Raw genomic sequence first — 123,146 nt, 5'->3', positions numbered from 1 at the left:
CGCTCTCGAATAGGAACAGCATCTCCAGTAGGAATAGGATGGTCCACCATTTCAGGAAGTACATTCATCGTTTTCTGCCCCCCCCCCCCACCCCCACCCCTCCGGGGAACACCAGAACATGTTCCTCCAATAACTGTTCAAACAAAAACTCATGCATAGGCAAGGCCACTTGTTCCAGCACCTGTCGGTACTGAAAGTCCTTTTGTGCAGTCAAAATAGTAAAATAAAGTCAGCACTCTTTCAATGAAATTTACACAGCTGTGTGAAATTAGTGTATATATATATATATATATATATATATATATATATATATATATATAGTACATTAATAACCAATTATAACAAAAATGTAGCGCTAAAAAATTATAAAGTGTCCACGAAAGTGTGACCATAAACTGAAGTTTGTCAAAGCGACAAAAAAAAAAAAAAACATATCGTATTGTTATGGGTGTAAAACATAAAAAAGTGCTCCCCTTCAGCTTTCACCCAATGCTTGAAAATACCCATAGTGCCAATCCTTCATCAATGGTAAAAATACAAACTCACCAGAGGGATATACTGTATAATACATTAACAGCAAAAAGCTCTTTGTGTAAATGGCATCCAGCATCACCACTCTCGCTCCACAGATGGCAGGACCAGACTGCTCTATTCCACCCCACCAGGGGATGGTACCAGAGTTATCAGCATGGAGTCACCAACCAAAAACAATTATTTTGCTCATAGTGTAGTTGTTTATTATTTACAAATACTCTTTTATATACATACATCTTGTGCAGTCATTTCAACATTTAGGAAGGCGCAAGCACCCTTAACCCCAGGCAAGACATCTCAACGCATTTTTCCTTTTTGCTATAATCATCTATAATACCTAACTGAGCCTGTAGCATTACAGGTGTACTTAAGTTCTGAGATTGACCATTCAGACCAGCACCTTACTGCAACGCACTTTGAAAAGAGTCCTAGCTACCAGCCATTCAGCCTTCACCTTTATGCCTCTTCTGGCTTCAGCCATGACAGTAAACCCTTGCAGCTTATTTGTAGTTTCAACAGCAAAGGAACACACCACCTCTTGTCGTGGTAACTGCTGTATCCTATGTTGTGGGAATAACTGCACTCTCACCACCTTTTCTGGCTAAAGGTTTTCTTTTTGTATTGAACCTGATAAGCACTAACCTGACTTTGAAGCCGGATTTGTTCTTTTGGAGAATTGGCTGGTCACATTGTGATGTTCCTTAGCATTCTGGTTAAGTCCAACTCTCACAGGGCATTCATGCCCAGCACCACAAAAACATCAGTTAAGGTGGAACACTCCAATGGAAATCCAGTTGACTGCTTCTACAGTTATGCAGAGATTTTTTTGCAGCCTTCAGGGTCAACCATGAAAGGTCCAGGACTGAAGCTTGTCCAAATTGCTGCTGGTAAAAGGCATAATCCATAGTCGTCATCGCAAACTCCATATCTAACAAACACTGGGCCTGATGGCAGTTCAACATGTGTTTACCACAGGTGATGAAGATATCATCTTGGAGTCAAGCCTGGGGCTTGTTGAGGTTTTTCCCAGTGGGCATTCACCTGCTTCAGGGACAACTAGTTTAACATAAGAAGACAGAAGGGAAGCGCACAACTAGCGAAGAAAAACACTTAAAGTGTTTTACCGCAATAGTTGTGCACTTTCCTTCTGTCTCCTTACGTTTTGAAGCCAGTGCATTCCCTTGTGCACAAACCCAAGGAGAGCTGCAAATCAACTACTGTGGAGAGCTGACCTTATGAAAGTCAGTGTTTTGTGTAGCTGATTATAAGGACACTTTAAGTGCAATAAGTAAAAAACATTGTTTTTCATTTGGTGTACATCTAGTTTAACAGCCAGGGTCAGCCCTACCATGGGTCCCGGTGGGTCCATTGGACCCAGGCGGAAATCTGATAGGGGTGGCAAATTAGTGGCGGACTGGGCCGGAGGGTAGGTGTACGTCATGCGGAAGAAAGGCACTGGCGCAATTTCGAGGGGGGAGGGAGCGTGTACTGGGAGCTTCAGGGTTCAGGGAACTTCAGGCTTCTCTGCTGCTGCCAAAGCTGCAGGCTTCTTCTCTCTGCTGGCCCGCCCACCACCTGTAGCACAGAGACAACAGGGTTTTGGAGCATTTCCTTTGGCTCTGGAATAGGTGTCTGTCAGGTGGTGGGCAGGGACAGAAGTCCTCCGATGGCCGCTGCCGCTCCATTCTCCTGATCATGCCTGGTGTTGCTGTGCAGGCAGCGGGTCCTAGAAGCTGGAGCTGTCTTAGAAGGAGGGGATCCGCACACTGCTCCATCCAGCATGCATGAGCTTATCACATACACATCTCTTCTCCCTGCCAATGTGCTGCATCTGTGTAGGGGGTGTGAAGGCAGAAGATTACACAAGCAGCCAACAGCCCCCCTCTCTCTCTGCCTCTTCTCTCTCTCCATGCCCCCTCCTCTCTCTGTCCCCCCACCCCTCTGTTTCTTTCCCTTCCCTCTCTCTGTTGGAAAGTGACAGTGGCAAGTGACATGCTGCATCTGGTGGCAGACGGCGTGGCAAGTGACAAGCTGCATCTTGTGGCAGGCGACGTGGCAAGTGATAAGCTACATCTGGTGGCAGGTGACGTTGCAAGTGACAAGCTGCATCTGTTGGCAGGCGACATGGCAAGTAACAAGCTGCATCTGGAGGCAGGTGACGTGGCAAGTGACAAGCTGCATCTGGTGGCAAGTGACACGCTGCATCTGGTGGCAGGCGACGGTGGCAAGTGACACGCTGGATCTGGCAGCAGGTGACGTGGCAAGTGACACGCTGGATCTGGCGGCAGGCGACAGTGGAAAATGTCAGGCTGCATCTGGTGGCAGGCAATTATGGCAAGTGACACGCTGCATCTGGTGGCAGTCAACGGTGGCATGCTGCATTCGGTGGCAAATGACAAGCTCAGGGTTCCTACTGATTCTGCATTATGGTGAGTTCCTGTCCCCTCCCCGGCTCAGCCAATGGCAGGAGGGCACCAGTAGCTGAGCAGGCTCCTCAGCCTGCTCCTCATGGAAAAGATAGTTTAGGGTTCACAAATTTGTAGGCTGTCGAGCAGCCACTGGTGGTGATGGAGGTTGGGGCCAGCAGGCTGTTTGTTAAGCTCACCAGCTTGTGTATGTCCTGGGGCCGGACCTGCACACTCGCACAGAGGAGGAGGACACAGGCACGCGCATAGGGGGTAGAAGAACCAAAGCCACGGGAGAACTAATGTGAAGGGGAGACTTCTAATGTAAACAGGGATTCTGACATAAAGGGAGACACCTGATGTTCAGTAGGAGTCTATTGATGCAAAGAGGGACTCTGATGTTAAAGGGGGACTCCTGATGTAAGTAGGGACTACTGACACAAAGGGGTCTCCTAATGTAAAGGGGGGACTTCTGATGTAAAAGGAGACACTTGATGTTTCAAGCCTGATTCCAAAAAAGTTGGGACACTGTACAAATTGTGAATAAAAACAGAATGCAATGATGTGGTAGTTTCAAATTTCAATATTTTATTCAGAATACAACATAGATGACACATCAAATGTTTAAACTGAGAAAATGTATTATTTTAAGGGAAAAATAAGTAGATTTTAAATTTCATGGCATCAACACATCTCACAAAAGGTGGGACAAGGCCACGTTTACCACTGTGTGGCATCCCCTCTTTTTATAAGAGTCTGCAAATGTCTGGGGACTGAGGAGACAAGTTGCTCCAGTTTAGGAATAGGAATGTTGTCCTGCATTCTTGTCTAATACAGGCTTAGTTGCTCAACTATCTTAGGTCTTCTTTGTCGCATCTTTCTCTTTATGATGCACCAAATGTTTTCTATGGGTGAAAGATCTGGACTGTAGGCTGGCCATTTCAGTACCCGGATCCTTCTTCTACGCAGCCATGATGTTGTAATTGATGCAGTATGTGGTCTGGCATTGTCATGTTGGAAAATGCAAGGTCTTCCCTGAAAGATACGACGTCTGGATGAGAGCATATGTTGTTCTAGAACTTGGATATACCTTTCAGCATTGATGGTGCCTTTCCAGATGTGTAAGCTGCCCATGCCACACGCATTCATGCAACCCCATACCATCAGAGATGCAGGTTTCTGAACTGAGCGCTGATAACAACTTGGGTTGTCCTTGTCCTCTTTAGTCCGGATGACATGGCTTCCCAGTTTTCCAAAAAGAACTTCAAATTTTGATTCGTCTGACCACAGAACAGTTTTCCACTTTGCCACAGTCCATTTTAAATGAGCCTTGGCCCAGCGAAAACGCCTGCGCTTCTGGATCATGTTTAGACATGGCTTCTTTTTTGGCCTATAGAGTTTTAGCCGGCAACGGTAAATGGCACGGTGGATTGTGTTTACTGACCATATTTTCTGGAAGTATTCCTGAGCCTATGTTGTGATTTCCATTACAGTAGCATTCCTGTATGTGATGCAGTGCCATCTAAGGGCCGAAGATCACAGGCATCCAGTATGGTTTTCCGACCTTGACCCTTACGCACAGAGATTGTTCCAGATTCTCTGAATCTTTAGATGATATTATGCACTGTAGATGATGATAACTTCAAAGTCTTTGCAATTTTTATCTGAGAAACTCCTTTCTGATATTGCTCCACTATTTTTCGCAGCATTGGGGGAATTGGTGATCCTCTGCCAATCTTGACTTCTGAGAGACACTGCCACACTGAGAGGCTCTTTTTATACCCAATCATATTGCCAATTGACCTAATAAGTTGCAAATTAGTCCTCCAGCTGTTCCTTATATGTACATTTAACTTTTCCGGTCTTTTATTGCTACCTGTCCCAACTTTTTTGAAATGTGTAGCTCTCATGAAATCCAAAATGAGCCAATATTTGGCATGACATTTCAAAATGTCTCACTTTCAACATTTAAAATGTTATCTATATTATATTGTGAATAAAATACATGTTTATGAGATTTGTAAATTAGTCCATTCCTTTTTTACTCACAATTTGTACAGTGTCCCAACTTTTTTGGAATTGGGTTGTAGATAGGTGCTCCTGGTGCTAAATATGGAGCTCCTGATGTTAAGGGGGGACTCCTGATGTGAAGTGAAGATTTATCTTGGTCCGCTTGTATATGTCAATATGTTTACATTGCTTTTGTATTTATCTATTTGTACTTTTACATATTACCACCCTATATTTTATATTTCTTGTATTAGATTTTCATTTATCTATCCATTCATTTACCTGTGACACATTCTTTATATATCACAATTCAATTATTTATTCAGGCAGCGCCATACCCCTTCTTTCGTCTATTTTTTCATTGATTCTTTATTACCTTGGGTATATTTAAGGGGGGCTGCAGCCTACTGTATTCCTATCCACTTCCTTAGCGCGGAGTACACCTTTTTTCTAATTCAATATACCAAAGCCCACTCAACACCCACAACAGAGCAGTTAAAAATGTAAATAAATAAATACAACTAAATTATAAAAAAAATCTAAAGAATCATTTTAACCACTTGCCGAGCAGCCATCGTAGTTATACTGCGGCAGGTCGGCTCTGTTACGCCAAATGACGTACATGTACGTTGCTTCGTGTAGCAGTTAGTGTGGGCGCATGCACCACGGGAGGCACATGCATGCGCCGATTGGCTAGAGGGAGAGCCAATCAGCAGGTCCAGGGGGCACAATTTACAACGGGCACCCGCGATCACTCCCCATGGAGACAGAACAACGGTATGCCGATGTAAACACGGCAGACCGCTGTTCTATCAGTGAATAACACAGGGATCCTGTGTTTCTCCTATTTAGAAACACAGGTCACTGTGTTCATCCAGTGAGCCCCTCCCCCACACAGTTAGAAAGCAACCCCTAGGCACACATATAACCCTTTGACCGCCCCTGGTGTTAATTCCTTCCCTGCCAGTGTCATTAGTACAGTAACAGTGCATATTTTTAGCACTGATTACTGTAATAATGTCACTGGTCCCCCCAAAGTGTCAGTTAGGTTTCCGATCTGTCCGCCGCAATATCGCAGTCCCACTAAAAATTGCTGATCGCTGCCATTACTAGTAAAAAAAAAATTATCAAAAATTATATAAATCTTTCCCCTAGTTTGTAGATGCGATAACTTTTGCGCAAACCAATCAATATACACTTAAAATATATATATATATATATTTTTTCAGAATTGTCGCTCTTTTTTAATTAATAGTGCAAAAACTAAAGATCGCAAATACCACCAAAGAAAGCTCTATTTGTGGGAAAAAAAATATTGCACAATTGTCAGTTAAAGTAACGCAGTGCCGTATACCAAAAAATGGCCCGTCCAGTCCTTAAGTGGTTAAAAAATGAGGGGCTCGTTCACATGTGCTTTGCTGTCTGAAGAGCAGTTAGCATTTGGAGTGCTTTTCAGAGAGCATTTGATAGGCAGTGAGGAGGTATTGCCTCCTCACCGCCTGCTTTAACCCTACACTAGCAGTTGCAGGACGCTTGCAGAGCAGCGTGATTCATTTGAATGGGTCTTGTTCAACAAGGGAATGAGTTACTGTACTTAGTATTATTTAATGAAAAATCCCATATATCTTGCATGTAATGCATTATAGGAAAGCTATTTAAAAAGCATCTCAAAATATTATAATCTTTGGGGAGTTAAGTATTCATTTGAGCAAATATGCACTTTAAAATGCTTGAACTTTTGACAAGTATTTGCACAGGATTGAGAAATTCAAAGTCTGTACCACTTGTTCCTTACAAACTCAGTTCACATGACAAATTTGCAAGCAAACGGATCAGCAATGTTATATGCTAAAAGGCAGCATACTGAAATTACATTCAGGACCTTGAATTAAAGCTTGTGGTTGGTCCCTGTCTTTAGGTCCCACGATCACCACATATTCTCCTGTGGGCAGAGTCCAGATCATCCTAAAACAGGCCATAGATTAGGCAATTTTCTTTCCTTCCACCACAGGTTGGTGGAAAATTGCCCACAACACAATAATTAGTGTTGCAGGCTATAGCTGGCAGCACTAATCATTTGGGAAAAACCCGACAGGGTGGTTTTAGATCGACTTGCATACAACCAGGGTGCCCATACATACATGGATTGAAATTTGGCCGGTCCCTGCTGAACTAACTATGCATATGGCCAGCTTTAGTTCTTCTGATTATTGCAGATATGTTATTTATATTTGTGTGTTAACTGCAAAGCTGCCCATAGCTACCAATAACAATTCACTTTGCAGCAGTTAAATCATTACTTGTATTTGTTTTATTGGTTTGATTTGACCTTTCAGTTCATCACATGGGCGTGTCCAAAGGGTGGTAATAAACAGCGCATACTCAGACTGGTCTGAGGTAGTAAGCGGGGTCCCCCAAGGCTCAGTCCTAGGACCAACCTTGTTCAATTTATTCATTACAGCATTGAGGACGGGATCAGTAGTTCTATATCAGTTTTTGCAGATGACACAAAATTGGCCAGAGCAATAACTGCACAGCATGAAGCAGATATCCTACAGAATGACCTGGACAAAATAACGGAGTGGGCAACGACTTGGCAAATGAGGTTTAACGTGGAGAAGTGTAAGGTTTTGCACTTGGGGACTAGAAACATAAAAGAACAATACACATTAGGAGGGGAACCCTTGGGGGAATCAAAAATGGAGAAAGATCTGGGAGTCTTGGTAAATGATAGACTAGGCAACAGCATGCAATGTCAAGCGGCAGCTGCCAAGGCTAGCAGAATATTAGCATGCATAAAGAAAAGGATGTATTCCAGAGATAAGACTATAATCCTTCCACTTTATAAAACTCTGGTCCGACCGCATCTGGAGTATTCTGTCCAGTTCTGGTCGCCAGTCCTCAGGAGGGATGTGTTGGAGCTGGAGAGAGTCCAGAGAAGGGCAACTAAACTAATTAGGGGATTGGAGGACCTTGATTATGAGGAGCGTCTGCAATCGCTTGATTTATTCTCCCTGGAGAAGAGACGTCTGAGGGGGGACATGATAGCAATTTATAAATATCTTAATGGGGATCTCAGCTTAGAAAAAAAGCTGTTCAGTCGAAGGGATTGCATGAGGACTCGGGGGCATACAATGCGATTAGAGGAGAAGTGTTTTAACCTCAGGCAACGTGGGGGGTTCTTTACTGTTAGGGCTACAAGATTGTGGAATTCTCTACCACAAGAGGTGGTTTCTGCGGGTAGTATGGTGGCTTTCAAAAGACTATTAGACGTACATCTCAAGGATCAGAACATTCAGGGGTATGTGAGATGATTACAGCCGCACACACCTACACAGGTTGAACTGGATGGACTGTTGTCTTTATTCAACCTCACCTACTATGTAACATTCAAATATTAAGGCCCTGTAAAAAACAAACAAACCTCTGAGCATCCAAGCACTGGAAGGCATTTTGGGGATATCAAGCAAATTGGCAAAGCATTTAGATACAAACCTGGCAGTTTTTTGTTACCAAAATCTATGATACAATTTTATTGTGTATTTGACAGCCCTGTATCTGAAATCCTGGGCAGGCAACTGCAACGGATTTGAAAGTTCAGGGGCAGATTTTCACAGCTACACAATTAGGAAGTGGTCAGGGTCAGGTTTTGCTCTTTTGCAGTGCTGCTGAGAAAATCTGGAAATTCTGACATGCATCACTTCTCCTGTTTAGAATTGTCTTGCTGTATAAGGTTGCCTTCACATAGGAACGGACATCTGTATTCACAGAACGGACAGCTGCTGGATCGCTTTACCATCTGTGGACAAACGTACATTTCATTCATGTCACTGTATAGAAGCTCGGTGTGCTGCACTGCTGTACAATGCGTTGTGATAAAATACAGCATGCCTTGTTTGCAGTGTGAATGGGACACACAGAAAACAATTGTTTTTGTCTTTCCTCGGGGTGACTGGTGTTTGGTGCAGTAAAATAGCGGTCACTGCAGATGGAGGGGGGGTTACTAAAACTAGTGCACACAGAATCTGGTGCAGCTGTACATAGTTAGGCTCCATGTACATAAGCATGTTTTTTTAAGCTCCTAGACCAGGGGTGTCAAACTCAATTTAATCGCAGGCCGCATCCGCATTATGATTGCCCTCAAATGGGCCGGTTGTACCTGTAAAACTAGATATGCAGAGCATCTCCTACCCCTACATAAGGCATCAAGAGCCTCTCCACCATCAGAAGTTGAGTCCTTCACCCTCCCTTACATCACAGTGCACCTCCCTTACCTTGTGCTGATGCTGGGAAGAAGAGGAAGAGGAGGAATGGAGCTCTCCTGCCGCTGCAGGAGGAATGCGATGGCCGCATAAAATGGCCTGGAGGGCCAGATTCAGCCCACGGGCCTTGTGTTTGACACATGTGTCCTAGAAGATGTTATTAGCATTTTTTCTGCTCCTAGAAGCTCAGTAGTTTTATCCTATGTGTCCATATACACTACTTTAGGCTATTAGCGTTTTTTGAGCTTAAACATCTAGGAGCAGAAAAGAGTTTCTTACGACGTTTTTTCCAGCAGAAAAGCTCCTAAATGCTACTAATAGCATTTTGTTGAGCTTCTTTTTCCCTTTTTTTTAAAGGAACTGAAAGAAAAAACTAATAAAATGCTTACGCTCCTAAATGCTCCTAAAACACTACTAAAACGCTACTACAAAGAGCTATTACCAGCATTTTTTATCCAGCATTTTTTTAGTTAAAAAAAACGCTAGTGTGCATAGAGCCTAGCCAATCAGCTTTTGACTTCAAGCTTGTTCAGTTAATCTTTGACAATAAAACCTGGAAGCGGATTGGTCACTATGTACACCTGCATCATATTCTGTGTGTACCAGTTTTAGTAAATCTCCCCCTAGTGTGAATACAGCCTAAAAAAAATAATAAATGTCCCCCATTGAGCACTGAAGTTTAACTGTCAGTGATATCAGAGAATTTAAACTAACAGCTAAAGTAAAGTCACCTCAACCACCATTTTTAAACGTTTAAAGTAAAACTATGGTCAATGGTCAAAGGAAAACATAACATATTGTATACGATGCAGTCTGTCAATAGTATTAACAAAGCACTTGATGTTTATCTGAGTCCTTCCTGTGACATAGTTTAACTCAGTTTTGATCTACTATTAGATCTGATAGGTTTCAACTTCCTTTGGCAGGGTAACAGCTATGTTCATTCTAGAGTGCAATTATTGCAGCGTTGTCACCTTATGGACATATTGTTTTAGATTAACTTTGAAGGAAAGTTACAATGCAGGTATCTGTAATCTCTGTATTGTTGACAGCATTGTCACCATTGTATTCCTTAGAAGGTCAATCAATGCATTGGCTTTCAGCCCTCTGAACCCAGCACTGGTAGTTCCTTGCTTGGGCTTTTCAGTTTTAAAAAGATAATTAAAAACAGGCCTCCCTACTTGCCCTAAGGCTGGCCATACACTATACAATTTTCCTATTCAATTTTCTTTAGATTTACCTTCAACTATGTAGTGCAAAGGCCTGTCTGACTGCATACACATTGAAAGTGTTTAGGTTTGACCTCATATTATATGCTTTTGGTAAATCTAAAGTAAAATTGGATAAGGACATTGTATAATGTATGTCCAGTCTAAGCCCTAAACTTAATTTGCTATTAGACTGACTCTAAAATACAGTATACCCTTCCCCTCACCCAAACCCCAAATTCAAGCCTAACACCGCAGATGAACATTTAGGCATTAGACTAACCTTGAAATACAACCCTTTTAGCTTAACTTTATCCTGACCTTAACCTGAACCTTATATTTAACCCCATATATCATGATCATGATCCCAACTTTAACCCCTTACCCTATTATTAATCTTAGTTTAAAACTTAACACTGTTTTAACCCCGACAGATCCATACTTAAAGCGTAACTCCACTTTTGTTGAGAAAACAACATTCCCCTCTGGGTGATCTCTGTACATTACAATGATTTTAACAAACTTTGTTGCAGATTCCTACCTTTTGTTATTCTGAAGAAATCATTGTTTGTTTATCTGTGCCTCTATGCTAAGTGAGTGAAGTGGGAGTGGTTTCATAATTATCTATGAGTTGTGGCAGCTGCAGGGCTCTAATGAGGAAATTTGCTGGGTCTGCATCCCTTTAGAGGTGTTCCTATTGGGAGTATCTCACCAAAAATGACATTTTTGTTGCAGAGAATGCCAGAAATCTGACTTGTATCTTAGTGCAGACTTCTGGGAAAATTGGTGAGCCAATCACACAAGCAGGAAATGATGTTTCTGGGGTGTGGTCAGTACATATTCTGTGTACAGAACAGCTCCAGGTAGCCATGTTGGATTGCAATTCTTCGAAAATTACAACAGCTGCAGATGGAAAAGGAAAGGTAGTTTTTTGTCGCAATGGTATATGCTATTTTGTTTTTTCTTTATTTACTATTTTTTTTCCCCACAAAAGGGAAGTTACTCTTTAAAGAATCAACCCAACATTTCATATTCCTGACATGTGCCTGCTGTACCCTGTACTTTTCTGAAAAAGTATCCTATTCTCTTTGTATTGTGTGAAATCCCTGGTGTTCCTGCCAGACCCTCGGCTTTCCTATTAAAATTGGACTACACTAGGCACAAGAGTACAATGTGGCCAGTCTTCTAGCTGTGCTGAGAATTTAGCCTGCTCTCCTCCAGTAATCAAACTTGTCCTAACATGCCCTCCCCGCACAGCCATTCACTGGAAAATTCAGTGTGCTGTTGTTTCTCCACCCCTAGCTCTATGAGCTCCTTATGCAGCTGAAAACAGAAGGCATGTGATCACTTATAAAAAAGGGAAAAAAAGGTATTTACAATTTTTCCTTTTATCTATACACAGATGTTTTGCCTTTCAATTCTATTTTACACTGAATGGGTTGTTTTACAAGGTGAAGGTACATATCATTTAAACTATTAGGTGCCAAAAAGTAATGTGTCATCCTGCAACCAGCTTGTTTTTTAAAACCCTCTGAGTTGAGCTCAGATTTTGCTGCAGAATACAACCACAGATTGTCTAAAGGCCTGTGGTACTCAATGTGGCTCCTCTGCTTACTATAGGAAGGTCTGCCCTGTCTATAAAACCTTGATAAACTTCAAATAATTAATTAATTCTTGCAGCTCCTAAAGGTAGTGCCTACTTTTATATATATATTTAAAAAAAGTGTGTTCAGTTATTCTGTTAATGAGTCATTCATTTTCTGTCTGACCTGTTGATTAAGTCCCCGTTCACACTAAGGCGACCTGTGAGGCGACCTGGTCGCCTCACAGGTCGCCTTCCATAGGGAAGCTGCGGACCCATTCTAATAGGAGCGACACAAGTCGCTCTGACTTAGAAAAAGGGTCCGGAGCTTCTTTGGGGCGATCCGGAGGCGACCGCCATAGACTTCAATGTTATGAAGTCCGTGGCGGCCGCTCCGAGGTCGCGGCGCGCTGCTCGCACCGCGGCCTCGGAGGTCGCCCCCCCCCAAGTCGGATCGCGGCAATGTGAACGGGGCCTTAGACAAGACGTTTTTTTGTATTTTTGAACTTACAGCTCATTGCTCTGAGTTCAGCCTGCACTGGCATGTGGGCATGGGTAGGTGCAGGTTTGCATTTTCTTATAACATAACATCCACAAAAATCTAAAAAAAATCTTCATAGATGGGTGTTTTTAAATTCTAACACACTGGAGTAGAGTGGAGAAGAGTTAAAAAGATTTATTTCTATCTGTGTTCTCTATGGCAGGATTTCCCTTTACTTTCTGGCCTTGTGACAGGGGTCAAGTTGACAGGAAGTGATGGGAACAGAAATGGCAAAGAAAACACTATTTTTAGCAGACTGGAATAAGTAGGTATTATCTTTTAGTTTTTAATTGCTGTTTGTGACTTCTTCTACCTGTGATCGATGCCCCCTAAATTCTTCATCGGGTTTGACAGGGATAAAAAGAGAAAGGATGCGTTAAAAAAACAAGAGTTCTAAACAACAATAACAACCTAACAGAAGTGCTACACATTTTATGGTCTTGTAGAAAACCTGGACCCTTTTAGGACACAGAGATATCCCATAAGCAGTGACTTCAGTAGGCTCAGGAGCACGGATCTCATACTTTGAAACAATCGCCCCATTAATTAATACAAACCCTCCCTCTCTGTACACCTACTTAGTGATAGGAGATTCTACATCCCTGCCAAATGGAATCTAATATCACTTCCCAGATCTACCCTATGGCTCAACAAGGTAAAATAAACCATACATATGGAAGAACTCATTGCTACTCTTTATAATAAGGAAGATAACTTTGGACTACGTTGGCAGCTTGGATACAGTGTCGTAGATAATTTTTTGTTCTGGGGGGGGGTTCAGCATCAGGTACCAAGTAAAAGTCTTTTTAAGTAACATAACTTGCGCCAAAATACATAAAGTTTGGAAAAAGGAAAAACTATGTAATGCCCATAGTAAGTAAGCACATCTTTAATTCTATTTTCTCACATCCTCTTGAAAATTACATTTTTCATTTTTTATTCTTCCAGTTTTTATGACGTGGCCCAGCAACAGAAAATACAATGCATGAGGACATTAAAAAAAAATATATATAACCAGCAAAGCTACAATGACTTCCCCAGTTTCTCCTTTCTTCTTAGCGAGCTCATCCTAAAAACTTCCAAGGTTGTCATTGGTTCCAAGCAGTGAACTTGATAGGAATGCCAATCCATTTAGCCTGGCCTGATAAGATTCTATAAGATGAGATTCGATAAGATGGGGCCCATAGCACCTGCTCAGTAAGGATGGCTATTACCCAATTAAAATGTGCAAACTGAACAGATACAAAGTGAGTGTGCTTCGGCCTACCTTCCTCAAGATGGTGCCCTTTGCATCTGGCTCAGTAGGGTTGGTTATTGTGGTGACAGAGCACCATTTTGTGTTAGGCAGTGTAATTACTGACTTTTTTTTCTTTTAACCTTTATAGAAAAAAAAGGGAATGCCCTGCCAGTGCCATCCACAGGATGGTGCACTGTAATAGCCAACTTTACTGGGCAGATGCAAAGGGCACCATGTGGTGGAAGGAAGCAGTATAGCACACACTGATTTTTTGTTAACCACTTGCTGACCACTCACGGAGCTGGTACTGCGGCAAAGTGGCTCGTTATCGTCCAGAGACGTAGACCTACGTTGTGTAATGTTCTGGTACCTCTGGTACCCTTGTTCCATATTCTCTCTTGCTTAATTGCATCCCATCTTGTTATACAAGAAGACGCATACACCTTTAAGACCGGATGACATCATTGCTGAGCGCCGCTATGAGCGGCTATTTCAATCGCCGGCTTTCTCTCACTCATCGCTCGTTCAAACCACATGTTCACCGCACCTTCTCCTGTGAAGTCGGAGCTGCTGACACTTCCCTTTGCTGAACTGAAGCCGGAACCTCGCTGCTGATCCGTATCTCGCTACGGGATCACCTCTCACTCATGGACACTGTTACTACTAACCTATCTAAGTGATAAGTACCCCACAGGGGATTCCTTACTAACCAATCTCCTACTGTCATCTACTGCGATTACCAGGACTATCTGTATCTATCTATTCCTTATCATCTGCATAGACTGTTAGCTCTTGGGACTGCCTTCAACTATCCTTGCACTAGGTTACTCTGTCTAAGTATACTCCATCTGTGTCCTCTTACCATCTGCACTATACTCGACATCAGAACCTATCTGCTTTACCATCACCTGCAACTCTCCTAATACTACTCCTAAAGCTTACCATACAATAGCCTGTCCCTCATCTATACATTCTCATATATTCTATCCCTCCATTAAACATCTGATTGAGTATATGTATATTGCATAACAGGCTGTGCACTATGATGAAGTCCTGAGAGTTGGATATGTTTGTTCAACAGAATCTCTTCAAGGCTACTGAGTGTAATAATTCTGCAGCTGAAAATCCATCCACTAACAAAAACGCATGAACGTTACACGTTGCTGGATTCCGCCCCCTCTTGGCGGTGCGCGTGCGCCGCCGGAGGTTCGTTCCCACTGATTTTTAGACACAGCGGGAGTCGGGCCAGGGGAGGAGAGGCGGTGATCACCGCCGCTCTTCCCCCGATCATCAGGGATCGAGTGAGGAAATCTGCCCACTTGTGTAAACAAAGCGGGCGGATCTCCCCTGTGACAGACAGTCACAGATTATAGGATTCAGCATAGTTGAACCTGCGATCTGTGTCTGTGTCACACAATCCCCTCCCCCCCACACACGTCATGAGGCATACATTTAACCCCTTGATCACCAATAAAGTTAACCCCTTCCCAGCCAGTGTCATTATTACAGTAACAGTGCATATTTATAGCACTGATTACTGTAGTAATGTCACTGATACCCCCAAAAGTGTCAAAAATGTCAGTCAGGGGTCCGATCTGTCCGCCGCAATGTCGCAGTCCCGCAAAAAAAATTGCAGATCGCCGCCATTACTAGTAAAAAAATATAAACAATAAAAATGACAAATCTTTTCCCGTAGTTAGTAAACGCGATAACTTTTGCGCAAACCAATCAAAATACTCCCATTGCGATTTTTTTTTTTACCAAAAATATGTAGCAGAAAACAAATTGTCCTCTACATGTTAAAAAATTTTGATTTTTACATATTTTTTTGGGAATGTTATATATCGGAATGTGAAAAATATTTTTTTTTTTTTTCAAAATTGTCGCTCTTTTTTTCAAAAATTAAAAATCGCACAGGTGATCAAATACCACCAAAAGAAATTTGGGTACAGTGTCGCACAAACGCGCAATTGTCCGTTAAAGTAACGCAGTGCCGAATCGCAAAATATAGCCTGGTCAGGAATGGGGTAAAATCTTCCGGTCTTAAAGCGGTTAAAAATACGCTCATTGAGGATTTTTTTGTCAAAGATATGTAGCTAAATACATTTTGGCCTAAATATATGACAAAAATTGAATATATTGGATATTTTCTAACTGTCAAAGTAGAAAATGTCAATTTTTTTGCAAAATTTTCACTCTTTTTTTATTAATATTGCAAAAAATGAAAAGCGCAGAGGTGATCAAATACCACCAAAAGGAAGCTCTGTTTGTGGGGAAAAAAGGACGTAAATTTTGTTTGGGTACAGCGTTGCATAACCGCGCAATTGTCCGTTAAATTCGTGCAGTGCCAAGTTGCAAAAAGTGCCCTGGACGTAAAGCAGGAAAATCCTCCGGTGGTAAAGTGGTTAAACAGGCATACAGGATAAGAGAAGTGGTACTTTGCAGACACCGCAGAGTCCATACATACAGAAAAAGAGAAGATACTTAGAATGTGGTGCACCCAGGGAACACAACAGTATCACAACAGCAATGGAAGACTCAGCCCAGCCTTAGTCAATTAAAGAGGTTGTAAACTCGCATTTTTTTTTTTTTCACCATGCATCGCATACTAGCTCATTATGCAATACTTACCTTAGAACGAGCCCCCGCCGTGCCGCTCACTCACCTCTATGACGGGCGACATGTCCAGTCGCCCGTCTTCCGGGATCGTGGCATCCGGCCATCTGATTGGCCGGAGCCGCGGTGACGTCACTCCCGCGCACGCGCGCGAGAGCCAACAGTCACGGCACGGGACTCTGAAGGAACAGCACGAGCGGCCGTTCCTTCAGAGCGCATGCGCCAGTGACGTCACTGGCTGCATGTAAGGTAAATATCTCCTAAACGGTGCATGTTTAGGAGATATTTACAGTACCTATAGGTAAGCCTTATCATAGGCTTACCTATAGGTACAAGTTGTAGAGGAGGGTTTACTTCCTCTTTAAGGCCCTGTACACATGTAGTGATTTGGGATCACGGGCTGGCAGTATCCCAGTGATTCTGCCTGCAATTCCAAATCACACTGCAATGCTGCCAAAACGCAGCACGTGTGTTTGTGTTCCATTCATTTTAGTGGCACCAAAACATGGTGTGGTTTTGGATCCTTGTGTGATAAATCGCTCAACAATCACAGCAAAACCACACTTCATTTTGGTGTCACTAAAAATGAATAGAACACAAACACACATGCTGCGTTTTGCCAGCATTGCCGTGTGATTTGGATTGGAATCTGGGTGTGGCGGTGGGTGGAATGACAGGGATATTCTGCCCACAATCATAAATTGCTACATGTGAACAGTCAGGGCCTAACAGGCTAACACATCAGCAATTATAAAAGACTCAGCACCCAGCACCTCAATCAACAAACTTTGCCAGCAGTTCCCACAATCTCAGATATCTAGTTATAGTATGAATCAATGACAGGAAGAAATTCTGCACTGCAGTTTTAGCCTGAGGAGCACACAAGGGAAAGAGAAACACACACACACGCACACACACATACACACATAAAATCCAAAATTTGAAACTGCGCTTGGAAAAACATCATTATTAAAACCACAACTAATTGGTGATTTAAGCAGCGACTTTGCTCTGCTGTGAGATAATTAACACAGAATACATTCAAATATATAACAAAAGAGCCGCGCAAAAATAACGTGATAATAAAAATAATGTGAAATTAATAATAAAGTATGCGATGCATACTAGCACATTATGCCATTAACTTTCAGGGAGAAGATTTTTTGTGGTTTACTACCACTTTAAGCTAAGACCAGTAGGCCTAGCATCGCATTGAAAGGGTCAGCAACTTCCTCAGCAGGACTACAATATAGCAGTCTAGCAGCATACATTTAAATAGGGATTAATAACCTTGAGGGTAGCATTCAAATGTAGTAGCACAGCACTCCATACAGCTAAGGGTAAATCTCAGAATGTTCCGACTGTTATGTGAATGTGCAGATAGCACACACATGGGAAGAGAGAGCCTGTTCATTTGTAGGTCTTCTTCCTTTTTTTCAGAACCAGTCTTTGTCATAAAATAGATAACACAAGAGCAAAAAAAATCCATCCTGCCCACTGTGCTTATATTCAGAATGGCAGTAAGAGATCATCAACCTTACACCTATTTTACACTCTAATGTTGAGACTGAGGTATGCATTGCAAGCATGAAATAAGAGGAGGATAAGAAGAGATATTATGAAAGAGTTTATAAAAGAACAGAAGAAAAAAACTGAACTCCAACTGTTCTAGCAGCCCTGAACTTGATCCATGGTTGAAGTTCAGATCTAGAACACAGAACACAGAGAGACACACCTGGTGGTTGTTGGTGACCTGTCCTCCTGAAGTTAAGGTTAAGGTCCAGACTCCAGCACAGCACAGCAGCACTTCAGAGAAAATTACCTGATCCTTCCACGTGGTCTTGGCAAGCAGGCAGGCAGGCTCAGCTGAGCTAACAGCACTCAGACTCAGGCTTAAGCAGCTCCTTCCCCAAGCAACAGCCAAAGGAAGAAAGTGGCAGCTCGAAGAGAGGAGCCGATCATATGTGTCAGTGGGCAGGATAGGTGCTGCCCGCTCCCTCCCGCTCTGCTCTTAGTGCTGCTGTCCTCCTGGAAGCTTCTGTAACTGGCTGGACAAGTCAAGACATGACTCTGGAGTCTCAGTCTGGACTAAAGAGGAGGTGTGGAGGCAGAGCAGACAGATGAGAGCACTGTCAGCCGGAGTCTTCATCATGCCAAGCCAAGCCTACAGCCTGGCACACTCCAGGTGGTCAAGTGGAGTAACAGCAGGCAGCAGTATTAAAATAAAAATGCATTAGTGCTGAGTGTGGTGCAAAAAAAAATAAGAATTTATTTTTTTATTTTTTTTATTTTTAATGTATATTGAACACTGATGCTCAGGGGGGGGGGGGTTCAACCCCCCCATATCTACAGCCCTGCATGGATACAATTTATGCATTCCCCAAAATAAAATGAAAAAAATATCCTCTACTCCCTCTAAATTCAGAGGTATTTCTTTGTTTTATACTTTACTTGACCAGAAAGCTGTGTTTAAAAAAATCCACATCTATTAAAGAATGGGAACACGACTTTGGAGTTGTATATAACTCCAAAACTTGGCAAGAAGCATTATCCACCACGTATGCAGCAACCAAAAGTGAACTAACTCAAAAACTACTTTTACGCTGGTACCTTGCTCCACAACATCTATCAAGATTTTCACCACACACATCTTCCACATGCTGGTGAAATTATGGACAGGATGGTTTCTTACTCCATATACTGTGGCCATGTACCTCTCTAGCCTAGCCTCCTAGCATTGTGTTCCCTGGGTAATAAAATAATCCCACTTCAGTTGAGAAATGTACTCCTCCATATTTTGTTAGCAGCCCACCTAACGCTAGTTAGACATTGGAAAGACTCCAACCCTCCTACAGTAGGAAAGGTCATCTAAACTACCCAAACTCACGCCACTTATGAACTAATGTTTGCCCATGTTTAACGACCACTACCAAGGAGTCTCTAAAATGTGGGAACCATGGAAGTCCTGGTACGATAAGTCCTGACAAATCCTTATGAACATATGGTTGTAAATACATAAACTATATGACACTATGTTGTTGTTATGTTCAATGAACTTTTACTCCCCTCCTTAGCTGTAAATGTTCCACTTTGTTTCATTTAATTTACCTTTATTTACGGTATTTAATTTTATGTCTATTTCAGCTTCTGTATTTTATTTGTAAATTCTATTGCACTACTTCTGCAGTACCTTAAAGTGACCCATTTCTTTATTCGCCTTTGGTCGTTTTTGTTTTTATGTTGTACTTTTTAAAATACAATAAAAACGCATTGAAATAAAAAAAAAAAAATCTTGACAGGCGATGAAAGATCCTCTTCTGGACATGGCACCCTATCCCTGGAGCTAAACCAGGACTGACCCTACTAGACCCATAAATATACCTCTGACATTCAGAGACTGCTGGAGTTGAGCCATATTATTTTCCTACTGTGACAATACAACTGATTTACCACTAAAGTCACCCCATCAATTCCACTTCTCCCCCTCTTTGCATCTTTCCACGCTCCTTCCAGCACAATCTCTTTTATTTTTCATCGCCCCTTCATTGATAAACCACCAAATGCATTACTCTACCTTTATCAAGACTACATTAGGTCCCCTGCTCTTGTACCATCCAATAGAGACCCGTAGATGGATCTCACCAGCCTGTAATATACAGTACTACTACAAAAGAGGTACAAATGCTTGAATCTCAGATAATTATACCTAGACACATCCCCTGAACAACATGGACCATTCTGATTATGATTTCTTTGTACCTGTCTCTGCATTTAAGATGGATTTTATATCAAATTGAAACTCTCTGTGGAATGCTGTGTGAGAAAATAATGAAAAAAAAAAAAAAAAAAGACAGAAGTTCTTTCCCTTTCACACACTATACAAAGTAACAACAAGTTTTAACTGGAGTTGGGCTTTTAAAAAAAGAGTGTTTTATTCTTATTATTAAAGCGTTTTTTTTTTTTTTTTACTTTTTTTGACTTTTAACTACAGGTAAGCCTATAATAAGGCTTACCTGTAGGTACAATTAATATCTCCTAAACCTGCACGGTTTAGGAGACATTACCACTGCATGCAGCCGCTGACGAGTGCGGCGCATGCGCTCTGAAGGTCCGGCGGACCTTCAGAGTTCCTTGCCGGGAACTGCCGGAAAATTACTCATCGCGAGTGACGTCATCGCGGCTCCGGCCACTCACAGCGCCGGAGCCGCGGAACCCAGAAGAGACGCTGTGGGATCATGTCCGCTCCCACAGCGGTGTCCGGGGGTCCGTGTCGGGGCTTCGTTCTAAGGTAAGTAATTCGTAATGAGCTAGTATGCGATGCATACTAGCTCATTATGCCTTTGTCTGACAGGGTTTTTTTTTTTTTTTTGTCATTAGAGTTTACTACAGCTTTAAGTAGGTTTTTAGCATCACTGACTATTAGGATTACCTGTGTACTTATAGGCAGCAAAAGCTAACATGAAATCTAATCTCAATGCTACTCTGTCCATCTAGTAAAAAAATGATTGTGCAAGAGTTAATTCGGAGGCTGTTTCCTTTACCATCTGTGTCACAAGAACCACAGTTTCCTTCTTGCAGCAAGTGACATTCCTCCCCCTTATATGCAAGATTTTACATGACAAGTCTATGCATTGCTTCAAATAAAATGTCCCTTATCTGCTAAAGGATACACTTATGATTTACTTCACTGGTAACTATTCCCGAGGCATCTTTTGATTTACCGAAGAGATTCACATTGAACAGGTTAGTATGATCAAAAATTCATTCTCTGATTTTTCTGTCTCTGGATCCTCACATTTACACTTAAGCTGTCTTTATCTCAAAGTGTACAGGTTTTGAACTACAGTTTGCAGTGGTGCTTTTTCCATCACCACTACATGGAGCTTTCACATCTTATTCAGTGTTCCCAAGTGGAAAATGTACGAATGTACTGCCCTCCACAACCTCCTGTCACTGGGACTTTGTGTGTGACCAGCCATCACCTGCTACTCTCTGCCCATCCTCTGAAGGGCGCAAGACTGAACAAATGTGAACTCTGGCTTCTGCACTGTGCTGTGGATTCTGTAGAGAAAAGGTACATACAGTACAAGAGATTGTACATTACATAAGTAAGGAAAATGAGAAATATACATTTGTGCATTTAATTTAAAATTGCCACTGTGTATTATATATATATATATATATATATATATATATATATATATATATATATATTGTAGATACTTGTGTATATAACTATCAGCGCAATAAATATGTGTGCAAAAATAATATGTGTAAATTCGTGACACAACGTGTATATGATGTCAGAACAAGCTGACAATATCCAGCTGCAAACACAAATTGTGTTCCCACTTCACAATACAATAATACTCTTTTTGGTTATTTATACTGTAGATACGTCTATTTTTTTTACTATTCTCGAACCATTATGTTCAACATAATATGTAAAGCTCAGTCTCTGTAGTGGTTTCTACAAACTACATTTGTGCATTTTTTCTAAAAATGTCAGTGTGTGTAATATATATATATATATATATATATATATATATATATGTGTGTGTATTTGTATAGTTACTGTTCATATACAGGTGCATCTCAAAAAATTAGAATATCATCAAAAAGTTCATTTATTTCAATAATTAAATTCAAAAAGTGAAATTCATATATTTTATATAGATGCGTTATATACGGAGTGATATATTTTAAGCATTTTTTTCTTTTAATTTGGATGATTATGGTTTACAGCCAGTGAAAACTCAAAATTCAGTATCTCAGAAAATTAGAATATTACATAAGACCAATAAAAAAAGGCTATTTAATACAGAAATGTTGGCTTACTAAAAAGTATTTTCAAGTATAGTATGCACTCAATACTTGATTGGGACTCTTTTCATGAATTATTGCATCAATGCGGCATGGCATGGAGACGATCAGCCTGTGGCACTGCTAAGGTAATATGGAAGCCCAGGTTTCTTTGATAGAGGCTTTCAGCTTGTTTGCATTGTGGGGTCTGGTGTCTTTCATCCTTCTCTTGGCAATACCTCACAGATTCTCTATGGGGCACAGTGATACTATGATCATTAAACCAGGTATTGGTACTTTTGGCAGTGTGGGCAGGTGCCAAGTCCTGCTGGAAAATTAAATGAGCATCTCCATAAAGCTGGTCAGCAGAGGGAAGCATGAAGTGCTCTAAAATTTCCTGGTAGAGGGCTGCGCTGACTTTGGACTTGATGAAACACAGTGGACCAACACCAGCAGATGACATGGCTCCCCAAATAATCACTGATTGTGGAAACCTCACACTGGACCTCATGCAACTTGGATTCTGTGCCTCTCCACTCTTCCTCCAGACTCTGGGACCTTGATTTACAAATGATATGCAAAATTTTCCACAGTCCGTGATGATTTGATGAGCCATGTCATCTGCTGGTGTTGGTTCACTTTGTTTTATCAAGTCCAAAGTCAGCGCAGCCCTCTACCAGGAAATTTCAGAGCACTTCATGCTTCCCTCTGCTGACCAGCTTTATGGAGATGCTGATTTAATTCTCCAGCAGGACTTAGCACCTGCCTACACTGCCAAAAGCACCAATACTTGGTTTAATGATCATAGTATCACTGTATTTGATTGGCCAGCAAACTCGACTGACCTAAACACCATAGAGAATCTGTGGGGTATTATCAAGAGGAAAATGAGAGACCCAACAATGCTGATAAGCTGAAAGCCACTATCAAAGCAACCTGGGCTTCCATAACACCTCCGCAGTGCCACAGGCTGATCGCCTCCATGCCACGCCACATAGATGTAGTAATTCATACAAAAGGAGCCCCCGTCCAAGTATTAAGTGCATACTATACTGCACATGGACATATTTTTCAGTGGGCCAACCTTTTTGTATTAAAAATCCTTTTTTTTATTGTTCTTATGTAATATATACATTTTCTGAGATACAAAATTTTTGGTTTTCATTAGCTTTAAGCCATAAACATCAAAATTAAAAGAAAGAAATGCTTGAACTATATCACTCCGTGTGTAACGCATCTATATAAAATTTATGAGTTCCACTTTTTGAATTGAATTACTGAAATAAATTAACTCTTTGATGAGATGCATCTGTGTGTGTGTGTATAATATATATATATATATATATATATATATATAATATTACCAAAAGTATTGGGACATCCGCCTTTACACGCACATGAACTTTTATGACATCCCAGTCTTGGTCCGTAGGGTTCAATATTGAGTTGGCCCACCCTTTGCAGCTTTTACAGCTTCAACTCTTCTGGGAAGGCTGTCCTCAAGTTTTAGGAGTGTGTCCAGGGGAATGTTTAACCATTCTTCCAGAAGTGCATTTGTGAGGCCAGGCACTGATGTGGACGATAAAGCCTGGCTTACAGTCTCCACTCCACATCCCAAAGGTTGAGGTCAGGACTCTGTGCAGGCCGGTCAAGCTCCTCCACCCCAAACTCGCTCATCCATGTCTTTATGGACCTTGCTTTGTGCACTGGTCCAAATCATTTGGTAGAGGGGAGGGGGGGGGGGGACATTTTGGACAATTTCATGCTCCCAACTTTGTGGGAACAGTTTGGGGATGGCCCCTTCCTGTTCCAACTTGACTGCGCACCAGTGCACAAAGCAAGGTGCATAAAGACACGGATAAGCGTGTTTGGGGTGGAGAAACTTGACTGGCCTACACAGAGTCCTTACCTCAACCTGACTGAACACCTTTGGGATGAATTAGAGCGGAGACTACGAGCCTAAAAAAAACCTGACAGGCTTTTTTCTCTTTCCCTATGAAAAAAGTTTATGCTGTAGATCTACTTTAGGTATGGTTTAAACAAAGGTGTCTTAGCATACGGAGCAGGAGTCTCCAAACTTTCCAAACAAAGGGCCATTTTACTGTCCTTCAGGCTTTAGGGGGGCCAGACTGTGGCTGGTGAGAGTAGAAAATGCCATTCAGTCAATAGGAGTAAGCAATACCCCATCATCAGTTTTAATGAGGGGAATAGCCCCCATTGTTGGTATTAGTGGGAGGAATAGCATCCCATTGTTGGTATCAGTGGGAGAAATAGCGCCCCATTGTTTGCATTAGTGGGAGAAATAGCACCCTATTGTTGGTATCAGTGGGTGAATAGTACCCCCCATTGCTGGCATCAGTGAGAGGAATAGTGCCCCAATGTTGGCATCAGTTGGAAGAATAGTGCCACACTGTTGGTGTCATTGGGAGGAATGGTGCCCCACCATTGGCATCAGCGGGAGAAATAGTGCCCCAAGGGCTGGATAAAGGCAAGCAAAGGGCCGCAGTTTGGAGAACACTGGTCCAGAGCATGAGGGTTTGAGAGAAAAACTACTCTACAGTCCTACACTCCAAACTCTGACATTGCTCTTTTAACCTATTTATTAAAACACAGGGGTTAAATATAGCTGTGTATTGGCCTTCGTACAGTTTCTGTTACAATTTTTTGCTATTTCAAGATTTAGTTGTAGCATGTGTGTACCAAGTAATTCAGATTATGCAAAGCTTTTAAGCACTGTTGCCCCCCCCCCCCCCCCAAAACAAAATGCTAATTATTTGGCTGCATAGAGCTTCCACTCATGTGAATCAAAGAACCAGAATAAGCATACAGAAAACTTTAAGAAGCCAAAATTCTTTATCTCTGCATTTGTCGTGGGCCAGTCACTTAAACTTTTTGAGCCGATGCATCAGATGAGCCAGGCTATTGGCATTTTTTATAATCAGCCTATATGTTTTTTATGCTAGGTTTCCTGTTGTGGTTGTATAGCCAAATGTTTTGTCTTCATATTGGATTAAGCAGCAAAGGGGTCAAAACCCCTGTCCAGTCTATTGTTTACTGTCTGTGTAGTAGTGGGGAAATTTCCCATCCCTTCCTGTTCCAGAAATGCAACAAGAAGAGGAAATCTCTATGTTTTCCCTGTTGGAAGATTGCCCTTTACCCATTGTTCTTGGAACAACTCTAAAATGCTGGATTTTCTTCCCTTTCTTAGTGACATTAGTCACCATTACAAATTGAGGAATACATCTACCCAGCAAGTGTAAAAAAAAAATCAACATAGGGTCCAACCCTTTCCCACTCTAAAACCAAAAAAGGTCTTGCTTAGAGATACAATAACTCTTGTTTAATGCAATCAGTAAGATTTTCCATGAAAAAGGACCACATTGTTCCCTAAATGATTCAGATCTATCCATTCCTCAATCCCCATCACCTGAAGTTTTTTTAATTTTCCCAGTTTAAGTATCTGCAGCATCAATGTCCGCATATGGCAAGGTAATAGGTTTCTGTTCAAATTTCCGTTATGTATGTGCATGTGGTAGTGGAATTGTTAACTCTATAGGAGGAAGTATGGGTGTGCCACATGTTCTCTAGAAGACTTTGTAGAATATACAGCATAGGTACTATATCAATGTGTAAAGTACATTTCTTAAATTCATGTCATTTGCTTTACATTAGTAAGCAAACCTGTGTTCTCTTCTACTGTTTTCTTCAATTCTGTATTTTAGATGCTATTATTATTACGTTTTGTAGTGTGCATAACATAGCAGTGTTAAAGAACAAGGAGAATGGCCAAGAAGGGGAAACCAGCACCGGTTCAGGAATTGTCACACTTAGGTGTAAAGACTTGAGGGTCATCCAGCTGGAGATACCTGGCATGGAGGAGACACTGAATGTTTGCCGATCTGTGAAGGTCAGTTACAATATGGCACTTAAAATACAGAACAATGAACAAATTATGCATCGTTGTATTAATATATTTATTGTATTATTTTCATATAACAATTCTAACAGTGGATACAGTATACTCATTTATTAAACCATCACTGAAATATAGTAGTCTTCCTCTTATCAACTATTCAACCTTTCTTTTTGAAGATGCACTAAGAAACCCACAACTGGTTTGTTTTTAAATTATTGAACAAAAGGCATTTTCTTTTCCAGTTTAGATAGAGTAAAGCAGGCATGTCTAACCTGCGACCCGGGGGCCGCATGCGGCCCACAACCTCAGGCAATGCTGCCCACTGCCCCCTGACAATTTTTTTTTTTTTTTGCTGGGGAGGAAGAAAGTCGAGTCGGGGGCACGGCCACAGAGACAGCCTCGGATGGGGATCAACCACTAGTTGTGTTAAATTAGTGCTGGGGGGGGCGCGGCAGCACGGGAAGGGTGCGACGGCGTTTTATTACTTATATACCATAACTAATAGTATATATTTTATATGCGGCCCGGGAAAATTTCTATACACTCAATGTGGCCCAGAGAAGCCAAAAGGTTGGACACCCATGGAGTAAAGGAAGGCTATAACCCCTATTGGGGAGATTTTCTTTCACTTCCTTTTCAATAGTCACAACAAGAAGTGGGTGGAAAGCTTGGTAGTCGCTAGGGTCACCATAACTAGTGTCTTCATTGTAAAGAGAGTGGATCACCCTAACAGGAACACAGACAGAAAAAACAATCTCTGAAAGGTCTATCCAAAACTACACAGATGTTTGACCTTTAGTTTTACTTTAAAGAGGACCTAGTGTTAGATATTTTTGGATGTGTTTTTCATGCAAATAATTGCAAGTTCTTTGTCTGTTATTGGGATGTAACATAAAGTTTTTCTGACGCGTCATCTGTAATGAGAGGATTAGAAGGACTGGCATTGCTGACTTCCTTCTACAAATAAAACAAAATTTTTTCAGTACTGTCAATGATATTTTTTTTTTCTTCTGCACTAACATTCACATTTTTAGGATAAGCTATTGGGGTGTACCCCTGTTCTAAGTTCCAAGGAATAATAATACACAAAGCAGAATGTTAACACAACCATTAGAAAAAAATTGCAACTGCCACCATTTTTTTACAGGGTTTAGGAGTGTGTCTAGGGGAATGCTGGACCATTCTTCCAGAAGAACGTTGGTGAGGTCCGCTCTAATTCATCCCAAAGGTGTTCTATTGGGTTGAGGTCAGGACTCTGTGCAGGCCAGTCAAGTTCCTCCACCCCCAAAGTCGCTCATCCATGTCTTTATGGACCTTGCTTTGTGCAGTGGTGCAAATCATTTGATGGAGGGGGAATATGGTTTGGGGTTTTTGGCTTTGGCCCCTTAGTTCCAGTGATGAGAATTTTTAAGTCATCAGTATATCAAGACATTTTTGACAATTTCAGGCTCAAACTTTGTGGGAACAGTTTGGGGATGGCCCCTTCCTGTTTCAACATGACTGCACACCAGTGCACAAAGCAAGGTTCATAAAGACATGGATGTGCGATTTTGGGGTGGAGGAATTTGACTGGCCTGCACAGAATCCTGACCTCAACCCGGTAGAACACATTTAGGATTAATTAGAGCAGAGACTGTGAGCCAGTCTTTCTCATCTACATCAGTGCCTGACCTCACAAATGCGCTTCTGTAAGAGTGGTCAAACATTCCCATAGTCACACTCCTAAGCTTTGTGGACAGCCTTCCCAGAAGAGTTGAAGCTGCTATAGCTGCAAAGGGTGGGCCAACTCAATTTTGAACCCTACGGACTAACACTGGGATGCCATTAGCATTCAAGTGCATGTAAAGGCAGGCGTCCCAATACGTTTGGTAATATAGTGTGTAATTGTTTAGAAATTCGAAGTTATTTTCTAGCAAAAAAAAAAAAAGAAATAGCCCTGGACGAAATTAAACTTGTCCTTGGTAAGTGATTCAAAGTATTGAAGCAAGAAAACCACAATAAGTCCCGGGTTCACACTACCGCGACTTGTCAGGCGACTGGTCAGCCTGACAAGTCGCGGTCCATTCTGTGCTACGGGAACCGTTCTAATAGGAGCAACTCAAGTCGCTCCGACTTAGAAAATAGTTCCTGTACTACTTCGGGGTGACATCGGAGCGACTTGCATTGATTTCCATTATGTGAAGTCCGTGCAAGTCGCACCGCGACTTCACAGGTCGCCCCCGAAGTCGGATCGCCATAGTGGGAACCGACACTTACAGCCAGGTATTTTGGATGTTTGTAAAAAGAATTCAGCAATGGTATCCTCCATGTTCATGACGAGTTTCTTTTACAGGTTATCTCCAGCCAACATGTAATGACTATAACTTCATATACATCCACAGGCTCTCTCCTCCTTGAATTCTGTTACCCTCACCTACCCATTTTTCTTTAGACCTGCTGGATGCAAGTTGGGTAAAGGATGGCCAAGGGACACCATGGAAATATTTTACCAAAAGCTAAAAGCTGAGGTAACAAACTGTCTACATCTTTTCCTGCATGCTCAAATAGTAAAAGTATGCTACTTACAGTTTTTGTTGTATTTCTTCCTAGACAAACTCTTGGAGATTGAGTCATGTTAATGCCGGTTTTAGACTTTGTCCTAGTTACCCAGAAAAGGTTATTGTGCCTGTATCCTGTTCTGATGATTCTCTGAGGAAGGCTGCAGCTTTCAGGCAGGGACACAGGTTTCCCATACTTAGTTACCACCACCGGAGCAGTAAAGCGGTATGTTAGGCATGGTATTATTCTCAACTATCTCTAGACTGCAGAAATTCTATCTTTTTCCAAAGTTTTTCCTATCATTGTGTATCAGATGGCAAGAATACTTGATGATATGAATTAAAATAAAATCCCAGCAAGCAAGTGTTCATCATACTGTTTGGGGTTATGTAGTACTAGATGTGTTGTTTATCTGCATCCTGAAAATGGTATGTAGTGCTCACTCCCGCAGGAGCCAACAGTTTTTTTTTCCCATAGTTGCATCCGCAGCCAGGCACACAGTCACAGTCACTCCTTTGGCTCAACGAACACTCTACGAGTATGCTTTTTGGATGCTTTTTTGCGAAGCTTGAACTTGGATAGGAGTAGAGTAACAGTGGAATACTCCAGTAACATTAACCACTTTACCACCGGAGGATTTTCCTGCTTAACGTCCAGGCCACTTTTTTGCAACTTGCCACTGCGCGAATTTAACTGACAATTGCGCGGTCATGCAACCCAGTACCCAAACGAAATTTACGTCCTTTTTTTCCCCACAAACAGAGCTTCCTTTTGATGGTATTTGATCACCTCTGCGCTTTTCATTTTTTGCGATATTAATAAAAAAACTGCGAAAATTTTGCGCAAAAATTGACATTTTCTACTTTGACAGTTAAAAAATATCCAATATATTCAATTTTTGTCATATATTTAGGCCAAAATGTATTTAGCTACATGTCTTTGTATTTTAAATTCTCAATGAGCATATTTTTTACCGCTTTGAGACCAGAAGATTTTACCCCATTCCTGACCAGGCTATATTTTGCGATTCGGCACTGCGTTACTTTAACGGACAATTGCGTGGTCGTGCGACGCTGGACCCAAATTACATTTATGTCCTTTTTTCCCCACAAATAGAACTTTCTTTTGGTGGTATTTGATCACCTGTGCGATTTTTTAATTTTTGAAAAAAAAAAGAGCGACAATTTTGAAAAAAAAACAACACAATATTTTTTAAATTCTGATATATAACATTCCCAAAAAAAATTTAAAAATCTAAATTTTTTAACATTTTAGGCCAATTTGTTTTCTGCTACATATTTTTGGTAAAAAAAAATCACAATAAGCGTATTTTGGTTTGCGCAAAAGTTATTGCGTTTACTAACTACGGAAAGATTTGTTATTTTTATTGTTTATTTTTTTTTACTAGTAGTGGCGGCGATCTGCGTTTTTTTTGCGGGACTGCGACATTGCGGCGAACAGATTGGACCCCTAACTGACATTTTTTACACTTTTGGGGGTACCAGTGACATTACTACAGTAATCAGTGCTATAAATATGCACTGTTACTGTAATAATGACACTGGCAGGGAAGGGGTTAACTTTATTGGTAATCAAGGGGTTAAATGTATGCCTCATGCTTACTGACGTGTGTGGGGGGAGGGGGTTGTGTGACACAGACATAGATCGCAGGTTCAGCTATGCTGAATCCTGTAATCTGTCCCTGTCTGGCGGATTTCCTCACTCGATCCCCGACGATCGGGAAAGAGCGGCGGTGATCACCACCTCTCCTCCCCTGGCCCGACTCCCACTGTGTCTGAATACACCGCCCAGAGAGGGGAGAGTCTGGTGACGTAGGTCTACATCACCAGACGTTAACGAGCCACTTTGCCGCAGTAGCAGCACACTGACCAGTGGTAAAGAAGTTAACAGCAACTTGAGGACATTAATCTTCCTCCTATTATTGTGAGTCCTTACACAAGCACTTGGTGGACTGAGCTGTACTGGGACACCAAGCATTATATGCCCTTTAAACAGTGCTAACTTTAGTACCCAAGGGATAGCAGCCGCAAACAGTCTCAGGGATCTCTCACTCCAGTATGTACTGTCTAATGTGCTTGGATAGTTAGACGCCTCCTTCCAATATCTTCCACACACCTTTTCCAGTGATACTAGACCAGATCCCCAGTCAGCTCTTCTAGCAGAATTGACCCCCCCAGCTAGCCTAACTGGGACCTTTATTAACAGCAGACACATGACAAGCCTGGCCGAGAGGGCAGCAGCCCCCCCCCCCCCCAGGCTGGGATATTCCCCTCTAGGACAAGAACCTCTCTGCTCCAGATCTCAGAGTATTTATACATTCTCCAAGCCACCATCTGGGCACCTCTCCCCAGGAATTGGCCAGGGCTGCATAAATATTCGGCTGCTAATTTGACTCTCCCAGCCCACTATCATCCAGAACCTTTCCAGACAGATAGAGTGAAACAGCCACCCCTGAAGCCAGTAGAACAGAAAACAGACCAAAGCCAACACATGGTCTACTGAGACAGTAACTAAATCTACCTAACCTAGCACATACAGTATCTAGGCGGGTGCTACAGGTATAGTAGGCATTTCTTTCAACTGCACTGGTATTTCTTGGTGCTGAGCTTTATGCACTGAAAATAAGTGTAATTGCTGCTCCCTTATCTGTCAATATATTGTTATAGTGGCTGTAAAGGCACAAGGTTTTTTACCTCAACGCATTCTATGCATGAAGGTAAAAAACCTTCTGTGTGCAGGAGCCCCCAGACCCCCCTATTACTTACCTGAGCCCCCTATTGATCTAGCGATGTCAACGAGAGCCTTGCCTCTCCAGAGACTCGGGAGACGCGGGTCAGGAGTACCTGCTTGGGTGTCTCCAAAGTAAGCTGGCACCCGGCAGGAGGGAGGAGCCACCGGCGACCCGAAAAGAGGAGGATATGGGCTGCTCTGTGCACCATTGCACAGAGCAGGTAAGTTTAACATGTTTGTTATAAAAAAAAAAACAAGGCTTCAGTATCAGTTTATGTGTCCCTAACATTAGAGCAACTCCTACCGTGTTTCCCCAAAAATAAGACCTACTGTTGGTTTCGGGGAGGGCTGCAATATAAGTCCTACCCCGAATAAAGACCTTAGTTTAGTGTTTGTAAAATCCTAGTATCCACTCTATTACTGTGGTATATAATGTCCAGTGTGTTTCTGTAATCGAATTGTGTGAAATACCTTCGGTACAGCGCCGCTTGGCGCTCAGCTGATCTCCCGCTCTGCTCTTCTCCTCCTTTCATAGCTGTCAGTAGAGGATCTCAGCCCCTCCCCTCTGCAGTGTTCAGAGCGGGTCACGGAAGCACACATTCCTGTATCTCGACTCTCTCCTCCCTCTGCTGACCGCTGTCGGTAGCGCGCACATTCCTGTATCTCAGCTCTCTCCTCCCTCTGCTGGCCGCTGTCGGTATCGCACACATTAATGTATCTCGGCTCTCTCCTCCCTCTGCTGGCGCTTCTGTGACCCCCAGCTGTCAGCGGGGGAAGAAGAGGAGAGCAGAGCGGGAGATGAGCTGAGCGCTGAGCGCCGAGCGGTGCTTTACCGACGAAATGAATGGAATGGGATGCTGTGCCCATGTAAACGCGAGCCGTAGCAAACACATAGGTTTGTACCTAACGTAACACTTAACTGTCTTAACTGTTTTTTTTATTTTGGATAGAGTAAGGTAGGGTTATAGCCCCTGTCAGTTTTTTTGCCATCTGTATCCCAGTGGGAGATTTACCTTCACTTCTTTTCTCATTGCCAAAACAGGAAGTGAGAGTAAATCCCTGAAAATTAGGGGGATCCCTTGGGGCCCCCAGGCCACAATAACTAGTGTCCCCATTGGAATATTTCCCCTCCATTACTTTTCTAGAGACAGTCCAAAATTTGGGATTTTCTTTTACTTTCACTTTCATGATAATGGTAGAGAGGGTAAACAGGTGTTGTAATCCCCTTCCACTCTGTCCAAAACTAAAAAAAAAAGGTTTGCCTGTACTTTCTTTATTCTTTAACCCTTTAAGCTGAATCCTCTCTTGCAGTGGAGCTGCTCCTTTACTGCGAGGGTTAAATGTTTGTTACGTCTAGAGCAGGGGTCTCAAACTGGTGGCCCTCCAGCGGTTGCAGAACTACAATTCTCATGAGGCTTTGCAAGGCTGACAGTTACAAGCATGACTCCCATATTTAGAGAAATGATGGGACTTGTAGTTCCCGCAACAGCTGGAGGGTTGCTGGTTTGCGACCCCTGATCTAGGGAACAGGGAAAAGCAGTTTCACTTACTTGATCCTCTGCTCCCGCAGGCTCCTCCGTGCTTCAAGAGCAGTTCCCGCAGCCTCTTTTCCCCTATGCTCCAGCATTTAAATGCCCTTTGACATAAACAAGACCAATGCAGGGTCCGTAGCTCTGCATTAAACATGAGGATGCTCGTGTGCCCGGGGGAGTGGAGCATCATGAAAGTAAACCTGCTTTTCTCATCCCCTAGAACTAAACAAGCATTTAGCCCCCTTTCACACTTATGCGACCTAAAAGTCACTCGATTTTACTGTGATTTTACCATGATTTTGACTGGACTTGAAGCAATGCCTATGTCTTTGAACCTCAAAACGCATTAAAATCGTCCCAAAGTAGTGCAGGGACTATTTTGAAGTTGTTGTGACTTGAAGTTGTACAGATATGAACAGTAATCATTGGAAATCATGGAGTACGACTTTTCATGTGACTTTACACCCCTCTCCTTCAAGATTAAGGCTTCAATAGCCAAGCTGTCAAATTTAGAGACTGTACAGCAGGGTGGAATATCGGACCTTGAGAGAGAAGGGTCCCAACGCAGTGGAAGGGCCCAACCTCTGGATTTGTGCAAACCAAACCATATTTGACCATGCCGGAGCTACCAGAATTACTGGTTTCCCCTCTAGCTGGATCCTGCGCAACAGACATGGTATCAGCTGCACCGGAGGAATGTTGTTCTGTAAGGATCTGGCATGGAATTGAGCATAGGCTATTGCCTCGAATGCGGACACAATCTTCCCCAATAACTTCATGCAAAGACGTATAGAAGAAAATCTCAGCCTTACAACGGACCGAACCTGATCCTTTAGGTCTGTGACTCTTCTTACCGGCAAGAATATCTTTGCCTGTGCTGTATCCACAAGAAGACTCAGATATTTCAGACCAAGTTCCGTATCCAACCCAGACGTTCTAGGACCTGCACTGTCTGGTGGACATTTTGGCTTAGAGCCAAAGCTGATCCATCTATTAGTAGTAGATTGTCCAGCTATCCTATTATAGATATCCCTTGGGACCTTACAACAGCCAATACTGGAGCTTGGATCTTTGTAAACATTCTTGGAGCTGTGGCTAACCGGAAGGGCAGGGCCACAAACTGAAAATGACGGTTCTCTTTTGCATAGCGTAGGAACCTTTGATGAGCCTGGAATATAGGCATGTGAAGATATGCATCCTTGATGTCTATGGATGCTAGAAATTGCTCTCCCTGCAGGGAGGCTACGACTGAACGAATTGACTCTATTACGGAAAGTACGAATGTTAAGAAACTGGTTTAAAGCTTTGAGATCCAAAATAGGTCTCACATCCACGTTTGGTTTGGGGACTACGAACAGGTTTGAGTAAAACCCCTTGAATTTTTAGTTCTCTGGAACCTCTATTATCACTTTTTGAGCCTTCAGCTGGTCTAATGCCAGAAAGAGAGACCTTTTTAGGAGGTCTGTTGGTATACTTGACCTTATAAACCGGGGGTACGGGAACACCTGAAATTCCATTTGGTACCCAAAACTTTGAGAACTGCCGCAGTCTTCCCCCCACCCACGTGAGTGGGGGCGGCGCTTCACAGAGAGGGCTTAGCGGAAGACTTGGCTGGTTTCTGGGCCCAGGGCTTTTTATGACCCTGCCCTGAAGGCTTGGTTCCGGATCCAGATGGTTGAGGCCGTCGCCACTGTCTGGAAGTAGAAGCACTGGTAGTATGAGTGCTGGAGATTCTGAAAGAAGGACGTTTGCTCTTCCTTTTTACGGGTAGCAACTTACTCTTCTCCTCCAAGATTTTTTGGATATACTTATCCAGATCATCAACAAAAAGGCGCTCTCCCTGAAAAAGGGAAGCCAGCCAGTAACTTTTTATGCGGTAATTCTGCGGTAATTCCGCAGACGTGACATTTGCCTTATGGAGTCCTTAAGAGCATCCATTGCAAAACATAAAGTGCGAGGTAGATCTGACAAATCTTCCATAGATTCTCCTTGAGAAGGAACTGTCTTGGACACTCAATTCAAACAGTCTTTTAAAGACTGACAAACTCCTATGGCCGCTAATGCTGATTGTATCGCAGAACCTGCGACCGCAAAGGAGGCTTTCAATAAAGATTCCAACTTTTCATCTGCTGGATCCTTAAAAACCTGGGCATTATCCACAGGACAGGTTAAACTCTTGTTAACCGCAGAAATAGAAGCATCCACAGTGGGTATATTCCATTTCTTAGTCAACTTTTCCTCCATAGGATACAATAATGAAAACCTTTTTGGAGGACCAAAAATCCTATCAGGATAGTTCCAATCTTTTTACATTTCTTGCTCCAAGAGCAGATATATGGGAAACGTCTGAGGACTATAAATAGGGTGCAATGAGCCTAGAGAGGGAAAAGAGACTTCAGCTGTCTCTAGGGGAGGAAATTTGTATCCAGACCGGATCATTTCAGTAACAGACAGAATAAACAATCTCTGGGCCTGGGAGGTAGATAGAGGCTCCTCTGACTCCCCAGAAGTGGAAACATCAACTTGACCTTCCATAGAGTTACCAACAGCTACTTTTTCCACATCCTCTGCCCAATCCTGAACTGACTCAGGGGGTGGCTAAGGGGAGGGAGATCTATCACATTTCTTCCCTAGAGATGCTGCAATGATACTAGCAATCCTACCCTCAAGGCTGGACAATGCCACAGCCAAATCGTCCTTACAACCGTAATGGCTCAGATTGGCAAGATGCCTCTGGCTCTTCAGGAAGAGTAAACACAGCGGAAACACGGCTAGGACCTTCAAGGCCTGACGGTGGCATCACAGTGCCTTTTCCAACTGTGCCCCCCCCCCCCCGGCCCTTTTTCGGGCAGACATTGCTTTAAGGCAAGACAAACTTGAGGTACTATCTTTTAGTGTACTCAAGGCTTGTGTCAAGCTCATACAGCCTAATGCACACAGCACTGCCTAAGATACGGGACCTGTTTGTGCCAGTAACATACACCCACAGTGACTCACGCAACCCAGCTGCTGCTGCTCTGTGTCCCCTTCAGCCTCTGACAGAGGCTAGTGTGTTGGAAACAGTTCCTTGCAGAATGGGCCCATTTATGTTGTATTGCACATGCACGGCGTGGTACGTGGCATTACATGCACGCCATTGCGTAAGAACACGCCCTCCACGCGGCGTATGCCTTTACTTAAAGGTGAAGATTCCCGCGCGCGCGCGCGAATAGTCCTATGCCATAAACACGCAAACAAGGTAGAGACGAACATGCGTATGCTTATGCGCCAGGGCAATAACAACAACATGGGGTGAGAGCAGGTTACACTGAATCTTGTTTGTCACAGCTGATTACTTTCAGGTAATCAGCTCAGGGTAAAAAAACACAATGTGATAATAATAGGCAAAGAAATGATGATTTAAACAAGCCTTGCAACAATACCACAACTGCCTCAACAAGATGTAACTTGTAAGCATAACATCCATAGTCTCATGGAGGGACACATATGGCACATGGTCTCTGATATCTTATTAAAAGGAACAGAGCATAAAATATTTACAATTTGCATTTATGCCAGCAATTTTTACCTTCAAGGTTTGCTGAATAAGTAAATATTTTAAATTGGACTCACCAGTCCAGCCGCAGGATTCTGCTTGCAACAGCAATCTTCACCCATCACGGCAAACTTTGTCTTGGCGACCTTCAAGGACTAGGTCCCCATATTTTAGAGCTGCCACAGCCTTGGACCTGTAGAGCACCCCGCATGGAGCACCTTTGGGGTTTGGTATTCCAATGGTCCGGAACCCAGGGTCCAGCGCCTAAAAAGGACAGCATTACAGGCAAAACCTCGTATCTGCTTCCCGAGGCTCATGTACCATCTTTTTAGTCCATTAACTGTTTAGGATGGATCTGATAGCTAACCATGATCTTTGATCGGGGTAAACAGCATATCTTCTGTCTTCATTTGAAGAAAAAATAAGAAAAAATTGAAGAGATTCTCCCCAGTGGCCATCACCTTTAGACACTGGCGAAAAAACGGAGGTACTTCCTGTGTGGGAGGGGTTATATAGGGGGGCATCAATTCTGATTGGTTGCTGGTGTCCTTCACTTAAAGGTGGCTATATAACCCATATGTTATGGTTTATGGCACCGTGTCCCCTGATGTACGGAAATAAATATACATTTATGTAATATTGAATACAGAGCTGCATTATTCTGTGCCTTATATATCTACCTGAAGTTAGGGCTACTGTTTTATTTTATACAATGCGTACTTATCTCTGGCTAAAATCAATGGAAATGAACCAGAAGGTTTTGTATATTAACCACTTGCCGACTGCCTAACGCCGATCTACGTCGGCAGTCAGCCCCTCACAGGCAAAGTGACGTAGGGCTACGTCACTAGCTTGTGAGGGTCTAGGGAGCGAGCGCGCGCCCCCGGAGGCGCGCTCCCGCTCCCGCGTGGTCACGGACCCCCCCGCGCGTGTGACCAGCGGACCCGATGTCCGCCGGTCACTCGGCGATCGGCGGGGGAGAGGGAGAATGTCAGGCAGCTTGTGTAAACAAGCTGCCTGTCATTCTCCTCGCTGTAAAGACACTGATAAAACGGATCTAGTATGTAGATCCGTTGATCAGTGTCCTTACAGCTCAAGCCACAGCCAATCACAGTAGAAAGCACGCCCCTAGGGATACACACAGCCCCTCCCTTCCAAATAAAGTTAACCCCTTCACAACCAGTGTATTTTTACAGTAACAGTGCATATGTATAGCACTGATTACTGTAGAAATGTCACTGGTAACCCCAAAAGTGTCACAAATGTCAGTCAAGGGTCCGATCTGTCCGCCCCAATGTCGCAGTACCGCAAAAGAAATCGCAGATCGCCGCCATTACGCATTAAAAAAAAAACAACAAAAATGACAAAAATCTTTCCCTTTGTTAGTAAACGCGATAACTTTTGCGCAAACCAATCAAAATACGCTTTTTGCGATTTTTTTTACCAAACATATGTAGCATAAAACAAATTGGCCGAAAATTTTAAAAAATTTTGATTTTTACTTTTTTTTGGGGGGGAATTTCATATAAAAAATGTGAAAAATATTGTTATTTTTGCAAAATTGGCGCTCTTTTTTTGTTTATAGCGCGTGATCAAAAAATCGCACAGGTGATCAAATACCACCAAAAGAAAGCTCTGTTTGTGGGAAAAAAAGGACGTCAAATTCGTTTAGGTACAGCGTCGCACGACCGCGCAATTGTCCGTTAAAGTCACGCAGTGCCGAATCGCAAAATACCCCCTGGTCAGGAAGGGGGTAAAATCTTCCGGGGCTTAAGCGGTTAAGGCAATTTTCCTCTAAAGTTAGTGTATAATGGAAAACATTTGTTGAGAGTAATACAGAGATCGCCATTGCTGACTTTTCCAAACATGCTAGTCCTCGATGTCATGTTGAACACTATAATTGCCCCTTTTTTGTGCTCTTTCCAGTGACATTACATCCTTTTTGTAAACTGGTGCCCAAAAATCAATTGCATTTTCAAGTTGAGGTCAAGAACTGTACATGAGCATAACATATCCACTGTTCTTTTTTCTCTTCCCAATGTTTAGGTTATGTTACGCTCTGCTCAGCCACTGGTTGGTCCAACACATCGTAGGTGTGAAGGTGATGAGATGCTAGTGAATATTACGCTAGAAGGGCAATTATGTGGGTTTATCATTGACATTCGCAGTGAGCATGATGCCAGACAAGCAAGAAGCATGGGAGGTGGAACTGAGAACAAGGATAGGTACCCTAACTGGAAGGTGCTCTACCACCCATTGGAAAGGTGAGTCTAAGGATATCCAGATACCTACCTACAAAGATGGCCAAGTAGACACCTGCCTATAGACTGTAGCATAAGAACCACCACTGTTTCTATTGTAATTCACGGACTAATATGGCCTAAACACAGGTAACGCCTTTCTTCCTTTACTCCATTGAGAGAAGGGAAGGACTGGCCAGGTTGCATATAGATCTAGAAAATCTCCTTGGACAGTAATTAGCACTTCCAATGAGTGGTAGCTTTTGTAATTTCCCCTTAAAGTGATTGTAAACCCACACATACTATATATAGTTTCAGGTAATACACAGAAATGAAACAAATCCTCCTATATAAGTTTTACTTGTATTTCTGCTGTCCTCCCCTTTCTACGCTCTTTGGAATGTGCAGATCATGTTAAAAATCTTTCTTCCTCTTTCAGCAGCACATAGGGGTGGGTGGAGAGAGTGTATTTACACGGTGTGAGAGCTGATTGGAGGAAAGGGACACCCCCCCCCCCTTCACATAGGCAGAGGAATGAAGGAACATGCAGGGCTGTAGTCTGAATAGACAAGCTCCCTGCTAATCTCTTTCTTAGCACCTTACCAGATGCAAATATTTACTCAAGTGTTGTCAGAGGTAACTCATGCTGATAACAGAGGAACGAAGCACCAGAGAGAAACGACACTTAGAGCTTTGAAGAGAGAAAAGTAAACACTACATATATATGTGCTTTATTCAACTTTCATGAATGAGTTTAAAACCAGTTTAAGGTAGTCCTAAACAGCCTGATTTTTCATCCTTTGATGACCTCCCTAACAAAAGTAAATGTTCACACTATCTTCTTTTACTAAAGAACCTGCATCTAAAATGAATACATTTTTTGTACTTTTAGGGGACGTGCTTTGCAGACTAGCCTGACACGACTTGTTGCTGCTTGTTATGAACCTTTCCTGGGGATAAACCGCTGGCTTTCTAGGTTACTGACTTCGCGCTGGATGACCCACGTCAAAGAAGCTCTGAGCGCTGCAGGTCTGGCTGTTGAATGTTTAGAGAGGTGAGGTGCTTGGTGCATGGAAGAAAAAAGGGATAGATAGGGTATGAACATGGAATAGCTATGGGTAAAAAGACAGAGAAGAATTAGAATTCAGGAACAGAAATGGGCAATAAATTATCAAAACTCAGGCTTTAAGCTAGTACATATATACACCATGACTTATGCATGTACCATCATAGCAAAAAAACTAAAATTTATGTTTTCAATAGTTTTCTTTTATAATTCTACTGTATGGGATGAGCATTTATATGAGTGTTTTTTGTTTTTATAGTATACCCCTTTGTAACAGCTTAAAAACCTAAAGTGTGTCAGTTTCTAGCTAAGGCCTTGTAAATTGACTGTAATCTTTTTGCTATTGTAGCCGGGAGCGTCCTACTATTATCTGACACTGCAGACTTAACATCTGCTCTACCAGACTGTCTCTATATTCCCCTAGTGTTAGTCTTAGATTTCATGCATCATACTCCTAAGACTGGAAGAAAGGTATTGTGGGAACTATAGTCTTCTACAAGGATATTACTGCACTGCTGAACTGCTTAAGAACTATACTTCCCAGCATGCCATGGGCTCCAAGAGAGAATTGTGGAAGAGACTATTAAGGCATCTGCTGTACAGGCATGCTCTCTCTTGCTTCCCGGGATTCATCGTGTGTGCATCAGTCTGCCACAGAGGGAGAGGACTGTGGCCTACTGCACACCACCCAGCTGTCTTCAGACTCAGCCCAGGTGGGATGGATGACCATCGCTGCATCGTGGACATCCCTGCAGCATCGCTGATCGAATGGAGTCAGCAGGACTCACTGAAACAGCAGAGCGTGGCCATCTCAGTGTCTCACATCGTGGAGAGTTGCCGTTGCCTGTGTTTCCATAACTCATAAGAGGGACATCAGGATAGTTGAGAGAGCACCTGTTCAGAGCCCAGTTACTGGTTGCTAGAGTTTCTTTTAAACACTGAACACAGACACTCCATATTTGGATCAGTCTGTGGATCATTTTTAATCAGAACCAGCTATCCTGCATTGCCTTTTTCACACTGTGCTACACTGGGGAATCATTTGTTCTTTGAGCTCCAACTGCCAGTGAAGATCTTAGCAAGGCCTTGCATACTGAACATTGTTATATCATTGCTCTTAAAGGGGACACGTTACTGGTATCTAGATGATCTCTTCTCTCATTAGGATACAGGTATTATAGGCCGGCCTGGGGTTCCCCTTTACTAAAAACATTTCTTATAGCAATTTATAGCTTTCTGAGAGATTAATTCACCAACTGCAAGATACTGTGTGTGTATTTGGTGTATTATTATTATTTGCTAATATAACTTGTTATTCACTGTTCTTTAGTGTTATTTCAACTGAGCCCTGGCTGTTTATCCAAGGCCTAATCGATTGATACTCTTTTCAAGCCTCTTCCTTGAGTAAAGCTAAGCTAAAGAGTCAAACCCTATTTGCATTGTGTCAGTGTGTCATTTAAAGGTATACACAACATGCCTGAACCTAAAGTGTCAGGAGGACTGGACGGTTCAAAGGGTCAAAACAGGACAGAAGAACATACAATTACCATCAACCCCCAAGGGGGCAGTGCTACACTACTATATTTTATATTCTATAAAAAAATAAGTATTGGTGTAGCACCCTTCTAGGTAGTTGCTAGAGAGAGAGAAAGTATAGTTTGGCTCTTTTCTGCTTACCAGAAAGATTGCCAGGTAAATCTATATTGTTTTCTGCCTACCAGAGAGCAGGATCTGCTAGTGAGGTCTGCTCATGGTGCTGCAGCTCAATTTGACTGAAGTGTTTCACACTGGTCCAATAGGGAGGCATATTGGACAGTAGGAGGAAACCTGACAAATAAATGAACAGGCATTTAGTACAGCCCTGGTGATTGGCAGAGAAAAGTGCCTCATGCATGCTGGGGTACTGTATAAATGTCAATGGCACATGTGCTCGGGGTCTTTCAGCTGGAGAGCGGTGTCCCGGAGGGAGGGGCGGCTGCCCCTCCTTTGTAGAAGTTGCCATGCAGCCTCAGGTGGTTGATCTGAGGGCCTGAGAGTTAGGGAGGAGCTGAACCCGGAGGTCCTGCAGAGCTGACTGGAAGGGAGACACTGGAAAGGATCTAATTCTGCATACAGTGAGTACAGATCTGTGTCATGGGACCTGTTCTGAGAGGGCCATTCCTTCAGCTAGAAAAGTCATTGGTCAGGTGTCATTTAAGGGGATGCTAGAGAGTGTCCTGAAGATAATGTACTGCATCGTCTGCTGCTGGAGAGAGCAAGAAGACTTAAACCCTTCCATACAAGTGGCAGTATGGTTAAAGCAGTGTGAGTCATGGGATGACTGGCCCAGGGGGCAGGGGGGCATTATCCCCCCCCGGGCCGCTCTGATGCCCTGAAAAAAGGCTTCACCACTTCTGCCACAGACATGCCTAAAAGGATTCCTAGTGAAGAGAAGTAAAAAGTCCTCACTGCTGACCTACTGAGTGCGGGATGAAGACAAGGATAGAGCGCAGCTGCGTCTGAGCAGAGGCCAGTTCCATGCCCCACTGGAGATTCTCCTCCCCCAGGCAGCCCCGACCGAGCTGTCCCAGCTCCCCCCAACTGCCCCCTGCTGGCCAGGTCGGGAACCCGGATTCGGCCAGTGAGCAGAGAGTATCTGGATGTCACGTACCTGGTAGAAGAGCCTGATACGGTGAGAAAAGCCTCTCTTACACCTCTGACTCAGGGCCCCTGATAGAGCAGACAGGTAGCACAGGAGTGCAGAGTGGCACGAGTGCCTATTGGTCTTGATAGTAGCTTAGCCGGACGAACTGTCAGGATCAAGCAGGGGAAGAGTGTCGGTGGACCGCAGCGGAGCAGGAGTGCCGTATGGACACCACTGAACAGGAGACAGGAGCAGGCTGGGTCTGTCAGTAGGTTGCAGCAGAGCAGGAATGCCGGATGGACACCACCGAGCAGGAGACAGGAGAAGGCCAAGTCCGTCAGCGGGCTGCAGCGGAGCAGGAATGCCGGATGGACACCAGTGAAAAGTAGGCAGAGACTAGCAGCAGGCAGTCCAGCAGGATAGTACACAGGAACAGGGTCAGGCAAACCGGGTCATACACTGGCAGACGGATCAGGTGCAGATGTACAGGCAGAAGCGTAGTCAAAGACAAGCTGGGGTCAATGCAGGCAGAGTTCAGGAGAAGTCAAGGCAAGCCGGGTCGATAACAGTAATCAGATGCGGGTTTACAGGTAGCAGGTTTACACAGAAACGCTGTAGACAAGACAGCACTGAAGCACAGCACAGGCTCAGTTTAAATAGCCCCCTTGATGACCATACAAGCAACAGGTGCACGCACTTGTGCAATGGGCGTAGCCTATGCACAGCAAGCTGTCTAGAAGAGCCATTCTGTCTATGGGAATGCCCTTCCTGATATTGCCCCCACACAATGGGCAGCCTCCGGATGCCCAACTAGAATATCTTCTCTGGGTGGGCACGATGAAATGCTTGAATAAGTCTCCTGGCATGGATATTATTTTCAGGCTCCCATGAGTTATCTTCAGGGCCATACCCCTTCCACTTAATCAGGTACTGAATTTGATTCCTTCTTTTCCTACAGTCCAGAATTGATTCAACTTCATATTCCTCTTCCCCATCAACTACTACTGGCTCAGGTGGACCCGTATTTCGGTTAGGAAAAGGATCTGAAATAGCGGGCTTTAATAATGTTACATGAAAAACAGGGTGAACCTTGAAGGAATCTGGCAAAGTTAGCTCATAAGTAACATCATTGATTCTCCTTTTCACAGGAAATGGCCCCACATATTTAGGTCCAAGTTTCCTTGAAGGGCAGGCCAACTTTAAGTTTGTAGTAGATAGCCATACCTCATCACCAGGTTCCAAGATTAATTCTCCTCGTCTCTTTTTATCAAAGTTTCTTTTATTATCTTCCTGTGCTTTGGCCATTGCTTCCTGCAACAATTTATTATTAGAACTGAAGAAAGCCACTGTATCTTGAACAGCAGGAACTGGGCACTCAGGGATTGCGTTAAGCACAAAGGACGGATGAAATCCAAAGTTGGCAATAAATGGAGATTGCTTAGTAGCAAAATGATTTGAGTTGTTATAAGCAAATTCAGCTAATGGCAATAATGACACCCAGTCATCTTGAGAGAAGGAAGAAAAACAACGTAAATACTGCTCCAAGGTCTGATTGGTTCTTTCAGTCTGACCATTAGTTTGTGGGTGATAAGCCGAGGAAAAAGACAACTCAATCTTCAAGGATGAACACAGCGCCCTCCAAAATCTGGAGGTGAATTGGACCCCGCGATCGGACACAATATTACCAGGAATCCCATGGAGTCTTACTATTTCTTTAATAAATATTCGTGCTGTCTCCGGGGCTGACGGTGTACCTTTCATGGGTACAAAGTGTGCCATTTTTGTCAACCGATCTACAACCACAAAGATGGCAGTATAACCCTCTGATGGAGGGAGCTCCACAATGAAGTCCATTGATATCTTCTCCCAGGGTCTGTCAGGAACCGGCAGTGGTTTAAGCAGGCCCCATGCTTTGGTCTTGTTGCTTTTATTCCGAATACAGGTGGAGCAGGCCTCAACATACCTCCTACAGTCCTTTTCCAGAGTAGGCCACCAGAAGGTACGTTGTGTCTGCTCAGTCGTTTTGCAGATACCAAAATGTCCCGCTAGCGCATGGTCATGACACAGACCCAGGACAGCAACATGCACATTCTCTGGTACAAAGATTTTGTTTTTGAACCATAACAGTCCATCTTTCACTTGTAAAGTTTTTTCAAGAGGTGATAAAACTCCAGTAGAAGCCTGCTTGATTTGAGACAGCAGATCCCCCTGTAGGAGCAGAAAGTTTCCAGAAGACAGAATAGTGTCAGGAGAAGAAGGTTCTACAGAATTGCCAAACATGCGGGAAAGCGCATCTGGTTTGATATTTTTTGACCCAGGCCTGTAAGTAATGTGAAAGGCAAACCTCGAGAAGAACAGTGCCCACCTGGCCTGGCGTGGTTTCAAGCGTTTTGCAGTTTTCAGATATTCCAGGTTCTTGTGGTCAGTGAAAATTAATATTGGGTGGGCTGCCCCTTCCAGGAGATACCGCCATTCCTCAAGTGCAGCTTTAATCGCTAAAAGTTCACGGTCTGCCACATCATAATTCTTTTCTGCCGACGAAAGTTTACGGGAAAAGAAGGCAACCGGATGCAATAAAGCTTTGGCTCCTTGCCTTTGTGACAATACTGCTCCTACTGCTGTTTCTGAGGCATCTACTTCCAGGACATATGGCAGGGCTGGGTCAGGGTGTCTTAAGATAGGTGCAGAAGTAAATAGTCTTTTCAGGCTTTGGAAGGCAGACTGTGCTTCAGGTGTCCAGCAGAACCGGTTGTTGTGCCTGGTCAGTTGTGTGATGGGGGAGATGATGGCTGAAAATCCTTTGATAAATTTCCGATAAAAATTTGCGAACCCTACAAAGCGCTGGATCCCTTTCTTGTCTTTGGGAGCTGGCCAATCTAAGATGGCGGAGACCTTCTGGGGATCCATCCTTATACCCTCTGTGGAGATTATTAAGCCCAGGAATTGGATACTTTGACGTTCAAACTCGCATTTCTCAGGTTTGGCATACAGACCATGCTGTCTGAGTCGGGAAAGTACACTCCTGACGTGACCCCGATGAATCTCTAGAGAGGCAGAAAAGATCAGAATGTCATCTAAGTAAACAATGACAAAAAGATCCAAATAGTCCCGAAAAATGTCATTGATAAAGTGTTGGAATGTAGCGGGAGCGTTGCACAGACCGAAGGGCATAACCAGGTATTCAAAATGCCCAAATCGGGTGCGGAAAGCAGTCTTCCACTCGTCACCTTCCTGTATGCGGACCAAGTTGTATGCCCCACGCAGATCCAATTTCGTGAAAATGGATGCTGCTCTAAGTCTTTGAAAAAGTTCAGGAACCAATGGTAAAGGATAACGGTTCTTGACCGTGATCTTATTAAGTTCACGGTAGTCAACACAGGGCCGAAGGGAATGATCCTTCTTCTCAACAAAAAAGATGCCAGCCCCGGCAGGAGATGTAGAGGGGCGGATGAAACCCTTCCTCAGACTGTCATCAATGTAGTCCTTTAGAGCCACAAGCTCAAGTTCAGTTAGGGGGAAAATACGCCCAAAGGGCACTTGAGCTCCAGGAAGTAGCTCAATCGGACAGTCATAAGGTCTATGGGAAGGAAGAGTCTCTGCTCCCTTTTTGCTGAAAACATCCAGGAAGTCTCGGTATGCTTCAGGTACAGATGAACATATGTCAGAATCAGAGTCCGTACATAACAAAGACAGAGGGGGAGGTTCCTGCAGGCAGTGCTGTTGACAGTAGGCTGATTCAAACTTGATTTCTCCCGTGGCCCAGTTAATGCAAGGATTGTGTGCCTGTAGCCATGGCATACCCAGTATGATGGGAAACAAGGGCAAAGCAATAGCGTCCAAGCGCAACAGTTCCTTGTGGTTAGTGGTTGTAGTCGTGGGTAAGGGAACAGTCTCTTGGGTAACAAGCCCAGATTTGATGAAAGATCCATCAGCCAGGTGGACTGAAAGTCTCTGAGTCTTGGGCAGCAATGGTATCTGATGCTGAGCTGCAAATGACAGATCAATAAAGCAACTGCAGGCCCCCGAATCAATTATGGCCGATACCTGGATAGCTCTTCCTGGAAGCTGTAAGTAAATGGGAAGAGCTAGGTGAGTAAAGTCTCTTGACAGGAGTGGCTGGTTAATAGAAGAAATGGACAGACATTTACGGAGCTTGGCAGGACAGGACCTCACATAATGACCGGGTCTCCCACAGTAGAGGCATAAATTATTCTGGCGACGACGCTGATGTTCTTCAGGTGAAAGGGAGGGTCGAATCAGACCAAATTGCATGGGTTCAGTAGCATCAGAGGTAGGTGCCATTGGGACTGGAGGAGCTGGGTCCGGTGTGCTGACTATTCGTGGTAACATCCATACAGGGCGAGACAGGATGGTAGATTTCTCAGACCGGCGCTCCCTCAGCCGGCGATCGATATGGATGGCTAAGTTCATTAGAGCCTCCAGAGAGTTTGGAACTCCAACACGGGCCAACTCGTCTTTCAAGGGTTCTGAGAGCCCTAAACGGAACTGATAAAGGAGGGCAGCATCGTTCCAGTTGGTATCAGCACTCCAGCGCCTAAAGTCCGTTACATAGTCCTCGGCCGCTCTGCGGCCTTGTTGGAGCGCATGGAGGGCTGCCTCTGCAGTAGTGGTTCGCTGTGGATCCTCATAGAGCTGTGCCATAGCATCCAGGAATATAGATAGGGTCGACAGCACAGAGTTATTTTGTTCCAGTAAGCGATGGGCCCATGACTGGGGTTCACCTAGCAGCAAGGTGATGACAAATCCCACCTTAGTGGATTCAAGTGAAAAGGTGCAAGGTTGTAGTGCGAAATAAAGTTCACAGGCATTACGGAAGGACCTGAATTTGCTGCAGTCTCCTGCAAATCTTTCAGGGGTAGGAACTCTTGGTTCAGATGGTAGCATCACAACAGCGGATGCTGCGGGTACCTCAACGTGAGTGGTTGATGAAGAAGCAGTACCAGGAGAAGCAGACGGTGATGACAAAGTCTGGACACGTTCCTCAAGTTGTGTGTAACCCTCCTGCAGGCTTTTGACGGCTTGTGTGAGATCTGCCAGATGTTGGCACAGTTCGTTCATGGGAGAGGTTCCTCGTTCAGGCTCAGACATGGCTGTCTTGTACTGTCACGTACCTGGTAGAAGAGCCTGATACGGTGAGGAAAGCCTCTCTTACGCCTCTGACTCAGGGCCCCTGATAGAGCAGACAGGTAGCACAGGAGTGCAGAGTGGCACGAGTGCCTATTGGTCTTGATAGTAGCTTAGCCGGACGAACTGTCAGGATCAAGCAGGGGAAGAGTGTCGGTGGACCGCAGCGGAGCAGGAGTGCCGTATGGACACCACTGAACAGGAGACAGGAGCAGGCTGGGTCTGTCAGTAGGTTGCAGCAGAGCAGGAATGCCGGATGGACACCACCGAGCAGGAGACAGGAGAAGGCCAAGTCCGTCAGCGGGCTGCAGCGGAGCAGGAATGCCGGATGGACACCAGTGAAAAGTAGGCAGAGACTAGCAGCAGGCAGTCCAGCAGGATAATAAACAGGAACAGGGTCAGGCAAACCGGGTCATACACTGGCAGACGGATCAGGTGCAGATGTACAGGCAGAAGCGTAGTCAAAGACAAGCTGGGGTCAATGCAGGCAGAGTTCAGAAGAAGTCAAGGCAAGCCGAGTCGATAACAGTAATCAGATGCGGGTTTACAGGTAGCAGGTTTACACAGAAACGCTGTAGACAAGACAGCACTGAAGCACAGCACAGGCTCAGTTTAAATAGCCCCCTTGATGACCATACAAGCAACAGGTGCATGCACTTGTGCAATGGGCGTAGCCTATGCACAGCAAGCTGTCTAGAAGAGCCATTCTGTCTATGGGAATGCCCTTCCTGACACTGGAGCTGAGCTTCAATCCAAATCTTCTGCAGCCAGGTCCTCGCAGAGTCCATTGCCTCAAGTGTGGCGGACTACCAGAAGCCAAGCCAGGATGAAGAACAAGCCCCTCTGATGGACTGACAGGAACTCCAGGTCCTCGGTGACCTTGTGTAAAATTATTTTTTCCTCAACCTTCAGTCACTGTTTTTTGACTCAATCTCTCTTTTTGATACCTTTTTGGTGCTCCTTTTTTACTTTTGTTTTCTTAGTTCTTGATCCTTGGGCAGGATCTTAAGTGGGGTTTTTCGGTCGGGAAACCCTGACATACTGTTGCTAGATGTGGGGGCGAGGGCCCTGGGACCGGGGACCGACCGGCCACGGGGTGTTCTGTGATGCTCCGGGCCGGGGTCTCTGGGTCATTGACTCCCACAGCTGTTGTTACTAATTTGCTGATGAATGCTATATCTTTTTTGGGCGGGTGAGGGCCGTCGGTGGTGGTCATGCACCTTGTTTGTCTTTGTTTCCCACCCTTAGCGGGTGAGACAAAGTCAAACCAACTCCTGGGCTTGGCCCAGTGCTACGTTGGTGGTTCAGGATATTTCCCTGAATGGTTAACAGTTCTTTATATTACTGTTCGTTTCTTGTCTAACTTATACAAACTTTTATTTTCAGGTTAGTTCTATTCCTGAGAGAATCCTCAGTCTCCAATCTCCTTCTTCTCTTCTTTTGTGTCTTTTCTAACCCTTTTTTTTTCACCTGTTCCGTTTGTTTCCTCTGTCCTCCCGGTGCCGGGCTCCCGACTGCTACATTGGGGTTGCGATTTGAGCTATCTCTTCGTATTGCCTTGAGGTCGGTGAGTTTGTTGGTATAACTCCCAGTGCGCTATGGTTGAGGTTACTGTTAATCTTCCTGTGAAATTTGTCACACATAATGTGAAGGGTCTGAATGCTCCGATTAAGAGGCGGCAGGCATTTCCCACCAAATTATAATCCAAATTTTCTACACCACCATTACCCCACTTTCTATTTAGCTAATGGCCTGGGCAAAACGGGAGGGGTGGCGATTTGTTTCTCCAGGTGGGTGTCTTTCACCTTAGAAAAAAAGATCAGCGATCCCGAGGGACGATTCTTACTAGTGGTGGGGTGTTTGGAGGGTTCCCCAGTTTCTATAATCTCCTATTATGCCCCTAATTCTGGTCAACTGTCCTTCTTTCGCTCTTTGTTACATACGCTCATCCCCCAATTGGAGGGCCTGGTACTCTATGGGGGGGACTCTAATGTTGCCCTGGACTCCATGCTTGAAAAAATGTCTAAACCAACATCCTCTTCTAGACATTATCCTAAGATAGGTTCTAAACTAGCCAAAATGTTGCATTATCATAATCTGATTGATCTCTAGCGTGAGTTAAACCCTTCAGGTAAGGATTATACGTTCTTTTCGCATGCTCACCAGACCTATTCCAGGATTGAAGCTAACTCCCTGATTGCGTTGGGTAGCTCCCCCCAAGCTTCGGAGGGCAAACGGTACGCTGACCCAAAATCCTCAGACCATTTTGTCACTGTTCCATACGTACTATTCATCTATGTATAGTGCTCAGGGGAACTTCGGGATGTCCACCTTCCCTCCCTCTGGGACTCCCACCAGGAGCTCCTGGAGGGGAATATTTCGATGGCGGAGGTCCTACAGGTGATCAAGCAAGCGAAAACCCTCTAAGACCCCGGGCCCGGACGGCTTCTCAGCCGCCTATTATAAAAAATTTACTGCCCACTTGGCCCCACATTTGCTTACATTTTCCAGGAATTGCAGGAGGGTGCAACTCTTGATGCGGACGCCAATAGAGCAAATATATGTCTTATACCTAAACCGGGCAAGGACCATACCGACGCGACTAATTATAGGCCCATATCCCTGATCAATACTGATCTTAAATTTTTGAAGAAAATTTATGCCAACAGGTTTAACACTTTCTTGGCACAATATATATATATATATATATATATTGATCAGGTGGGTTTTGTCCCCAGGAGACAAGCGGCGGATCAGATCAGATGAGTGGTGGATTTGCCCACTGTGCTACAATCTAATTGGGACGGGGGTTCTCCCCGCCAGGGAATGTTTTTGTCATTGGACCTTCACAATGCCTTTGATTCTTTGTCTCTGTCTTTTCTTTTTCGAGTCCTCTCGAGGTGGAACTGTGGCCGGACTTTTCTTAATATTTTGGGGGCATTATACTCTAACCCATCGGCCAATATTGTTGGGCATGGTGGTGTCTCGGATTCGTTGAAGATTGCGAGAGGAACTAGACAAGGCTGCCCTTTATCGCCACTTCTCTTTGTTATTGCTATTGAGACATTGGAGATAGCCATAAGATCTGATCCTAACATACATGGTGTGGAGAGCTCTGGTCGGAGTCATAAGTGTGGCTTGTTTGCCGATGATTTATTGTTCTTTGTCACGGATCCTGTCACCACCTTGCCCAACCTGTTTGCGCTATTATCAAGATTTGAGGGGGTCTCCGGTCTGAAGGTTAATCAGCTCAAATCGGAAGCATTAAACATAAACCTTGATGCCGCGACCGTGGCAGCTCTGCAGGCTTCCTTCCCCTTTAAATGGTGCTCGCGGTCGCTTCCCTACCTGGGGGTTAGGCTGACACCTGACATCACATCTTTATTTGGTGTAAATTATACACCCCTTTTCGACTCCACGGTACAAGATTTAAAACAGTGGCAGGCTCATGATCTCTCCTGGATGGGCAGAATAGCGGCCGTCCTTCCGCGGGTGCTCTATTTCTTTAGGACTCTCCCGATTCCACTACCGATGGCTTTCTTACGGCAGCTCCAAACCCTTATCTACAAATGTATCTGACATAAGGGGGGGGGGGCGGCTGGCCCGCTCCACTATGTACAGATCTAAGTGGAAGGGGGGGCTTTTTTTGCTATAGCACTTTTGCTATACTACAGGACGGCCCAGTTAGCACAACTATATCATGTTTTTATTACCTTTAATAGGCCGCACTGGGTGGATCTGGAGGAGCAGGCTTGCCGGCCTGTGCCTTTGGATCTTCTGCTGTGGCTTCCCGCCAGAGAACGGAGGGCAGTGTTGTGCCCTGCTCTGTCCCATTCCTTGAGACTGTGGGATGTAGCATGTAAAATATACCCTCTTAGGTCCCCCCACACGTCGGTAGCCCCCCTCTTTAATAACCCTCAATTCCCTCCAGGGCTTCAGGTTTCTCAATTTAAGTGGTGGATTGACAAAGGACTTTATAGAATAGGTCATTTTCTAGACCATAAAGGGGTACGACCTCTTACCTATTTTAGGGAAACACTGAAGATGCCCCCTGGGGAGTCCTATCGCCTCCTCCAGATTACCCATTTCCTTCGGACCCTTAAGGCTGACCACACTGACATTATGACAAGAACTCTGTAGGAGAAAAGATGCATGGGGAGGTCTGGGCTGAGGGGGGGTATCACGGAATTGTATGGGCTATTTACTAATCCGGCTACCAAGCCTTCATATCAGCTGGCATGGGAGACTGACTTAGGGGAATCTATTGACGAAGAGGAGTAGGACAGGTGGTCGACCATGGTGCACAGGGGTATACTCAACACCACCTTGGTGGAAGCAAACTATAAGGTGCTGTCCCGGTGGTACTTGGTGCCGACGAGACTAGCCAAATTATTTCCAGGCACTTCCCCCCTGTGTTTTCGACAATGTGGGCAGAACGGGGATATGTATGATGTGTGGTGGAACTGTCCGAAGGTCCGGCGCTACTGGATCAGGGTGATTAACCTGATACACTCGGCGACGGGTCAGAGAATCAGTAGGACGCCAAGACAGTGCTATTTTCAGATTTGCCAGTTGAGATACCGAAACATACACGCTCCCTTATATTTTTTATTCTCCTGCCGGCAAAAATCACTATAGCGCGTGCTTGGAAGACGCCTGGACTCAATATCCTGCAGGTGAAACACAAAATGCTGTGGATTATGCTAAATGAAAAGTTGGCTAGCATTCATTTGCATAGGCAACATAAATTCAATCGGGTATGGAATCCCTGGATCGCGTATTTACAGGCTCCGTAGCCGCGGTGGGGTGGTAGGGGTTCGGCACAGGGGGATGTTTTGTTTGTTTGTCCTTTTCATCTTCTTCTTATTCTTTTTTCCTTTTCATTTCTTTACCCATCACAGTGTGGGTCTTTATTCTATTCCTTTTTTTTTTTGTCTCTCTTCTTTTTGTTTTCTCTCTCTTTCAGGGGTCTGGATGAGGGAGAGGCGATGTCTGCTCTGGGCTGCAGAGCTTTAGCTTTGGTTCCCAATTATGGGTCTGTGCCTTATTGGTCACATGAGGGTGACCGCCAGTTTATTCTTTTGTTACTACGCAGTCTATGTCTATTGGTAAGGTCTGCATACTAGTTCTTCTGGGAGGGGTTTGGGGGATGGGGGGGGGGGGGCTACGCCCTGCCACAGACACAGTTTGTACCATTTGGGGTGTCTGGGGTGGGGACGGGGTCTCTGCTCGCCCGTTTGTCCTCTGGTTTAGTTGGTCTTATGAACTCTGAACATGCCTCCTTTGAAGCAACACAGCTACGGGACCTCGTGTATTGCAATGTCATGTATCTCACTGTTGCATTATCTGATACCGATGTGCCAATGTTTTATATGCTTGCACACACTGCTGTGGTGTGTGGCACTTTTCTGTATGCTACCCCTTTCTGTTGTTTTACTGTTTTGTAAAAACTTAATAAAAACTATTGAATACTAAAAAAAGGAATGGACTAATTTACAAATCTCATAAACTTATATTTTATTCACAATATAATATAGATAACATATCAAATGTTGAAAGTGAGACATTTTTTAAATGTCATGCCAAATATTGGCTCATTTTGGATTTCATGAGAGCTACACATTCCAAAAAAGTTGGTACAGGTAGCAATAAGAGGCCGGGAAAGTTAAATGTACATATAAGGAACAGCTGGAGGACCAATTTGCAACTTATTAGGTCAATTGGCAACATGATTGGGTGTAAAAAGAGCCTCTCAGAGTGGCAGTGTCTCTCAGAAGTCAAGATGGGCAGAGGATCACCAATTCCCCCAATGCTGCAGCGAAAAATAGTGGAGCAATATCAGAAAAGGAACATAATCCACCGTGTCATTCGCCGTTGCCGGCTAAAACTCTATAGGAAAAAAAAAGAAGCCATATCTAAACATAATCCAGAACCGCAGGGGTTTTATCTGGGCCAAGACTCATTTAAAATGGACTGTGGCAAAGTGGAAAACTGTTCTGTGGTCAGACGAATCAAAATTTGAAGTTCTTTTTGGAAAACTGGGACGCCATGTCATCCGGACTAAAGAGGACAAGGACAACCCAAGTTGTTATCAGCGCTCAGTTCAGAAGCCTGCATCTCTGATGGTATGGGGTTGCATGAGTGCGTGTGGCATGGGCAGCTTACACATCTGGAAAGGCACCATCAATGCTGAAATATATATCCAAGTTCTAGAACAACATATGCTCCCATCCAGACATCGTCTCTTTCAGGGAAGACCTTGCATTTTCCAACATGACAATGCCAGACCACATACTGCATCAATTACAACATCATGGCTGCGTAGAAGAAGGATCCGGGTACTGAAATAGCCAGCCTGCAGATCTTTCACCCATAGAAAACATTTGGCGCATCATAAAGAGGAAGATGCCACAAAGAAGACCTAAGACAGTTGAGCAACTAGAAGCCTGTATTAGACCAGAATGGGACAACATTCCTATTCCCAAACGTGTGCAACTTGTCTCCTCAGTCCCCAGACGTTTGCAGGTTGTTAATAAAAAAAGAAGAGGGGATGCCACACAGTGGTAAACATGGCCTTGTCCCAACTTTTTTGAGATGTGTTGATGCCATGAAACTTTAAATCAACTTATTTTTCCCTTAAAATGATACATTTTCTCACAGTTTAGACATTTGATATGTCATCTATGTTGTATTCTGAATAAAATATTGAAATTTCCACATCATTATATTCTGTTTTTATTCACAATTTGTACAGTGTCTCAACTTTTTTGGAATTGGTTTGTAAATATATATATCCAGTCATAGACATTTGTGAAAGGGAATGCTAATATTTAATTTAGCTGACCAATGGGGTTAGCTAGTTCTAATTTTTCTAAGGTTTACCTCTTTTGCTACAGAGTGGGTACCTGTGTACTGGTTCATGGTGAGGAAGGTACTGACAATACCCTGCTGGTGACTTCCCTTGCTCAACTGATTCTGTCCCCTAACTGTCGAACCTTGGCTGGTTTCCAGGACCTTATCGAACGTGAATGGTTACAGGTAATATAAGCAGTATTCTCCCATATTATATACTTATTAGGATGGAATTCCATCCAAACTTCTGGTTTTGGAAAGAGTGGGGTAGATTTAGATCCTCTATTTTTTATTGTTGTCTGTGTGAGAGCAGATCTTTCTTCATTTCCTGTCCTGCGACACCCAGAGAAAATTGAATTTTTGCTTTAACTGTAAATTAATTTTCTTGCAATACATCACAGGACATATATATTATGAGCGGGTTATGCTGCCACCTTCAGATCATTGGACACTGGCAAAAAAGACAGGAAATCCCCTCAAAGGCATAACTCCTCCCAGCCAGACATGGTTTCCGGTTATTTACCAAACCATTAACAACAAAAAAAAAAAGAGGTCCATGACTGTCATGTGATAAAATCACAAGAAAATTATTTTACAGGTAAACCAAAAATCCCCTTATTGTATTGTACATCCCAGGAGAAAAAATGGTATCTCCATATCCATTACCACATTGTTGTCCCAAAGCACTGAATATAAGGGGAGGGTAACATGGCAATAAGCCAACAGGCCCCAAACAACCAAACCGGAGCAGGTAAGAACCTCAACCAGCAGCCTGAAAAACACACAGACCAAAAGTTGCATCCTCAAAGGCTATGATATCCGCTTGGTAGAGCTTTGTATGATCCTAAGACGAGGTGGCAGCCTCGCAAGCTTGAACTACCAAAGCCTGGTGTCAAATTGCCAAGGAAGCACCAACACAACCATACATACAACCTAGTCAACTCCAGATTGGAGAAATGCCAGGATGCAACCCACAACATATTTATCAGTATGAAGTCCCGGAGCCTCATTCCTGTGATAAATCTCCCTTGAAGTCGCCTTACTAGCCTTCAGCAGGATACGAATAACCGAATCAGAGATACCCCTGTCTCTCTGGACTTTAGCTTCAACAGCCATACTGTTAAAGCCAGCAACTGTAAAGAAGGATGGAAGATTAGACCTTGCATCAGGAGGTCAGTTTGGTCTAGAAGGGTCCATAGGTTGTACGCCAACAAGTATACGATGCCAGAATACCACTTGCTCTTGAGCAAGGCAGGGGTAAACAGAATAACCAGAATGGGTAAATGATGGAAAGGAAGCGCTAGCCTGAAAGTCAGTTAGCAGCACCTAGAATGGATGAGTGAAAAAAAGACTAGTGTGCTAAAATTAAATATACATGTACAAACATAATAAATTATAACAGTGATGTGACACGTAAACAATATTATATCCCTTGAAAATAGTCCATAAACCATAAAAGTGCAGGAAAGTGAATCCCAAATGGTGCCTTAAAAAATACAAAAAATGCTCAGAACAAATGCGATAAAAAGTCTTTGATAAACAGTGTCGTGACAATGGAGCCTTAAGATGAAATCCAACAAACGATTCCTTGTTGTTATGTGAATTCACACAACTTGTATTACCAAGTGCCGCATGCAGACCCACCATGATAAAACAGAGGAATGGATGGCTGCTTATCAGAGAGACATAGACAGAAAGCCTGTAGTTATCATACACTTTGGACAAACACTGGCCCCAGCAGAAAATATAATCTCTTTAGATAACGGCAATCCGTGGATTGAGATGTTTGATATGTATTCAGGGCTTTCCAGAACTCATATGCAAATGAATGGAAAGACTAATAGTGCATTACCTCTAAAAACATCTTTTTATTGATTAAATAGTTGCACTTAAATTTAAGTAGACGAAAGACAGCATAAACAAATGTGCACGGCCGCCTGCAGTACAGACCGTGCATGGGGACGACGCGGCTGCTCCACCGGACGCGTTTCCCCTCAGAGCGAGTTAACTGGGATTAGAGGACCTGTCCCAGGAGCCTGGAGGCTTTCTGTCTATGTCTCTCTGGAAAGCAGCCAACCATTCCTCTGTTTTATCACAGTGGGTCTGCATGCAGCACTTGGTAATACAAGTTGTGTGAATTCACTTAACAACAAGGAATGGTTCGTTTGATTTCATTTTAAGGCTCGATTGTCACTACACTGTTTATCAAAGACTTTTTATCGCATTTGTTCTGAGCATTTTTTGTATTTTTTTAAGGCACTATTTGCAGTTCATTTTCCTGCACTTTTTTGGTTTATGGACTATTTTCAAGGGATATAATATTTTTTGCGTATCACATCACTATCATAATTTATTATGTTTGTACATGTATATTTATTTTAGCGCACTAGTCTTTTTTTAACTCAGAATTACCATAATGACTTTCACCAGAATCCTGCAAAGCAGATTAGGTAGAAGACTAATCATGGAAAAGCATAAATTAGGGAGAACTGATCCCACAGAATCTCTAGAGTATCCACTGGGAATGCTCAGGGATCCCTGGTCCTGGATATGAATTTGTCCAGCTTCGCATTAAACCTGGACCTGGACCAGGAGATCCACATCTGGGTTTCCCCAGCTTCTTCAGGGTTTCTCAAACATCTTTGTGTGAAAAGTTAGTTGTTGACAGCTGAGAAAGTCTGCCTGCCAATTTTCCATGTCAGAAATCCTGAGCAGCCTGACTTTTGGTGCCTCCCTGATGATAAATAATAGCCACCATTGTGGCGTTGTCCAACTGAACCCTTACAAGTAGGCCCTCCAGCTGCACCAACCGATGCAGCAGAGCAAAATAGACCCCCCCCTGTCCTGCGGTGAATAATTCCAGGGACTGAGATATTGTCCAGAACTTCTCCCCAGCCCACGGGCTCGCATCCGTCGTCAGGATTCTCTGGGAAAAAAGGAGGAATGATTTTCCCATTTCCAGCATTCAAGAGGAGATCCACCAATCCAGACACAGTCTTATTCTGGGGTGTAACTGCATCAGGGAATCCCAACAACTGTCAAAACCCTATATCTTTGAATATATGATAAAGAAATGCTCTTTTTAGCTTCTGTTATCTTCTGCATTATCTATAGATTTCTTTGAAAAATCTGCAAGGGACTTAATGCATGGTCACTGGCTCCCTAGAGCATTCTGCAATGAAATAGATGGAAAATGCACTTCAAAGAGGGAAAACATTAAAGAGGAGCTGACCTCTGGAAGCTATGCCCAATAAAAAACAGGCAGACGGCAAGGTATTAGTGAGCAGTGCTGCATGTCCCCATTACTGACTTACAATACCTTGTTATGTACTGTGTCTTTTCCTGGAGGCATCTTTCTTGGTATAGGTAGGACTTTCCTTTCTCACGTCAAAGCCTCTAGAAAGGACACCATTGGGTAGCACAGTAGTGACATAAAAAAAATCTCACTTCAAATCTCCCGAGATTATCAGTCAAAGGCAGCAGTGACCAAGATTCACAAAGTAGATATTAAACTATGAGGCTGTAGGCACAGAAATGCCTAGGCACACTCGCATACCAAGAAGTGTGTTTCTAGTGTTTGAGAAGATAGAAATTTGACAGAGGAGCTAAACTTCCCTAATCTATTTAAAACCCATGTATGAAGTAGCACCTTCAACTGTATTCCATATGAATGCTAAATAATGTTGATTCACCTATCTTTGTTTCAGGCAGGACACCCATTCCAGCTGCGTTGTGCCCGATCTGGGTGGTCACAGGAGCGGGCTCAGCAGGAGTCACCCACTTTCCTGCTTTTCCTGGACTGCTGCTGGCAACTTACTCGGCAATTTCCTAGGGCAATGGAATTTAATGAGAATTTTTTGTGCATGCTGGCAACCCATGTATACAGTTCAGAGTATGGCACTTTCTTGTGCAACAATGAAAAAGAAAGGTGGGTATGGATTGATAGCTAACCAGTATTTTTTTTTATTTTAGAAAATCATAATACATAATACAGTTGTGCCTTCGATGTTTATCTGCCACATTTGCTTTTCAGTAAAGTGGGGAAACCTCTTCTAAAGGCTCAAATTCCGTAAGGCTCTATTCCACTTTATTATTAAAAGTATAACATCTGTTCTTAAAATCAGTATGTTGTCATACTGCTGCTTTATAAGGCATGCCCTTAGTAATCACACTACTGAGTTGGGTCTCCTGTAGTAAAATTATCACTGGCTGTAACTTTGGGCTGTTTGGAAAAAGCAATCAAATTATTTGTGCTCAACAGTGAACTATATATCTAAACTCAAATATCTTTTTTTCTTTTAAAGAGTGTGTTAAAACTCCTATCACGTTTTTTATTAATGCCTGCCACAGAATATTTCATACTTTTTATCTGTCCTGGTGACCATTGCCACTGGACCAGAAAGTGATGGGAAATTTAAGGTTTTAAAGTTGTCACTGGAAGAGAAATAGGGGGAATATTTTCCAACAGAGACATCTGCTCTAGTAAACTGTCTGAGAGGGGACTTTTCTTAATTTTGGAGAGATTATACACCCACTGATAGGTTATGTTAATAACATTGATCATCTCATTGCAATGGCATCTGAAAATCGGTGGGATATGGCATGGCAGCAGTGTGCCTCTATAACAGACCATATCAGAGGTGTTTTAAGATTTTTAAACAGTTCAAGTCTAACTGGTTGCTTTTCTGAAACTACACTTTTAAATTCACAGCCCGCAAAATACCCACAATATGTAGGATGACTTATCAGAAATTTGTCAAGGAAGTAATTTTGGAGGGAAGCTGAGTCCTCCCTCTGAAAATGCTAGTTGCTTTGCTATTGTGGTCCACAATTGTTCCAGGGTCATGACTCAGAATTTATGCCCAACTCAGGAAAGGAGTATAACTTCTGTCAGGTTTTTATTGTAATCCTTGTCACTATTGGGAAGGTTTCACTTTATTTTATTTTCTGGTGCCTAAACAGAAATACTGTATGACTCTAAAGGAGGCACAGACAGCAAAAAAAACTGGGAGGTTCTCTCCCTTTCTCAATCTTCTTTATAAAGAAAAAAATGTTATATGTATGTGCCTCCGTTGAAGAAATGTTGCTCACTTCATGTTTTGGAGCACACACACACACACACACACACACACACACACACACACACACACACACACACACACACACAGTGCCTTGCAAAAGTTTTAGTACCCTCTGAAATTTTCGCCACCAGCTTTGCACATCTAGAGAGTGAAGATTTTGCCCATTCTTCTTTGAAAAATAGTTTAGGCTCTGCCAGATTGGATGGAGAGCGTCTGTGAACAGCAATTTTCAAGTCTTGCCACAGATTCACAATTGGATTTAGGTCTAGACTTTGACTGGGCCATTCTAACACATGAATATGCTTTGATCTAAACCATGGGTGTCCAACCTTTTGGCTTCTCTGGGCCACATTGAGTGTAGAGAAATTTTCTCGGGCCGCATATAAAGTATATACTATAGGTAAGGTATATAAGTAATAAAACGCTGCTGCGCCCTCCCCGCTCTGCCTACAGTTAGTTGGAAACCTCTGTGGCCGTGCCCCCGACTCGACTTCCTTCCTCCCCAGCAAAAAAAAATAAAAATTGTCAGAGGGCAGTGGGCCGCATTGCCTGTGATTCCAGGCCGCATGCGGCCCCCGGGCGCAGGTTGGACATGCCTGATCTAAACCATTTTATTGTAGCTCTGGCTGTACGTTTAGGGGCCTTGTCCTGCTGGAAGATGAACCTCTGCCCCAGTCTCAAGTCTTTTAACCACTTTAGCCCCGGAGGATTTGGCTGCTCAATGACCAGGCCCTATTTTACGATTCAGCACTGCGTGATTTTAATGGACAATTGCGCGGTCGTGCGACGATGTACCCAAACGAAATTGACGTCCTTTTTTTCCCCACAAACAGAGCTTTTTTAACATTTTAGGCCAATTTGTTTTCTGCTACATATTTTTGGTAAAAAAAAAATCGCAATAAGCGTATTTTGATTGGTTTGCGCAAAAGTTATTGCATTTACTAACTACGAGAAAGATTTATGTCATTTTTATTGTTTTTTTTTTTACTAGTAATGGCGGCGATCTGCGTTTTTTTTTGCGGGACTGCGACATTGCGGCGAACAGATCGGACCCCTAACTGCCATTTTTGACACTTTTGGGGGTACCAGTGACATTACTACAGTAATCAGTGCTAAAAATATGCACTGTTACTGTAAAAATGACACTGGTAGGGAAGGGGTTAACTGTTCTGGTGATCAAGGAGTTAAATGTGTCCCTAGGGGCATGATTCTAACTGTCAGGGGGCGTGGCTTGTGAAGTAATAACAAAGACATGCGATCCTATATATAGCAGGATCACATAGCCTCTGTGATCACTTCAGGCAGAATGACAGACGGCTGTGTTTACATCAGCCGTCTGTCTTTCTCTCTCTGCTGCGGGAGATCGCGAGTGGCCGGCGGCCATCGGAGCCACCGGGCACACGCGCTGGCTCTCCAGAGTCTAACAAGCTCCGTAGAGTCTCCTGAGCGAGCGACGTAGTACTACGTCACTTTGCCCAGGAGTGCCTGAGTGCCGCAGTAAATGTGCGGTGGGCGGGGGGGAAGTGGTTAAAGACTCTAACAGGTTTTTTCTAAGATTGCCCTGTATTTGGCTCCATCCATATTCCCATCAACTCTGACCAGCTTCCCTGTCCTTGCTGAAGAAAAGCATCCCTACAACATGATGCTGCCACCACCATGTTTCACGGTTCAATATTGGTCTTATTTGACCAGAGCACCTTCTTCCACATGTTTTCTGTGTCCCCCACATGGCTTCTCACAAACTGCAAACAGGACTTCTTATGGCTTTCTTTCAACAATGGCTTTCTTCTTGCCACTCTTCCATAAAGTCCAGATTTGTGGAGCGCACGACTAATAGTTGTCCTGTGGACAGATTCTCCCACCTGAGCTGTGGATTGCTACAGCTCCTCCAGAGTTACCATGGGCCTCTTGGCTGCTTCTCTGATAATTGCTCTCCTTGCCCAGACTCTCAGTTTAGGTGGATGGCCATGTCTTGGTAGGTTTGCAGTTGTGCCATACTCTTTCCATTTTCGGATGATGGATTGAAAGATGCTCTGTGAGATGTTCAAGGCTTGGGATATTTTAATTAATATTATAAACTAACCCTGCTTTAAATATCTCCACAATTTTATCCCTGACCTGTCTGCTGTGTTCCTTGGCCTTCATGATGCTGTTTATTCATTAAGATTCTCTAACAAACCTCTGGAGGCTTCACAGAACAGCTTTATTTATACTGAGATTAAATTACACACAGGTTGACTCTATTTACTAATTAGGTGACTTCTGAAAGCAATTGGTTCCACTAGATTTTAGTTAGGGGTATCAGAGTAAAGGGGGCTGAATACAAATGCACGTCACACATTTCAGATATTTATTTGTAAAAAAATTTGAAAACCATTTATCATTTTCGTTCCAGTTCACAAATATGTGCCACTTTGTGTTGGTCTATCACATAAAATCCCAATAAATACATTTACATTTTTGGTTGTAACATGACAAAATGTGGAAAATTTCAAGGGGCATGAATACTTTTTTCAAGGCACTGTAAGTGATGAAGAACCTCCCTAGTATTTTCAGAAATAGTATTTGATTTATTACAGTGCCCATAATATCCGCAGCTCGTTACACACTTTACATTCACATCAGTACCTGCCCTCAGAGAATTAAGCCTGGTGAGATTATCGTACAAATGATCGTCCTTTTTATTTTTTTGTTGCATGCTAGTCTCCATATCGAAAATGAAGAGGCTACTAAAGCTATGAAAATCCTTGTGCGACAGAATAAAATTTCAGAAGTGATGTATTGTATTTTTATAGTATTTTCGGACGAAAACTGTACGGTCTGGTATCGAACAAAAAAACTTTTCTTGTCCCATCAGATAATTTTGCAAGACCTGACCTGATCGGCTCTCGAAAGCTGTGTACAAACGATTAGATTATCGTACAATCGCTTCCAAAGTGGTATTTTTTCCAATGATTTTTTGATCGTGTGTACTAGGCTTTACAATATAAGGTCCCTCACATGCGTAAATGCACACACCCTAGGGCCATGAGCCAATCAGACCAGTGAAACAAAGAATCATAGGCCATCTTAAAAGTGTGGGAGCAAACCAGAGTGCTGAAGGAAAGCAAAGGGAGAACATGCAATAAAGACTAACCCTTTCCCACACTATCCAGAGTTTCAACAGGAAAGCCAATCAACTAGCATTTTAAGAGCTAATTAACCACTTGCCAACTGCTCACAGTAATCCTACTGTGGCAATGCAGCTCTCCTGGGTCCATCAACATAGACCTACGTCGCTGGAGTTCATATGATTCCATGTTTTGACACAGTGGGAGTCGGGCCGGGGGAGGAGAGGCAGCGATTGCCGCCTCCCTCCCCCGATCGTCGTGGAAACGGTGAAAAGACCCGCCTGCTTATGTAAGCAAAGCAGGGGGGTCGTCTCAGTGACAGACAGGAGGAGATCACAGGATTCAGCATTGCTGAACCTGCGATCTCTGTGTCTGTCACAGAACTCCCCCACACACGTCAGTAAGCATGAGGCATACATTTAACCCCTTGATCGCCAACAGTGTTAACCCCTTCCCTGCCAGTGTCATTATTACAGTAACAGTGCATATTTTTAGCACTGATTACTGTAGTAATGTCATTGGTCCCCCCAAAAGAGTAAAAAATGTCAGTTAGGGGTCCAATCTGTCTGCCACAATGTCGCAGTCCCGCAAAAAAACGCAGATCGCCGCCATTACTAGTAAAAAAAAAACAATAAAAATGACATAAATCTTTCCTGTAGTTAGTAGACACGATAACTTTTGCGCAAACCAATCAAAATTTGCTTATTGCAATTTTTTTTTACCAAAAATATGTAGCAGAAAACAAATTGGCCTAAAATGTTAAAAAATTTTGATTTTAAATTATTTTTTTTTGAGAATGTCATATAGCAGAATGTGAAAAATATTGTTTTTTTTTTTAAATTGTCGCTCTTTTTTTGTTTATAGTGCAAAAAATAAAAATCGCACAGGTGATCAAATACCACCAAAAGAAAGCTCTATTTGTGGGGAAAAAAGGACATAAATTTAGTTTGGGTTCAGCATCGCATGACCGCGCAATTGTCCGTTAAAGTAACGCAGTGCGGAATCGCAAAATAGGGCCTGGTCATTAAGGGGGCAAATCCTTCCGGTCTAAAAGTGGTTAATATTATACCCCTAATTTCTTCCACAATAGCTTTACTTTAAGAACTCATAAAACATTTCATGAAAGTAGAAACTGATCAAGTTGACTAATCTTGGATTGATGGATCCTCAGAGGTCAGCGGCTTCACATTCCAAATATGACACTTGTGTGTCAGTAGTGGAATGACCACAATACCATATGTTGGTGCCTTTGGTCGGGTAGTGTATTACATGTCTTCTATAATCAATTAAATATTTCCAGCACAATAGGGATCCTAATCAAATAACATTTCTAAGCATCTAAGCCCCGGTTCACACTATAGCAATGACAGACATTGCATGTGATTCGGAGCGCACTGCTCTGAAAAATCACATTGGATGTCTGTGCGATGCAAATTCAACCATACAGATTGTATGGCTGAATTCGTATCTGTTTTAGACTGAACATGCACAGGACCCTTTTTTTTGGGTCTGCAGCAGCATTCACACCAATGCGATCCGATTCATGTCCGAACTGTCAGTTCGCACTGCGATATGCGAACTGATCTGGAGGTGATGTTAACTATGTATTGACACCCCCAGCAATTTGCATATGGCAGTGTGAACTGCCTGAGAGTTGAATGCGATGCAGGAACCCGCAGTGGATTCGCAGGGTTCCCACATCGCATATATAGTCAGGTCCATAAATATTGGGACATCAACACAATTCTAATCTTTTTGGCTCTATACACCACCACAATGGATTTGAAATGAAACAAACAAGATGTGCTTTAACTAGAGACTTTCAGCTTTAATTTGAGGGTATTTACATTCAAATCAGGTGAAATGTGTAGGAATTACAACAGTTTGTATATGTGCCTCCCACTTTTTAACCACTTTAACTCCAGCCACTGTGCTGCTACTGCGGCACAGTGGCTCGTTCCCGTCCAGCGACGTAGACCTACGTCGCTGGACTCCTCCCCCTGTAGGCGGCACTCGCGTGCCGCCGGAGGCGCGCTCCCGCTGTTTTCAGTCACAGCGGAAGTCGGGCCAGGGGAGGAGCAGCGGCGATCGCCGCCGCTCTTCCCCGATCGTCGGGGAATCGAGTGAGGAGATCCGCCCGCCTGTGTAAACAGAGCGGGCGGATCTCCTAAGTGACAGGGACTGACAGATCGGAGTGTTCAGCATAGCTGAACATCCGATCTGTCCTTCTGTCACATAGTCACCTCCCCCCCACACGTCAGTAAGCACCAGGCATACATTAACCCCTCCCTCTCCAATAAAATTAACCCCTTCACTGCCAGTGTCATTTTTACTGTAACAGTGCATATTTATAGCACCGATACTGCAGTAATGTCACTGGTACCCCCAAAAGTGTCAAAAATGTCAGTCAAGGGTCCGATCTGTCCGCCGCAATGTCGCAGTCCCGCAAAAAAAAAAAAAAAAAAAAAAAAAAATCGCAGATCGCCGCCATTACGCGTTAAAAAAAAAAACACCAAAAATGACAGAAATCTTTCCCGTAGTTAGTAAATGCAATAACTTTTGCGCAAACCAATCAAAATACGCTTATCGTGATTTTTTTTACCAAACATAGGTAGCAGAAAACAAATTGGCCAAAAATTTTAAAAAAATTTGATTTTTACATTTTCATATTAAAAAAATGTTAAAAATATTGTTATTTTTTCAAAATAAACGCTCTTTTTTTGTTTATAGCGCAAAAAGTAAAAAGCGCACAGGTGATCAAATACCACCAAAGGAAAGCTCTGTTTGTGGGAAAAAAAGGACGTAAATTTTGTTTGGGTACGGCGTCGCACGACCACGCAATTGTCAGTTAAAGTCGCACAGCGCCGAATCGCAAAAAGTGGCCTGGACGTAAGACAGCAAAATCCTCCGGTGGTAAAGTGGTTAAGGGACCAAAAGTAATGGGACAATTGGCTGCTCAGCTGTTCCATGACCAGGTGTGTGTTATTCCCTCATTATCTCATTTACAATGAGCAGATAAAAGGTCCAGAGTTCATTTCAAGTGTGCTATTTGCATTTGGAATCTGTTGCTGTCAACTGTCAATGTGAGATCCAAAGAGCTGTCACTATCAGTGAAGGAAGCCATCATTTGGCTGAAAAAACAAAACAAACCCATCAGAGAGTTAGCAAAAACATTAGGTGTGGCTAAATTAACTGTTTGGAACATCCTTAAAAAGAAAGAACGCATCGGTGAGCTCAGCAACACCAAAAGACCAAGAAGACCATGGAAAACAACTGTGGTGGATGACCCAAGAATTCTTTCCCTGGTGAAGAAAACACCCCACACAACAGTTGGCCAGATCAAGAACACTCTCCAGGAGGTAGGTGTTTGTGTGTCAAAGTCAACAATCAAGAGAAGACTTCACCAGAGTGAATACAGAGGGTTCACCACAAGATGTAAACCATTGGTGAGCCTCAAAAAACAGGAAGGCCAGATAAGAGTTTGCCAAACAACATCTAAAAAAGCCTTCACAGTTCTGGAACAACATTCTATGGACAGATGAGACCAAGATCAATTTGTACCAGAGTGATGGGAAGAGACAAGTATGGAGAAGGAAAGGAACTGCTCATGATCCAAAGCATACCACCTCATCAGTGAAGCGTGGTGGTGGTAGTGTCATGGCGTGGGTATGTATGGCTGCCAATGGAACTGGTTCTCTTGTATTTATTGATGATGTGACTGCTGACAAAAGCAGCAGGATGAATTCTGAAGTGTTTCGGGCAATATTTTTCATTTCACTTGCTGAAGACAAAACTAAAGGGAAATGCCCCAAGAACAAGCAGGAACTGAAGAAAGTTGCAGTAGATGCCTGGCAGAGCATCACCAGGGATGAAACCGAGCGTCTGGTGATGTCTATGCGTTCCAGACTTCAGGCTGTAATTGACTGCAAAGGATTTGCAACCAAGTATTAAAAAGTGAAAGAATGATTTATGATTGTTAATCTGTCCCATTACTTTTGGTCCCTTAAAAAGTGGGAGGCACATATACAAACTGTTGTAATTCCTACACCATTCACCTGATTTGGCTGTAAATACCCTCAAATTAAAGCTGAAAGTCTACAGTTAAAGCACATCTTGTGTGTTTCATTTCTAATTAATTGTGGTGGTATATAGAGCCAAAAAGATTAGAATTGTGTCAATTTCCCAATATTTGTGGACCTGACTGTATGTTAACCGAGCCTCAATGTACCAAGATATCTAAGTTGTTTCTGCTGTGCACCCAGCAATCTTCTCACTTGTTATGCAATTTCCTGTGCAGCACGAAAATCACCTAGTTGCGCTTTTTTGTTCTATAGACAGCACTCCACAGAATGGTCTCCTCCCTAACGAGTCTGTGAACTCTTTCGTGGTACAATACTTTCTTTCCAAAAACGTGTTTTTTTTTTTAAGACTTTAATTAAAATAATAAATGTCATACTTACCTGCTCTGTGCAATGGTTTTGCACAGAGCAGCTCCCACCCTCCTCCTCTGGGTTCCCCCGCTAGTGCTCTTGGTTTTTTCCCCCCTTCCGCCGACTGCTCACAAAGAAAGCCTCTTCCTATGGGGGCACTCGTACATGCTCAATCCCAACCCCAGCTCTGTGTCCATTGACACACACAGTGAGGCTTGGCCCCTTCCCCTGCTCTCTGCTCACAGGTTTTGACTGACAGCAGCAGGAGCCAATGGCTCCGGTTGCTCTCACCCAAGCCTGTGAGAGTGGGGATAGGGGAGGAGCACTGCTGCAGACATGCACAGTGCTGGACCGAGATCAGGCTCAGGTGAGTAATTAGGAGGGGAATTTGGGGAGCAACTATTAAAAGTTTTTTTTTTTTTAACCTTAAAGTGGAGCTCCACCCAAAAGGGAAAGTTCCGCTTTAAGGACTGGTCCCCCGCTCCTCTTGCACAATTGGCACTTTTGAGAAGCGGGGAGGGGAGAAGGGTACCCGATTTTGACAGAAGTTCTCTTCCCTCCCCCCCCCCCCCTGCAGTCTTCTGGGACACTGACAGGTCCCAGAATGCTGCATCCATCGTTCACGATGCGCAGCACGACTCGCGCATGCGCATTGGGCACCCGGCTGTGAAGCCGCAAGCTGTCACAGCCGGGTGCCCATAGTCAAGATGCCGGAGCTTCCGAGGAAAGACAGTGGGTTTAAACAGATAGGCTGAGTGCACCACTGGATGGTAGGACAGGTGAGTGGCTGTTTTTTAAATGTCAGCAGCTACAGTTTTTGTAGTTGCTGACTTATTTTTTTCACAGGTGGCTGGAACTTCTCATTAATGCAGAGAATGCCTTTTACCTTTACGACTTTACAATTAATGATTGCAGCTTTTTTAATGAAGTCCAACTAACGCTTAGTGGTATGGGTGAAGCAGCTTAAAACATACCTCTGCCCAGTTCTAAGATAACTACTTATACATAGTGAACAACACTGCCAGCACTGACGCTCAGGGCTGGTTCACACTGATGTGCACATTCCAGTTTTAAAAGTCCATTCATTTGCAAGCACTACTTTTGCAAATCCTGCTCCACCAAACCACATGGCACTGCAGTCTCCAGGCTTGATGGCTGAAAACGCAGCATTTGGGGTGCCATTAATAGTTACTGGCACCAACTCACGTCTTGCATGTGGTGCAGGAAGCACACACAGAATGCCCCTCTCCCACACTACATTCCATTTTGAAGTGGCCCTTAGGGTACATCAAAGCAGAATGGTTGCAGCTCCAAATTAGGATGAAAATCTTGAAATTCATAAATAAGTGGTTCTACAAAAAGTTTAAGTGGTAGTAAACTTCACTTTTTATCTTCTACCTACAGATAATCCTATAATAAGGCTTACCTGTAGGTACAGTGACTATATCCTAAATGTGCACAGACATTGCATGTGATATACACAGGAATGCAGTGCGATTCCTGTGCAAATGACATGCAGTGTTTTCTATGCACCAGTGTGAACCTAGTCACACTAGTGAACAGTTATTACAAAGTTCCAAAGGAACAATTTTGTTATAATGTATTTATCTGTATTGTTTTATTCACCTACAGTTTCAATGGTTGAACGTCTATCTGCATATGATGTACCGTAACCTAAAGCAGCTTGACAAGCAAAAAAGTTATATATGTTTCTATATTATCTATTCTTAAAATTAGTTAAATGTAATTATCTTCTGAAGCTTTTTGCTTTTTTTTTTTTATTTCTATTTTTAAAATCACATAACATTTTAACCTAGTTTTTTTTTTTTTATTGTGTTAAAAGCTAAGTTTACCCTTGTGGAAAAAAATAAATGCACATCACTTTGCAGGTTAAAAAAATCTGCATTTTTTTTTTTAACAGGAGCCTGTAAAGCATTGCACCCCCAGTCAGCATATTACAGGTGCAATCTCAGGCTCCTGCAGACTATCATTGTAGCAGTCTGCCTGTAGCTGATCTGTGCAGGCAGTAACTGAATGACAGGAAAAAATCAATGAACTACAAGCTGTCAGCAGCAATGGTTAACAGTAATTGTAGTTTTCCTATTCACAGAGCTCTGTGAAAGAAAGAAAGATGTGTCCGGGTGGGCGGAGCCCCGCATGGCTGCAGTTTTTTTATTTTAAATTGTGACAATCGGTGCGGGGAGAAGATCCCTGGTCCGCTGTCACAAAGGGGGGGGGGAGGCTGCTTGTTTAGCGACATGTTACACCCTGGATACTGGTATAACATGTATTAAAAGGTGAACTTAACCTTTAATACATTTTTTCTTCTGTGTCACAGTAGAAAAAAAAATGTGCAAAACTGAAAAAAGCCTTTCATTCACTTATAACTATCTTTACAAGGATTTGTACTAGAAACATAATTGTAGTGTCATTATATACTAGAAACATTCTAGAAAATTTATACATTTTATCTACAATAACACAATTTTTTAGGTGGTTAAAAGTAGAAAAATGGCATATTTGTCTATAGATTGAGAGAAATTTTGTTTTTGCAGAGCAAGATCACCAGCCCTGCGCCTTGTTTGCCCTGAAAAAATAATGGGATTTTTGGTTTACCTCTAAAAACCTTGTACCCAAGCCTCTACTGCTTAGGCACCAAAGAAGGCTACATACTGAGATGTTTGAGATGGTACAAAAAGAATAGTAAAACTGACAGCTGAAGCTGAAACACCACCTTGTCATGGAAAAGTGCCAGGAACATTATTCCCACAGAAAAGAACAGCAAATGTCAGAACTCTGTGAGCCGAAAGTAACAGGAATGAGAAATATAACCTTTTAAGTCGCAAGGACTAAAGGAATATCCCAGATGGGTTCAAATGGACTATTCTGCAATACAAAGAAGTCAAGTTAAAGTGTTACTAAACCCACAACAGTAAAATCAGTCTGTATATGCAGAATAGCATGCTTGTTCTACTCACTGTGTAACTTAAGTGATTAATCCTCTGCATTGTGTAAAAAGGCTGTGTGATCCTGTATGCACAGATCCTCCCCCTCCTGCATGTTCACTCTCGACAAGTCCAGATGAGACACAGTAAGTGTAGTTCAGCTGCACATGCTCAGTTTGGACTCTATTGCTGGAGAGAACACTTCCTGGTTTTAGTAACCAAGATGCATATCAACTTAAAAAGCGGAGTTTCACTAAGGGGATACTTTTTTTAATAAAAATACCCCCGGGACAGTCAGGGCTAGTGCATTCCACAATGACTAGCCTCTGATCTGTCCCGGGTTGCACTTACCTTTTAGGAGAAATACTTACCTTGAAAATTTCTTCTCCAGCGCTGCCATCTCAGGTGTTGGCAGCTTGAAGCCAGCGCGATCCTCTTCTGCGTCCTCTTCCTTCTTCTTTGGTCCCACGATGCACTGCACCGGCCCCGCCGTCACTTCCGGTGCGCGCGCATCATCCCTCCACAGCTTCTGGGCATGCCCAGAAGCTGTTTAGAAGGGAATGACGCGCGCGCACCGGAACTGACGTCGGGGCCGGTGCAGGCTCATTGATTCCTGGGAGCGATGACGTTCAGCTCCCAGGAATCATTGCAAACGCCAGGAAGTGACGAATCGTCGTGGCCGACGAGGGGAGGAAGAAGGAAGTAAGGTAAGTAAGTATATTTTCTCTACAAGGTAAGTAAAAAAAAATAAAAAATTACGATTATCCATTTGTTTTTCAGGTGACCCAGAGCGAGAAGATGGAGGTAAGTATAAATTTAGGGTGGAACTCCACTTTAACAAGTATTAAATTAATATCCATAAGCAGCACTAAAAAATGATCTCTGTAGAAAATCATTAACGAAAACAGTCCAAAATAGTCCATGGGATATAAATCCAATAAAGCTCTTTTGGTGTCCAAGTAAGGAGCATTCACCAATGCTGGAATGAGAAAGATCACTCTATCCCTTCACCTCACCACGTGAGCCTCTCCCAGAGGAGACGCACTTACCAGATCCTGCTGCAACATGAGCCAATCAGATCCAATCTCCTAACTCCTCCGGACCATAGGACCATCCACGAACACAGACTCTTTACAGCCCTGGGACGCTGATCGGCAGCCTCAGCTTTGTTCGTGCACTTCCGGAACGCTGACGAGCGAACGGAGGACCGGTAGGCTACTGAAGGCGTCTTGATTTATATGGTTTTATCCACATTGTTTTGTCTTCTCTGTTTTGTAAGTGCATTTGTGGAAGGGGGGCGGAGTACCAATAAAAGTGTTATGTTGTAGTGGCAATACTGCTCTATGTGGCCCTTTTTTCGTTCCTTCCCATGCACTTCCTGTGAGAGATAGTGACAGCGGTGAACAGGGCTGTAAAGAGTCTGTGTTCGTAGATGGTCCTATGGTCCGGAGGAGTTAGGATCTGATGGGCTCATGTTGCAGCAGGATCTGGTAAGTGCGTCTCCTCTGGGAGAGGCTCACGTGGTGAGGTGAAAGGATAGTGACCTTTCTCGTTCCAGCATTGGTGAATGCTCCTTACTTGGACCCCAAAAGAGCTTTATTGGATTTATATCCCATGGACTATTTTGGATTATGTTTTCTTTAATTATTTTCTACAGAGATAATTTTTTTAGCGCTGCTTATGGATATTAATTTAATACTTGTTAAGTTGATATGCATCCTGGTTACAATATCTAATATTTTGGCGGCAGCTTTTCATAACAATTATTATTCATTTATTGGGGTGCACACTGTGTATCTGGGAGTGCAGAGCGCTGGGTGATTGAGATTTATTATTTAGCTATATTGTTTCTCAGTCCTTATTTGTGCTTCCTGGTTTTAGCTGAGCTATACAGGTCACATGGTTTTAACATCACACATGTGGGCGTGTATACAAATTCTAAATGACAGCCCAGTCGCTCCCTCCTCCTCCATGATCAGTAACTAAAAAAAACACAGTGGGTGGGATGTCCCATCTTGATTGATGGATGGATGATCTGCCTCCCATAAAAGCATGAGGACATGGGCTATATTGGATGTCAAGAGGCAGTGAAGGGTTAGATTGGAGAGAGAAACACTGGAATTTCTTCCACTGTAATCCTGCAAAGCAGACAAGGTAGAGGCTATAATGGCTGAGGCATAAATTAGGGAGAACTGATCCCACGGCATAACCGGAGCATCCCCCGCCAAACATGATGATCCCTAGTCCTAGAAAAGAACCTGTCCAACTTGCATAGAACCTGGACACCAGAAAGTCTTGCAGTGAGGATAATGGACAGTATGGAGATCTGCCCAAACAGTCAATACAGGATAATATTGTGGGAATTTTCAGGGTCTTGAGCAAGACCACCAGAGCCCTAAGTGCAAAACATTTGTCCTGATGGAGGAAAACAGTAACCTGCAAGTATCCAGCATCAGGTCTACATATTCCAAACATTGGGTTGGGACTGAGCCAATTTTTGTGGATTCAGATCCCAACCAAACCTCTTCAGAATGTGCACCGTTAGTGCTACTTTTGTCTCCAGTAGGGAAGCAGATTGCTTCTTCCAAAGTAAGCTGTGCAGGTATCCTAGAACAGGAATTACTCCAGCTACGAAGCAGCCCCAGAATCGTGGCCAAAAGGCTGGCAAATGCTGAGAGCAGACGACAGGTTGAACATCTGGGTCACAAAGTGAAGAAGTGATCCTCCCTTATAACCGCAGAGTTTACGTGTAAACCATGTTTGAAATCCAGCAATGTCAGAAGACTCACTGTTGGAAAGTGGTCACCACAGACTGCGCTGATTTCATGCATAACTTCCACACTCTCAAAAAACTTGAGTATCTTGAAATTTAGATGAGATAGACATTGCCTTTTGGTAGCAAAACTAGCCAGGTTCATTCGCATGAGCATTGATAAGCCATAGCATATGGCTCCATAAAAAGCTAGTCTCCTAATCCCAAACGGAACTTTTAAATGATAAGTGGCGCCTTCCAAAAGGCTGCGCCCAACAATGGATGGTGGTGATGGACCCTCTTGGGGGCTACGGCTGCTACCTATAAAACCTTATATTCTTTTCAGCAAGAAGTCTTGGATAAAATAGAAGGAGCACCTGATGTCAAGAAAACTGCAACTTTGATGTATGGTTTATAAGACGTTTATTAACCACTTGCCAACCGCCAGCAGTACATATACTGCGGCAGGTCGGCTCTGTCCCGCAAAACAAGGTAACTGTACGTCATTTCACGGGACCGCTCGCGGGGCAGCATGCAAAGATTGGCTACAGGGGGAGCCAATCAAAGGGTTCGGCGGCCACAACGTTCGCTGGGCACCCATAATCACTCCCTGTAAAGACAAAACGGCATTCTGCCATTGTAAACAAGGCTGACCGCTGTTCTGTCAGTAACACAGGGATCCTATGTTCCTATTATTTAGGAACACAGGTCTCTGTATTCATTCAGCAAGCCCCTCCCCCACACAGTTAGAAAGCACCCCCTGGGACACATTTAACCCTTTGATTGCCCCTGGTGTTCACCCCTTCTCTGCCAGTGTCATTAGTACAGTAGCAGTGCATATTTTTAGCAATGATTACTCTAGTAATGTCACTGGTCTCCCCAAAAGTGTCAAAAATGTCAGTTAGGTGTCCATACTGTCTGCCACAATGTCGCAATCCTGCTAAAAATAGCTGATTGCTGCCATTACTAGTAAGAAAAAAAAAATCAATATATATAATTTGTAGACGAGATAACTTTTGCGCAAACCAATCAATATACACTTGTTGGGATACATATTGACCTGAAATAATGAAACAAAAATTTGATTTTTAAATTATTTTATTGGGAATGTTTTATAGTAGAAAGTAAAAAAATTGTATTTTTGTCTTACCGTAAAATCCTTTTCTCTGATGTTCATTGACTTGACACAGCTCCAGAATCTTCTTGACCATTGGGTTATGCTGCCCCCTAGAGAAATAGAACACTAGGCAGAAAAAAAAACACACCTATGGGGCAGTCCCAGGGGTATACTCCAACTTCCTGGTATAGGCATTCAGTTTAGTTGCAAGCAGTGTCAGAAGAAAAATAACCCAACTCATAAAGGGGTGGGTACTATGTCAGTTAATGAACATCAGAGAAAAGGATTTTACGGTAAGACAAAAATTCAATTTCCTCTTTCATTCATTGACAGGCACAGCTGAAAAATCTTCTTGACCATTGAGACATCCAAAAGCAGTTTCAAACATGAGGGGTGGGGGAAAAAAACCGGCAGAAAAAAATTCCCAAAAGGCGAAACCTAGCCAACCAGGTAACATTGAGCTTAACCAGGAACAACTGGCGCTCACCTGAAAAAAAAAACAAAAAAAAAAAAAAAAACACACCCTCAAAGAGGACTAATCCTCTCAAACAGCGGCCTGCAAAACATTGGGGCCAAAAGCAGCATCTGCAGATGCCAGCACATCTGTTGTATAAAATATTGTGAAAGTGTGCACAGACGATCGAGGTGGCCGTCTTGCCAACCTGCAGCGCTGATGCTTGATGGCGGAAGGCCTAGGAGACACTAAGCGCCCGTGTAGAATGCGCCTTACCAGGGAATGGAGGAACCTGAACCTCGATGGAATAGGCCTGCACCACCGCCCGTCTTGTCCATCTGGAAATGGTAACGGTAGATGCAACCAACCCTTTGCGAGGTCCATCCGTAAGGACAAATAGTAAGGCTGTTTTCCTAAACAAGGTACACCCTGATCGCCCGACCCACATCCAGAGAGTGCAAGGCAATCTCCTTAGGATGTTCAGGCTTAGAACACAGGGAAGGCAACACAATGTCTTCATTCAGATGGAAACCAGAAACAACATTAGGAAGGAACGACTGACAAGGGTGAAGCACCACTTTAACTCTGTGAACCAGCAGGTAAGGAGAACGACAAGACAACGCCGCCAGCTCCAACACCCTGCGTGCAGAAGAAATAGATACCAAGAAGGCTACTTTATGGAGCAATGTAAGCAGAGGAAGCTCGCAAATATTTCCGAAAGGCGGGTACTGGAGAACCGACAGCACCAAATGGAGATCCCACGGAAGCAACGGAGACCATACTGGGGGAGCCAAGTGGCAAACCCCCTGAATAAAGGTATGAATCAAAGAATGCATAGCCAAAAAACCTGGCCCTTGACAGTACCCAAGGCAATGCGCTGCTCAACACCTCATTGGAGGAATGTCAAAATCGGAGCCACCAAAATGGAACGGGATGAACCCCAAGAGACACCACGCAATGTACGCCTGCCAGCGCGATGTTAAAATCTTCCTAGAGGTAGATTTTCTAGCCCTGTTACAATGTGGGAATAACTAAGACAACCCCCTATCCTTCAACACCTGGCTTTCAACAGCCAAGCCGTGAAAGCCAGCAACTGTAAAGCAGGATCGAAGATTGGCCCCTGGGCCAATAAATCTCTGAGAGGAAGTCTCCAAGGGGCATCGGCAGAGGCTCAAGTGAAACTGTGCAAGCGGAAACCGCCTCAAAAGGTAGACAGAGCGCCTACACGAAAGTGCAGAAAGAAGACCGACTGCTGAACAGGAGCCGAGTCGCATCCTGCAGCTTTGGAGTTTTTGTTCCCCTGGAAAAACAACAAAAAAAACAAAAACACCCTGGCTGAAGTCAATCCAGAGTCAAACCCAGATAGTCCAACTTGGTGGACGAAACCAGAGCAGATTTTTGGAAATTCAATTTCCAACCGAACTTCTACAGAGTTCGCTCAGTAATTTCAAAGTTGTCCTTTAGAGCAGTCGGAGACTCTGCTCGCAGAAGAAGATAGTCCAGGTACCCAGTACCGTAATCCGCCGCTGCCGCTACAATGCCAACACTGGGGCCAACATTTTTGTGAATACCTGAGGCGACCAAAGGGTAATGCCATGAATTGAGCATGCGCCTCACCCACGGCATGAAGAGAAAACGCTGATGACCGACATATATTGGAATTTGAAGGCAAGCGTCCTTGATGTGGGGATACCACTACTGTACGAATGGACCCCATTTGGAACTTCTGTACCCGCACAAGCAGTTCAAAGCCTTAAGGTCCAGGGTTGGACGTACCTTGCTTTCCTTCCTGGGAACTGTAAACAGGTTTGACTAGAAATCTTGGGAATGTTTCGATTTTGGAACCTGAATAACCACTCCTTGTAGTAGAAAGACTTTCACCCACCCGAAGATACCCTGCAGGTGGTCTGGGGACAAACGCAGATTGGAAGGAAAGAACCTCACTGGAGGATAAGACCGAAACTCAATCTTGTAGCCAGACCCAATCAGCTCGTGGATCCACCTGTCTTGAATCAGGGAGGTCCATGGGTCGGGAAGAAGCAAAGACATCCCCCCCCTCCTCAGACACGGGTGAGAGTGCCCCTTCAGGCAGAAGGAGGCTTATCTGCAGGTCTGGAAAAACCCGCTCTCTGTGACGAGACACCTCGCCCCTGGCGCCTGTGGAAGATGAGAACCCTTCCCCCCTGGAAGGATAACATCCATATGTAGAAAAGAAACCCCCTAAATTGGTGGGACTATAAGGGCAATCACACATCCAAATGTATAAAAATTCTCGTTTATTACAATCATTTATAGAAGAGGTTCACAATGCATACTTAGATGGGTTATGTGAAACATAAGTATATGGAGAGTACAACATGTATAAACAAAACAAAATTGTAACGGCTTGCAGTGGATGCTCATCGAAGTATATGGAACGTTAATGGGACAAACTCCTCCAAACCCGACACATTTCAGGTGAAAAACACCTTTCCTCAGGGGTATAAAGTGTGGAGTTGTATGGTTTCAGTTCCAAACGCTGAAGAAGCCATGTATAATAAAATCATTGATTGACAAAAGAAGGGGAAGAGTGCGCAGATAGAGCTGTGATGATGTAAGAAGCTCTGCTCCAATTAGGACATGGTGAGGGTGCCACCGCGCCACATCCCATCAAAGTCTCTCGAGGGTTCTTGCTAGTAGGCCAGTAAAACATCCCTGCCTTTCAAGGATTGACTTGTCGTTATATAATGTTTTAGTGGTGCTTGGGTAAGTAGAGACACCACCTCGTCAACAAGTAGAACTATTCTTATTTGGGTGAAATCCCCAAAATTAGTATGGTCTTGTTTGAGCCCTCCAGTTGGTGTAGCAGCCATCAGGAAGTCCTGCGTGGCTGCAGTAGAAGAGGAATCATCCTCACTATGAGAGCACTCGAAGTGCGTGGACGCAGACCCAGTAGGGTCGCTACATCCTAAGCCCCCCCCCCCCCCCCACCCACAGGGAAGGCACCAAGCTGGCCGCAGCCTAAATTTAGGTGAAAGCCCAGTCGCACAGATCCCATCCAAGGGAAGGCGGGTGGCACGTTTTCCGGACACCGTTCATCCTACCCATGATAGAAGACAAAGTAGTGTGTATTACTTTAATTTATATAATGAAGTTATAGTCCAATAAACCCTTAACAGAAATGCAAAAGTTGCTTTGGTATATAGGGTTTATACAGGTGTTAAAAGTATAACTAAAGGCTAAATTATTTTTTTGTTTTTAGTGTTATATAGATTAGAGAGATACTAGAACACCTGTCAGATTTTGATTGCGGTTTGTGTTCCCCTTGGGGAGATACACCCTATTTGTCCTGGTGACCCTTATCTCCACAAGCAAAAGAAAAATAGATTGAGTGGTCACCAGAACAGGTATGGAAGTGAATTCATTCAGTGGGGACAAAAGCGACTACCAGATATTTCTTCTCACTTCCGGACTATGGCACAGGAACTGAAGGAAACCCTTCAGAATGGGACAAGGATGTCAAAAAAGGGAGCTATAACCCTCTCTTATGCCATCCAAAGAGAAAAAACAAAGTTTTGTCTTCTGTTCTACTTTAGTGGTTAATGAATACAGAGCCGCAAAAAAAGTGTGTATTTTACATGTCTGGTGTTCAGCAAACAATGTCATACTTACCTGCTCTATGCAGTGGTGCTGCACAGGAGTCCAGATCCTCCTCTTTTCTGGTTCCTCGCCAGCGCTCCCGACCCCTGACTCCTGCCCCCACAGCAGGCAGCTTGCTTTGGGGGCATCTGAGCCAAGACACAGCTGTGTGTCCCCATTCAGACACAGAGCCGTGGCTCAGCCCTGTCCCCTCTCTTTCCTCATTGGCTCACTAACTTGGTTTGACACCAGTGGGAACCAATAGTGTCCGCTGCGGTGTCTCAGCCAATCAGGAGAAGAGAGTCCCAGGCAGCCAAGTTTCTCTTGCAACATCGCTGGATCCAGATGGGTCTCAGGTTAGTATTAGGGGGGCTGTTGCACACAAGTTTTTTTTTATCTTAATGCATACAATGCATTAAAATAAAAAGACCTTCTGACTTTAGAACCACTTTAACTATTTATGAAATCATTTTAAAATCAAAGTGAACAGGTGATATTAGGTTACATTATCAATAATTACATATGTGAGGGAATAATTTGCAATCTGGATACATATATTTTTTTTATGAAGCACAAAAATATCTAGATACTAATTTGACCAATCTTTAAAGTGCTGTATGATTAGGAAGCCCAAACTAATATTCTACACAGACCAGAAAACAAGCATTCACCTGCTCAAGAAAAGTGAAACTTTGTGATACAGCAAAAAGGAGAGATTTGTTCATCTTTAAACTACAAACATTATTTTCAACAGGTCTCTCTGTAAAGTTCGAGAACAGACTCATTCTCTTTGGGGATATCTAAATAACTTTGCAGTGAGGCAAAACCTTTTGAATCCAGTCTATGAAGAAAACCCACTGGTCATTTGGCCATCAGTCGCACCACAAAGCTTACAGCTGTGGGAAGGTGAGAAGCAAAGTACAATGGTAACTATTTTATAAAAATGTTCTTCATATGTACTGATTTATACTTTCCAATATGTTTATAGGTTTCTTCCTTCGCTATTTAATGCCTGCAGAACACAAAGAAATGGCCTGGCAAAGAATTCAAGAGCTTTTAGGTGAAGAGCACAAATAGGTTATTTTCTCAGACCTAAGGAGTCACCTTTTCTTAAAGTTCTAAATTGACACTGATGCTGCTGACATTTATAGAAAAAGATTGTGTTTGCCATTAAAAATGTTATTTATTTTTTTTTTTCTCCACACCAAAATAGATATGGTCAGAAAGGTGAAATTAAAAAAAAATGTAAAAATGTTGTTAAAAACTATGAACCGCAGTCAAACATGGATGAAAACTGCTGTCTTTATAGGAAAATAACACCAATATGTATCTAAACCCAAAAGCAAAAATTGAATATATTCCAACTTACCAGCCCTCAGATGTAGTAGCATTCATTTTCAGGCTTTTTTTTTTTTTTTTCACGTCAACCTGCCAAAAACATACTTCCTGTCCTAATGTGACAAGGCTCGCTCACTGTACCACTGGAGAAGAAGAGTTGTCACTTTAGGCACCTCTTCATTACACAATGTGGGGGTTTGCTTTGTAATTCACTGAGGATGGCTTTAAAAACTAGGAACATTGGGATTTTAGTTCAGTTCACAGGAAGTTACAAGGATACCCGATTTGCAATTTTATCAATCTGTATTTTTCATTTTGGGTGTTGATTTACTTTAAAGGGAGCATAAGCTCTGTTAGAAAGAACACATATACTGTTAGTTAGAGGTAAAAGATTAGTCTGTGCTACTCCTTGGGCCCAGTAAACTAGAAGGCCATCTTGTCAATGTTAAATGGCTTTCAGGGTCCATGCCAAAAGAACAGCAGTAAGATCATAGGTTTTCTTACTATAAAATGTTTTGAGCACCGACAGTCATGGTTCTTTAGAGTCATTGTTACCTGTGAGTTTTTGCATTACAACTACCTCATTTAGTTAAAGTGTTTGTTACCACAACGTTTCATATTCCTGTTATGTGCCTGCTGCTGTACCATGTACTTGTATGAAAAAGTATCCTGTTCTCTTTGCATTTCTTCTTTTTTGTGAAATTCCTGGTGTTCCTGCCAGTCCCTCTGCTTTACTATTAAAAACTGACCACACTAAGCAGTAGAGCACATCGTGGTCAGTTCTCTAGCTTTGCTGGGAACGCAGTGTGGTCTCCTCCAATGATCAGACTTTCTCTGACACAACCCCCCCACCCCCCGTACAGCCTTTCACTGTGAAGCCTAGTATACTGCTGTTTCTCAGCTGAGAGAACAGAGGAAATGTGATCACTTATAAGAAAGGGGAAAAATGTATTTATTATGTTTCTTTTATATTCATATTTTATTATGTTTTGCCTTTAATTTCTATGTTAAACAGAATGAGTGGTTTTACAAGGTGATAGTTTACAATCACTTTAACCACTGAGTACCGTAGTACTACTGCGGCAAAGTGGCTCGTTATCGTCCGACGACGTAGACCTACGTCGTCAGACACTCCCCCTTGTGGGCGGCGCTCGCGCGCCGCCGGAGGCTCGCTCCCGCTGTATTCAGTCACAGCGGGAGTCGGGCCAGGGGAGGAGCAGCAGCGATCGCCGCTGCTCTGCCCCGATCGTCGGGGATCTAGTGTGGAGATCCGCCCGCCTGTGTAAACACAAGTGGGCGGATCTCCCAAGTGACCGGGAGTGACAGATCTGAGTGTTCAGCATAGATGAACACTCCGATCTGTCCCTGGCTCACACAGTCACCTCCCCCCCCCCCCCCCACACGTCAGTAAGCACCAGGCATACATTAACCCCTCCCTCTCCAATAAAATTAACCCCTTCCCTGCCAGTGTCATTTTTACAGTAACAGTGCATATATATAGCACTGATTACTGCAGTAATGTCACTGGTACCCCCAAAAGTGTCAAAAATGTCAGTCAAGGGTCCGATCTGTCCGCCGCAATGTTGCAGTCCCGCAAAAAAAAAATTAAAAAAAAAAAAAAAAAAAAAAAAAAATCGCAGATCGCCGCCATAACCCGTTAGAAAAAAAACACCAAAAATGACAGAAATCTTTCCCTTTGTTAGTAAACGCAATAACTTTTGCGCAAACCAATCAAAATACGCTTATTGTGAATTTTTTTACCAAACATATGTAGCAGAAAACAAATTGGCCAAAAATTTAAAACAATTTTGATTTTTACATTTTTTTGGGGGGAATTTCATATAAAAAAAAATGTGAAAAATATTGTTGTTTTTTTCAAAATTTACGCTCTTTTTTTGTTTATAGCGCAAAAAGTAAAAATCGCACAGGTGATCAAATACCACCAAAAGAAAGCTCTGTTTGTGGGAAAAAAAGGACATAAATTTCGTTTGGGTATGGCGTCGCACGACCGCGCAATTGTCAGTTAAATTCGCACAGCGCCGAATCACAAAAAGTGGCCCAGACGTAAGACAGCAAAATGCTCTAGTGGTAAAGTGGTTAATGAAGCCATGTGTAAAGCTGGACATTGATTGATAGAATTTCCAATGAAAATTCTAAAGAAAAGTCTTTGAAAAATTAATGTGAAAATTCTTAGAACATTCTCAGAACATTTGTTTGTTGTTCAAAAGATTTTGTTTGCTTTAACATTTGATTTTGGAATGAATGGACTTTACTGAATAAAAACCACACAGTGGTAAAAATAAATTCTTTTGAGAAAAAATTTCCATCCTGCTCCTTCTAATTTTTTTGGAACTGTTGTCGAAAGCAAATGTCGATTTGACTTACTACTGATTAGAAAAATAGAAAAACGTTTTAGGACCTTCTTTTCCCAAATTCTGCCCATCTAATTCTACCCTTCTATCAGCTTTATAAAGAGCATGTAGAAACCTTCAGCTACTATTCAGTATTGTTATATTACTTAGAAATCTGTTAAATAAGAGGCACATAACTGAGTCAACGTTTATTTTATTTAATCCATGCTATACCATTTGTCCTGTGTATATTACATATGCGTGTTTCCTCCGATGTCACTTGGTTAATAAATGCATATACACTATTTTATTTCACTAAGTTTGAAGATCAATAAATAGTCATGGTGAGTTAGAAGACATGCTTGATCTGATCAAGAATCCCATAGCATCATGAAAGCCATTTGCCTTCTGGTTCTCAACCCAAATTGTATATTCTATTTAGGAGACAGGAATACTGGATTTTTGACTTACCGTAAAATCCTTTTCTCTGAAGTTCATTGACAGATGCAGCTCCATATTCTTATTAATCATTGGTTTATGCTGCCCCCTACAGGAGTAGAACACTAGGCAAGATCAACCTTTACCACGCCTATAGGGCAGTCCCTGAGGGCATACACCCACTCATTCTGCTATAGGATTCAGTTTTGTTGCAAGCAGTGTCAGAAGAAAAAAAAAACCTTAACCCACTCAGAAATAGAGGAGCGGGTGCTGCGTTTGTCAATGAGCTTCATAGAACAGGATTTTACGGTAAGTCAAAAATCCAGTTTTCTCTATCGTTCATTGACAGACGCAGCTCCATATTATTCTTAACCATTGGGACGTCCCAAAGTAGTATTTGCATGAGGGGTGAGAAAACAACGCAGAGAAGAACATAATTCCCAAAGGCTAAACTTAGCCAACCAGGTAACATGGAGCTCAACCAGGAACAACTGGAGCTCACCTAAGAAACAACATACCCCTTTAAAGAGAGAAAAAAATATATATATTTTAAACAGCAGCCTGCAAAACCCTGCGGCCAAAAGAAGCATCCGAGGATGCCAACACATCTACTTTGTAGAATATAGTAGAATTTAGTGAACGTTTGCACAGACGACCAAGTTGCCGCCTTGCAAACTTGTATTACTGTCACACGAGGGTAAAAAACGCCCAACAAGCACACAAGCGCCCTAGTAGAATGCGCTTTCACAGGGAAAGGGTGAACCTGACCCTTTTGTGAATACGCCTGTACCACCGTCTGCCTGATTCATTTGGATATGGTCGCAGCAGACGCAGCCAATCCCTTCAGAGGGCCTTCCGTGAGGACAAAAAGAGTCAGACTTCCTGAAAGACTCCGTAACCGTCAGGTAAACCCTAAGTGCCTGAACCACATCCAAAGAATGCAAGGCAATTTCCTTGGGATGCTTGGGCTTAGGACAGAGTGAAGGCAGCACAATGTCTTCATTCAAATGGAAATCAGAAACCACCTTAGGAAGACTAAAAAAAACAAAAAAAAAAATAAAAAATAAAAAGTTAACAAAAAGGTTCCTTTTCAAATAAAAAACATGCTATAACCGAAGCCCCAGCAGGGAACTAGGTCCTACTCCTAAACTAGGCAGAAACAAACTGAATCCTATAGCAGAGTGAGTGGGTGTATGCCCTCAGGGACAGCCCCATAGGGGTGGTAAAGTTTTTTTCTACCTAGTGTCCTACTCCTGTAGGGGGCAGCATAACCCAATAGTTAAGAAGAATGTGGAGCTGCATCTGTCAATGAACGCCAGAGAAATACAGATTTTATTGGAATAACCCATTTAGGATACCCTGTATGAATGGTCATTGTACAGGAAGAGAAAAAAAAAATTGCTGGTAGCTGGGTGTACAATCCATATATTGAGAAATCATAAAAAACGCTGATACAGCAAGGAATGATACATAAATGTATTGAATGAAAACACTTCAGGGTCTCTTTATTAACGTTTTCACTCAAGATGCACACACGATTCAATCGTGATCATCAATAAATAGAAACCTCAGAGAAAAACTGCACTTTCGGGCCAAATCCTTTATTTGCCCTTAAATAGTGAGGGGTATCTGTCTTGAACTTAACCTGGTGGGGAGGAGGCCACTCCAATCAGACAATGGAGGGTATTAATAAAGATGAGCCAATTACAAAGCCCTAAACTGCAAACTCTGGAAAAAAAAACCCTTTCAGGATACTGTTTTTTATGCTTTCTTCAGGGAATAGAAAAAAAGAAAAAGGAAGAGGTTTCCGCACTTCTTGTGCAGTTATTCCTATAAAGAGTATTTCCACTTTTGCAGCCAAATATAAATAACATCTACATTATATTTTTTACATGTTCACATTCACATAGCAAAATACCTAAAGCAATACTTCACCCAAAAGGGGGTAAGTTCCACTTGTTTGAATCCTCCCCTTTCCTCTTTAAGGACTGGTTTTGTCGGCTACCACTAGATCAAGTTGGATCACTTCAAAAGTTCAGCCCCCCCCCCCATCCCCCCGACACATCACAGGTACCACAAGACTCAATTCACAAAGCGCAGTGCCCTGCTCACATGTGCAATGGGAAGCTGGCTGTGAAGCCGCAAAGTTAAGACGCCAGCTCCTGGACCCAAGGCCAATTGAAGAATTGGCTCAGGTGAGGACAGAGCTGGATCCCTGAATAGGCAAGTGTCCTCATTTTAAAAATCAGCAGATACAGTATTTGTAGCTGCTGACACTGAATTTTTTGGAGAGAGACTGGAGCTCCTCTTTAAAACATAATGCAGCTTTTTAAATGTTCTTTTCTGGAAATTCCAGCCTGAAAAATCCTGATAGTGCTTTTTATGAGGAGACCGGACAGCTGTGTATGCCACAATTAACCCTGTCTATACTGTACATGCAGAACTTCATTATCAAATTAACCTAGATTTGAACACTTTCTGGCATTGTTCAGATACCCTTAAGAGTCAGCCATGAGACTTTCCCCTGAGAAACATCTAAAAAAGGTAGGACATTTTTTTTCTTATTTTTTTAGGTATGCGGTGTGAATGGCAATACAACCATATAGTGGGGTTTTCTCAAACGTTACTGCATAAGTGGATATACGCTTTAAGGAAGACCAACTGGTAAACAGATTTTATTTAAACCTGTCCAAAACATGATACACTCACTTTAAAGAGTTTTTCATTGAACTTCTTTTAATTTTACATCTTCTCAAGATTCAAATTCAAAGTCAAAATAATTTTGATCAAAGTAATGTATTCTGACATATCCATCCTCTCCACCGCTGCTGTAACTGTGAAAGAGAGACAGAAATTGTCATATCAGTCTGCTGTTCAAGATGCATGTAATGGAATTTTTCCTCTAACAGATTATAAAAAAATAACAAAACAAAATATGATGTAGTAGCTGTGAATCAATTCATATTAGTATCAGCTAGGCAGATTCCAATCCGCTGACCACTTCAGACCTTCTACAGTCTTTCCCCCTACCTGTCCAGTGAAAGTTGAATGTCCTACAAAAAATATGAACTGTACTGCTTAAGGCCTCATTCCCACTTGTGCGACTTCTCATGCGACTTTGGACCCCAAAGTCACATGACAAGTCGCAACCCATGTTTCCCAATGAGTACTGTACATATCTGTGCGACTTAAAAGTCGCAGCGACTTTAAAGTAGTTCCTGCAGCACTACTTTGGTCTGACTTTCATGTGACATGAGGGCCAAATACTTCAATGTAAACCCTCAAAAGTGGTACGAAAGTCGCACCTACATGATATACATGCGAGTTGTGGGTGACTTTGTAGAGCACAATCAATTACACTGGTTAAAGCCAAAGTCGCAACAAATTCGCACTCAGCCTTAATTGCACTGTAAAGTCAAATCTCTCCAAAACCTACAATTCACCTGTTTTCTGGCTGGCAAGCCAAATTACATGTAAGTAAATATCTGCTGCAAGGGCTATCAACTCCAAACCTCACTCTACGTTGTCCATCGTGGTTCTCAGACCTTGCTTAGTCCCCCTTCAAAGACACATGCATAACTCATTAGGTTTATTTCACAAGCAGAAAGTATGGCACATAAACATCAATAAACCACCTTAATGCATTTTGCATGTTACATGTTTATTCATAAGGTTTGATGCTTAGCCTTATGACCAGGTATCCAGCATGCACAACGCATTAAGGTAGTTTGTTAATGCTTATGTGATGTACCTTGTAAAATATACCTATCCACTTATGTACAGGTGCATCTCATAAAATTAGAATATCAAAAAGTTAATTTATTTCAGTAATTCAATTCAAAAAGTGAAACTCATATTTCAAGCATTTCTTTCTTTTAATTTTAAGGATTTTGGCTTACAGCTAGTGAAAACCTAAAATTCAGTATCATTACATAAGAGCAATAAAAAAAAAGAAGGATTTTTAATACAGAAATTTCGGCTTACTGAAAAGTATTACAGTACAGTATGCACTCAATACTTGGTCGGGGCTCCTTTTGCATTAATTACTGCATCAATGCGGTATGGCACGTAGGTGATCAGACTGTGGCACTGCTGATATGGTATGAAAGCCCAGGTTCCTTTGACCAACACCAGCAGATGACACATGGCTCCCCAAATCATCACTGACTGGAAACTTCACACTGGACCTCATGCAACGTGGATTTAGTGCCTCTCCACTCTTTTTCCAGATTCTGGGACCTTGATTTCCAAAATAAATGCAAACTTTTCCACAGTCTGTAATGATTTGGGGAGCCATGTCACCTGCTGGTGTTGGTCCACTGTGTTTTATCAAGTCCATAGTCAGCGCAGTCCTTCTAGCAAGAAATTCTAGAGCTCTTAATGCTTCTCTCTAGGGCTGCAACAAACTATTTTTTTCATAATCAATTAGTTGGTCGATTATTGTTTTGATTAATCGAATAATAACCTTAAAAAAAGTGTGGTGTATAATTTAGTTAATATGTATAAATAACCAACTATATGGTTAGGGTGCAAAATCTCTAATCCACTAAGAATAAACAGACAGAAGGAATTTAATGTATATACTGTTCGAGGTTGAATCTGGTAAATATCAGACTCAGCGATCAAATTTTTTATTTAAAGAAAAAAAAAAATGTAAGACTGTTTTGCCAATTTTCAGACATAAGTATTATGTATGACAGACTCCCTTGTCATAGGCAGGTGGCTTGATAAAAGCTACCTGAGCCTGCTGTCACTTATGCTGGCTATACAAAACGTCTTCCTTCAAAACATTTTTTTTTTTAAGAACAATTATTTGATTTTTCTAATCGTTAGTGGGGGTCATATCAACGCTAGTTTCCGACCACAGTGGTGGGAAAATTTGTAGGAGCAGAAAAAAAACTTCTTGGTCAAAGAAATTTTCAGTGTATGTCATTTTTGTTCAGAAATTACATTTTAAAACAGTGTTAAGCAAGTGAAATGTTCAAATAACATTATTTCATTCAGCGAGTGTACAAAGATTTTGCTTATGAATATTCTCATCCGAAAATCAATACGTGTATGGCCAGCATAAGGCTCAGTTAATGCCTATGCAGTTTGCTTTTGATTCGTTTCTGCAGTGCTTTTTGTTTTGTATTTTTGCACACGCGATTTTGCTGTGATATGTGTTTTGCCTTTTCTTATGCTTTTTTTGGTCAATTTGTTGTTGGGCAGATTAAAAATGCAAATTGCTGCAAAAACGCACTACATGCTTTTCGGCAGCTTTTCCATTGAAGTCTATTGAACCAAAAAAAGCAAAGTTTTGCGTTGACCCTTTCCAAATTAAAGCAGCTGAAAAAAGCATAGATGTGAACGTGTTCCATAGGAAACCATGTTAAATGAACTGTAGTGAGTTTCTGCAAAAAGCACCAAAAAAAATGCATAGATGTGAACCAGGCCTAAGACGTTAAGTAGCAGTAGCATGCTTTTTTTTTTTGTATCACCTGTCATAATGGGGTTAAAAAACTTTAAATGAGCCCTTTATAGTACAAAAAGAGCAGATAATCGCTACATTAAGGGGTTCATTTATACTGTGAAGCAGTGAAAGTAATATATATTATATATTTCAAAATAAATACACACAGAAGTAGGATATATGGGCATTTTAACTAGGATTCAGACATGAAGCTATATGAAGGGTGGAAGGGAGACCTAAATCTTTTATATTAAAGTAGTACTAAAAGCTGAGACTTTTTTTCATGGATATGATCATTTTAAACATAATGTACAATACTGGTAACATTTTCTGCCCAGGACTACATGTCCCATGAGGCATTGCTCCTCACACATTCACAAGTTCTCAGGCACTTACTGACATGTATGGATGGTGTACTGAGCTGTATGTGTGCTGCACTGTGTCTTCCGACATGTATGGATGGTGTACTGAGCTGTATGTGTACTGCACTGTGTCTTCTGACATGTATAGACGATGTACTGAGCTGTATTTCCTGATATGTAAACAAATAATGCATTCTGTATGCAGGCCAACTAATCGGCTGACCAACCAATCAATTATGAAAATAGTTGACAACTATTTTCATAATTGATTAGTTGTCAATTAATCGATTAGTTGTTTTGGCCTTACTTCCCTCTGCTGACCAGCTTCATGGAGATGCTTATTTAATTTTGCAGCAGGACTTGGCACCTGCCCACAATGCCAAAAGTATCAATACCTGGTTTAATGATCATGGTATCACTGTGCTTGATTGGCCAGCAAACTCACCCGACCTAAACCCCATATAGAATCTGTGGGTTATTGTCAAGAGGAAGATGAGAAACACCATACCCAACAATGCAGATAAGCTGAAGTACCAATACTTGGTCTAATGATCATGGTATCCCTGTGTTTGATTGGCCAGTAAACTCGACTGACCTAAACACCATAGATAATGTATGGGGTATTGTCAAGAGGAAAATGGGAGACCCAACAATGCAGATGAGCTGAAAGCCACTATCAAAGCAACCCGGGCCTTCCATAACACCTCAGCAGTGCCACAGGCTGATCGCCTCAATGCCACTCAGTATTGATGCAGTAGTTCATGCAAAAGGAGCTCCGACCAAGTATTGAGTGCATACTATATTGTACATGGACAGACTTTTCAGTAAATCAACATTTCTGTATTGAAAATCCTTTTTTTTTTTTTTTTTTTTTTTTTATTGGTCTTATGTAATCTAATTTTCTGAGATACTGAATTTTGGGTATTCACAAGCTGTAAGCTATAATTATCAAAATTAAAAGAAAGACGTGCTTGATATACATTACTCTGTGTGCAACACATCTATATAAAATATATGAGTTTTACTTTTTGAATTAAATTACTAAAATAAATTAACTTATTCTAATTTTTCAGCCACCCGTTTTTACTACTCCCCAACTGCCCATCTAAAAGAGACCTAATTTATAAACTATTTCCTACCTATTATTTCTAGTGTCAGGTGTTTATTTTCTACGTTTTACACACTTGCAGTCCTTCCTAGGTCCAAAATTAATATGGAGCAGAATTAGGTCATGCCCTCCACAAGAGTCCCAGTTTCTCATGTGGCTCCTTGGGATAATTAATTGCCCACCCCTGGTCTACTGGACTTTTACTTAACCTCCATATTACACCCATACATCATCTCCAAAATGACACCAACTCCCCTATCCCAGACAAAAGTCCCATGAACACTCTCCCCAGATTGCAGACACCTGCAGGTAGCCTAAATTCTTTAGATTTTTTTTTTTTAACTTATGCTTACCTTTTGCCATCTGGGTGGAAAGCTAAACTGTTGATGGGTCCAAAATGGCCCTTCACTCTTCCAAATTCTTCTTCAACACCGACATGGAAAAACCTGTTGTAAAAAATATTAGCCTCCAGTACTTTCAGAAAAATTATCGATCTACTCCTTTAAAAATTTTGCTTACCTCGCTTCAAATTTACCAATCCTGGTTGAGGTTGTGGTCACATCCATGGCTTCCTGTCCTCCTCCAAGAACAACCTGCAAAGATAACTAGATGAATGACTCAAAATCGATTTTCAATTTCATTAAACTCAACACTTAATAAAAGGGGATTAACAAAATGGAATAAAGATCAATTGTTATTTGAAAAGTAGTATCACTTTATCCTACAAATCTGTATAAAATACCCCAGGATCCCTCCTGTTGTTGCTGACCAGCATGGACGAACAGTTTGCCCTCTCATAGCGCTTTTTTCCAACCACGCTGCTAGCAAGGAGACGAGTACATAATGAGAGCTGATTGACAGCACTCGTCTCTGGTAGCAAGCACAAGCTGGGAGATGAGCGCCATCATACAGTAGAGGGTGGGGTCAGCTCCTTTCACAACACACGCAAAAGCTCAGCCAATGGCGCAGGGCGTTATGTTCTATCTGATGGTAAATGTTTACTAGTAGACTGCAGATCTATCAAAAAGCTTTGCAGGATTTTTATTCTGTGCTGATATTTCTTTCAAGAACTTCACCACTATTAAAAACAGAGATACAGTGAGGTAAACATACTCCAATGTTACATGATTCAATCACTTGTGACACTATCCATAAGAGATGACAGTACAGTAAAACCTTGGATTTTGCAAGTAACTGGGTCTGCGAGAGTTTTACAAGACAAGCTAATTTTTTTTTATAAATTTTAACTTCATAAAATGAGCGAGGTCTTGCAATACGAGTAGTGTCTGAGTATAAAAGAGAAGTGAAATCCTATTTTAGTCAATGAAAGCTGTCCTAATTAGCACTACTGAAGTCCCTCCGACTTTAGAAAAGTTTCCCGTACTACTTCAAGAAGACTTCTATCCCACTTGTGCCCATAGACTTTAAGGAGGGTTTGTGAAAAAAAAAACACGCTTATGCTCAAAAAAGCTTAATAAAAACATGCACAAAAGCACAAAAAAGCACAAGCTTCTTCAAGCTGAAGTGCCTGTAAAAGCAGCTTTTTTTTTTCTTTTTTTAGCTGCAGTGTGCATGAGCCCTATGTTAGATCCTCAGCTTAACTGATGTGATTTGGATCTGACATTACAGGAAGATTACCCAGGCATTCCCTGAAGCTGCCTCAAAGTTACCTTGAAGTCACATTGCTATAATCTTGTTATATGGACTATAGATTGAAGGACTTATTATATAAATAAGTGGTTGTGGAACAAATTACCCAAGTTTCCATAATTTCTTATGGGAAAATTTGCTTTGATATACGAGTGCTTAGAGTGAAGTGAATTATGCTCGCAATCCAAAGTTTTACTGTACTTTTATTTGAGAAAGTGAAGTCAGCAAAATTCTCAAATCAGGGATTTTGTTTTGGATCAGTGTCTGTTTAATTAGCATACATAGTTGGAGGGAATCCCCGGCAAGGTACTTTTTACAATAGCAAAATCTCCTTAAATGGAACACAAGGAGATATGCAATCCTCCAACCATTAATACAGGCTCAGATGGTTAAAAGAGAAGTATGGCAAAAGCTTTTTCAGCCAAAGTTCTCTTGAGGGTCACAGAAGTGCATTTACTTGTGCTTTCCCGTGACCTAGAATAAGCTAAATTCCGCTGTTGGTTGACGTCACAGAGCAGCTCCAGGCTCTGGATGGATCGAGATCGTATTGTCAGGATCCATCCAGCTGCCTGATTGGCATCTGTAGACAGCTGAGCCCGCTTCCTCTCTATATTATGTAGAGAGAAAGGCAAAATATAAAATCCGTTTATTTGAATCCAAAAGTTAAAATCAATCCAAGATACAGTCCATGATACAGTCAGAGACAAGGGATGAAAGCTAGTTACGACTAAGCGGACGTTTATCCGTGAAACGCGTCAACTGCTATGTTTTCATCCATTGTCTCTGACTGTATCTTGGATTGATTTTAACTTTTGGATTCAAACAAACGGATTTTATATTTTGCACCTTCAAGTTCGAGTGCGGCTGCCTTTCTCTCTACATAATATAGCTGTCTGGACTGCGGATCCTAGCTGAACCTTGCCTTGATGGTCAGGATTATTTTCTCACCTGAGCGGTTTCCTAGCCTCTTTTGCTGATCTGTGACTCCGCTCCCTCTCTAGTCCAGTGAGTGCTGGAGGGGCAGAGTGGAGAGCAATGACTGGCAGTTACAGCTCTCTGCTCAGAGCAGACTCAGAGCCAGGCGATCGGCAGTCATGTGATTGCATAGTTCTCGGTCTAAGAGGCAACCTGGACAGCTGCAGCATTGAGAGTATGGACGTTTGTTTTTTAGTAACACAATACATATTTCCTTTAACCTCTTCCCATCCAGCCCCAGTAAATAAATAGCCGGACAGGAGAAGCGCCAATGCGGGTTGACATACCTGTACATCGTATTCCCACAGCCGATCATTGCCCTGGTAACATGTGATCGCTGTGACCAATCACAGCGAGCACATGAACAGTAATAAACAATGCGTTTTTTTTCCCTGTCCCTCTGTCAGCACTGGGGTCACATTAGCTGCGTGGGGGATAGAAAATGAGGAAGAAGAAATTCTAGAACACTAGTCTGAAGAAGCCTGGAGCTCCCTTTTAAGTATGCTGACATGAGGTGAGCAAAGAAAGTTGAAATTGTTATCCATGCTTACTGTAATTTTGCTTTCTGGGCTCTTCCCATGTAAAAATAATGCAGAGAATGTCCTTTATCTGCCCCCCTAAATATTACCTGAGCCCGATCACAATACAGCACCGTGTCTGAGAGCAACAGCACTGCTCGCTCTCTTCCCCCCCCCCCTCACTAGAATCACTGGCCCCGGCTGCTGTCAATCAAATGAGTGAGGGGGAGCGGGGCTGAGCCGAATCATGTGTGTCAATACACACACATAGTGAGGCTCGGCATCTAGCCCAAACGAGCGCCCCCCATAACAAGCGGCTTGCTGTGGGGCACTCGGAAGGCAAGAGAAGCCAGGAGTGCTGCTGGCAGACCCCAGAAGAGAAGGATCGGGGCTTCTTTGTGCAAAATAATTGCACCGACCAGGTAGGTATAATTTTTTTTTTTTTTTTTAAAGAGAGGAGAGAACCTTTACAATCACTTGAAGTATGGCTAACAAAATAAACAGCAATAGGGAAAGCATAATACTAAATACATTTCACATTAACATAAAGCTCTTGGTTCCACAACTATATGACAATGCAGAGGTTTTAGATTTATTTTGGAAATGTAGTTGAAAATGGGGATAACCCACACTGGAAACAAACTAATGGCAGACCCTGGTACGTTTCAGAATAGGAATGTAGACAAATTCTTAAATAATTCCTTACATGGTCATATATTGGAGACACTGCTGCAGAGTTCACTGGTCTCTCAGTGCGAAAGCTCTTTTGGTGCTCCAATGTTGTGCTGTCAAACAGCTGTAAAGAGAAAAACACAATTCAAAAATGAAACATTACCATTAGAAATATTTGTGTGCCTATATACAGCATTGTTTATTCAGGTCTGTAATCAAAGGCATTCAACAGTCAGTTGAACCAAAAGTTGGTTCAGGTTCAAAATTCAATAACTATATACACTCACTGAGCAATTTATTGAAAATACAAATACTAGGTAGAGCCTCCCTTTGCACTCAACACACGTTAAAAATCTCCTGTTCCACCAAATTTCAAAAGGTGTTCTAATATATATATATATATATATATATATATATATATATATATTATATACACACATACACATACACACAGACAGTATATCCAGTGACTAACCTATCATCTATGTGCCGCAGCAGAGATCAAAATTCAACGGTCTATTTATGGTGAACCTGTACCCTAAGAAGCCTCTGCTTTCTGTTCTTGGCTGACAGATATAGAACCCAACATAGTCTTCTGCTGTTGAAGGCTATGGTCTCAAGATTCAGCATGCTGTAAATTTGTAAAGATTATCGCAGTTACTGTAGCCTGTCAACTAAAATTCTGGCCATTCTTCTCTGACCTTACTCAAGTATTTAAATCTATTGAACCGCTGCTCATTGGATTTTTTTTATTGTACCATTCTGAAAAAACTCAAGAGAAAGTTTACAGAAAATCCTAGGAGTTAAAGAGTATAAAAATAAATAAAACTCAGTCCAGCCTGTTTGCCACCAACAATCATGCCATAGTCAAAATCACTGAGATTACATTTTTTCCCCCATTCTAGTGTTTAATGTGAAAATTTCCTGAAGCTAGCTGACGGTTGTTCTGAACTCTCCTTTTATCCTGCAGCACAAACTTTCTCTCTACTCCCCCGCCACTCTCTTCAGCCACCAGAAGTCCACATGGAGACCAGGCATGGAGACAGTCCACAGGACTTTGCTCTTGAAAGCTGAAAATAGTAATGGGGGAGTGAAGTAAAGGCTAGTATGTGCTGCTGGGGATGGTGAAGTAAAGAAGTAAAGTGATCTTTTTGCTATGCCCTACATGGGCATAGAAAATAGTCCCCTTTAATATTCAGTTATTTTAATAGGCTTGCTCATTACCATCACTATACGAAATATAGGTTGGTTTTAATTGTACTACAGTAAAAGGGCTTTGTTTTCTCCTGTTAATTGGAGTTATGAAAGTGTATTAAAAGTAAATATTTCAAAGAGTAAGGGGAGTGTGTGACAGAATAATGCTCCACAATTGTTTTTTTTTTTTTGTGTAAGGAGTACGGGATCTAATAAGGCAGAGGGAGTGGGGGTACAAGGGTCTCAAGTGGACACATCAGGCTAGGGCAAGTCAGGTAAGATGAAGGAGGTTAGGGGTTGGGTGAACATTCACTGCTGCCTGGCAAAACATGGAAATGCCCTAGGAAGCTTTCAATGTAGCAGTGGAACTGAATTTTGTCCAACCAGACCAAACCTGTAGGAGTGGATTGATTTGATTGTTGTCATCTGCAGCATTATCGCATTCATAATGGTGGCATACTGTATGTAGTGAAAGCACAAATCTCTGTTGATTACCAACATCTAGCGATAGCTGCCCAGGATGCAGATAGAAAGAATCTGAAGAGGTCTCCTCTAAATGCACTTACTAGAACCAGGGAGCATAGATACTGCCGCAATCTTGGGGGTTACTGTTATCTGTGTAGATGGCACAGTACAGTAGACTTGAAAAGTTGCACTTTACTGCAACCCCACCATATGTAAAAGTATTTCTCTTTACGTTTGTGACTTTGCCAACAAGTGTCAGAGGAGAAAGGGAACATGAGGTAAAAGGCAAAATTTTTTAAAGATCTCCAGCATTATTAAAAAAATCAGGCCCAACTGCTAAACACTGGGTACCAAAGATAAAAGAGAAATGTAATATTAAAATAAAGGAACATGGAAAAAATCCCAAATAGTCGTAGCACTATCACAACAAAAATAACCGAAGAAAAGCATATGCTTACCTTTGCACTGCAATCCTTGGATGCTGTGACAAACATGGTCATATCCCTGGAAACTTGAATATCATTGATCTGCTTTGAGTGCTCTTTGACATTGGTCACTATCTCACCAGACTGCAAAATAAATATATTAAAATCACTTTAAATATATGTTTATTTATTTTTTTCTAAATATGTTACATAGTCCATTTGTACATAAACCTTATACTGCGGTGGATTTTTTTTTTCACCATTTGACATTGTACTGACTTCAGAACTTTAGACCGAACTTTTAAAGACAACTTATAATTTAAGTAAACGGCAGAAAAGGTTTTACAAGTTATCCAATTCATGCAAGTTCAATATTGACAACGAAAAATATACATGATAATAATAAGTATACTAAGCAAAGCTTTATGGATTATTTTACAATATGTAATGGCGGAACAAGAGCATATATAAAAATGAATCCTAGAAAATTATACACATTGATTTGTGTTGAACAATGAATACATTTGGCTTACCTTTGCACTGTACAGATTTAATTCCCCATTTTCATGGCCAGCGATGATGTTCTCGCCCAACGGCCCCCAGACAGCACTAGTAATCTTGGACTCACTGCAGCTGATCTTCATGTATGGTTCATTAGCATCTGCCAAAGTAAAATGACTAAATACGTAAAAATTGAAAAATGCTGTGAAAAATGACTTGCTCTGTGAGAATTTAAAGAATTACTAATGGTAAGCATCTTATACTCACCTGCTCTGTGTAATTGTTTTGCACAGAGTGGCCCCAAATCACCTCTTCTCCTGTCTCATGCCAGCGATCTTGACTCCATATCTTGCTCCATAGACGTACACAGCGGGACTTGGCCCTGCCCCCGTTTTCTTCTCGCTGCCTTTGATTGACAGCAGCAGGAGCCCGAGTCCCTGTGTGAAGAGGAAGAAAAGGGAGAAAAGATGCAGCTGTGCACAGCGCTGGATCTCCCCTCTCTTCCCCTTCACACAGGGAGGTGGGGGGACAGAAAGCTATAAAAACGTTTTTTTTTACATAAATGCAGGAAATGCATTAAGGTAAAAAATATATTGGCTTTGGAACCACTTTTTAATAAAGAGCAAATATTTTAGTAATATGATGTTTTAGCTACCTTTGTTTTTAAAATAAGGCTCAAAACCCATTGGTTAAATATTGCAGGCATTATACAAATTTGAACAAAAGATCTGATTCAAATGAACCACTTCCAAGACACAGTACCATATTATAATAGTGCGGCAGCTAAATACAGTGGTAAAGCAGCTACGTAGGCTGGCTCTGTGGGCCACCAATGGCAGCCATGGTACAGCTACAAACTCAGGAGAATTTCAATTGTCAGCTCCTGGGCCCCCACTTATGCTATAGAGTGCTTTACAAAATCACCATCTTCAATATTTCCCACTGTTTGGATATCAAACACTGCCCTTTTTCAGCTCCAGCAACAGGTCACTCACTGTAAATATGATCTACTGCTTGCAGATAGTAATGCGCAAGTATAGTTGACCCATTTCCATAGAGATGTATACACTTTACCAATCTGCTACTTAATATAAAATTGCATTCATGAAATAGCCTAGTAATCAGAAGATTGGCAATTGTGTAGCGCAGGATTCGATAAACTCCAGGCACCAGGTCACCATTGCGACCAGAAGTTTGGATCTGCTCCGGCCGAATATCCTCTATACCCCACGCACGCCTCCCCGCTATGTATCCCTGGCTCTGTTTGCCCATCTGCAGGCCGAGGACTGGCAATGCAGGTACCTCCGGGTAGGGAGGGGGGACCACCTATGCCCGTCTAGTTGACCTGGAAGTGATGTGTCAACATTATTTCCGGGTCTCCGTTGACCGGGGTCCCCATCAAGGCCGTGAAAGAATCGAATGCAGTGTGATGTGCATTGCATTAGATTACATTCAGTGGAGCACAGGGGGACATGCGGGGTCTTTTTGACCCTGGATGTCTCATTAAAGAGAACCCTTCACCAAAAGTAATCATCACATAGGGGACTTTTTGTCCCCTATGTGATAAAAAAAAAAAAGAACTCAACATAAATAAAATAAAATATTTTATTTGTAAAAAATAAAAGTTACACCCAAACACATAAAATCCCCCCCCCCCCGAAACTTTTTTAGTCCCCCACCCCAACATACACACGTACAAACGGAAATGCAGCGATGGGGCACCTACACATGAAAATGTAGATTGTGATAGACGTTACAGTGTCGTCTATGGATAATAGAGGCTACTGACATGTTTAAAGCTTGACATGTTGGGTATCCATTTACTCGACGCAACCTCAGCCTTTATATTTTACCGAAAAATGGGCAATTAATTGCATTTTCGTTTTGCTGTCTCACTGCCTGTCAGTAGCCACTGGAATGCGATCTGAACGTGAATCGGGCTTCAGAGGCAAGAGAGATTTAGAAGCATGTCTAAATGGGGAGGCTTTACATCAAGGGACTGAACAGATCTGTAATGTCCCTTTTTTGAAACTAAACACAGTCCCTTCCTCTGCAACCTGAGCTTTCTTCCAGACATGAGAGGGGCCTTACTTAAATATCATTTTAATGAGTCAATCTCTCATATCGAATATTTAGGTATTAACCTGAAACAATCTCCTCAAAATTTATATTCAGCCAATTTTATTTCATAGAAAGTGTAATGGTGCGCTAATGAGAAAGTACTTATAAAAGATAAGCAAATAAGTGTTGAACATATACGAGTTCTAAAATAAATACTACTCAATGAATATAAGGTATGATGAGCAACAACAGCAAGGTGAATGCATTCAATCAATACAAAATAAGCAGGCACTGAGTGATAAAACAAGGTGTTCTAAGGCATTTCATATTGTGCTAGTATGTTATGCATACTAGCACATTATGCTATTGTCCCACAGGATGTTTTTATTTTATTTATTTATTCTGCAGCGGTTTACTACCACTTAAAATATCCAAATAAACCAACTCCCCATTTTAGGTTTCCAAATGGGAGAGCAATCTTAAAAGTAGCAAAACCTCAGAAGACTGGCAACAAATATAGCCCACAGTCTCATGTTCTATTAACGTGTTGATCAATGAAACAACTTGTAGGGTTCTCACTTGATGGTACGGTACATGGTTCCAAGTAGACTGGCACGCCTCCAACCTGCTCAATCCAATTTGTGCTTTAGGTGCTGTAATTTTGCTAGAGATGTGCTTCATACCTGGTGGACATGTCCCAGGTAGGTTTTGGACCAAGGTATTTAAACTCCCACATACACTACTTAATTGTTCCCTTTCCAAAGACACGTGGCTTGCGCTTCTCCAACTCAACCTTCCTTCACTTACTAAATTACAATTTAAGCTTACAACATGTGTGCTTTTAGCAGCTAAACAAACTATCTCTAAAGCATGGAAAAAATAATTTGTACATTTTGCAGAGGTTAAACAGGTTTGGACTCATTCTTTGTCAATGAGAAACTTCCAAGCATACTTATGAACAACAACAAGAAATTCCTCAACTTATGGTCCCCATTGATACAATATGTCCATGCCTCACTAACCAAACAAAAGTTAAGCTTCTCTAGCAATTACTGTAGGGAAAAGCACATTAGAAAATCTGGAGCTTTCTCCTTTTCCCTCTAAATCTTTACTCTTCTCTCATTACCCCCAAGGGGGTTTCCCCATTTTTGGCTTATACATAATACCCCTCAATATCCTTGCTCATCCCCCCTTCTCTTATCCTACCTCACTTTCTCTTTTTATCCCTTCTTTTCATTTTTGAATACCTTTTTAATAACTAATGAGCATTAATTCTCTCTGAATTAATGCTCATTAGCATAAACCTGTTATAAGTGTTGACTATGATACTTTACAAATACTTTTCCTATGTAAACCTATTAATAATGACAATGATCAAAATAGATTTAGATTTGTAATTGTGAAAACCTTTCAAATAAAAATTACTGATAGTGAAAAAGGGGTAAAATTTTACAGTCCTGAAGTGGTTTGTTGCTATGTCTAAGGTAATAAGTTATCGAAAAAACAGTGCTGACAGGAAAGAGAACCATTTCCAGTCAAAATCTGTACACAAGAATTTTAGAAATCACTGCAAGCATTTATATTTTTCCACTCTTCATAAAACCTCACCAATTTGGGATGGATCTCTTAGGTCAAAGAAGCTGACAAAGCATTGATAACCCATTTGCTTGTCTGTGGAAAACATGATGATGTTGCCTCCAAAGTCAAATCCACAGGTCCTGACAGCTGAATTAGTCTCTAGGAGGGCTAGCTGCTTCCCTAAAATACAAAAAGAAAGGCAATTATGATAAAAAGCAGACAAAAAAGTAGTAAGTTTCAGTCAGAATATTATTAATTAGCAGGCATTTGATCAGCCATAATGTTATGACTAACCACCCCATTTTGAGTAGATCACCAAAACAGCCCAGACCCATCAAGGCATGGACTCCACTAGACCTATGAAGGTATGCTGTGGTATCTACATCCGGCACCCCCCTTCATCTGCCTGGCTGTGCCAGATGCCAGCTGTCTTCCACTCTTGGCTGCTTAGCCTCTTACAGAGCTTTCCCTTCCTACCCTGCTTCTCTCTAATCTTGTGAGCACATTTATTTAAATTTAATAAATTCTTGTTTTTAACTACTAAATTATGGGGGCCCGTGCATCTGTCTTTTTTCCCTTTCTATGCATTTTAGATGGAGCATCCCCCAAGGCTGCAGTGTCCACCTAGTCAATTTATTAGTTATTTGTCTAGAACTCTGCTACCCACTCATCAAGATGATAAACTGTAGTTAATTTATTGGTTCCTTTGCAGATGGCACATGATGGGTTAGACTAATACCATACTTAACCCACTCTCCCTTGCCTAACCATTCAGGTCCTGTTCAGCTGTTCCCTGTGTCTCACAGTGGGCACCCCACTGGGAGTTTTTTGCCTTAAGGTGATGCACATGCACCCGGCCACCCACATGAAGTAAAAGAAAATGCGATTTGATCAGGCCACTTTCTTCCATTGCGGCAAAGCAGTGTGTCCTGACACCTTTCCATCAGAACCAGCATTAGCTTTTTCAACAATTTGAGCACTCATTCTGGGAAGACGTCATATGATGTCTTTCCATTCCTGGTGCGCTGAGATCGGTGGTGCGTTGTGTCCCTCGGATAATACAGCACATCACCGACCACGGTAAAGAGCCTATGATGTAGACTCCTTACCATGTTATGATTGTACTAGCTATTTATTTCCACAGACATCCCTTTTATCTTTACAATACATAAGCACTGCTTAATTACATTGCAATGCTGAAATACTGCATATGCCAATTCTTCTAAATAAAAAAACAAACAATGACCAGAAATAAGTCAGTCATTCTCAACAAGATTCCCAGAAGCACTTACCTGTTTGACAGTCCCATAATCTGCAAGAGTTATCTGCTGATCCAGAGAGTACATGACGTGTATCCCCTGAACATGCAATTAAAGAAATTAAGATGCAAAGATGTGGAGCTCATTTCATACTAAAAACATAAAAGTTGTAGTAAACTCTGTTTTACCACTCATACCTACAGATAAGCCTATAATAAAGGCTTACCTATAGGTACTGTGAATATCTCCTAAACCTGCACAGTTTAGGAGATATTTAGAGTGCATGCAGCCGGTGACGTCCCTGCTGAATGCGCTCTGAAGGTCCAGTATACTATGTCGGACATTCAGAGCCCGTGAACAGCCAAATTCAGCGCACATGCGTGGGAGTGACGCCATCGCAAGGCGGCTCATGTAGCCAGAGGCCGCATACTCAGAAGACCAGGTGAAGATGGAAGCCCTCTCAGTGGTGACAGTGTGTCGCTACAGGGCTTTGTTTAGCAAGTCTCTCATGTGATGCATACTAGCACATTATGACATTGCCTTGCAGGGGAAATTTTGTTTTTCTTCAACTGCAGTTTACTATCACTTTAAAGGACGTGTACACCCTAACTGAATGATATTTACTATGCTAAAGAGCAGAGTATCAAACATTGTACTGCTGAACTCCTGCAGCCTTTTATGAGTCACTTCCTTTCTATATACACGCTAGCAACTGCTGCATGTTGCTTCTCAGGGAAGGTTTCCTGATGGGGACAACAGTGAAACATGTCTGTGCAATGTGCATTACCATGTCTGCTTGCAGTCTCCAGAACAAGTTACAGGGTGACAATGCAGAAGCACAATTTGGAGAAAGGGACAGGGAGATGTCCCCTGACAACATGAGTGCTTGCACAAGGACTTTCATGGCAGGACCATTGTGTAGTATATAAGTGAAAGCTACTTTAACATACAAAGTACTTTAACATGTTAAAGTTTGAGATTTAAGTGATTAGGTAAGGGCTTGACTAATTTGGTTTGAATCTAGGAACCAGTTTTTTTTTTAACTACAAAGCTTTATTTTAACGACAAAACCCCTTCTCTTATGTAGCCAGAAGCCGGTAAAATGGCTGGCTTCTGTCGAAGAGGGCATGACCGAAAAATGTCTGCTGACTGGCATCCAATCAGCGCTATCAGCCAATGGCTAAGAGTGCTGACCGATGTGTTCTGGCGGGGGGGGTCGTCCCCTGTCAGAACACAATAGCTCAGCAGGGAGCTCCTTGCGAGATCTCCGAATCTGGCATGCATCTAGTCAAGGACATGGTGATGGATGCTGGTATACAAACTGGTCCTATATTGTATAAATGTCAGAGATCCAATTTGCTCAGCACAGGACCTTCTGAAGATCACAGGCTCAGGGGGACCCTGTCATACTGGAAACCTGCTCCTCCAACTCCAGTGAGCTGGCCCCGCCCTGAACCCCCATAATATGATCCACGCCATGGCAGAGAGAAGAAGCGGAGAGGAGATTTCAGGTGCACAAGCACGGCCAGGGAAGGTGCAGGTGGAGCTGCCACCCTTGGCACAGAACATCAGACAGAAAATCCTGCCAGTCAAGTGCCTGCTCTCTTTCCGTTCCCTCCGCTGCCTTCTGTGACTGACTTCTGCCACTCTGCCACTGGAGTAGGGCGTTCTGATGCCGGGAAACCACGGACTCCACAACCCCAAACATCCCTGAGCCGGGCCGCCGACTCCCCCAGCCTGCTCCAGCAATGCCTCAAGGGAGGGTGGCAGCAGCAGTTGGGATGACTAGCCACCGAAGATCCACTAACTTTACTAGACTCTGCTGGCCATTCAATCTTCTCGCTGTATCAGCTGCTGCCACGCCGCTCTCTTTCTGCTCCATCCTCAGGGCGTCTTCATCCCTGTTAATCACATTCCCCATGATGATAGTGGCGCCCCACAGTCTGCTCTGTAATGGCAGCTGAGGTGAAGCACCTGTAACTAAAAAAAACCCAGGTATACGTGATTTTTAACAGAGAAGAGTATCTGTAGGTTTCATTTCCAACACAAATCTTTAAACCAAGAAATAATCCTCTTGTTTTTAACCACTTGCCGACCAGGTCTCTGTGTTCATCCAACAAGTCCATCCCCCACACAGTTAGAGAGCATCCCCTAGGGACACACTTAACCCTTTGATTGCCCCTGGTGTAAAACCCTTCCCTGAGAGTGTAATTTGTACAGTAACAGTGCATAGTTTTAGCACTGATTATTGTAATGTCATTTGTCCCCCATAAAGTGTAAGTCAAGTGTCCGATCTGCCCGCTGCAATGTCCCAGTCCTGCTAAAAATCGCTGATTGCCACCATTACAAGTAAAAAAGTAAATAAAGATGACATCTTTCCCCTAGTTTGTAGATGCGATAACTTTTGCGCAAACCAATCAATCAATATACACTTATTGGGATGAGTTTTAATTTTGATTTTTAATTAATTTTTTTTTTAATGGGAATGTTTTATAACAGAAAGTAAAAAACAAAAAAAAAATTATCAGAATTGTTGCTCTTTTTGTTTATAGCAAAAAAATAAAAAATTGCAGAGGATCAAATACCACCAAAAGAAAGCTCTATTTCTTGGAAAAAAGGACATCAATTTTATTTGGGTACAGTGTCACAGGACTGCGCAATTGTCAGTTAAAGTAAAGCAGTGCCGTATCACAAAAAAAATGGCCTGTTTATTAAGGGGGTAAAACCTTCTGGTCCTTAAGTGGTTAATAGAAGTGAAACATGCAGATATCTTCTATTTTTACAAAGGATCTACTGTGCTTTGCCCTGGTTTATCGGAAGGTTTTTTAGCTCCTTTAAAGTAGAACTACAAGCAAAACTTTTTTTTTTTCCATTTTAGATAGAGTAAGGGAGGGTTATAACCCCATGTCCTGTAATATTTATTTTTGCCATCGTTGTCCCATTGAGATTTACCTTCACTTCCTGTCCCATAGCCAAACAGGAAGTGAGAGGAAATCACTGCAAATTAAGGGAATTCCTTGGGGACCCCCAGGTCACCATAACTGTTTCTGGGGACAATCCAAAAATTTCCTTTTACTTTCAATGATAATGGTGAACCGGACAAATAAAGAGGGTGAATCTCCCGAGTGGGGGCACAGACAGCAATTAAAACCGACAGGTGTTCTAATCCATCTCCACTCTATTCATACAAAAAAGTTATACTTTTAAATCTACCTCATTATAGCCTGTTTGATCTTACCTTTCACTTTTCACTAAGGGCCCTCCCTGATGCATTGCAGCAACATATTTGAATGGCCTGCCAAAAAACTAGAATGGGGAAAAAAAAACAAACAACTTACCAGCACCTTTTTTCAGATACAGAGAACATAGAGGTTGATTTACTAACAGCAAATATAATGTGCACTGTAAGTGCAGTTGCGCTCGATCTGAGGGGGAAGCTCTGAAATTAGGGGAGGCTCTGCTGATTTCTATCATTCAATCGTGTGCAAGCAAAAATGCTGTTTATTTTTTTTCCTTACATGACCCCCTCAGATCTAGAGCAACTGCACTTGCAGTGCACAGACTTTTTGCCTTTAGTAAATCAACCCCATAGTGTTGTTGGAGAAGTGCTTTTGCGTGCTATTCAAAATGAATGGCACCGCAATACACCACGGCATGTTGGCTGCAATGCTTAGGTTTGACTCTAGCCTAATCAATTTTAAAAACTTCAATGATCTCATTCCTATTCAAGCATTTCAAACAATGTATTCAAGTGAACCTGTGTTGACATCAATCAGCAAAATAAAAAAAAGAAGCTGTAGAGTAGGTACTGCAAGGTGCCCATTTTGAAAGAACTGCCTTCATGCCCCCTGCTGCAGAATATTCCTCAAATAATACACTTAAAGCACACAGCTAAGTACACAAGTAGAATAAATACTGCATTTGTGAGCTGTGATAAGTGTGTGTGTATATAAATACACACACATGCACTCTTGAGTTTAGGATGATCTGTACACAAAATTAGGATTTTTTTTTTTTTTTTTACTATTCACAGATTATTTAATTACCGTGGAAATGTATTATATCCCACCAAATTATTGTAATTGGCCTTCAGTAATTTAAAGGATACAGTCAACATCAACACACCACACTGCTCCAGTGTGGCCATTGTAGGTACCAAGCCGCTCTCCATTCACAGAATACCAAGCATTTACAACCTAGAAGTAAAAAACACAAATTATTATTAGAAGAGTAGAGGGATGGTTGCACTTCCCATAGGATGCAATCAGAATTTATTAATAAAGTAAAAAAAAGGCACAGGATGTAACAAGCATCATGCAGGGGACTAAAGGATGACGCATTTCACACGACTAAGTGTGCTATATCAAAACTTTATCTGTCTTGACAAATTATTATTAAACATGAAAAATAGTATGGGAAGGATAACTCTAAATTACAAGTAAAACATGTGCATCATAAAAAAAAAAAAAAAAAAAAAACACAACAGACCAGATGCAGATTTGTGCCCTGGCAAGCACATTTCTGGGCAAACCATTTACTGATGTTGTAGCAAAAAACAAAACACTCAAGGATAGACGTTTGGTCATGTATCTCCAGGCAGATAAATGTATTCATTAATACGTCATGAAATTATTTTTTCTAAGATGGAAGCAGTACCTTAATTCTACCTCTGCAATCCCATGTACAGCAGAGCTCAGACTGGGAGAGGGAGAAGCAGCACAAGCAGCCAGTCGTGTTGCAATGTTTATAAGCTAACAATGATCATGCTGATAAGAGGAGACAGCAGCATGAGAGAGAGGAGCTCATCAGTCTGCTGCTTCTCCATTCACTCCCCAATCAAAGGCTGGGGGGGGGGACAGAGCTGTAAATGTTAGTGAACAGCAGCAGAAAAAAAAAAACACAACAGGTGTCCTGCGGCTCCTGCCATACCAGACAGGACTGAATGAATGAATGAATAAAAATAGAATGCCTTTGGCAGGTAAATTAACTCTTCTATACATGTTTATTTAGCCATTGGCCTGACATTTGGCTTAGACTTCCGCTTAAGTGGAAACCTCTTGTGCCCTCCAAAAGAATATGGGAAAACAGATTCTGCTAGTTTACTTCCCATATTTTGGATTCCTTACAAATGATCATAATTCAGGGAATTAACACTTTTCAATATAAATGAAATGGCATTCACCATAAGCAGCTGTAGAGAAACAAATATATGAATGGCACTTCATTCTTATCAGCCCTTAGAACTGTCCTCAAAAAAAAAAAAAAAAAAAAAAAAAAAAAAAACCCACGCAGCCAAACCTGACACTTTAAAGCAGGGGTCTTCAAACTTTCTAAATGAAGGGCCATTTTACTGTCCTTAGGGGGGGGGCGGACTGTGGCTGGGGGGGTGGGTGGGAGTAGAAAGTGCAATGCTGTCAATGGGAGTAAGCTAGTCCACATTGTTGGCATCAGTGGGGGGGGGAGCGCTGCCCCATTGTTGGCATCAGTGGGGAGTACTGCCCCATTGTTGGAATCAGTGGCGAGTACTGCCCCATTATTGGCATCAGTGGGAGGGGGAGTGCTGCCCCATTGTTGGCATCAGTGGGGAGTACTGCCCCATTGTTGGAATCAGTGGCGAGTACTGCCCCATTGTTGGCATCAGTGGGAGGGGGAGTGCTGCCCCATTGTTGGCATCAGTGGGAGGGAGGGGGGAGTACTGCCCCATTGTTGGCAGTGGGGGGGTGCTTCCCCATTGTTGGCATCAGTGTGGGGGGAGGGAGAGTACTACCCATTGTTGGCATCAGTGGGAGGGAGGGGGGGAGTACTGCCCCATTGTTGGCAGTGGGGGGGTGCTTCCCCATTGTTGGCATCAGTGGGGGGGGAGGGAGAGTACTACCCATTGTTGGCATCAGTGGGGGGGAGTGCTGCCTCATTGCTAGCATCAGTGAGGGAGGGTGGGGGGGGGGGGGGGAGTACTGCCCCATAGCTGGCATCTGGGGGGGGGGGGGTGAAAAATAAAATATGCAAAGAGTATGATAACTTAAAAAAGGACTATACATAAAGACCTATATAAATTAATCAATATTGCATTAGTAATACTGTAACATCAATCAGTACCAGTCACTCAAAGTCGCACACGTAAAGGTGAGTCTCTGGATATCCAAAGAACATTTTTAAATTTAATCTCCCAAAGACAGCAGAAGGCAAAAACCATACAAGATGATATTCAAAATGTCCATATAAAGCTAGAGATATTCTAACCAAGTCCATAATTTGGGCAGCTACTAAATAGAAATTACAGATATCCTCAACAGGGAATCAGAGCATCCCATGCATACCCAAACATGATGCATAAGAGGAAGGAGGGAGATGCAAAGGAACCATAGTGGTATCACACCTTTCATATGGTTAATGTTCACATAAAAAAAGAAAAAAAAAAAAAAAAAAAAAGATAGATAGATAGATAGATAGATAGATAGATATAAGCTTTTCACTCAAGAATTGATTGTTTGGTGCCAATTTTATCGCTTTTTTTTTTGATGACTGTAATAGTTCATCTCACTGTGCCCATGCTAATACAGCATACTAATTTATAAAAAGCAATGACATGCAAGTGGCTCACGGAAATAAACTGAAGCATTTATATCCAGCTGTATACTTACTGGGTCCTTAGCAACTGTAAACAGCAAGTCACCATCACGGTTGTACTTTATCTGAGTAATAGACCTCTCATGGCCCTGAAGCAGGATTGGTCTCTAATAATGAAGAAAAGATTAATAAATTATAAGTTTCAAATATCAAAATAAAAATTGGTTAATGTATAAAAGTGTTTCTGTATAGAGCTTGTCCCTATCTGAAGAAGCACAACAGTGCACTGCATTATAACCACATCAAATCAATTTATTTATGCTTCCAGTTCTGTAATGGTAATTAATATGCACACCCAACATCTTGCATGCAGCAGGTACGATGTGCTTTACATGCAATGCAATAGTATGTGTCCCTTTAAAGTGACACTGGTTTTAAAAAAAAAATGATATTCATATATTCATTAACAGAAAAATTTACCTTCTACCTCCCTTTCTCTTTTAGAGTGATACCCAATGCTTTCATTGCTCTCAGCCTCCTCAAGGTCTCCAGTTTTTTATGCTGCTTCTCAATCCCACTTCCTGTTAAGAGGGTGACTACATTTGTTCTCCATGGTCCCACTGAATGTAGAACCATAACCCACCTCTCTTACTCCTACCGGCATTTTATACCCTAATGCAGCAAATGCAATAGGGTAAAAAAAAAAAAAAAAGATTTGTGTTTAGAAGTACAGTACTTTAAAGAGGAGCCCAGGGCTCCTTCAGAAAAAAGTGAAAGTTAGCAGCTACAAATACTGTAGCTGCTGACTTTTAATATTGGGAAACTTACCTGTCCAGGGATCCCACTATGTCCTCACCCGAGCTGCTTAGGGTACAGGTGCCAGCATCTCTAGTAAGGGAAACAAGAAGTGAAGCTTTGAGGCTTCACGGCCTGTTTCCTACTGAGCATGCCCGAGTCACGCTGCACCTTGTGAATGGTCCCATAGTCTGTCAAAACCAGGTACACAATCCCCTACCAAGAAGTGCCAAATGTGGTAGGTGAGGGTGCAAACAAGCAAAGCTTTCCCTCTTGGGCGGAGCTGCGCTTTACGGATTTTTGTGACTCCAAAGCTTTGTCTTTAAAAAAGTGTATCTCTAGCTCTAGTTAGAACCTTGCCTTTTTTCTGGGTTCTCTGTGGCACTGTTCAGGAGATTTTCCCTCACTTTCTATAGCCCCGTACACAAGTACTGATCGTCAGCCGAACGATCCGCCGTCTTTTGTCCAGGGCTGTCGTGTCTGTTGAAAACTGCAAAAGACTGCACACGAATTTTGTCGGCCAACAACAGCCGACTGCAGAAGTGATGTCATGTAATGGTTAACTTTCCTTGTCTTTTTTCTTCTCTGAGCATGCCCAGTCTTGCTAATCTGCTGTCTGTCGGCCGAAATCTGTACTGACTGGCGAACAATCGGCCGTTCTGGTGTTGGCCAACAAAAATTTTAATGCCTGCACGACAGATTCTGTTCGGCCAAAAATGCGCTGTCGGCTGTCGGAAGCATCATACTAACAAGCCTACAATCGGCCGATCGGTCGTCGGCCGAATATTTACGGCCGACAATCGGTACGTGTGTACAGGGCTTTAATCTGTGAAATATCTCCAACAGGAACACAATTACACTATCTTCAGCAGGGCTGAAGTACAAAATTCCAGTCTGCCCCACTGACAACTTTGTCCCCAGAACAGGAAGTAAAATCACTTCAACAGGACACTGAATAAAACAGAAACCAGAAAGGGATTTTAATATTCCCTTATTGTATCCAAAGTTAATTTCACAAAAGTTTTCCAGACTTATTCAAAGAAGTGATTTTATTCTTTAAACTGAACTCTGGTATTAGAAGGCCAAAGAAGCTCTTGACATAATATGAAAGCATTTTGCGCATCCATGCACATGGTGGACTTACCGCTAAAGAGCCCTTTCATACCAATGCATTTTTCCTGTGTTTTTACCTTGCAAGAAAAAAAGTGTCCCTTTAAATTCTATGGGACTCCTTATACCACTGCGTTATGGGTGCAGTGCATTTAAAAAAAGCCCTGCATACTACAGCTCTGGTGTGGTTTTAAAAACTGCACCAAAGACACAGCTTCCCATTAAAATGAATGGAAAACCTATTAAAATCAATGTAAAATCATAACGTGTTTTGCATTTTTGGTGCATTTTTAAGTCATGTCTATTTTTCACAGGTGCAGACAACCCAAAAAGCACAGGAAACATATCAAACACAACAAAAGTACGGTAAAAATGCATAGTCTTTACCGCAATTTTGCTACAGCACAGTATAAAAGGGCCCTTATGTGCCCTCCCCCAGTACTGACAGGAAAGCGTTTTCCCACACCAGCTCTATAATCTACTTCATCGGTTATTCTGTATCCGTTGTCTTTCTTCAGACGTTAGCCCAATAATGCAACTCCTGTAAATGCGCACAAGAGTGTATCCTGCACTGCATGTCCCACCGCTGAAAGATCCCCCCCCCCCCCTCCTCATTTTGGTGAGAACATACAATTTTAGATTAAGGGTCCATTTACAGAACCCATCACTAAAAAAAAAAAAAATACATAGGGGACTTCTGGTCCCCTATGTAATGGGGAAAAAAAAAGTTCAGTTAAAAATAAAAACGGTATTGTAAAAAATTAAAGTTACAGCCAAGCACGTAAAATCCCTCCACCCCCACATACAAACGTAAACACATGCAGCGTTGCACCTATGCCTGAAAACGTTGTTTGTAATATGTGTTACATATATCTGCGCATGCCGGAACGAGGGCAGTAATTCTAGAACCGGACCTCCTTCGTAACACTAAAATGATGACCTAAGGGTCTTTTCTTTTTTTTTTTTTAAAGCATTGTCTTTGGAGAACATAGGGTACTGACATGTTCAAGGTTTGACATGTTGGGTATCTATTTACTTGGTGCAATCTCAGCTTTTATATTTTACCAAAAAATTGGGTAAATAATTGCGATTTTGTGTCCCCTAAAATAAACTTTTAATGTGTTTTTTTTTTACTGAAATTTTGTGTTTCCTGACCTTTGCTGTAATATCATGTAACAGAACATAAAAAAAAAAATAAAATAAAAAATGGAACTACCAATATTTTATTCTCTGGGGTGTCTGCTTTCAGAAAAGATAACATTTGGGGATTTTATGTAATCTTCAGGCCTAAAATTATTTTTTTTAAACGTGTGCAAAAAACGCAAACATGGCTCTGGTTATGAAAGGGTTAAAGGATAAGTTCCCCTTTGGTAACATCTTACATGTTCCACCCCTAAGATTTGTTTGTTTAATAAAATAAAATAAAACTCTAAGCCCCCGTTCACACTGGGGCGACGCTACTTCGGACCGCGACCTCCGAGGTCGCGGTGCGAGCAGCGCGCCGCGACCTCGGAGCGGCCGCCATGGACTTCATAACATTGAAGTCTATGGCGGTCGCCTCCTGGTCGCCCCAAAGAAGCTCCGGACCCTTTTTCTGAGTCGGAGCGACTTGTGTCGCTCCTATCAGAACGGGTCCGCAGCTTCCCTATGGGAGGCGACCTGTGAGGCGACCAGGTCGCCTCACAGGTCACCCCAGTGTGAACGGGGGCTTAGTCCCCGTTCACACTAAGGCGACCTGGTCGCCTCCCATAGGGAAGCTGCGGACCCGTTCTAATAGGAGCGACACAAGTCGCTCCGACTTAGAAAAAGGGTCCTGAGCTTCTTTGGGGCGACCCGGAGGCGACCGCCATAGACTTCAATGTTATGAAGTCCGTGGCGGCCGCTCCGAGGTCGCGTCGCGAAGTAGTGTCGCTTGTATGTGAACGGGGCCTTAACCTTCTTAGCTGGCTTCTAGATTTAAAGCAAATTTGTCAAACCCTGTTTTAACCCTATGTGCAAAGAGGCTCTGGCAGCCAAAGGGTTATTCCTAATCCAGTTTGCAGGGATTTGAGATCAGGAAGGTGAATTTAGTTCCTTTAAAGCAGAGTTCTGCCCCCCCCCCCTTCCCTTAAAAAAATAAGTCACCAGTTACACATACTGTAGCTGGTGACTTTTAATCATAGGACATTTACCTATACCGGAATCCAGCGATGTCGGCACCGCACCTAAAGTTTCCATCAGCTGTCGGGTGCTGCCGCCGCCATTGCCGGTATAGGGACCCCGGCAATTAAGCCTTACGGCTTCACGGCCGGGTCCCTACTGCACATGCGCAACGCGCGCTGCGCTCGGTAATTGGCCTGGAAGCAGAGGGAGGGGGAACAAACCTCTGACGTACCTCGCCGCGGTCCTACGGAAGTGGGGACGAAAACAGGTACATGATCCGCCCTGAAAAGGTGCCAAATGTGGCACGGGGGGGGGGGGGGGAGACATAAGAGGAAGTTCCACTTTTGAGTGGAACTCCACTTTAAGTTATTGAACTATACTGAAAAAGATGGTAAGGAAAAACACTAAGGGCGTTGCTGGAACTTATTTTCTCCAGTCCCCCTGGGCTCCCCACTAGGAATGTTCACATGTATGTAGCATATCTGTTCGCTTTCCAGAGCCTCCTGCTAAAACAACACACAATTAAAAGGGTGCTGGCCTACAGCCATCCATCACAGGATTTCCAGCTACAGAGAAAACGATGGCTGTGTTTTCTTCCGGGCTATCAGTTATGCTACCGCCATAATACAGAACCCCCACTACCCGGTCTCTGAGCCCTTTTACCCACCATATTGCGATCAGCTGCAGCGCGTGTAAAAGAAGGCCGGAAGTCGGAACAATAGAGTACAGGAACTCTGCTCTCTATGGTTCCAAGTAGCGGAAGTGCTGAGAGTCAGGAAGTGTGTGTAGAGCGCTGTGTCTGGTGTGTCGGAGAAGTGGAGTTGTTGGCTGTCATGTCTATGGCAGTAATCGATGTGTGCTCGCTTCTGCTGGTGGCACTACTGTGGGGAGTCACTAATCCATTCCTGCGAAAGGGAGCAGAGGGGGTAGAGAGAGTGAGAGAAGACAGGACATTGTGGAGGCTGCTGTGTGAGGCCAAGTTCCTTATCTCCAATTACAGGGTGAGCAAGAGGAGAGGAAAAGCTCTTTTCTATGTCCTTACTAGCCAAACTCACACATTGGGGATGATTTACTAAAACTGGAGAGTGTACAGTCTGGTGCAACGCTGCATAGTAACTAATCAGCTTCCAGGTTTTTTTGTCAAATCTTAAAAGAGAAATATGGGTTTGGCATTATTCCCTGAATTTATACTTACCTAGTTGGGCGCAGCATCTGTCCCCTGGCGCCTCTGCATTGAGAACAGAGCAATCAAACACCGCCGATCGCTCGGTTCTGACAGCTCCCTGAGCAGAGAGCTGCTGACTGTCAGTCACAGCTCTCCGCTCTGCCCTCCTCGCTCATTGGAGCGCTGGGCTGTGGAGGGGTGGGGGGGGGGGGGGAGGCGGCAGCCGGCTCAGGCTCTCAGTGGCTCGATAAGAGGTGTTGGGCCAGGCAACTGGCAGATCCAGACTCCATGGTCATGATGACGCAGTGCCTGGACCAACATCTGTAACAGCAGAGAGCGGACTTCAGCCCGCGATCTGCTGAAAACAGGTCACAGGAGTGCAGAACGAACTGCACTCCTGTGCATGGGAGGACTGGGGAAGGGGGGCAATTGCCCCCTGGGCCGCTCTGATGTCCTGTAAAAAGACTGCACCACTTCTGCCACAGACATGCCTAAAGGATTCCAGGTGAAGAGAAGTAAAACGTTTCTGCCACTGACCTACTGAGTGCGGGATGAAGACTAGGACAGAGCGCAGGCCTCCACCCAGCATGGATGGTGTAAACTGCGTCTGAGCAGAGGCCGATTCCATGTCCCACTGGAGACTCTCCTCCCCTGGCCAGCCCCAACTCAGCTGTACCAGCTCCCCCTAACCACCCCCAGCTGGCAAGGTTGGGAACTCGGATTCAGCCGGTGAGCAGAGAGTACCTGGAGCAGAGCTTCAGCCTGGAATGGGGGTCAGGAGGAGGACAAGAAGAGGGATAGCGGGGCCGAGTCACTGCACTCTGAGCCTCTGGTTTGTACATACTTGCCCCCTGGGCCGAAAGTTGCCAGTCTGCCCCTGCTCCTGTGATCCATAACAGATGTACAGCCAACTGCACTCATCATTTACTACTTTGGTCCCCTGCCCCCCTTACCCCCACAGCAGTAATCTTCCGGCTTGGGGGGGGGGGGGGTAATACAAGCCACTGAACTTGTCATAGGGACCAGTCAGGGGTGCTAAATACTACATATGCCCACCCTTTCTGCTCTGTCCTCCATCCATAAAAAGTTGTCCTATTGCTTCCAACAATGAAAAACACTTTATAAATGAAGGATAGATGGATGAGTGAAAGGTCTGCCTCCCCCCCATTCCTAGATCGATTTTTAGTGAAGGCAGCTATAGTAAAACTTCTATGGATGATGGAGGAATGAGAGGTCTACCTCCTCCATTCATACACTGAACAAAATTCTAAACGCAACACTGCCCCCATTTTTCATGAGCTGAACTCGAAGATCTAAAGCCCCGTACACACGCACAGATTGTTGGCCAACCGATCGGCCGTCTTTTGTCCAGTGTTGTTTGTTGGTTGAAATGTGCTCTAGACTTGCACTGGACTTTTGTTGGCCAACAAAAACCAACTTCAGAAGTGATGTCATGTGATGGTTGACTTTCCCTGTGTTTTTTCTTCTCTGAGCATGCCCAGTCTTGCTCATCTGATTTTTGTCTGCCAAAATCTGTACTGACTGAGGAACAATCGGACGTTCTTTGTTGGCCAACAAAAATTTTATAGCCTGCACACCAGATTTTTTTCGCCCGAAAATTCGCAGTTGGTTGTCGGAAGCATCATACTAACAAGCCGACAATCGGCAGATCGGATGTTGGCCGACAATTTACGGCCAACAATCAAACAAAAGGACTATTTCTCTCAAATATTGTTCACAAATCTGTCTAAATCTGTGTTAGTGAGCTCTTCTCCTGTGCCGAGATAATCCATCCACCTCATAGGTGTTGCAAATCAATATGCTGATTTGACAGCATGATTTTTACACAGGTGTGTCTTAAGGCCCGTACACACGATAAGAAAATCTGTAGGGAAAATTCTTCAGACGACCGATCTGTCGATTTTCGGATTGTTAGTATGGTGCTTTCGACAGCCGACTGACTTTTCGGCTGACAAAATCCTGATGTGCAGGCTATATCATTTTTGTCGTCCGTCAAAACAACGTCTGATTTTCGTCTCATTAGTACAGATTTCGAGGGAAAAAAATCTTAAGAGCAAGACTAGGCATGCTCAGAGATGAAAGAACACATACAAAGCAATCCAGCACATGACATCACTTCTGAAGTAGAATTCTGTTGTACGGGAAAATTCGTATGAAAATAACCTCTTCACTTTCCACATCAGACTAGCATGCCACAAAAAATGGACGACAGATCGTTCGATAATCTTATCGTGTGTACGGGGCTTAAGGCTGGCCACAATAAAAGGCCATTCTAAAATGTGCAGTTTTATCACACAGCACAATATCACAGATGTCGCACGTTTTGAGGAAGCGTGCAATTGGCATGTCCACCAGAGATGTTGCCCATGAATTGAATGTTAATTTCTCTACCATAAGCTATTTCAGAGATTTTAGCAGTACATCCAACCGGCCTCACAACTGCAGACTACGTATAACCACACCAGCCCAGGACCTCCACATCCAGTATCTTTACCTCCAAGATCGTCTTAAACCAGCCACCCGGACAGCTGCTGCAATAATCGGTTTGCATAACCAAAGAATTTCTGCACAAACTGTCAGAAACCGTCTCAGGGAAGCTCATCTGCATGCTTGTCATCCTCATCGGGGTCTCGACCTGAGTGCAGTTCATCATCATAACTGACTTGAGTGAGCAAATGCTCACATTCTATGGCATCTGGCAATTTGGAGAGATGTTCTCTTCATGGATGAATGCTGGTTTTCTTAGATCTTTGAGTTCAGCTCATGAAAAATGGGGGCAAAAACAAGTGTTGTGTTTTATAATTTTGTTCAGTGTAGATCATTTTTCTTTGATGGATGTTATAGTACAGCCTCTAAGAATAGAGGATGGGTGGGTGGGTGAATGAGTGAAAGGTCTGCCTCCCCTATTCATAGATCACATTTCAATGATGGCAGCTATAGTACAGCTTCTATGAATGGAGGACAGGTGGTTGGATGAATGAAAGGTCTGCCTCCCCCATTTTTAGATTGCATTTCATTAATTGACAGCTATAGTACAGCTTCTATGAATAGAGGATGGGTGGACGAATAGTCTGCCTCCCCTAATCATAGATCATTTTTTTGTTGATGGAAGTTATAATACGGTTTCTAAAAATGGAGGCTGGATGGGCAAAGAAAAGGTCAGCCTCCTCCATTCATAGATAATTTTGTTGTTGAAGGAAGATATAGTACAGATTCTATGAATGGAGGACAGGTACAGGTACTGTTAACCAATGCAACACTGGCAGATTACTAAATTAGTGGAAGGGGGGCAGAGGACTGAAGATTTCAACTAAGACAACAGCTACCAGCACAGGGGATACTTTTTATTTAAAGTAAGAACCTCATTCAAAGTACCATCCTAAATTAACTAAACACAGGCTTTACAGTAAAGGAGCTTAGTACATACTGTATGTCAGGTTTTTATTGCCATCTTGGTGCCTTTTGGTTCTACCCCTCCATCTATTCCAAATAAAAAAAATAGCTGAAGCCAGTGATGCACGGTTCCGCTTGAGTTTGAGAGCATCAATTACAGATCTTAAAATTATAACTAAAGGTAAGACTTTTTATTTTACATGTGGTTATGGATCACACACACACACACACACCCACCAGGCCTCATAAAATAGTGGGCGTGGTAAAATTTCACTAACAGTGGGAAGATCTCAAAGGGGCAATAAATAACGAGTGCATTACGTACAGAGTGCGGAGTGCTGTGTTAGGCTAAAGCCCAGAGCCGGCTCTAGTACCATCCCTCAAACTGTAGGTGGCTCCTCACTTTGCAGGGAGATCATCCAGTGGGGGTGTCAGAATTGGCAATGCACCCGGGCACCTGCATCTCCCTTGTTCCATGCACTCAGGGTGAGAAGCTTAGGAGATTAGATCTGTGGGAGCAGCTGGAAAGCAAGCTATCACTGGTAAATACAGAAGCCGGATCTCTATGTTTACAAGTGATAGTGGTGAGCAGGGAGCAGAGGGCCTGAGCCAGAGGTGGTGAACTGAGTTCCACCAAGTTCCAGCTGGAAAAAAGCCCTGATCTTAAATACTCTAGCTTAATAGTAGGTAGCCAAAGCAGATGGCATTCGAGTTTACCACAACACCCCAACCCCACAAGCTGCAAGGCATGAATTAAGACCAGAGTTGTATAAAGTACTCGAAACCCATACTTGAGTAAAAGTACAAGTGCTCGATCAAAAAGTGACTTGAGTAGAAGTGGAAGTGCTCAATCAAAAAGTGACTTGAGTAGAAGTACTAAAGTATTCAACATTTTTTGTACTTAAGTATTGTAAGTAGTTTTTTAAAAAATTTTGCTACTCAAGTACTGAAAGTAAAAGTACCAGTAGTTTTGAAAAAAAAAATTGCTACTCAAGTACTGAAAGTAAGAGTACAACTACTGTGTTATGTAGTTATTCAAGAAAGAAGTCAAAAGTTTGAACATCATATTGTTTTTTATTATTTCAAATGCAGCTTTTATTTATACATACAGTAGCATTTATTTTCGTATGCGCTGATAATACACATGTTTTGAGCTTCATGAAACCTGCCATCTACTGTTCTGGCAGTGGTAATTTTTATAATAGTAACGAGTAACTATGCAGCACAAAAAAAAAATATCGGAGTAGAAGTATTGAAATCATTGAAAAAATGTAGTGAAGTAAAAGTGGAAGTAGGAGAAAAAAAATCTACTCTAGGAAAGTACAGATACCGCCTTTCAGTACTTAAGTACAGTAGTGAAGTAGTTCTACTTAGTTACTATACATCTCTGATTAAGACACGTGGCTCAGATCTACCTGCCAAGCATCTGCAAACCACCCACAGAAAAAAAGACGGGATATACAGGATTCACATAAATGAAAGTAATCATGGCAAATAAAAGGTGCATTGTAGTTGTGAATTGACCTTAGTGTTTCCATCTTTTCTTTTTCAGTATATCATACCCTTTCTTCTTAACCAGAGTGGTTCAGTGTTTTTTTACCTTACATTGGCATCAACAGGTATGTGCTCATGTTTTAATATGTACTGTTATAGGATTTGCTTATTTCCTTTAAAGCGGTTGTATCCCGCTTTTTGACACTTTTACCTACAGGTAAGCCTATAATAAGGCTTACCTGTAGGTACAAATAATATCTCCTAAACCGGCACGGTTTAGGAGATATTTACAGTGCATGCAGCCGCTCGCGCGAGCGGCGCATGCGCTCTGAAGGTCCGGGGGGACCTTCAATTAACTTGCCGGGAGCTTGCCGGAAAAATCACTCCCACGCGCATGCGCGGGAGTGACGTCATCGCGGCTCCGGCCAATCAGCGCGCTGGAGCCGTCTCTTCCGGCCAATCAGCGCGCCGGAGCCGCCGAACCCGGAAGAGACGACGAGGGATCATGGCAGCGCCCGCATCGATGTCCGGGGGTCCGTGTCGGGGCTTCGTTTTAAGGTAAGTTAAACATAATGGGCTAGTATGCGATGCATACTAGCTCATTATGCCTTTGTCTTGCAGGTTTTTTTTTTTTTTTTTTTTTTTATATAGGGTTTACAACCGCTTTAAAGGAAAACTTTAAAGTGTAACTCCACTTTCATGGAAAAAAAAAGCAAAAAAAAAAAAAATATATATATATATATACACATAGCATATACAATTTCGACACAAGTCATATTGCAGTTGAATGTTATTAAAAATTACTTTTCCGTTTCAATCTGCAGCTCTATAATTTTCTGTGAAATGCAATATGGCTACCTGAAGGTGTTTTGTAAAGAATGTGTACAGAACACCCCCCCCACAGATATGTCAATTCCTGCTTGTGTGATTGGCTCATTGGCTTTCCCAGAAATCTGCCCTAAGATACAAGTCACATTTCAGGCATCCCCTGCAACAAAAATGTAATTTTTAGTGAGATACTCTCAATTGGAAATCACATCTAAAGGGATGCAGACCCTGCAATTTTCCTCATAAGAGCTTTACAGGTGCTGCACCTGGTTAATAATTAAGAAACCACTCCCATTAGACCCACTTCTGCACATGGGCACAGACAGGCACACAATGATGTTTTTCAGAATAACAAAAGGTAGGAATCTGCAACAACGTTTGTTAAAATCCCTGTAATGTACAAATATCACCTAGAGGGGAATGTTGTTTTTTTTCTCAACAAAAGTGGAGTTACACTTTAATGCGAGGAATGTGGAGGTTGTCATTGCTGACATCCCAAAATGCTACTTGTCTGTCTACCAAGCTAAAATAGATGTAAACCCTAACTGGCTAAGTTTAGTTTGATAAAACACTGCTTATCCTAAACAATTTGCACATTTAAAATACTTGCTTTCACTTTTTCATCCATTGTTACAACAGTGCTGCAGATTCTTTGCAGCCACTAAACCCATAGTTACAACTGTGGATCCTGCCAGTAATGTGTGTAGAACTTGTGGTTACTTTTAGTCACGGTCAAAGGGCCATACAACAGGCTGACATTACAGAAGTGCGGTTGGCAAACCTGGTGCAAAAGGTATTTGCCTTATAACCTGGAAGTGCTGGAACATTTTTAGCAGGAAAAGCAGGTATTGATAGTTAAATAAAAACTGGAGATTTTTATTATTTTTTTATTTTACAATAACATGGTAAGGTTAATAAGAGATTATAGCAACAGCAAGTGAAGCTAGAACTGTGGATCTGTATACCTTTTGGATCAGCATAGCAGCAAAGCATTTTGAGGAGGTTATCATTGGAAGCCCACAAATTTCTCAAGTTTTCTTAAATAACATATTGATCCATTCTCATTTCTTTTTTTTTTTTTTTTTTTTTTATTTTCTTTTTTTTTCCGTAGAACTGTCCTTGGCTGTCCCAGTGTGTAACTCTCTTGCACTGGTTTTCACAGTAGTGACTGGATGGATCTTGGGAGAGGACATTGGTGGGAAAGGTAAGTCAGTGGAGTTTAGTATCCCGTAAACTAAATTGGTCAATGAAAGAAAATACCATTACTACCAAAGTTTTTAGAGCCGGTTCACACTGCTCCGACTTGTCAGGCGACTGGTCGCTGGACAAGTAGCGCTCCATGCTGTGCAATGGAACCGTTCTAATCAGAGCAACTCAAGTCGCTCCGACTTAGAAAAGGGTTCCTGCACTATTTTTGGGCGAAGTTTGAGCGACTTGCATTGACTTCTATTATGAGAAGTCGTTTGCAAGCCACGATGAAGTCGTGTTGCACGGGCGACATCAAAGTCACCTGAAGTCTGGGCGACTTTGAGTCGGAGTAGTGTGAACCGGCTCTTAAAGTGATTGTTTTCTTTTTTTTTTTATTGGGTTTATAAACAGGTTTATACTTACCTGCTCTGTTCAATGAAACCCAATTTGAATTCGAAATACTGGACTTCTTTAAAGCCTTTCGTGCATTTTTTGGCTGTTAACTTGGCCTTACGAATGGAATTTAGAGTTAGATGCAGATGCAGTAACTGTGAGGGTTTTCAAGTAGCTGTGGGTGTCGTAGCTGCTTTCATACAATAGTTTGCGGCAGAGATTACACCATCCTTGTTGTTTATGGTGGATGGAGAAATCTATGTATGTATAGCTAGCCTAAAAACGACAACATGATCCAAATATGCAGAAGCATATGCTTTTTGTTGCCTAAGAATACTGTCCATTGTTTTTTGGAACAAAGCTAGGGCCCTATGTAAGACAAAAGGGAGGGGCGCATCTCATATGGTGTCACAAAAGCCATCTTTTCCTTTGTCCTGTCTGTTCATAGAATCTGTTAATGACCTTTAGTAAGATCCATGTGGGATCCCAACCTTTCTAATAAACCCAACATTTCTGTTAAAGCGGGGCTCCAGGCTCCTTCAGAAAAAAAAAGGCAGCAGCTAAAATTACTTTAGCTGCTGACTTTTAATATTGGGACTCTTATCTGCCCACAAATCCAGCGGTGTCTTTACCTGAGCTGATTTTTCATTTGGCTCTCGGGTGCTGTCCCCGTCATCTTGGGTAAGGGAATGTGGTAGTGAAGCCCTTGCAGCTTCACAGCTTTTTCCTCACTGCGCATGGGGGAAGCAGGCTGCGCCTTGGGAATGACCCGGCGGCAGGGGAAGGAGGAGGGGGGCCGAACTTCCGGACGAGTTCACCGCGGCAAAGTCAGCTAGAAATGGGAACGGGTACCTGTCAAAATAGGTAGATTCCTCTTTGCCCCCAAGGGCTAATATTTCCTGCACCTTTTCTGATATGGCTTTTCTGTGAGCCTGAGGTAACCAATTAGGTCTTAAGTTTACTTTGACATTAGGCTTAGTCGCAATTTCACAATAAATTACATTAGTTTGGCCAGATAAGTCTAAAAACCTCTTCATTTTTCTGCAAGAACTCTCTTACTAACTTACTAATCTGAGTAGCAGATAGGGTCTCTGACATCCTAACCTCTGTCCAAGTAAAAAGTGCACAGTAGATGTGCAGTTCAGACTTGTATAAAGTACTCGAAATTTCTACTTGAGTAAAAGTACAAGTGCTTGATCAAAAAGTGACTTGAGTAGAAGTGGAAGTGCTCGCAGAAAAAGTTACTTAAGTAGAAGTACTAAAGTATTCAACATTTTTTTTACTTAAGTATTGCAAGTAGTTTTTTCAAAAAATTTGCTACTTAAGTACTAAAAGTAAAAAGTACCAGTAGTTTTGAAAAAAAAATTCTACTCAAGTACTGAAAGTAGAAGTACAAGTACTGTGTTATGTAGTTATTAAAGAAAGAAGTCAAAAGTTTGAACATCATATTGTTTTTTATTATTTCAAATGATTTATTCAAATGATTAACCTGTGTTTGTTAGTAGTTTATTGATGCACTTTAAGCGCTGTAGCACCATTTATTTGTTTGTTTCATATTTTCTTTTTATTGGAAAGATTTGGTATAGCAGCTTTTATTATACACAGCCTTTATTTTCGTATGCGCTGATTTACAAATGACATTATACACATTTTTTTGAGCTTCATGAAACCTGCCATCTACTGTTCTGGCAGTGGTAATTTTTTTAAAAGTAAAAAGTAACTATGCAGCACAAAAAAAAAATATTGGAGTAGAAGTATCGAAATCATCGAAAAAATGTAGTGAAGTAGAAGTAGGAGAAAAAAATTCTACTCTAGGAAAGTACAGATACCGCATTTCGGTACTTAAGTACAGTACTTAAGTAGTTCTACTTCGTTACTATACATCTCTGGTGCAGTTACTAGTGTAAATAGGCCCTTAGGATTACTTTCTGCAGAAGGAGCGTCATGATTCTTCCAGGGTTTTATTCGGTTAACTTGATATATTTAGAGGGACTTTTTTTCTGAGGTTTTATACCTGTTGGTTAGTTTACTTCACTTTCCCGAACTGTACTGTCTTAATTAGGCATTAAACAAAGCCTCTGTCTCCTGGGAAAATATATTGATTTTAGCAGACCTGTTATAAAGTCTGGCTTCCACCTTTTGGGATTGTGAATTCCTGAACGATGGGCATGACGGTTGCTTTTATATCCTTCATGTTAGCAACGTGTATGATTTATACTTTTGTGAGGTGCAACCTCTTGCTGTCTTGTTTCTCAAGTCCCCAGGGCCATCTACCTTTCAAAAGTTCATACAGGCAAAGCCCTATGGAAGACTGTGGCACTTACCTTACTGAAAATTTTTTTTTTTCGTTTTGGACAGAGTAAGGAAGGATTATAACCCCTGTCAGTGTTTTTGCCATCTATATCCCATTGTGGAATTTTCTGTATAATTTGCTGTTCTATAACCAAAACAAGAAGTGAAAGGAAACCCTCCAAAATGAGGGAATTCCTGGTTGTCATCTGTGTCATCATAACTAGTGTGCCCATTGGAAGATTTCCCCTCTATTCCTGCTCTAGGGGCACCATGACTTACATTATCGTTTAAAGAAGGAATGGAAGCAAGTTTTGGAGTAGGTGGTGGTGCATCAGCAGACGACCCGGCATCTGCAAACTACCCGCTTCTGGACTTGACCCCGGCTTGGGTGACTACCCACTTCTGGACTTGACCCTGGCTTGTTCCTGCTCCCACTTCCTCACTCTTGCTGTGCGTTTATTGTTTGCTCCAATAAACTGCTTTATTTTACCTGCATCCCCGTGTGGTCTGGCACCCTGACAGTACACAAGGGCCATGAATCATGACGACGCGGGTGCTCCAACGCTCCCCATGCTGGTTACCAGGCTCAATCAACAAGATCACCTTTTGGGTCAGTTCGCTCAGGCGTTTCAGACATTGCTTGCACGCATAGTGCACCTCGCTTCTGGTGCTGCTAGGCTGATGGTTCCTCCTGTTGTTGCACCTGCTGCTGCTCCTGTTGCCACTCCTGCAGATGCAGCTGGAGTCGCTGTTACCAGAGGGATGACTGGTTCAGCCCCCCTCCCGCAGCGCTATGGGGATGAACTGAGAGAGTTTTGTGGCTTCCTGAACCAAGTGGGCATTTATTATGAGATGGTTCCTCAGGCGTTTCCCTCTGACAGGTCCTAGGTGGGCTTCCTAATCACGTTGCTCTCGGACAAGGCCTTGGCCTGGGCGAATCCCTTATGGGAGAACGATATTCATGTGATACTCAATTACCCGAGTTTTGTTGTCTCCTTTCGTATGGTATTAGATGTGCCTGCTTGCTCTGCCTCTGCTGCTAAGCTGCTCCTGTCCATTCAACAGGGTACACGAACCGTTGCCGAGTATGCCATCGAATTTCGTACCCTGGCAGCAGAGGTGGACTAAAATATTGAGGCTCTGGTAGCTTCTGTCATGGTTTCTCCGATGCACTGAAGGATGAGATTGCGGCCAAGGATTTCCCTGACGAGCTCGAGGCTCTCATTTCCTTCCTGATTTAGATTGATACTAGGCTCAGGGAGAGACCATCATTTATGGAGTGCCTGCGGAGGAGATTGGCTTCTACATTTTCTTTCCCACCCATTCGTCCCTTTCCTCCCACGCCTCCTGGGGATGGGGCCTCTGCATGTGAACCCATGCAGCTGGGGTTCACTCTCCTTTCTGAGGCTGAGCAGGCCTTTAGGAAGAGGGAGAGCTGGTGCCTGTATTGCGGTCTTGGTGGCCTTTTTTTGAAATCTTGTCTGACCCGTCCAGAAAACGATTGTGACG

General features: G+C 42.6%; 3 protein-coding genes across 3 annotated transcripts in view; 2 read left to right on the top strand and 1 right to left on the bottom strand.

Moving 5' to 3' along the window:
• Positions 1-20,962: 20,962 nt before the first annotated feature.
• LOC309547249 (myotubularin-related protein 9-like) lies at positions 20,963-79,057 on the top strand. The gene is made up of 11 exons (XM_082247074.1): positions 20,963-21,138; positions 21,221-21,469; positions 25,945-26,104; positions 28,495-28,620; positions 28,703-28,876; positions 38,516-38,733; positions 39,602-39,763; positions 54,440-54,581; positions 58,103-58,323; positions 78,657-78,808; positions 78,891-79,057. Exons 2-11 carry the CDS (start codon positions 21,273-21,275, stop codon positions 78,977-78,979), a joined length of 1,641 nt encoding a protein of 546 aa, XP_082103200.1. The 5' UTR covers positions 20,963-21,138; positions 21,221-21,272; the 3' UTR covers positions 78,980-79,057.
• Positions 79,058-84,747: 5,690 nt separating this feature from the next.
• Positions 84,748-107,480, bottom strand: EIF3I (eukaryotic translation initiation factor 3 subunit I; the record flags this gene model as incomplete). The annotated part of the gene is made up of 11 exons (XM_082246395.1): positions 84,748-84,863; positions 89,305-89,397; positions 89,471-89,544; positions 92,801-92,890; positions 94,884-94,994; positions 95,384-95,511; positions 99,021-99,170; positions 100,283-100,348; positions 104,358-104,445; positions 106,891-106,983; positions 107,460-107,480. 11 exons carry the CDS (start codon positions 107,478-107,480, stop codon positions 84,782-84,784), a joined length of 996 nt encoding a protein of 331 aa, XP_082102521.1. The 3' UTR covers positions 84,748-84,781.
• A 4,080-nt stretch (positions 107,481-111,560) lies between these two features.
• TMEM234 (transmembrane protein 234) overlaps positions 111,561-123,146 on the top strand; it is a 20,113-nt gene continuing 8,527 nt past the window's right edge. The window contains exons 1-3 of the mRNA XM_082247230.1: positions 111,561-111,864; positions 116,995-117,061; positions 118,876-118,968. Of these exons, the coding sequence (XP_082103356.1) occupies positions 111,607-111,864; positions 116,995-117,061; positions 118,876-118,968 (418 nt within the window). The 5' untranslated portion in view covers positions 111,561-111,606. The remainder of the gene's footprint in view (positions 111,865-116,994; positions 117,062-118,875; positions 118,969-123,146) is intronic.

Source organism: Pelophylax lessonae (genome assembly GCF_965119305.1).
Source record: "Pelophylax lessonae genome assembly, chromosome: 2".
NCBI lineage: Eukaryota > Metazoa > Chordata > Amphibia > Anura > Ranidae > Pelophylax > Pelophylax lessonae.
The sequence above is the reverse complement of the archived record's forward strand: the minus strand, read 5'-3'. Positions and strand labels throughout refer to the sequence as shown.

Coding starts and splice junctions, on each gene's coding strand:
- LOC309547249 (XM_082247074.1), top strand. CDS start 21,273: ATGGAGCTTTCACATCTTATTCAGTGTTCCCAAGTGGAAAATGTACGA. Junction 38,734..39,601: donor CTCTACCACCCATTGGAAAG/GTGAGTCTAAGG, acceptor TTGTACTTTTAG/GGGACGTGCTTTGCAGACTA. Junction 39,764..54,439: donor GCTGTTGAATGTTTAGAGAG/GTGAGGTGCTTG, acceptor CTTTTGCTACAG/AGTGGGTACCTGTGTACTGG.